At 35.3% G+C, this 142,699-nt stretch overlaps 9 protein-coding genes and 2 pseudogenes across 34 annotated transcripts; 7 read left to right on the top strand and 4 right to left on the bottom strand.

The window, feature by feature from the left end:
* Positions 1-45: 45 nt before the first annotated feature.
* On the top strand, positions 46-2,558 carry IAA31 (indole-3-acetic acid inducible 31). Of its 5 annotated transcripts, XM_006840324.4 has the most exons (5): positions 46-614; positions 727-911; positions 1,010-1,215; positions 1,709-1,805; positions 2,349-2,558. In XM_006840324.4, exons 2-5 carry the CDS (start codon positions 745-747, stop codon positions 2,395-2,397), a joined length of 519 nt encoding a protein of 172 aa, XP_006840387.1. In that variant the 5' UTR covers positions 46-614; positions 727-744; the 3' UTR covers positions 2,398-2,558. The 5 variants fall into 5 exon arrangements, with proteins under 5 accessions (XP_006840387.1, XP_088715768.1, XP_020520565.1 ...); XM_088859642.1 differs by lacking the exon at positions 46-614 and having other exon boundaries at positions 624-911; XM_020664906.2 differs by lacking the exon at positions 46-614 and having other exon boundaries at positions 649-911; positions 1,058-1,215.
* Positions 2,559-9,564: 7,006 nt separating this feature from the next.
* On the top strand, positions 9,565-23,694 carry BSH (transcription regulatory protein SNF5, putative (BSH)). Of its 3 annotated transcripts, none has more exons than XM_006840325.4 (11): positions 9,565-10,002; positions 11,797-11,885; positions 12,653-12,747; positions 14,778-14,849; positions 14,971-15,018; positions 15,393-15,476; positions 17,066-17,104; positions 20,733-20,821; positions 21,132-21,194; positions 22,697-22,792; positions 23,117-23,694. In XM_006840325.4, exons 1-11 carry the CDS (start codon positions 9,956-9,958, stop codon positions 23,175-23,177), a joined length of 783 nt encoding a protein of 260 aa, XP_006840388.1. In that variant the 5' UTR covers positions 9,565-9,955; the 3' UTR covers positions 23,178-23,694. The 3 variants fall into 3 exon arrangements, with proteins under 3 accessions (XP_006840388.1, XP_011621876.1, XP_011621875.1); XM_011623573.3 differs by having other exon boundaries at positions 9,613-10,002; positions 12,665-12,747; XM_011623574.3 differs by lacking the exon at positions 23,117-23,694 and having other exon boundaries at positions 9,566-10,002; positions 22,697-22,796.
* Positions 23,695-30,245: 6,551 nt separating this feature from the next.
* Positions 30,246-42,024, top strand: LOC18430166 (meiosis-specific protein ASY3). 2 transcript variants are annotated; one of them, XM_088859640.1, is made up of 13 exons: positions 30,246-30,557; positions 30,662-30,708; positions 30,879-30,930; positions 33,252-33,678; positions 34,202-35,331; positions 35,554-35,704; positions 36,478-36,603; positions 36,704-36,767; positions 36,981-37,130; positions 37,271-37,329; positions 37,517-37,651; positions 40,168-40,256; positions 41,537-42,024. In XM_088859640.1, exons 3-13 carry the CDS (start codon positions 30,895-30,897, stop codon positions 41,606-41,608), a joined length of 2,439 nt encoding a protein of 812 aa, XP_088715766.1. In that variant the 5' UTR covers positions 30,246-30,557; positions 30,662-30,708; positions 30,879-30,894; the 3' UTR covers positions 41,609-42,024. The 2 variants fall into 2 exon arrangements, with proteins under 2 accessions (XP_088715766.1, XP_088715765.1); XM_088859639.1 differs by lacking the exons at positions 40,168-40,256; positions 41,537-42,024 and having other exon boundaries at positions 37,517-37,973.
* Positions 42,025-54,147: 12,123 nt separating this feature from the next.
* Positions 54,148-59,310, top strand: LOC18430168 (transcription factor PHYTOCHROME INTERACTING FACTOR-LIKE 15). 4 transcript variants are annotated; one of them, XM_088859638.1, is made up of 9 exons: positions 54,148-55,190; positions 55,416-55,592; positions 55,799-56,586; positions 56,739-56,840; positions 56,933-56,998; positions 57,102-57,167; positions 57,411-57,908; positions 58,464-58,569; positions 58,868-59,310. In XM_088859638.1, exons 2-9 carry the CDS (start codon positions 55,559-55,561, stop codon positions 58,876-58,878), a joined length of 1,671 nt encoding a protein of 556 aa, XP_088715764.1. In that variant the 5' UTR covers positions 54,148-55,190; positions 55,416-55,558; the 3' UTR covers positions 58,879-59,310. The 4 variants fall into 4 exon arrangements, with proteins under 4 accessions (XP_088715764.1, XP_088715763.1, XP_088715760.1 ...); XM_088859637.1 differs by having other exon boundaries at positions 54,148-55,212; XM_088859634.1 differs by having other exon boundaries at positions 55,416-56,586.
* Positions 59,311-62,541: 3,231 nt separating this feature from the next.
* Positions 62,542-65,600, bottom strand: LOC105420335 (putative pentatricopeptide repeat-containing protein At3g01580 pseudogene; annotated as a pseudogene). The gene has a single exon (XR_016050277.1). The product of XR_016050277.1 is annotated as a putative pentatricopeptide repeat-containing protein At3g01580 pseudogene (transcript).
* A 2,289-nt stretch (positions 65,601-67,889) lies between these two features.
* On the bottom strand, positions 67,890-75,861 carry LOC18430169 (SNF7 family protein). Of its 4 annotated transcripts, none has more exons than XM_006840329.4 (8): positions 75,245-75,861; positions 74,011-74,067; positions 73,400-73,567; positions 73,024-73,206; positions 72,129-72,259; positions 71,389-71,557; positions 70,826-70,955; positions 67,890-68,340 (listed from the first exon to the last, which is right to left on the bottom strand). In XM_006840329.4, the coding sequence occupies exons 1-8, from the start codon at positions 75,431-75,433 to the stop codon at positions 68,141-68,143; spliced, it is 1,227 nt and encodes a 408-aa protein (XP_006840392.1). In that variant the 5' UTR covers positions 75,434-75,861; the 3' UTR covers positions 67,890-68,140. The 4 variants fall into 4 exon arrangements, 3 of the variants coding, with proteins under 3 accessions (XP_006840392.1, XP_020520601.1, XP_088715759.1); XM_020664942.2 differs by having other exon boundaries at positions 73,400-73,529; XR_016050276.1 differs by lacking the exon at positions 72,129-72,259.
* A 4,693-nt stretch (positions 75,862-80,554) lies between these two features.
* Positions 80,555-91,098, top strand: LOC18430170 (GHMP kinase family protein). 7 transcript variants are annotated; one of them, XR_016050273.1, is made up of 12 exons: positions 80,555-80,604; positions 80,840-81,022; positions 81,218-81,260; positions 81,458-81,608; positions 84,736-84,833; positions 85,066-85,178; positions 85,345-85,397; positions 86,098-86,496; positions 87,294-87,398; positions 88,369-88,596; positions 89,786-89,930; positions 90,510-91,098. XR_016050273.1 is itself a non-coding variant. In XM_088859632.1 (12 exons), the coding sequence occupies exons 8-12, from the start codon at positions 86,173-86,175 to the stop codon at positions 90,777-90,779; spliced, it is 1,050 nt and encodes a 349-aa protein (XP_088715758.1). In that variant the 5' UTR covers positions 80,555-80,604; positions 80,840-81,022; positions 81,218-81,260; positions 81,458-81,608; positions 84,736-84,833; positions 85,066-85,178; positions 85,345-85,397; positions 86,129-86,172; the 3' UTR covers positions 90,780-91,098. The 7 variants fall into 7 exon arrangements, 4 of the variants coding, with proteins under 4 accessions (XP_088715758.1, XP_011621878.1, XP_088715755.1 ...); XR_016050274.1 differs by having other exon boundaries at positions 88,355-88,596; positions 89,808-89,930; XR_016050275.1 differs by having other exon boundaries at positions 88,355-88,596.
* Positions 91,099-92,295: 1,197 nt separating this feature from the next.
* On the bottom strand, positions 92,296-94,638 carry LOC105420336 (Tetratricopeptide repeat (TPR)-like superfamily protein). The gene has a single exon (XM_011623654.3). The coding sequence runs from the start codon at positions 94,234-94,236 to the stop codon at positions 92,428-92,430; it is 1,809 nt and encodes a 602-aa protein (XP_011621956.1). The 5' UTR covers positions 94,237-94,638; the 3' UTR covers positions 92,296-92,427.
* A 2,525-nt stretch (positions 94,639-97,163) lies between these two features.
* VPS25 (E2F/DP family winged-helix DNA-binding domain-containing protein) lies at positions 97,164-104,030 on the top strand. Of its 5 annotated transcripts, XM_020664964.2 has the most exons (8): positions 97,164-97,240; positions 98,357-98,420; positions 100,075-100,163; positions 101,430-101,569; positions 102,482-102,535; positions 102,634-102,722; positions 103,125-103,200; positions 103,692-104,030. In XM_020664964.2, exons 3-8 carry the CDS (start codon positions 100,105-100,107, stop codon positions 103,811-103,813), a joined length of 540 nt encoding a protein of 179 aa, XP_020520623.1. In that variant the 5' UTR covers positions 97,164-97,240; positions 98,357-98,420; positions 100,075-100,104; the 3' UTR covers positions 103,814-104,030. The 5 variants fall into 5 exon arrangements, 4 of the variants coding, with proteins under 4 accessions (XP_020520623.1, XP_006840394.1, XP_088715754.1 ...); XR_016050271.1 differs by lacking the exon at positions 102,634-102,722; XM_006840331.4 differs by lacking the exon at positions 98,357-98,420.
* Positions 104,031-113,664: 9,634 nt separating this feature from the next.
* On the top strand, positions 113,665-117,677 carry LOC18430172 (cytochrome P450 709B2-like; annotated as a pseudogene). Its single transcript, XR_016050429.1, has 5 exons — positions 113,665-113,936; positions 115,189-115,443; positions 116,428-116,859; positions 116,974-117,062; positions 117,327-117,677. The product of XR_016050429.1 is annotated as a cytochrome P450 709B2-like (transcript).
* A 521-nt stretch (positions 117,678-118,198) lies between these two features.
* LOC18430175 (A-kinase anchor-like protein) lies at positions 118,199-129,308 on the bottom strand. The gene is made up of 2 exons (XM_088859626.1): positions 128,860-129,308; positions 118,199-127,930 (listed from the first exon to the last, which is right to left on the bottom strand). The coding sequence occupies exons 1-2, from the start codon at positions 128,899-128,901 to the stop codon at positions 118,529-118,531; spliced, it is 9,444 nt and encodes a 3,147-aa protein (XP_088715752.1). The 5' UTR covers positions 128,902-129,308; the 3' UTR covers positions 118,199-118,528.
* Positions 129,309-142,699: the final 13,391 nt, after the last annotated feature.

Raw genomic sequence — 142,699 nt, 5'->3', positions numbered from 1 at the left:
TTTAATATTGTGACGCAATTGTAAACTTCTATCCATTTTTGGCCAGTCCAAATTGTCGATCTAGCCAATCCCGATCAGCCTAGTTGGGGGCTGATCTGCCAAAAGACAACTCAAACGTGAACACTTAATCCAGAAACACCTGCGTGTGGATTAAAACATCAGTTTTGGACAAACCTGTTCCAGATCGGAGTCGGGAATAAGGGTGACTGGCCCAAAGAGCCAAACAATTCAGATAAGTCCGAACCCCTAATTTCTTAAATTGTAAATATTTTATTAATTTTTAAAATTTTAATTTTTTATTGCAATCGGATCACTGATCAAATCTGCAATTCGCCTATCCAAACCAGACAACCGAATTGTATGGCTGATCTGGGTTTTAAAAAACCGATCAGTGCGACAACGATCCTTAAAAAAACCGAAAAGCATTTGAATTCATTTGTTTTGAAAAAGTAACTCACCATTTTTATACGGAAATCTTGACTTACGAGCTTGAGGAGGAGCTGAGAAGCCGGCCGACTACTCGCTCGAGCCACAGCACGGCACGAGCGAAGCAAGTCACGTCTGCCACGTGTCATTGTCGGCCACCCTCAGGACATTTTAAACCGACGAGTCTGGTGAGGGTCTACACCCTATCTTTCTCTCTCTAGGGTCTCTTTCTCTCTCTCTCTCTTGCTTGCACAATTCCTTCTATATATTGAGGGTGGCGGCTCTCTCCCCTCTCCCAAGTCTACGAACGAGGCCACGATGGACGAACCCTGCAACTCCTCTTCTTCTTCTTCTTCAATGGACAGCAACAGTTATGTTTCTCTCTCTACATCCCCTTCTTCTCTCTCTAACCCACGTTCTGATTTGAGCACCGAACTGAGATTGGGTCTCAGCATCTCCACGCCCCAACATGAAAACTCTACCAGGTATGGGAATTTCACCACCACCCACCTTTCTATTTCCTTCTCTCTCTCTCTCTACCCTCTTCTTTGGCTCAATTGTTGTTATGTTTTGATGGCAAAAGTGACCAACTTTCGGGTTGGCCCCCAATTGGATCACACCTTAGGAACAGGCTTGTAGAGAGAGGGAGAAAAAGGAATCCCAACACATTCTTTGTTAAAGTCTACATGGAGGGGATTCCAATTGGAAGGAAGCTTGATCTGTTTGCTCATGCTGGTTATGATGGTTTAATACGTGCACTTCGTGATATGTTCAGGACCCCAATTCTTGGTGAGTACCAAATTCCACTCAATCTTTTGACTGTTAATTCACTTAATTCTTGTTTAACTTTAAAAAAAAAGTAACAACAAAGATCCCTATTCAAATTTCAAGTTTAGGGTGATGTACATATGATCATCCAAAAATGAGGGATATTTTGGATGCCATCCATGTTAGAGACATCATTTACACGTATATGGAGACCTCCGGTGGTCTATTTAAAAATGACTGCACGGCAAGGAATAAGCTAAAAAAAAAATGTCATCCATTAATTACACACGTGATAATAATAACTTATGTTAGTTTGTGACATTTTTTTCAGCTCACTCGAAAATTTATGTTCGATATTTAACCGATGTTCAGTCACATTCCAAAAATGTATGCGTGTGACATTAAAGATTTTTCCAATATTAAATGTAACCCCAAATAATAAGTGCGTCTTGGGTTTCTCTTTATTGATATTTCTATGTTGCCTTGTGATTAACAAAATTGATATTTGGTTCAGGAGCTAACCAATCCTATGATCCAGTTCGAGGAAACCATATTTTAACTTATGAAGACAAGGAGGGCGACTGGATGATGGTGGGCGATGTTCCTTGGGAGTAAGTCCCTCTCTCTTACATTCCTATTCCTAACTTGTGCCTTGCATTTTAAACCCCTATTTCTCTCTCTCATTTATATCTTGCATTTTGAACACTCTATCTCTTAAGGTTGCAATCTTAAAAACGTAAAATTGAGGTGCACTTCAAAAATCCATCAGAAAATATTGTTTTAATGTTGAAAAACCCTTTAATTGATCATCTCGACATCAAGATATATGAATATGAAAAAAGAAAACATATTTCAAGTCCCATAAATAGTATATCTTGCAACACATTATTTAGACCATCAATTTTGAAGATTTTCATATGTTTAAGATCTAGTAGATTTGAACTATTTTTTAATTTTAAAATTCTAACCAACCTAAAAACGTTTTATACCAAAATTAAATGCTATAATAAAATTTGGAGGTGCACCGTAATTTGATTGTTTAAAGTTACACCCTTATGCAAATCATACCCTTTGTTTTACATTGTAATTTCTCTCTTGAATCTAGGACTTCTTCTATATTTGATGTGTCACTCTATTATGTTCAATTTTTACAGGATATTCTTGACTACTGTGAAGAGATTGAAGATCACAAGGACAAGTTGAAACACCAACTCTCTCTCTGTCTACATTTTTGTTTGTTTGGGGTACTTTTAAAGCGAACCCCGAGACACACTATACTCTGTAGAAATGTTGAATGTGTACATGTACAGGTATAGCACTTATGGATCATACAACGTGGGCCTTATATTTCTTTACTTTGAAAATGGTTCATTGCATGTATACACTTAGGAAACTTACAAGAGAGAAAGCTAGCATCAAACCAATGAGGGCATCCTTAACAATGGGTTGTCTATTTTGCTTTTGGAGTGGTGTGGTCCTCCCTCAAACCGTGTCATTGCAACATGAAGCCCGTTAAAGGCACTCAATGTATGGTCCCCCGTGGTCCCTCACCATACCGATTAAAGAGACCTTGTAACCTAACCTTTGTCCATTTTTAGGTCCAGCAAAGCAACAATTAACTCCTAAGTGCTGGCCCTTTTATGGATTTGTCTTCTTTGGATGTTGAGGCTGTTGACCATATTGAACTAAATTTTGTCACCAAACCTTTTTACTATTTCTTAAATTATATTGCTGGAATAAACTTCTAGAAAATGGGGAATGATCTCATGAGCCATAAATTAAAGAGAGAGAGATATAGGATTGGGGAAAGGGGCTAGGATCGTTGTAGTAGCATCTCCCATATTTTAGTCGTACATCGTGTTCTCCAATCCCATTGACAGTTTCAAAGAAAAAAAAAAAAAGGGGAGAGTGAGCCCGGCTCATTCAGATCGCCTTGCAATTAACATAAGAGAGAATAATCTGAGCTCTGACCGGTGAGTAACTTGCTATATCGACTCTAGAATTGTCGAGACGACACGGATTGGAACCCTAGTGATTTTGGACGGAGTCACTCAAGAATCACTCTTTCGAAATTTTCTAAGAAAATCAGTTGAGTCGGGTCTCATACACGACCAACAATCGAGACCCACCCACCGACTCAACTGAATCTTTTGACTGGGCTTATGAGCCTGATGAATCCAAGCCCGAATCTGCATTTTTAAACGCTCATTCTAAGGGAAATGTAGGGTCCCTTGAAAAATGGGTGCCACACCTAGACGATCCAGATCATTCCTGTCCAAGAAACGACGGCTAGATTAGCGCCCCAACTCGGAGCTGGTCTCATAATGTGCACATAGAATATTGGATTATATCAGAGAAAAAAAAGAAAAAGAAAAAGGATTATCTCAGTGTCAAAAAAAAAAAGATTATATTGTCTGATAAAAGATACTAGGTCATATTAAATCGGTTTTTACAATGTAATTTCCCAAATTTGAGCAAAATCCCACTTTAGCCGGTCAAAGTACATCGGTATTAGAATTTGCATCTACCGATATTTGACCCAAGTCAGTGGTTAAAGCAATCTAATATTTCAGTCAATATATAGGTAAAGGAGCCAATATTTGCCTAAGAGAAATAATCCTTGGTATCGAGAACAAACATTATTTATTGATGAAATAAATAAATAAAAATCAACCAATGTATCAGGACAAAGGACTTAGGAATAAGAATATTTGCTGATCCACACCTGAGATATTTTTTGAGGGCTCCAAATTTGGGCCTACAAATTTATATAAATAAATTTGTCTAAATTTTGGAAAAAAATAAATGAACATTTTTAAATAATATCTTTAATTACAAGTGATAGAAATCTTGTACCTCTAGAAAAGGAACAAAAGGATAGGTGACAAGCACTTGCTACTAAGAAAATCACAGGGCATCAAATCCATTGCATTGCTCAAAGGAGCTTAAAAAACAGAGCCCATCAAAATAAGTAAAAAATAAATATTTCAAAATAGTAAATAAATAAATTTATTTGTAGAATCCAAATCTTAAACGTGAGAACTGCACATGAAGTGTTGTATAAATTATAGGATCCAAATCTTGAAGTGTTAGAAATACAAATGGAGAATGGTATAAATTAAGGGGAAAGGAGAGATTGGTGGGATCCACTAGTTGTGCGATGTTGGGCTCTTGTCTCGGTGGTTAGGGTGTTGGGGCCGGAGCCTAGAGTTCAAGGTTCGAATCCTTCCCAATGAAGTGATTCTTTGAGTGAGTAATGGACAACAGTGCTTTTATTCCACATTCGATTCCGATATACTTGCTGTAGGATGATTAATAGACAATTGAAGTATGCTACAAGTAAAGTACTTTTATTCAACATTCGATTCGATACACTTGCTACAGGACGATTGATAGGCAATTGAAGTATGCCTCAAATGAGGTGATCCACACTAGTCATTGGTTCAATTGAGTATTTTAAAACCCGGCGATTCGTATCCACTAGTATTTTAAAACCCGGCGATTCGTATCCACTAGACATTGGTTCAATTTAGTATTTTACAACCCAGCGACTCGTATCGCCAATTTATATGGAATTGTTCAGTACCGGTTTTGGGATTGCGTGAGTCTTGGGCCCATTCTCCACTAAAACCTCCCTTGTATGCTTTTTTTTCTCCACTAAAACTTCCATTATATACCTTTTTTTCTCTACTAAAACCTCCATTATATACTTTTTTTTATCACTTTTGAAGCTAATGTTTTATTAAGTCGTATCTATCAACACATAAAGTCCCTTATAATTTTTATTTTATTTCATTTATTTTTTATTTATTTCAATCACCGATTCTCATCCATCCATACCCGATCCGGATCTAACAATCTGACATAGATATGCTGGTAAACAATCTGTCTCACCAATCCAGATTTTGAAACACTGGGTTCAACATTTGATTAAATACACATGCTATAAGTTGATCCACCTGTCATAAAATACGTTGATCCACGTATCATTGGTTTAGCTTTGTCGATTGCTTCTCGTAACTCATTCGATCCCTTTTGGGTCCTTCCTGGACTTGATCGAACGATTCTCGATCTTGGCCCCATTTGTCACTTATGAACTGGGCTGCTATAGGAGGCATAGTTTGCTTAATCTCTCTAGCAAAATACTTACTTGGGAAGATTTCCTCAAAATTACTTGACAATCACGAAGACATATTTGGGAAGATTTCCTCGACTTGAACTATTGAGATCACTTGGAAATCACCATATGAGTATTTTAAATGAAAAAACATTGGATTTTGAAATCTAAAATCTTAGATCTAATCTTTCTAGCTTGAACAATCTCTATTCAATCTTAAGATGTTATTCTTTCAAGCACATAGAGTGCCTATCCATTTTTATGTGTTTATTTGTTTATTTTTGAGGTTGGTGGCTAGATTCACGAGGACGCATCCCAAAAAAAGAGGTCAATATACTCCTAGCTGGGGTTTTACTTGAGGGAGTTAGAGTATAATATGCTCCGGCGGGAGCATACAATGTTGGGCCTTTAGATTAAATTCTCTTTCTAATAGTTTCCCTTTGTCAATGATTAATGTCCTTGTTTTTGCATGCTTTCATGATTTTGTCTTACTAGATTAACAAAAAACCAAATGCTTAACCCTCCCAAGTAATTACAATAAAATCCTCTCTAAGGTGGGGATGAATAAGAAAGCTTATGTCCCCAAAAAATTTGTGAATGAGACAGGAGTTTGATACGGTACATTAGTTATTAGTAATAATAAAGCACAAGATAATTGTTGTAGTCCTTTTCATGATATTTGAGATAAGCTAAAATATAATAGCAAAATCAAGCATTTTTTTTTCTCTCCCCCTTGGTAGCATATATACAAAAACTAGATCAATCTATTCCTTGAGTGCTCTACAAAATGGTCCCATAAAAGAAAAAAAATTGGTCTTTTAAGTGGTGATAAATAATGTAATTTTTTCCAACCAAAAGGTTGAAACAGCTACAAAGAAAAAGATGAAAAACTTAAGGTCTATGGGTTTGAAAACACAAGCCTATAGACACGAATCAAGAATGTGTATGTATTGGGTCAAATCTGCAACCTTGATTGTGTCCTACCGCACTAACTATGAACGTGTCAATGTGGAAAGCTCAAAATCATATGTATGATTTCAGTTCACATCTTTCCAAGATCATATGTATGATTTCAGTTAACACAGGTTTTGAGTTGTGCCATGTGGAATTACTATTATATATCACTTTTAGTGTCAACTAGTATTTAAAAAATAAGAATAATTTGTCAAAGGAAAAAGTTTATGTAATGTTGCTACCTTAAAATGTAGAATTAAGGTGCACCTCAAAAATCTATCATAAAAGGTTGCTTTGATGTTGAAAAACCATCTAATTTATCATCTCGATATCGAGATGCATGAATATGAAAAAAAAAAAAAGATTTTGAGTCCTAAAAATAGCTTGTTTCACAACACTTTAACGAGGCCTTCCATTTTCAAGTGTTTATAAATCTTCTTGATTTGAACTATTTTCGAAGTTCAAAATTTTATAATATGAGATTAAAATAGATTCTCAATCCATCCGAAAAAAAATTAACACCAAAATTATATCTATGATAAAATTTGGAGGTGTGCCGTAATTTGATTGTTTAAGGTTGCAACCTTATGCAAACCAAATATTTTATAAAATTACCTACAAGAGATGAACAATTTAACGCTTTACCTATCTCTTTTGATTTAATTCAAAATACCCCACTTGATCTTGAGTTGGAATAGTTGAAAATGGGCAAAATGTTAAATATTTCATTTCATTTCATTTGGGTATTTTGATAAATTTTCAAAAAAATCAATGATGCGGCCCAAAACTCATGCCTTGATTGGCCCAGAATCAGAACTCCGGGACTCTAGTCTTAAGTCTCCCTCCATCCCTAATTTCTTTGTTTAAGAATCACTGGTTTGATTCAAGAATCACCTGAGTTGGACAGTTTGACCTTGGCAAGTCGTAGACCAAGACCGCATTTTTAAAACGTTGAAAAGGCTCACGAGATGGGTTAATTGGTACTCCATTATCAACCTTAACTGTTTTCAAGATCGAGTTCAAATATTTCCTAGTGGCATTAAGCCTCTTTTATCTTTAACTCACCAATTACTGTAGCATGCTCTTGGGGAGCATAATGTACAACTACTCCATCAGGCAAAATGGATAATAGGAGGATTTTTTTATCTGAAAAATGTTGGGACCCATCTAATTGTGACCATATGATTACCCTCAAAAGATGTATGAAAGAGAGAGTTTTAAGTTCTTGCACACTTCGAAGCTACCCTCTAAAAATTGAACCATTCCTACTCAATCTCAATTTATTTTATTTTATTTTATTTTTATTTTTATTTATTTATTTATTTATTCTTTCATGAGGCTCAGTAAGGGTGAGATTCAAGTTTGTTTTTTTTTTTTGGTTGCTAGGTTCTAGAGGTTACATCTCCAAAACTTGGGATCAAATTTTTTTTTCCAAGCTTGTGTTTTACTCGAGATAGTAAATGCACAGTATGCTCCCATAAAAAAAGCAAATCTTTCACAACTTATTATAAAAAAAAATCCGAGGTGCGAACCATAGAATGATTTCTTTTTTACGAATCCTCTTAATTACAAAACCAATAATGGTTATATAGTGTTTATTTCTAGGTAGTTCGTTGCACTATGCATTGTAATGTGCCTATCGTGGATTTGGTAAAGGGATTGTATAATATGAAATCATTTACTTTTTATACAAGGAGGTCACAATCACTTTTTGCCGTTGGATGTAAAATTCAATAGATGAAAGTGCATCACAACATTCGATAAATTTTAATTTGGACTTTGTGCTCAAGCAATGAAACATTCTCAACCACCTGATTTCAAATTTAACAGTCAATGATAATTGTGACCTCTTGTATCAAAAGTAATCAGTCTCATTGTATCCATTTTGTTTGATAAAGTATGTTTATGCAACACGTACTACAAGTTAGATAAAAAAAAACAATTAAAAGAGGACTTTCTACTATAAGAAGCAAATAATCCTGGAGAGATACGGCGGAACCACTCCTTAAAATGGGGAGAGGGACCTCTAAATTATACGTTAAGACATCCTCTACTTTGGTCATTTAGAGTATTTGCAATATTTATTTTATTTTTTTAGCTAGAATGCCCCTGTTTTGAGGGTGATGCCTCAAGTATTAGTCCAATTCGATTTGTACACAAAACAGTAAAACCACAACACTAATGCAAAGAACCAACCATCAAATCAATATCGGATGATTGAGGTGCATGACCATGCTTTTGCAAGACAAACCAATGTAGCCTATTAGCCTACTAAGCAATTTCAGTTAATAATATTAAATTTGACAAAAAAATCAAATAAAAATAATAATAATGGAAATAGGTGGGAATAGGGCAATTCAGTCTATTCAAGTCACCTAGTTTCCTGATCGACCCTATTCCGAGAAAATCAAGAGAGTCTATCAATATCAGATTGATTCTCAATTCTAACTAGTAACCAGGTTGATCCCCACCAATTTTCGATTTGGAACACTGATGCCCAATCTAGATGGATAGTTTTTAAAATACAGTTTAAAGGGCAGCAAATTTAAGTCTTCGCACATATAAATTTAATTTATCTGTTTAAAAACTCTTAGTTATATGATATTGATAGGATGGCTAGAAGTGATCGGATAGTAATGTGATACACTAGTGTTGTCAGCATTTGCTATACTACAATTTATGCTTGGAATAGGTCCACATCAGGTAGGAAAAATAATCGACAGCCTCTAATTGTGAGGGCAAAGTGGATCGATGAGGCAAGGGTGGGTTGCGCATGTTGAGGGATAAGTGAGAGAATGGATACGACAATTACATAAAATAAAAGACACTCGGGGAAGAAGGTTTGGAGCAATATTGCTAACTACTTTGAATTTTAAAAAACAAAATACAAATTTGTTGTAAAGTCCCTTACAATAGTGTTCACTATTTTAAAAACTTTCCTAGTTTTATTTCCAACAAAATAAATGCACGTTAGATATGGAAAAGTATACAATGAGACCATTTATTTTTAATATAAGGTGGTCACAATTTGTCTTGACAATTGGATGTGAAATTGGATTTACACATTTATTCTATTGACCAAACTCAAACTTCAAAATAAATATTTTCAAAATTTGTGACATACCAAATCTATCAGATTTTATATTGGATAGTTATAAGTACTCATGACTTCCTTTTATGAAAGATAAATAGTCTCACATTATATACCCTTTATTCCCTTATGTTTAGTGAAACACTATTTATTCCTTTATGACACACGTTACCGCCATAACATGGGAATGGACTATCCCATATCGTTTACATCATAAACGTTTTATAAAACCTCCATTTTGTTAGAAGATGAAAGTGTTATTGGAATTAGTCATTTAACTCGTGAGGGATTCGGTTTAGCTAAAATAGGTATAAAAACCCTTCGAATCACTATATTTTACAGATATTAACAAGGCATGAATAATAATTTTAAAATATATATATTAAAAAAAAGTATTCATTTTATTTGAGGAATCCAATAGTTTAAAGACAGTCGATATATTAATTTTGAATAAATTTTTATAAACTATGTGAGGACGAAGCCCATCAAAAATATTACGGGTACCGATGCCACTTTAAAATTATAAATTAATTTTCGAGAGTTGTTTGAGAGACTTTTCCCTCCCATTTTCGGCGAGTGGAATTTCAGTCGCGGCCGCCATGAGGTCCGTACCAACAGGCGCCAAGGTTCCCACAAAATTTAGATTGTAAGTCTCATGAATTGATTTTCCCTGCATAATTATTTTCTCACCATCTTTCATGGAGTATTTCTTGCTTCTTTCTCCGAGAGATCTACAGATGTACCTTGCTTTTAAGGCTGGTTTTAGTCTTCATTTTATCTTTTATTTTTATTTTTATTTTTGCCATTCATCTCTATACATCGAGCTCGTCCACATATTGGAAAATTCCTGTATAAATTTGGAACTTTTGAAATTTAATTTCTTCGTCTTTAAATAGATTCAAACTCTTTTATGTTTTTGCTGATGTTACGGGATTTGGTGACATTTGGTTACTTTTTAGAAATTTACTAAATAGATTCAAGTTATTTTGGTTGTTTGCTATGTTACTGAGTGTGGTCAAGTTGAACCTAATGCGGGCCGATTGATTAGGGTTCGGGATAGGTGGCAACAATTGGATCGGAGTTAATTTACGGTTGGGTTCTTTTATGTCTCATTGTCAAGGAGAAGAACATGAAATGTTTTGAGTATTGGGGCCGAACGTGGGAAGCCATTTATTGGGGTTTTGTGTTCTATTGATGGATATCACAATTTGTGGGGCTAATTTATAAGCTGCATGTTGCTTATTTAATCATTAGGGCTTCTGTATCTCATTTATTGGATTTTTATTTGGATTTCTTTTACTCAGTATCAGAAACTTTGAGGGGCTTGTGTGGGTAAACTGTATCATTGATGTTAAGAAACTTATATATCCTTAGCATATTGATAGTTGTTAGTGAAAACTGGATTTAATAATGTTTCTTTCGTATTGCAGTTATGTATTTTGGTCACTAGTGTTACTTGTACTTACTCATGAGTTTCAATTTCATAGATGTCTTATTAAATACAGCATTCTTGTGAAAATATTGCTTTCTTCTTGAACTCTAGAATTACTCGGGCGAGTCAGCAATTGTTTAAACAGTGGCTTTTGATGACTCTTAAATGAGGACTAAATCTTTAACATTGATTTAGAAATCACTTCTGAGAAGTGATGATGAACAAGAAGATTTTTTTTTATTTTTTATGATAGATTATATCAGCACAGGGCTTGTCTTAATCCAATCAAATTGGGATGAGTAAAGTATTAAGATGGGAATCATTTGTTAAAAAGTCAGAAAATTATCATAGAAGGGGCAATATATTGCATCACCTACAATGTTTGACTTGTAAATCTAGCTTGTGCATGAAGGGGGAAAAATTGTGCAGTTATTTCGATACCTTATGTTCCCTTAATGTCTGCATACATGCACTTAATCAAAGTTTTATGATCCAAAGAGGGAAGGAGAGGCATATTTTTCCAGTGTTTGCCTGCCTTTTTGACAAGTAACACCAGCTGTACTTTGATGGGCATTCTCCATTTTAAAAGTGGTTCTCATAATTGGTGATGATTTGGTCAGAATTTTGAACATCATTGACACTTGTGGCATGTTCATAACCTCCCCTGGTTTGATTTGTTTCTCTTAGTTATTTTAGTTTGATTCGGTGGCTATTTTGTCTTTGTGCCTCTAAAGAGGTGCTCTGTCTTTTAGTGTGCAAATTCATTCTCCAATATGGAAAATGTCTTTAGTCAATGAGCTGATGGTTTGGGAGAAGCTTGTCACTTTTGATGTTATGTTTCTTCATTTTGCAAGAGCACTTAAACTTTAAACATGAGATCTGAGGGAAAATAAAAAGTGGAGATAATTGATATATTATGTCTCCTTTGCTATTTCTTTTGTTCTTTACTACTAATTGTTTTACTTCTTTGTTGAAGTTTCATCTCAGTAAATACATTTTTTTCTACAGGCCAACATCAGAGAATCTAATTCCTATACGAATTGACATTGAAATCGATGGACAGCGTTATAAAGATGCTTTTACTTGGAATCCTTCTGGTATGCCTATCTATGTGTTCCTAAGTCTTTTACTTGCTCCCTTGATAAAACACGTTAACTTGATATTGCTAGACCTCTCTGTAATGTTTAGCATATACTGATACAGAAAGCACTAGTATATTTGGGTGGTGAAACTGTAAACAATTTGTAATACACCTCTTCAATTAAAAGCAACAGCAGTACCATTAAAAAATAGCATCTAGATATGAATTATGTTCATGAAAGAACAAACTGGCAAGTAAAGTTGAAGCGGACTGGTGATCTCTATACAGGAAAGATAGGTTCGAGTGATTAATACTCCTTGTAATTCTACTTTGATGCTGATTGGATATTTGATTACTTAGGTCCCTGACCACAGTTAGAATACTACTTGATGGACACAATGTCCCACATGTATTAAATGAGGCTATCTCATTTTTATTCATTTACTCGAGTTGTGCATCCTTCTGGATTGTCATTTATCTGCTATTTTTCTTCGTTTGGTGCCTTCCACAAATACTTGAAGACATACACTGACACAAATTTGTGATACATCTGCTATTGCATATTGTGCGAGCAAAGAGCTATAAAGGTGTTCCTAGTTACAAATCAAGTACTACTAGATCATGTATTATTTTATATACTCACGGATATGTGGGAAATGGCGGCATACACTTTGATTCTTATGTGCTTGATCTTGAATAGTAATGTTATTAGTTATCTCAGCTCAGGCTATTTTCATAAGTTCTTATAAATGTGTCTACCTTTATTATATTAATGTTTCAAAGATCCGGACCCAGAAGTGCTGGTCTTTGCAAAGCGGACAGCAAGGGAAATGAAGCTCCCTCCAACATTCATAACACAAATTGCACAATCAATGCAAGTAAGTTTAATGTGGCAGATGTGCTTGTGATTGATTATAAAATGATGCAATGGCTTTTCTAGAATGATCACTCTTTTGCTTGCTATTATGTTGGGATGAATCAAATTTGACTTTGCATAAATGGGATTGACTGCTCGATGATTTGATAGTTCCAATCATGTTTGCATTTTGTTTTGTAATATGCTATTTCAAGTTTTTTTAGTCTTCTTTCATATGAATCATGTCACAAGTCGGTCATTGATTTTTCAAAATTGTTGGGAAGTCAAGTCATAAATTGTGAACATGTGTATAGTTTTCTGTCATTCTTTCAGACCAAAATAAGAGCAAAAAAATAGTTTGCATACGTTTGTGCTGATCCTTGAATTGCTTTGCTATTGGACTGTGATTAATCTCAGTAGACTCCAGACTTCCACTATCCAAAAAAACCAGTCAGTTGAGAAACTAACCTTGGCAAAATATGCGCACCTAATCCTTTGATATTTTCTTGAAGTGTTTGGTTTCTGTTGAGTCGATCCAGTCCTGCTTCCAATGAACTCAGATTTCAGTGGGACTTGGTCAAGTTGACTGAGTCTCAAGTTGAGTCTTTGAGTGTTTGATCCATGGTATTAAATATCAACACCGTCACAAAAAAATGCGCTTGTTATTAGGACATGGCTGCTCAAAAATGTTAGTGTTTTTGTCACTCAACTTGGACTTTCATCAATGGTCTTGGGATCTGTAAAACAACCATGTGGAAAAGGAAGGCTACCCCCCACCCACCCCCATCAACTCAAAAAAAAAAAAAAAAACTCGCCCACACCCACACACGCATGAAAAAAAGCAACCGGCCCTTTTAAGAGAGATACATGTCTTAATTTTTTTGTTTAATTTTTCTACAGTGAGTTTCATGAGATAGTCTGAATTTCTGATGACGATAATTCATGCATAGGTTTCATGGTAAGGTTTACCGTTTTATCTAGATTTTATAATGATGTATGAGAAGATAAAAGCAGTAATTATCACACCTATCAGAAATGGTCCAGAGGTCAAAAAGGTGAGGATGTGCTCCAGTCCAAACTGGCTGGACCAGTGGTCAAATCAGTTTGACTTGTCTTAAAATATTAAGGAAAAATATAAAAATGTAAAAGAAATAAAAAAGATGAAAATTTTACCCGACTGGTCTGAGCAATTCAAGTGGTATGACAACTGGTTTTGATGAAAATCCGAATTCAAGATGGGACTGAACTGGATCCAGGTCCTGTTCCCAGTCCAACCAGTTCCTCTAATCAGTCCAGTCCATTCTGAATAACTTTGTGTATAACATTCTCTAGGTTCATTTGGTAAAGATGTTGATATTCTTCGCGTAATACATGTTTGCCTTCACTTAGTTACAAGTGTTGCAATCCTTGTAAATAATTAACACAATGCAATGCCTTTATACAATTGTACTTCAATCTTTGGGCTTATGGTAATGTAGTGGAAGGTGTATGGTTGTCTTTTTCATTTCTCTTTTTTGACTTAGCTGCTTGACAATGCGGGTTTCTCTTTTGTTCTATTAACATAATGCTCCCCAGCAGACTGTAAGTTCCGTTATCTTTATTGGATGATTACTTGTTGCTAAAACAACTGTGCATTTGTTAGTTTGGATAACTAGCGGTGCAATATAGAACACTTCTATTTCAAAGGATGACATTTGTCTTAACTTATTTGGAATATGTCTATAAACTTTTCTAGAGCAGAATAACTGTTGAAGGGAGGCAAATTGGGAAATCAATGCATTAGTTAACAGTGGGGTGGATAGGGTAGTAATCTCATAGAGTGGGAATAGTGGGTGATTGAGTTGTCATCTTTGGAACTCCTTCATTTGATGGTTGTAACTTGTACTTTACTTTTGTTTTTTTTATTTTTATACTTTTCCTTTTCAAATTAACAGAAGTTTGTTTATTTATGACACAAAAATAATAACTCATTCACCAAACTTTGTATAAATAGATGAGTGGCTGGGTTTAGATTTATACCTTATTTACTTTTGTGCTCTTTGCTTGCACCAGTCACAGATAACAGAATTTCGGTCCTATGAAGGACAAGAGATGAATACAGTTGAGAAGCTGTTGCCCATCAAGGTGGGTTGATATGGATTATTTAATCATTGTTTCTAAAATTTGATGCTGTTAAACCTTATAATGATCCCAGCATACTTAATTGCTTGCTAATTATGTGCTATGCTGTTACTATTGATTGCAGCTGGACCTTCGTGTAAATAAAACAATCATAAGAGATCAATTTCTATGGGTATGTTTGCTATTATTGAAATGGATTTCTTACAAGTAAAATAACATTTGAGGTGGCCTACTTCTTGGTTGACTAGCTCATTTGGTTGAGTCATTGTGTGTCCACCCAATTTGGGACTCTGGGACCAGTTGTAAGGCCTATCTTCTATGTGCAATTATATGTGTGTGCGGATGAATGTGTAAATCTGTTGCATCATTTCCTCAGTATGACTGAGTTAACTTGCCGAAGCAGTGGTCAACTTGATTCATGGCTGCTTGAGGCCAAGTCTCAGTTTTAATAATCATTTCATTACTTCGTTCTTGTTGATACTGGTAAAGATTCATGTCCTTCTGCAGTCAACTAATATGATTTTAATGGCAAAAAATGCATTTCAGGATGTAAGCAATTTTGAGAGTGATCCTGAGGAGTTTGCTAGGAACCTCTGCAGGGACTTGGACATTGAAGATCCTGAAGTTGGAGTAAGCAAGATAATTAATTTTCCTTGATTAATCAAAATTTTTTTTGCTTTTATCTTCTATTCATGGTATACGACATTGTCAAGTGACGATGGTGGTAAATATTGATGTTCTTTTGTAGGATATGCTCGTTAATAGGAACTTGCTTTTTTATAGTGATACGCAGATTGTAAGACTAAGGTGGCACTCCTTGTGGAGTGATGACCATGAGGAAGAAGGCTAAACCTGAGGCCATGGGAGAGTGGTATTAGGCTAATGACTATAATCTGTATTAGGAACAGGGTTACAATGGAGGTGAATTAGATGTAGGAACTCCCTGGAAAGTGGTTATGTCTCTTGGGGTATTCAGATTTGGGCTCTTGGAGCATGGGATCGAGGGAATATGCGAGCTTATTTAGGCTTTTGGGGAAGTGCTCTTCTGGAGGTTCGAGTGGGTGGAATTGTGTCTGATGATCAAGGCTGTATATTATAGCTAGTATATTCCTTTTTGTAGTATCTAATGACTATAATCAAGGTCATTGTTGTTGTCTTTGTGTGTTTCTATTGTTTAATCAAGATTGTTGTCTGCCTTTATGTATGTATTAAGACCAAACCGGACCAGCAGGTTCTTTCCAGGACTGGTGGATCAGGGCCCCAACTTGTAGGTTCACCCGTCCTAAACCAGGTGGGCATCAAACCGGTCAACACCGGTTTGATCCAGCCAATTGAGACCAGTTGAAATTGGCCTAGTGGCTTGTTCAGACTGGTTTTAGCCAAATCTTTTACTGGTTTATATTTGTTCATATTACTATGACCAGTCTTATAACACTTGCTCCTGATAGTTTTCTGATTTTTTTCTATTTTTAGATTTTAATATTTCATTTGTTTATGTTTCAATTTATTTGTATTTTTCCTTCGTTTTTTGTTTTGATGTCTGGACTGGTGAACCTGTCCGGTTCAGTTGGTCCCACCAAACAGGTGCCCTCAATGGTTTGACCTTTAGCCAAATCTTTTACTGGTTTATGTTTGTCGTTCATATTACTATGACCAATCTTTTAACACTTGCTCCTGATAGTTTTCTGAATTTTTTTTAGTTTTAGATTTTAATATTTTATTTGTTTATTTTTCAATTTATTTGTATTTTTCCTTCTTTTTTGTTTGATGTCTGGACTGGTGAACCTGGCTGGTTCAGTTGGTCCCACCAAACAGGTGCCTTCAACAGTTGGACCTCTAGTCCAGTCTTAGTAGCATTGGTTATTTTATTATTGCCCATTATTGTATATCTCCCCTAAGGTGGTCATTTTCACACATGCGCATGCATTTAATGGATCTATTATCTAGTGTGGTTGAATGAGTTATCCTGTTGGTACATAAATGCATGTATAGCTACACTTTCTGATGGTTAATCTAACATATGAAAAAGAAAGGGGCTAAAATCGTGCGATTTCTGACAGACTTTATTTTTGAAGAGTAGATGTATGTGCTGCATTACTTTCTAATTGCCATTCTGTTCGTTCCTTTACCCGCTTCTGAAGTTTAGAGTACCACCTAGGACAATAAATGTGAAGATTTAATGTTACATGGACTCATTTTGTTTTCTACTCTTCTTGCAGCCTGCCATTGCAGTAGCCATCAGGGAGCAACTTTATGAGGTTTGTGCTCTGGACCTTCACTTAATGATTAAAATGGATTGATTTGTTTTCAAACAGTTGTGACCTAAGATACAGTCCTCTCAAATGAAAAAGGACCTAAAATACAATATCAATTGTCCTATAGAAAAGAGGTTGAGATTTCAAAATTTGCTCTGAAGTCATACCTATGAACATCTAGTAAAATATCATTCAACTGTGACTTTAGTCTACTAGTGAAATACCCGGGTTACAGGAGAGAAGTCAAGGGTCCATATTTCGTTCATGCAACTTTACTGGGCTACCTAAAAGAGAGAATATTATCCTGAGTATGCTTGAAACGGACATAATAGCAAGAATAGATAAATATCATCGTCTTAGGAGATAACTAGAAGAGAAATATACTGAGGAAATATAATGACTTTAAATAAACAGAGAAAAATGAGAATATAAATCAAAACTAAGGGAATACGTGGGGAAAAATTCGATTACTAGAAGAGAATACACTGAGGAAATATAATGACATTAAATAAACAAAGAAAAATGAGAATATATATAAAAACTAAGGGAATACGTGCAGAAAAATTCATTGTTGGAATGTGACTTAAAAAGTGTATTGCTTGTGTATTTGTTATTTTGGATCTAAGACATGGATACGACATGGAATTTATGACCTGTTAAGATATCTTCAAATTTATTAGTTTATGGGATTTATGCACTTATATGGGTTGCTCTTTTTCCTTTTCTCTTGTTGGTTAGTGTGCATGTGGTACAGAGGTTTTTTGGGAGGTAATTATTCCCACTAATATATGAGCACATGCATGTTCTTGTGATCTGGTGCAAGATTTGTCATGCAGTTGTGCCTTATTCATGTTCTTTTTAAATTTCAAAATTTGAAGCTATGGATTCAAGGTTTGCAAAACTTTAATTTTGGGTTTCTAGTATGATCATCCTTAATCATGTGCGAACTGTTTTTGAATTCCACACAAAATGATCGAACATGGATTCTTAGATCCTCTTGATTGCATAAGGTCCTAATTATGGTTACAACTTCAACTACTACCATATTTACGAGATTCATGTGTGCGGTGTAACTAAATTGAGCACTTGATTGGTGCCGTAATCTTGATTTGACTTTGGTGTCTTTTTAACTAGTAGGTGTAGTTGGGTTCTTCTAAAGAGGATGTGATTCCAAATGAAGTAGGGCTGTGTGAGAATAGATTTTGGGACCTGTAATCAGTTTGCAATGCCTCGGTATTTGAACCTCTTTTTTTCTTTTCATATGATCTATGTCAATCTGAGACAATACAAGGCTATGCTGGTCATTGCAGGAAATGACATATGAAACCTCAACTGATTTTGGCTGGAAATAGGCTTCTTAAATAAATGTTTCTGTCACTAGAAAAAGCAAATTTCCTTGGAAATCTACGTTTCCTGAAATGGTTGAGGCGATTTTAATGGTATCTTTGGAAAGATGGTTACCCAACAGTTCACAGGTTCGATTATTAGGCCTTATCTATACTTTATCTGTTCCTAACCAGTTTTTTAAAAGCCAGATTTGGCCATGGGCTGGCTGAGTTAGCTCGGTGAGTTGACAGATTGGGCCTTGAGTGGCATTAAAAATTAAGCAATTGAAAAAATCCCAAAAAGAAGTAATAATAGGAAATGAAATAAATTTCATAAAATGCTATGTATAGTGATGAGAAAATAGAAAGGGTTTGTAGTGAGAAAATCAACTCTGGTGTTAAGTCAACCTAGAGTCTCCAAAATAAAACCCCCAAAGATCCCTTGGGGTTAGGCTTCAAATCGATGTGATTGGAGGCTTGCTGAAGCTCTTTCAAACTCAAAATTTGGAAATTGAATTCTTTTAAATGTGTAAAAGTCGGTAGGCCTTTCAAAAGATTTGGTTATGGATCTGATAGAACAGTCAAAAACCTTGGGCTGAAATTTGGGATCTTCATACCCCTTGTTGGCCCCAAAAATCTACCTTAAAGTTGTTTTTCCTGCGAAATGAAAAAAGAAAAGAAAAGTCAGACTCACCAAATCCTGGCCGATGTGGCCAGGAATTGGAAATTCAGTGGAGTCCCTCAGAAAATCTGGCTCATTCCCCGGTCTTGTCTGATGTCCCAATTTGATCGATTCGGGACCCTTCCACTTGGCCAGTTCAGCAATTCATTCCTGGACCTGCAATTAAACTTTCTAGAATGGATGTAGGAGTTTGCTTGTTTCATTGAAAAAGTGCAATTCAATTTTTTGCTTATTCTGTTTAAAAAACACGATTTTAGTTAGAATCGTAGTTTTTCTTCTTCTTTCATTCTATTTTTTGAACTGTTGTCACGATCTCACCCATAATATTGTTTTCCCATGTATGTCCTTGTTTTTGGGGGCCATGGTGCAGATACTGCTGCATTATGTATTCTATACGAAGTTTTATTGACTGAAGTAGAACTGTAAGGTTGCTGGTCTAACATGTCATAAAAATGTTGAACTCGTGAAGGAAGATGCATCGTTCTTGAGGAGAAGCAACTTGCTAATCTGATTTAGACAGTTAAAATTGTACGGATTTCAAATCCATTCTGAGCTAAAAGGAAAAAGTAAGATGAGAAAGGAGAACATGTAATTGCAACAAGAGAGTCTCTAAAGTATGCATGGAAGGTTAAAAGGCTTTCATTTTGACTTTATTGCAACAAGAGAGTCTCTAAAGTATGGGCTCGCAATGGTGAGTGCCCATGGACAATCTCTTTTAAACATAAGAGAACCTGCATGATTGCCATGTAATTTTTATCATAGAATGGTTGATGTAACAACGTCTCCATATGCTGGCATGCAGACCATGTTATTATCAATTATATCAGAATCTGATAAGATTTGTGCAAGAATCTTAATGTTCAAACACATTTTAAGAAGCCATTGAAACTCCCTTACGTTGAAACCATGCTTTGCAAGTTATTTGACGCATTAGAAAAAGGGAAAAGTTTATATAGAGCCGAGGCTCTAAACAATCAAATTTGAGCCTACCTCAAAATTTTTACTAGAAGAGGTTGTTTAGATGCCCAAATATCCTCAAATTGATCATCTCGACATCAAGATACATAGACATGAGAAAAAAAATGGATTTCAAGTTTTGGAAATAGCGCATTTTGTAACGCATTTTTTGACTGTCAATTTTCAAGTTTTCATAGATCTATCAATCGATACTATTTTGAAGCTTTAAACTTTATAAATAAAGATGAAAATATATTTTAAGGCTATCACAAAGATTACCAATAATGAGACCACATTTCTCGACACTATTTGAAGGTTGGCTGTAATTTGATTGTTTAGAGCCTAGGCTCTATACAAACCTCACCCTTAGAAAAAACCATAGAAGAGTTATGGAAGAATTGTAACACTAGGATAATTTTAAGTAGCTAATGGCATGCTGGACTTGGAATTATGGTTTGCAAGTTATCACTTGTAAAAATTGAGTTGAACCCTTTGTGAAAGGTGGGTATATCTACTGTGGAGTTGATTAAACTTGGCAAAGTATTTTGCTTAAGAACCTTATGAATGCAAGGATGCTGGCATTTTTATTCTTAAATTTTCATTCTCCTCGTCAATAAATTTACCTTGGTAATCTTCTCTTATTTACTGGTTGTATCATCTGCTACAGATTGCAGTCCAAAATGTAGCTTCTGCAAGGGAAACCCGTATTAGCAAGAAGGGTCGGCGTGAACGGGGTACAGAACATGCACTGGCTAGGTTTGTTTTTATCACCCCAAGCTTTGATTATTTCTTCACAGATATATTTCATTCCATAGGGTCTTGTATGGTTTGACTGAAACTACAAGCCATGAAGATATATGTTGCCTTCCCTAATCCCATCGTGCGTTGAAATCTTTGGTGTATTCAAAGCACCACCTTAGTGAGGGCATCTGATGAGTGATGATTCCTGTGCATCCTAGATTTATCTAGTTGTTCACCATGTGATTTAAGTTTCAGTCTTTATCTTTTGTCATACCAGCAAGCCTTTCATATTGATTGCCATTCCTGATATAATTCGTTTGTGCAGTAAAATGGGTGGTACTGCTCTGGATTTAATGAAGCTACTTGGGAGCAAAACAAGTGTTGTCAGGTATATCCACTGAGCTCATTGTCTTTTTCCGACTAATGTTGTTCCTGTGGTCTTTTTAGCACTGCATTGCTAGTGTTGGAGTATCAGTGAATTATTATGATAGTTTACTTCCATGCGGATCACTGCCTCTTTCTTTTGGGTCCTAGTATCTACACCCACCACTGGCCATACCTTTACATGTCATAACTCATTCCCTACAGTCCCCTCTCTCTTAGAGAGAGGGTGTGAACTGTAAAGATGGCATAGTCCGTGATAAATGGGTACATGAACAAGCCCCCCTTTTCGCCTTTCCTTTCAGACTCCTTAGTTGATGTTGGCTGGATTTATGTTTTGTGTATTTTTCAGAATTCATTATATCTTTCTTGGTCAATGTTTGTTATAATGTGGTGAACCTAATGGCAGAAATATTCTTTAACAATTGAGTTTCTCTCTTGTAGTCTGGTTTCTCACTTCTCATTTGAGATCATTGCCCTCCTCTTGAAATTCTATGTCATGCTGTGCAAATTTAATTCAGGTCAAATTTTTGCTGCCCTCTTTTGGGTTGCTCAAAGCACTACTTAAAAGTAGTGCTTGAAAAATATCTTGGAGGCAGAACTTGCCCCCGGTGGATCTGAGCCACTCGGGTGAGTTTGTGTTGACTAGCTTGACTTTGCCACCTAAGAAGTGTGAAGAAATCCCAAAAGTTTGAGAAAAATCATGAAAATTTAGAAAAATAGAAAACGAAAAACGTCATAAATGCATGTACAATATGAAAAATAATATGATTTTAAATTGAACCAGTCAAACATAAACCAATTATATGTTTCAAATTGAAGAAATTGGAATTTACCTAAAGGTTTGAGGGCCCATCCTTGATGCCTTTAATACTTGTCAATGCTTCCTCAGACACCCAAAATCAAAACTACCAAACTAGATTTGAGCATCAAGTTCAGATCTAGTTGATCTGAACTCATGAAAAGTTTGGGTGCATCTTGATTACAAAATAAAAATCTCACTAGCCAGAGATTTTTTAGTGTTTTTTTTTAGTTAGAAAGAAGCCTTCAATTGGATAAAGTACCAAAAATAGGCTTAAGGAAGAAATTTCATCAAAAAGCAACTGTCGTGATGAAATCATAGGGTTTTTAAGTCTAATGCACATAAGCAGGCTCCCACATACACGGGGCTTTCATGTTGAGTGATGAGCCCTTATATGTGGGAATATGCAGTGCACCCATTGGTGCATCTGCTTTAAGTTGCCACTAAAGCGTCATGTGGCCGGATTTGATAACTATTCAGTCAGACCACTGCAGTCATGGAACTACAAATCTTTTCTTTCTTCTTCTTTTCACTTTTCTAATCTTGTATCATCCCTTTCTTTCTCCGATGGTTTGATGATCTGCATCTTGTTGCAACAATTTTGCAATAATGGTAACACATCCTTGAATATTGGTTTTAGGAAAAGTAACATATCCTTGAAAAAAGTCATAACAGTGCTCTATGAAAACTTCATTTTGCTGAGGCAGGAGAAGGAGGGAGTGGGATTTGTATGAGCCTGTCGTTGATATTCTGTCAAATGAGGAAGTTGAAGCCCTTGAAGTCAGAGAAGAACGAAATGCTCGGTGAGTGTCCCCCTTTGTCTTGTCACGAATGCCCCATGATTATTATTAGATAGGAATTAGAAAGCACCTCCTTTGTAAATTTCACCTTTCAATTCTTGAGAACCTGGGGACTAGAATGTAGAAATCATTGCAACATTCACGACATGAGAGATTTGGAGATGTTGGACAAAAAGAGGAAAAGTGGAAAAACTAGATCGCATTTTGTAGGAGTTGCATTTGTAATAGATCATGAAGCATGGAAATCTTTGTGTGCATCTTCATATTTATTTGGTGATTTATAAACCTCTTTAATTTGTTCTTTTTGTGTTTCTCCTTCTTTTATAGCATGAAGAAAATGCTTGATGAGAAAGATGATGGTTACATGATACGCTACACCCGTATGTAGGCGAAGTGCCCAATTATAACGTAATCTGTGCCCAATTATAACGTAATCCTAGGCTTTGAAACAAGTTCTGGTGGAGAAGCCTGAGGCCTAGCTTTTCTACATCATGTGACATAAATTGGCCGTGGACTCATTCGCTGGTCAGCTGTAAATGGTTAGCTCCGTAACACTTGCAAAACCTCAAGCTTTGTAGAATCGCTCGAGAAAAGCATACTGAAGGTGGTTTAATTTATGAATTGCTCTAGTGCAGAGCTCATCTAGGGCATGCCTGAATATCATGTACGGTTAAGGACTCTCCATAGAAACGTCTATCTTCATCTGCCATTTATTGAAGAAGAATTGTTGGATGCCACATCACACAGCTGTTATGTAAAACGCTACATGTATGTTTCTATTGTGGCTTTGAGCACTACAGCTCATGCATCTAAGGATTGCATAATGTTTGTGTCGAGATGGATTCCTTGTCATGTCATGCTGAATATGTAAAGAAAAGTATGCAATAAGATCATTATATTTGGTACATGAAGATCACAATTAATCTTGACCATTGGATGTAAAATTTGTTGGTTGCATTTGTGTCATTTACCATGTCCAAAGTTCAAAAGACATTTTTTCAAATTCTGTGACACACTCAAGCCATCAGATTTCACATCGGATGGTTATAAACAGTGTTTTAAAAATCGGCGAGTCGAATCGGATTTGCCCGGTTAGACTTGGGAATCGACACATCCGTGCCGGTTCTAGTGAAACATGAGGAATCGCCTGTGTCTAGAGAGAACCGGGCGATTCCCAACAGTAAATCGCCCGAGTCACTGTTCAAAACCACGGGTGAATAGTATTTTGCGATGGGAATCATCAAATTTTGGCTTTTTTTTTTATAGTTGTGCTTTGTTAGCATGTGAATCGAATATTTCAGCTTTTTTATTTCGCTTTTCATCCTTATCATTCGATAAGTTGGAGTTAAAATATTCAATTTCAATAACAAATCGGCGGATTTGTGAAGAACAACGGGGTTTTTTTAGGTTTTTGCCATTTCTCTGATTTCAAGAAAAATAGGGCATCATTTTTTGTAAAATATGAGGGTTATTGATCTTAAGAGTGTTACTTAAAAGAAATTATTCATACTTTGCGAGTATTTTGCTTCATTACAACTTAGATTTGGATTTGAAGCCACGGTTGCAGAAAAACAGGTAAGAAGTTTGGTTTTCAGCCATTCAATCGATTGTATGCAAGTTTTTGTAAATAATTTGTTAATATTATAGGGTTTTGATTCTTTATAGTGTTATTTATCATAAAATGTATTCAATTAGATATAATTTGTTCGATTTGAGGTGGATTTTTGAGTTCAAATGACTGATGTCAAGTTGGGTCTGTGTTTTTTTTGCTTTTTTTTTTTTTTCCGCCACTCTTTGAATTACAAATTAAATAGATCTCTATTTTGTATGAAATAAGAGGGAAATTAGTCGTGATTGTGTTATTCATCATAAATTGTATACCTTTTGTGTTGATTTTGGTGGATTTGTAGTGGATTTTTTATTTTGAGTCATGGTTTTCAGAAGAACAGTTAAGGCTTTTTTTTTCGCAAAACTACAAATATGAGATGAATTAAAATACTATTATGAATTATTTTAGAGGGTTTTTTAAGGTAATATTGTTACTCAATTAATTTTGAGTGCAATTTGTCGGATTAAGCAATTTTTATTGCTCGATTTCGGATGTAGAAGAGTTGTGGTTGTGTTTTTTGAATTTTTTTTTTTATAATTAATTTTTTTGAAAAATTGTGATTTCCAAAAAAATTGTGAAAATCGTGACCAGGTTTTGATTATCATGAGGAATTAAATTGTATTTATAATTTTTATTGTTAAAATTTTAATGCAAAAAGTTGCATGTTGATAGATTATTCATGCAAAAAAATACATGTTAAATTTTTAATGCAAAACTGTATTTTTTAATTTTAATGCATAAAATGTATGCACATGATTGATATATATTTTATCATTATATTATCTTGAATGACTATATTATTGTAAATATTATTTGTAGCATGTATGTATATTCTTGGTATTAACTGTATTAATATTATTGTAAAAAAATTTGGGCACGCATGATAATTATATTATCTTGTGTTTTAAATTTTATTATTAAAATTTTAATGCAAAAAAATGTATGTTGATACATAAATTTTATATATATTATTGATAATTGAGTTTTAGGCATGTTTGGAGCTTGTATTTTTTATTATATTATTTTGCATTTTTGTAATTGAGACGTACAACTATTTGTGATCATTTTAATTGAGTTGGGATTGTGCCCACTATATCATTGTAAATATTATTTGTGACGAATGACTATATCATTGTAAATATTTTTTGTGTCAAATGTACATGTAGTGGCATTATGGATGACTATATTATTGTTATTTTTTTACCGAATTGTATGCTTTATTGTACTCCATGTGTGATGATATACTTAATCTATGATAATTCTATGCTTATCCTTTTGTGTGATGTAAATTAAATGGTAAATAGTAGTTCATCTCGAAAAAAAACATATCAATACTCGCATATTCATGCAAAATAAAAAAAAAAAATTATTAATAGAGTACCGTCATGTTTTATTGGTTTCCTAAAAGACAACATTTATAATGAATTTTAATAATTTTTTTATATATTTTTTTAAAGCTTAATCTGATCGATTCGGCTGATTTCTAATCGAAATCGCCAATTCACCGATCCAAATGGGTTTTTAAAATGTCCGATCCAAAGCACCAATCTATTTTTTAAACCATTGGTTATAAATAATTGTGACCTTTTTATACTCAAGTCAATGGTCTCATAGTATACGATCCGAATATATAATCCCATTTGTTTTGGTATTGTCCTCTGAGATGTTAGTCGCCTGTTCCTTTGATTCACCTCCCTGCCTTTTTAAACTTACTGTTGTGTTTGTTTTTCCGGAGAACTATTTGCTGGTCCATAGGTTATTAACACCATTCTTCTATTTCTATCAGTTTGTTTGATAATTATGTGGCCCCCTCTTGGAGGAAGAACAAGCTGGGAAAGTATACTACGATACACATGAGCATAAAGAAATCTATGGTCATGAGGGGCACTACTCTCAAACAATTGGGTGGACCAGTGGTGGACACCGATGAAGATTAAGTGTCATGACCCAATTTGTGGGTTCCGCTCTCTCTCCATCACTGTCCATCCCTCGATTGGATGATGATGATAGATAGATAGTTGCTGATTGAAGGTGAGGAGCAAAAGGAAATGAAAACTAGTGATTATGAATATTCTTATTTGAAACTGATTGAAAGAAAATACAAATGAACGTTAGCAGACGAAAACTACTGATTATGAATATTCTTTTTTGAAACTGATTGAAAGAAAATACAAATGAACGTTAGAAGTCAGATTTTTTCTGTAAATACTGGAAGTTCTTGAGTCTTTTGATATATACTAAACCCTTACGATAAGATTAAATGAACATAATGTTGTAAAATTCCCCACTAATCTGGTACTGTGATTCAATGCTCGAAAAGGAAATCCTTGGGTTTTGGCACCACAAGTGCGTTCACTCTTTAAAGATCCATAAGTTTTGAGGTGTGGAAAGTTTCTTATATACATTACATGCCATTCAATGTCATAAAGAAATATTTTCTAGATTGTGTTTTCAATTTTTTTTTTTTGTGATTGTTTATTAGAATGAAGAGGGTATATATTTCAAAATTTGGATCAAGCAAATGGCCAAAAGATGGTTTTTTAAGGTTATTATATCATATTACTATACAACGGTTGTATGAAATCATACGCGAATTACCCAGACTGAATATAGGCCATTCTATGGCCGATCTGACGATCACGGATATCCGATAGTGTTTGAATTTTAATTTTTTTTTTCAAATCTAAATCACTTGAAATTTTAAGCGTGTATTTTTTAAAAATAGGCGAACCTATGAAAAATATATATATAAAAAAATTATATAAATAAATTGACCAAAATACCCCCAAAAGATTTAGGGGGTATTTTGGTCTATTTTTTTACAAATTATAATATTTTTATATTTTTATTAGGTGCGCCTTGATGAAATGAACGCATGCCTAAAATTTTAAGATTTGGATTTGTAAAAAAAAAAAAGAACTAAAATGCAAACACTATCAGACATGCTTGTGTCCCAAATCGGTCACAGAAGGCCCAGATTCAATCTGGGCCATTTACGTATGGATGTACAGCAGTGACTCCCATATATATATATATATATATATATATATATATATATATATATATATATATATATATATATATATATATATCGTAGTATGATGCAACAACCTTCAAAAACTATGTTAAGGCCATTTGTTTGATCCAAATTTTAAAATATACACTCTTTTCATTGCAATGAACATTCACGAAAAATAAAAATTTGAAAATAGAACCTAAGTACTTTTTTAGCCCAATTAACATAGGACGTCCATTTTGATAAGATGCTTAGATCTAGGATTTAGTGTAAGCACCTTGACACCTTTGTATGGGATTTAGTGTGAGATGTATATATGTGCTGGTGCTCACAGAGAGAGAGAGAGAGAGAGGGAGAGAGATACAATGAGACCATTTATCTTTAGTATATGGTGGTACAATTAATTTAACTATAAGATGTGTTATTTCATTGACCAAACTCAAACTTTAAAGGAAATTTTCTCATACTTTGTGACACACCCAAGCTACCAGATTTCACGTCAAATAATTATAAGTAATTGCGACTTCCTCGTATAAAAGGCAACCGTCTTATTGTATGCAATCTCTCTCTCTCTCGAGAGTATTATACAATGAGACCATTTATCTTTAGTGCATGGTAGTCATAATTAATCTTAAGATTTGGATAATAAATTAGATGTCTACATTCGTTTCATTGACCAAACTCAAACTTCAAAAGAAATTTTCTCGAACTTTGTAACACACACAAACTATCAGATTTCACATCAAATAATTGTAAGTAGTTGTAACCTCCTTCCATAAAATGTAATGGTCTCATTATATGCAATCCCTATATACACACACACACATGATTATATTCAGAGACCCTTATCTTTGTTACAATGAGGTTATTGTTACTCCTAGCCAATAAACATCAATTTGAATGATTTGGGGCATGTCATGAAGTTCAAAAAATTATTTTTTAACTTTGAGTCTAGTTAATGGCATTTTTACGACCACCCAATTTGAAATTTGATAGACAATACTAATTGTGACATCTTTTTGTGCATATATATGTATGTGTGTGTGTGTGTGGATTGTATAAAGCTAAGGCCCTAAACAATCAAAGAAAGGCCCACCTTCAAATAGTGTCAAAAGATGTTATTTTTGTACTGGAAATCTTTGTGATGCCCTGAGAATTTATTTTCATCTCTAATTATCAAATTTCAAACTTGAAAAATAGTGTAGATCGATCAAATCTATGCACACTTGAAAATATTGAAACTTTATTTTTGGTACAAAGATGTCACAATTACTTTTGGTCATTGGATGTAAATTCCAATAGATGAAAATGTGTTACAACATTCGAAAAATTTAATTTTGGATTTTTTGCCTAAATTGTGACACATCTTCAACCACCCGATTTTAAATCTAATGGTCAATGATGACCTTATTGTATCAAAAGTAAATGATCTCATTGTATACATTTCCAGTAACACATACAAAACACGTGCGACTTACTAATATGTGTTAATTTATTTGAAGACAATATCATAAAAAACAATAAGCACTATAAATACTTCCACATTAGCATGACCAAAAAAGAAAAATGCAATATAATCTATGTAATATAACATTTATAAGGGCACAAAAATGTAAGGAAGAAGAAATTTTAAATTTAGGAAGGGATTGTCTATAAAGATTATTTATCTTCTGTACATGGAGGTCACATTCATTCTTGTCCTTTAAATTTCAAAATGGGTGGTTGTAAGAGTGTTATTGAATAGAGCAATTTTTCAAAAAAAAAAAAAAGTTGTCGGATTTTGTGACTCACCCTAAGCCCTCCAATTTAACATCTAATGAATGTGAATGATTGTGATCTCCACATGCAAAAGATAAATGATCTCTTTGTAGACAATCCCAATTAAAAATAATAAAATAATAATAATATGATCCATAGGGTGATAATCATCGGTCAACAATCATGATTTAATCACCGTCAAATGAAAAAATATATGTCATTAAACAAAGGGAAAATATCATTATAGGGGATGAAACCCCTTACGTCATCAATACTGGGGCTAAATTATCTTAAATTGTCTTTATTGACATATGAGGGTGCACTTTTTTTTTTTTCGTTTCAATTAGATATCTCCTCAAAAAGAAAAAAAATTACTCAAATTATATTTAAAATGTGAACAATCATAGTTATTTCGTAATTGGACCCCTAGGAGGGCCTCAACCAAATTACAAAAATATGTATATACATTATAAGTAAGAAACATTTTGTTCAGTATTAATAATGCCCGACAACTAGAGGTATTTTTGTTATTTTAAACTGCTTTATATATACCAAATTATAAAAATATCCCTATTTATTTTGTGTTTCTAATATTGAACAACTGTTTCTTATTTATAATGCCGAACAACTGGAGGTATTTTTATCATTTAGATGACGTTTTTTCAAGATCACATTACTAAAATGCTCATCATTGTTTATTATTCCAAATGCTAGACAAGGGATTTGGGTATTTTAATTTTTTTTAAAAGGGAGTCTAAATGAAATGAAAAAGAAAAAGTAACAACCTCAAATATTAATAGAGATAATTGGACCCCCTTTAGTAAAATTTTAAGGGGTCACATTCCCTTTTAATGGTATATGGCCACAAACATAAGGGTGGTAAAAAGAATTTTTGTCATTTTCTCTAGTATGTGTTTCATCTTGTTTGATCTGATCAACGGGTACCAAAGGAACAACCGGGCCGTGACCCGGGCGTTTGTGGGCACTTTCTAAAAGTTATGGCTATTTGCGTAATTTTCATAAACACGGTTATCTCAACTGCCCTTTATCTTTCCCGCCCATCTCAATTCTTCACTTTTCATTTTCTTTTGCATTTAAATTCGAACCTCTCTCTTTTTCTGGTATAATTCCAATTCCAAAGAGTAAAAAGGAGGTAGAAAATATGTCAGAAATGGTGATTTAGAAGCCATTAAATAGAGGATTTGAAAGCCTTTTACTCACCATTTTCCTCTAGTTTTTGCCTGAAATTTTGTGATTTTCTCGTGTGATTAGGGTGAACTCTTTCACTGCATTTTAAGTTCACGATTATTCTTTTCATTCTCACTGCAACAGAAGCAAAATCGACCTAAGGTTTATCATCGATTGTGACCTATGAAGCCATATGTGTAAGCAATTCCCAGAGATTTTAAGTAGTTTGAGTTTGAGTAATGTTGATTTCGATTAATTATGCAAAATTGGATGATTTTTTTTTATCTACATGAAACAACAGCGAATTGAGCTAATTTCACAGCAATCGAGCTCTGGAAGACCATAAGTGTAAGTAATTCCTGGAAATTTTGAGCAATTTTGGTCGTTAGATGGTTAAGTTTTCATTTAGTTCTGCAAATTTTATCAGATCTCAGGGATTCCAAAGATTTTATTTTTTTTGGTATTCCTCTTTTCTTCATTTTATCTTTGGTTAATTTCGTTTTGTAACCATGAACCAGTAACACCGGTGGCATCATGGTCATGGAGAATGATCAACAGAGATATGGACAGGTTGTAAGCAAATTACCAGGCCCTTGATTGCTTTTCAATCTTTACCTTTTTTTTCGCCGTCTTCTTTCCTAATTTATTTGATATCTGAAGATTAGAAGCAGTAGACCCTCTCAAAGCGTGAAATCAATCCCTTTTGATCATTCTCTCTTTGAATTAAAGCACTTCTCTGTTTCTTTAGACTGTGCATTGTGATTTATTTTTTGTGATACATAAAATTATACCTGATTGATGCTTAGTGCTTTGTTTAATGCTCTATGATATTCAGAACTTTTAAGGTCTTTAATGTCTGAAATTCCTCTTAATTTGGGTTGAGAATGTTATTGATACATTGACATTCAGGGAAGAATGGCTTTTTTATCCCATGATTTTGTTTACTTTCACTAGACTAGTGGGGGTTTGTACCGGAACCCCACTGTTTGTTAAACTATTAGTATCAATGAGGGGATAAATAAAGCCCATGACTATGAACTCCATTTATAGCTGGGAGTGAGTATAAGTACAAGAAGTCATGGCATGACGCCTAATTTTATACTCTTAAGGTGCATTGTTGATGTAAATTTTATATCTTTACTTACATTTTTGTGTTTGCCCTCAATATTCTCTGCCTTTTTCACTCCAAGTATGTTATGGAACCTAGCACATGCACGTCTTCTCATTCTTTTCTGTCTTTGACACTTTCTTTTGCTTGTGGAGTATGTTGAAACATACTGTTCATTTCCTGCACTTTGTGCTGCCACCACTTGTTGAGCATTCTGATCCTGAGTATTTTCATCTGTAGCACACTGTTCTTTCCCATCGCTGGTGGCATGTATATTATCATGAGTCATGACTTGTTGTGTGGTAGCATACTGCATGTGTGAGGCACTTTGGACCATACTTATCTTTCAGTTTGAAGGATGCATGAATTCCCATTCATTCCTAAATATTTTGGTCTAGCTGTGAAATTGGTTTGTAAGAAAGAGGTTATTGATTCCAACGTTGATGTCTGTTCCTAGTACAAATCTAGCAAAACCATGCATAATTAATAAACTATCTAAAGGATTCTTAAATACGACGTCAAAGAAGCATTGTGTTTCTAAAGTCTAAATTATTGTACCTGAAATTGGTAATAAATAAGCTCAGTAATTTATTTATTTTTCTATTAAAATCATGAGAAACCTTCACTGGTGAAATTCCATGTTTGGAAGGGGATTTAGTGGTGATATATATCAAACCTTTACATACTCAAGATCAGAACTCTTTTTGAGTGTTCTGATCCTGAGTATATTCTTGTGTAGCACACTCTTCTTTGTGATTGCTGTTGGTATTTGTATCAGCATGGCTTGTTGCATTGTAGCACACTGTTGGAAGTTGGAGCTTTCTCTTCTTGCATACTGTATTGTGGTGAGGCACTTCGAACCATACGTATCTATGAGTTTGTAGAACGCATGAATTCCCATTCATTCTCAAATAGTCTAGTTTAGTTCTGACAATGGTCTACATGGAAGAAAATGACTCCAACCTTGATGTCTGTCCCTTGTACAAAGCTAGCAAAACCCTTCATAAGTAATAAACTATCTAAGGTATTCTTAATATGAATTCAATGAAGCATTGTGTTTCTGAAGTCCACATTGTTATGCCTGAGATTAATAACTAATAAGCTCAGTAATTTATTTATTTTTCGCCATTAGGATTTCAAGAACATCTTCACTTGTGAAATTCCATGTTTGGAAGGGGATTTAGTGGTGATATATATAAAACCCTTGCATAAGGCATTCTGATTTTATCTAGGAAAGCAAATCTTTACTTGGTAGGATGCAGAATCCAGGGATAGATGTCGAGAGCCTTGAGATATGGGTTAATTTACCCTCTTGACCTTTTAATTTTCAAGTCATTTAACGTTGATTATTTGCTGTTTGTCAGAAGGTTGTACTTCTTAGCATTGATTTATCAATAATTTATTCATCACAATTACTAAAAGGAAAATCAATATTTTGTATGCTAATACTTAGTCTTATACTAGATTAACTCATGCTTATTGAATACATTACTTAATGATTATAACACCTATAATGGTTATTATAATTTGTTTTGTGGCTGAAGAGCCGCACTGGGTTATTTCTGTCTTGCTGAATTGACAACTGACTTTTCTGCCAAGTCTGGTAAAACTTGATTGAATTTGACTGTGAACCATCAATTTACTATGTGCTGCTAATGTACCTCTAAGTATGAAGTGGAATTGTTCTAGTTCAGAAAATTCCATCAATGCTAAGCTTAAGTAAAAATAGTTCATTGCATAATAGAACTCTGAAGTCTCGAGTGAAATGCGGTGAAACTTTCAGATTAGCAACCCAAGCTTCAGTAGCAGTTACTATCCTCATGGTCGTTCTCGCAAGATGTCCATTGGTCTCACAGTTGAAGACCCTGCATCTGTAGCTAGAAAAGGCCAGGCGATTGGACGTTCTCCATCTCTGATTTTTCCTTCAAGCAAAGCAGCCAATCCCATTCAAGAAGAGCAAGAAGTAAGAACAAATTCAAGGCAACAAGAGCTTTTGAACCACAAGAGTGAGTGGGTGTCTGTATCAGCCAAGAAGACGACACAGAGTGTCCAGTTTTATGGGAATCGAATGTCAAGTTTACAGTGTGATGATGGTGTTGCAAAGAAGTTTGATAGTGTAGCTTATAGTAGGAAGAGCAGGAAGGATGGGAAGGATGTTATGGTAGAAGAATGTGCCTTTAAAAGTACACAGATTATGCATCACTTATCCGGTAAGATTGACTTTATGTATTTGTTTTTGTTCTTTATATATTTAGATTTTTTGTTTCTTTTTTTTCTTTTTCTTTTTTAAAGATAAGTGTATGGATCCATCCCAAGTAAACTGAGGTATGCAGGCCAAAACATCCCTTTTGGTTTTTATGATCCAAGTTTGGTCGCAATATGCTAAATCTGCTTTCCAAACTTTATATTTATTTTACGTTTTGTTGCAATTCAGTACTATATTCTTCAATTTCACCCATTTTTATCAATATTGATTTGGTTGACAACTTAAATTTTAACAAACTCCAACCTCAGTTGGAAGGAAAATTAGCAAATAGGGTGACCTTTTAGCTGAAATTCCCAAAACTTGAACATATTTAACCTGAAGTTTCTTCATCAAAATATTTTGTCAACCACTGGACGATCTATTATATCCCCTGTTCAGTCTTTAGTCAGCCATTTGATCTGAAAATTTGCATCATTTGTGCAGTTTTCTGTTTAACACCAGGATCACTATTTTTGTTTCAAGAACAGGTGAAAGAGAAAAACAAGAGCCAGTTGGAGAAAACGAAGATTTAGAGACAAATAAAAACAGTGATTCTTTGAGAATGAAATTATGTGAAATACTGGGATCTGCAGCTTCACAGACTGAACAGAACATACACTTGGAACCTAATGCGGCTGAACAAAATGATCAGATTCCTGAATATGAAGAGCTTACTTCAGAGAAAAGAAAATCAAATAAGAAATTGGAACCCATCATGTTAGAGAAGAGTAAATCAGAAAGGAGAGAGGAACCCATGCCAGAGAAGAGGAAAACAGAAAGAGAGGAATCTATGTCAGAGAAGATAAAATCAAAACAGAGAGTGGAACCCATGTCAGAGAAGAGGAAATCACAAAAAAGAGTGGAGCCCATATCAGAGAAAAGGATATCAGAAAAAAGAGTGGACACCACGTCAGAGAAGGGGAAATCAGAAGACAACATGGCCCCAAGACCTAAGCAAAAGCACAATTCCGATACAATAGAGACTGATTCTGAGAGCCCAAATGCTACTGCAAGGAGACCCATCACTCGTTCAGTGGCTCGAAGAAGAAAACCATCTATTCGTAGCAGTACCATGGCAGAATTGCAGTTTCAGATTAATGGTGGTTATCGATATCAGAAATCATGCATCAACCAGGAAGACCAGAAGAAAAACATATTCGTGTTTGATGAAGGAGGAGGGCAATTGGGCCTCATAAATGGCCACATTTCCAAGTTCAAGGGAAAGCCTGAGTGGAAAGAATCAACAATTTGGCCGAGTAGAGGAGTTGCAGAGAAGTCATATGTAAATGTCAAGAAAACAACTAAGAAAGCACCCCTGAAACCCTTGCCAAATAATTTTGTTGTTGAAGATGATTTTCAGAGCCCATTTCCGCCCAAACAAACAAATGTTTTTAAAGAGAATTTCAGGAGTCCACCATCTCCACCACCAATGGTAGAAAAAGAAGCTTCGATTTGTAAGGTTCAATCAAAACCACCAAATCAATTTGGGGGCATGAGAGAACTTAGTCAAGCTCATTCACCCCAGAAACCTATAAGGGAACGAGGCAGTCATATTTCTCGGAATTCTCAGGAACCCAAAGCAGGCTCTTATGGACTGGGCACACCTACTCAGTCCTCTGTATCTTTTTTTTTATCAATTACCTGACAACTTTTCTTGGGTCTTCTTTTTACTAACTGGCGTTAATTTTTTGGTAGTTAAGAAGCTTCCATGTGTGAGATCATTCAAGCTTTGGAACTTGCTCGTGCAAATAAACATAATTTTTGTAAACCAATGGACATGGGTGACTTCTTTTAATAGTGCAAAAAAGAATGCTCCTACTATTCCTTAACACTAATGCAGGATGATACTAGGGAGTGCAGAGATAAGCAGCCGATGCCTTCACCCTTGGTAACCAAGCGAAATGCAGAAAACCTAGTTTTTCCTTCGCTTTCATCAGACAAACAAAGTCCTCACTCTCAGGGTTCAGAGCAGCATGAAGCTGATTTTGAAGGTTCTATTTTGACCCCTTTTGTGTGTGTGTGTGTGTGTGTGTTGATTGAGAGAGAGAGAGAGAAAGAGAAAGAGAGAGAGAGAGAGAGAGAGAGAGAGAGAGAGAGAGAGAGAGAGAGCATTTTTGTTTGGAGTGTTTCTGAAGCCTCATAAATTTCTGTGATGTTTGATAATACATTAGTTGTGGTGATTTCATGTTTAGGAGCTGCTGATGATTAGTTTGAGCTCTACCCTCTAAGCATATTTGGCTCCCTTGTGAGCAGAATTGATAATTAGAATCTTGGACTAAATTGTAGAATCTCTCCTTAGCTAAGGCAATATGAAAATGGACTGAAACAAACTTTGGAAGTATAGATTAACTTAAAAATTGCATGTGATAATGGCTGATATGGTATTATGTGGTAGAACTTAGTCAATTACATTAGCTAATGCATATTGTAGTGGTTGATTTTCTATCATGTGGTAGAACTGACTTTGCAATAGCCAATTCCTGAACACCAACCTTTTCTTAACCTGAGTTACATCAATTTTGATCAGCTCATTCAAATTCCTTTTTATTCAGTGCAAAATATTCAGTTGCTTCTAAAGATTATACTGATTTGTTAATTTTTGGCCCTTTCAGTTATATTCATTTTCCAGATCAAGATTGAATTCTACTTTTGCAAATGCTACGAGTTCCTTATTCTCAATTTTAAGGCATGCTTGTGATTAGCAAGACTTAAACATGAATAAAGTTCTCCGCTTTTTTACCAGAGTTACATATTTTATGTTCAGGTGTCACAAGAGCAAAGTTTCTAGTGAGCCCTGATAAGTCTCCATTTGTAATTCACCGAATTAAGAGGCTTCATAGAGAAGATATGAATATGAGGGCACTCTGTTCTCCTTCCCCATCTCTCGAAGGCACGTTATCAAATTATTTGTTATTAGTCATCTATTGTTGATTTCTACTTCATGTTATTCTCTTTCTGAAATTAAATTATTTGTTATCCCTCCTTAGCAGAAACTGAAGAAGGTGATGGGTTCGAAGTTGCATCTGAAGAAAACCAGGAGAATGCCTTGGCTAGGTTGTTTCTGAATAGATAGGCCTTCAGTGTCACTAACTTATGAAACAGAGAGAGAGAGAGAGAGAGAGAGAGAGAGAGAGAGAGAGAGAGAGAGAGAGAGAGCAATCTTAGGCTTAGCTCTTAGTTCCAACTTTTCTTGCTTGCTGCTTAAGTTTGTGGCTCCAAACTAATTGTGCTGATTGCTTAGATGCCAAACTTTCCTTGGAAATGCAGGGCTGTTACACAGTTTGCACTTGGTTTGGAGAGATTCGAAAGCAAGATAAAGTCACAAACTGCTAAGAGAAGCTCAGAGATCCTTGCCTCAGCTGCAGAAATAATAAAAAAGCAGCTTCAGCACGTTGAGTGCCAGATACAATCTGCTATGTGGGTTTTCCATACTTATAGAAATAGTTTAATCTTGATAAATATACATGCTTTTTTCACATATACAATGATATGGTATTCTTTAGGCATGAGACTGGCTTCTATGACAGGGAGACTGATCAATGATTCTTTAATTGCAGATACAACTTAAGAACACTGAGCAAAGCTAAGAGAAAACGCTTGGAATTGAGATTTCAAGGTACTAAAAGTTGGATTCACATGGTTTCAACTTTTGCATTGTATACTCGCTAAGCTTTACAACATATTCATAATGTACTCAGAGAGAGAGAAACTCTCTTAGCTTTGCAACATATTCATAATGTATTCAGTACTGTGAGAGAGAGAGAGAGAGAGAGAGAGTTTGTTGACAAATTTGTTACTTTCAGACCAGCAGGAACGACTTAGACTGATCCAAGAAAAGTTCAAAGAAGACATAAATCAACTTGTCCAGGATTGCAAAAGCGCAATGGTCGAGTTCGAGGAAGACCAGCTTACGTTGAGAGCAAAGGCCGAAACTGAAAGTATGGTAAAAACTATTATAGAATTGTGGCTGAATTTGATTCACAAAGCTTTAAAAATACTTGTTTTTAAACAAACGACAACAATGCCCCGACCACTGGGGGAGAGAGAGGCAGCCCGCCCACTACCTAGGCAGCTCAATGCCTGCATCCATCTCTCTCTCTACCAGCACTGCTCCCGGACACTTCCACATTTTTTTTTTTTGGTTTATGAAAATTCTTTAGTTTACAATATTAATCAACAAAAGAACTTTTACATTAATGTCACTTGAATACACTTTTGTTTTCGATCTTCCTCAATATAGGGATTTCTGGTCTTCTACAAGTCTCTCTTACTAGCTGCACAGCTTTTGCATGCATCCACCATTAATACAATTCGCACGCACCTTCCTGCTCATATGTTCCTCACTAATGGGGTTCTTGGTGACGAGAAAATGACCAACTTTATCTTTATGTTTTCGTCCTCGTCTCCCTTGGGGACCAAAATTACTCTAAATACACTCTTCACATATATGCCAAAGGATTTGCTACTCCCCCCGGGGGTGCTATCCATATACTACAACGGGCAACCAACCTCAAAGAGGGAAAAAAAAAATCAACTTTTACTCTTATGTGCCTAAAAAAAGGGCATCCCAAGATTGCAATGGGACTATTTAATTTTTTGTGGGGAATGATGTAGATGTTGAAGAATTCAAAATCCAATTGTTTATTTATTTTTGAATAATCATCTAGTTATAATTACATAAATTTTGAAATTTTTTTAAAAAAAATTCTCCCAATTAAATGATTTGCCCGAGGGAGTAAATATATATTATGCTCCTTAGGGAGTATGTGTGCTCACTAGATAAAAGGGGATGGTTTTTTCTTGTTTTTTTGGTTTGGGGGTAAGGGAGTGGGGAGAGGACCATACCCTCGTTAGGAATTGAGTGTAGAGCATAGCATTGTAAATTATCAAGCACTAATCAATTAAACCTGGGGTTTTTTCCTAAACATTATTAGTATTTTGTCTCTAAAGACATGTGAGCTCCTTTTCAAATATCATTTCTTTACTGAGCATATCGTACATTAACTTTGGGATCCAAGATTCACTAGATGATTCTCCAAAAAGAAATAAATTTAGATTTTGAATTCTTCTACTCTTGGATATTGCCTTTCAAAATTTTAATGATCCCTGTTTAGACTCACCTTTCTTTCATTTAAATTTTCCTCTTTTTTTCCCCATTGTCAAGGTTAATCGCATTGTTCACGAGGTTACGTAGGTCGTATCACCAAATTTGAAGCCCTAATAATTCACCCGAGGGAACAAACGAATTGCAAATTTTCTCACATTTGCTTTTTCTGTTTCTTCACTGTACTCCTTTTAGGTAAAAGGGAACCATTACATCATAAAGAGGACCATTACATCCTAAACGTTCCTCTTTCTTTTTCTTCCAAGAATAAAGACTTCGTTTTCAGAGCTTATTGCATCAAACATGGGTCCTACGGAAAAATAAATAGAATAAAAGGTGGGGCCATATCAGCCAGTTTTGTAATAAAACTGGTCGGTTCTGTAAACAAACTGGCATGTTCCTTGCACTGCTGGTTCCCAATACATGGTGAAAACCTGACCGGCTCCATTGATTCCAGTTCCACATTAAGCAATTCCTATCTCCATCGGCATTTTTTTAAAACCATTGGAGGGTCTAAGTACGGGTGATTATTGGGTTTGAGGACTTGACTATGCATCAGCAGGCATTGACATGAGCATAAAATGCGTAGATGGTGATTATCGATTTACTTTTAAATTTTGAAATGGTTTAACACGTTACTCATTTTTATTTGATTTCATGTAAACCATCATTTTTTGTTCAAAATTTAAATGGGGAAATTTACCTGAATACACCTAACTTATCAACTCTTAGAAATATTACCCATTTGTCAGCTATTCCTATTCATGATCGTGTGTACTTAGATAACTTTTTTAAATCAAATCAAGCATATGGGTAAAATATTACATAGTTGATAAAATTAGGTGTATTTTGATAAAGTTTCTTTTCAAATATGCTATGAAATGACACATCTTAATATGTGTTAGTATTTATTTCCATCTTGGCATGCGTATGCTTATGTGTAGACATGCATATGTACATGCTGACATGCTGATGTAGCCCGTGCCTTGTTCATTTCTATGTATGTATGCATGTGTTCATGTTCATTATATTGCTCTCTCTAGGTATTTGGCTCATACTTTGTTGTTGCATTTGTCAAAAGATGTCGTGTAGGCTTGTACATAAACGAGGTGTTTTTGAGTAAATTTAGACGAAGGTAAGTTGTCTTTTTAGTTTGAACGAGAGAGAGAGAGAGGGTTCATCTTTCTGACTCCTATCCGAAACTTATGGCGTGAATTTTTCATCTCTGCTTTCTTCGTAGTGTGCGTGTGCGTGCAATCACGTGAAAGTGTTTGGCCTTTTGCAAATTTATGCATTGTACTGTACTGATGTGTCCTCTTCTTTCTCTTGATGACATCTCCTTATTGGAAGCTTCTCACAAGAAGCTTCTTTTGCAAGTCGAAAAAGAGATTCATTCTCAGCTACGAGACGCGGAGAGAAACATTTCATCTCTCCGTAAGGTAAGTTTTTCTCAAACCCATCATTCTGTGACTACCTGTTTTTGTATTCCTATTCATTCGGCCAATTCTGTCTTTTGGATTCGCAAATGTTAGTCTAACTCAGCAAGCCATGGAATCCGGAACAAAAGCCCTTAGGAATGCTGGTTCCCAAAGTCTTGTTGTTAATTACAACAATCGGTCAAGTCAAGGTGTTACTTGACTTTGATTTGGTTGAGACCTGACCTGAGTCCTTCCTTTAAAACACTAATCTTTATGGTTCTAGAATGAAGAAGCAGTTGATCAGATGTTTTGTTTTTCTTTTTCCCTTTTTTTTTTGAGATAAATAGCTTACGATAAGATGGTGTTTTCATGACAAATTACCATTTTGTTGGATTGGAAATCCATAACTGAAGCCCACTTTTCTCATAATTTTCCTTATGATGAGAATTTCGAAGGCCGATTTATTTATGAGTTTATCATTCGACATATTCAGTAAAGCTAATGTCCTGGTGAAAATGACCAAATGTGCTTGTATTCTCAAAGAAAAAGCTGGGTTGATAGATTAGGATAATTAGATTATTTATTTTCCTTATTCTTGAAATTTCATCACCAAATATTACCTATATTTAGTTGTTATGTTTTGAACAGTGTTTGATAAATCGGCCGGTCCAACTTGGAACCGGCTGAGTAAACCAAAACTGGCCACTAGCCGAGCAGGTTTTGGCTGGCTTAGGTGGCCCGGCTGGTTATTTTTTTTAAAAAAAAATTTCTCTCTCTCTCTCTCTCTCTCTCTCTCTATATATATATATATAATCTCAAAAAATAAAAAATTTATTTGTAATGTGTATTTGAATGTTTTTTTTATCAATTTGGAAAATATTGGAATGTGTTTTAGCCAAAAATACTTAATTTTACTTTTTTTTTGGATTATTTCTAAAATACCTCTGGATACACATCGATTTTTTAAATTCTATTTTTTTCACTACTTTTCAAGTTCATTTGGATGTGTTTTGTTTAATTATGCTTTTCATATTTTTTAAAATTTTTTTGTATTTTTAAAATTTGTTTAACACTTTTTGGCCCGTCCCAATTAGACCGTGTTAACCGACTGGTTTCTGAATCCTGTTCGAGCAATCGAAAACTGGTTTTGAAACATTTTCTACTTTTCCTTTTTTAGAGCATTCTTGAAATCCTACAGACCATCTTTGTTTGGCTTTCCTTTTCTTCTTTTTTTCCTTCTTTTTATTTGGTTCGTTTGGCAATGGAAACCTGATAGTGTTATAATTTTATCTTTCTATCAGGATACAAGAGAGAAAATGCGTAGTCTGAAACATATGTTGGGGCAATGCCTAGCTGAGGGTTCGTTTGGTTGAAATTGATTATAAGATGCGACCAAAACTAAAGGCTTAACGTACGTTTCGCCAAGATTGGGGTTTTTGGCTTGTAACGCGTGCTATGATGACCTATTATAAAGACGAGAGAGAGAGAGAGAACTTGGACAAAGATTGGAGGATACATAGGGCGGAAAGGCGCAAGCTACACAAGTACATATCCTTTGGTTTAGGCATAATGCTTTCTTTCCTTCGTAATGCTGATGTCTTTACAAATTCGTGTTTAAAGCCCATCTCTCGTAATGCTGATGTCTTTATAAATTCGTGTTTAAAGCCCCTCTCTCTGTCTCTGTCTTTGAGTGCTCTCTCACATAATGTAGGCGCGGATTGTGGTGAGTAACTTCACAATTCAAACCATTGAAATTCATGTAGAAGTAAAACCAAACCACTTTATCAAAGCCTAGGGTCTCTCTCTTTTTGAGCATTATATCTCTCTCTCTCTCTCTCTTGAAAGCCTATGGGACCTCTCTCTCTCAAACATTGAAAGCCTATGGAACCTCTCTCTCACACTTGCAGGCGTGCTCGCAAAAACCGTTGAAAGTCTGTGGGACCTCTCTCTTTCTCGACCCATTTGAAGGCCCAAGGACCCCTCTCTCTCCAACATATCCAATCTTGTCTCACTTGATCATGGAGAGAATATCAAGGAGGTATTGGCGGGCATGTCAGTCGTTGTTGTGAGATAAGATTGGGTCTTAAAAGTTGAAGGATCCTCGTTTTCTTCTCCGAAAACTAGCTGGAAGAAAATGATTGCTTTCGTTATTATTCCCTCTTATATTTGGGAATATCATCGATGCCCCCCCCGGCATCATCCCTAACCCACCCTTCCCCCAACCCCCTCTTCTTTCAATACTTTTTAAATTGTCACATTAATCATAATATTTTTTTTTAATCCAACCCAATTAAAAAATTAACTTATATAATAAAATATTTCCTCTAAACTCATATTTTGAATTTCTATTTAAAAAAAAATTCAAGCCGGTTAAACACAATGTGTGGCTTCAATAAGGACCAAGCCGGTTCAGCACATGAAGCCGGTTTGGATCGGCTTCTTCTATAAAGATAGGAAGTCGGTTTGGCACAATACTATGTGCTGGACGGGCTGCAATGGAGACTAGAAATTGGTGAGGCACATGGGGTGTTGGGTTGGCTTCATCGTATAAATGAAGAGAAATAAGGGTTTAGAGGGAGACATTTTCATAAAATATATTTTTTTTACTTATGGGGTGGATGCAAAAAAATGTGTCTGGGTTAGTAATGGTTTTTTTTTTGGGTTGGGGGTGGTGGGTAGAGGGGGGGGAGGGGGGAGGGCGGAGAGGGGGGGGTTAGGCCTAGAAAGTTCAGACCAAGGGGTCTATAATTTTCCCTTCATTTAGGCAAATCCATCGAGTGTATAATCCATAGGATAGGCCTAATATTTGCCAAAACTTTGAATTTCAAATATGCTAAATTGAATATTTCACGGAGGTATTGTTCCAAGCAATTTCCTTTTCAGTTAAATTCAACCTGAAACATGTAACCTCTTAAACCAATCCTGTGCCCTTCAATGTTGTCAATGATTGTATGCTTGTTGGAGATATTTCTTTGATATATGTTTTAAACCAATCCTGTGCCCTTCAATGTTGTCAATGATTGTATGCTTGTTGGAGATATTTCTTTGATATATGTTTCATTTTTTTGTTTAATGGGAAATTTATCAAAATGCATGAGAGGGATCAAATGTTTAATAATTTGCCGATTTTTATTTAACTTTCAACAAGCCCATCAAAAATAAATATGGTCGCGAGTTGGAATAGTTGAAAATGGAAAGATATTAAATAGTTGATAAGTTAGATGTATGTTGAAAATTTTTCCCTTATTTGGTTTTTAACTTTTTCTAATTTCATTTAGTAAGCCGGGTACTTTTAATATATTTAATGCATCTTTTTTGTCTGTATTTATTGGAAAAATATATATTATAATGCTAATTCGTCTAGGATAATTTGAAGATAAAAATTTATAAACCTCGAAATAGAAAGAATTAGGACAAATTGCTATATAATTCTAATATCACAATGTATTCGAATGTACCTAAATGACAGTAAGATGGAGTCTTCCTAATCGTTCTTAAATCTTAACACGCTTGCTTCCCTTCACAATATGACAAAGTTATGGTGTGACAGGCTCATATATCGCAACTTAGGCTTGCGTTAAGTTAGAATTGTGTGGATGGCAATGTAGCACACTAATTGTTTTGCGGTCTAATTTACAACTTTCAAAATGTCCAATTTCAATAGCTAGAGGTAAAGAGTTGGGAAAATTGCTGATACCCCGGACATGTACTTTCTAGACCACGTCTCTCCAACCAATTTTTTTATTGCAACATTTATCTCAAGGACATTTTTCTAGCAAAATACCCTCGGTCAAAAAAGTCATGGTTTTTAGGATCAAAATACCCACTCTCTCTCCTAACACCCATGACTTCAACTTTTTCCATAACACACAAAAAGGCAGTATGGTGTTGTAAACGCACGGTTTGGAAATATCCTAAAGCGGTCCAGCACTGTCAAAGAACGGTTTGGCAATAGGCCCATGCGGTTCGGCAACAGGCCCATGTGATTTAACAATAGGCCCAAAGTGCAGTTTGGCAATGTCTCCATTTGGTCTGGCAACTATTGTGTGATAATGTGCACTCGGTCCAACATTCTTTCTAGATTTGAGGGGTATTTGATAGAAAAGTTTATTTTTGGAATAAAAATTACTATAAAAAGATTGGTTGGGTTGGGGGGGGGGGGGGGGGGGGGAGGCGGAGATGTTATCTAAAAAGTCTAAGTTGGAGGGGTATTTGTAATTTTCCTTGAAGTATTTCACATACCTCAATGAGCGTTGGAAAGAGCAACTCGGGTTGGGTGCTCAACCCAAGTCCGAGCAACTCAGCCTGGGTTGGCTTGAGTTCTAGCCAAGGCCAGAAAGCAGCGTTTTAAAAAACGCCGAGTCGAACCGGACTCGCCCGGTTCGACTCGAAAATAGTGAAAAAGGAACCGGATCGCCCAAAAATCTGAAATCGTCCGGTTCTAGAGAGAACCGGACGATTCTGTACAGTGAATCGCCGATTCACTGTACGGAATCGGCGAGTCCGAACAGTGAATTGGCGATTCCGTACGGAATTTTTTTTTTTTTTGGTAATCCATGATAGATTTTTTTGTAATACTTGATCGATTTTTTTGTAATCCATGATCGAATTGTTTTTGTTTTTTTGTAATCCATGACCGAATTTTTTGGTTTTTTGTAACCCATAATAGAATTTTTTGTAATCCATGATCGAAATGTTTGTTTTCTTTTCTTGTAATCCATGATCGATTTTTTTGTCTTTTTTTTTTTTTTTTGTAACCTATGATAGAATTTTTTGTAATCCATGATCGAATGTTTTGTAATACATGATCGAAATGTTTGTTTTTTTTTTGTAATCCATGATCGAAATGTTTGTTTGTTTTTTTTTAATCCATGATTGAATTTTTTGTTGTTTGCTTTTTTTGTAACCCATGATAGAGTTTTTTGTAATCCATGATTGAATTTTTTGTAATCCATGATCGAACTATTTTTTTCTTTTTTTGTAATCCACGATTGAATTTTTTGTTTTTTTTGTTTGTTTTTTTTTGTAATCCATGATCGAATTTTATGTAATCCATGATCGAATTTTATGTAATCCATGATCGAATTTTATGTAATCTATGATTGAATTTTTTGAAAATTTGTGATTTTTTTTGTTTAATCCATGATCGAATTTTTTTTTGTAATCCATGATAGAATTTTTTGAAAATTTGTGATTTTTTTTTTAATCCATGATCGATTTTTTTGAAAATTTGTTTTTTTTTTTTTTTAATCCATATTATTCAAAGAGAAAACGAGAGAGATGATGATTCTGAAGCCACCCTATCCCAGCCATATTATTCACATATCGAGTCCCAACAGCAATAATGTAGGGATGAGCACGAAATACTGTAAATTAAATGCTGAATGGCGGTTCATACAGGGAAAGAACATATCAATATTCGCATATTCATTCAAAAACATGAAAATTCTTAATGGAGTACCCTCATTTTTTATTGAATTCCTAAAAACCAATATTTATAATGAATTTTAATAATTTTTTCGAATTTTTTTTAAGCTTTATTCTGACCGATTCACCCGATTCCCGATCCGGATCGCCGATTTGCCGATCCGGACGGATCTGTTTTTTGGAAGCCCGATCCGGGTCACCGATCCGTTTTTTAAACCATTGCCAGAAAGTGTTCAAAAACAAAAAACAAAAACTAAAAAATTCAGAAAAATAAAAAATAACTTTAAAATTAAATAAAATAAATCTAAATGAAATTAAAAAAGTAGTAAAAAATAAATTTTGAGAAAATCAATATGTGATTGGGAGTATTTTAGAAATAATTCAAAAAGAAAGGAAAATGTAAAAAAAAGTGTTTATGGCCAAAATACTTTTCAATACTTGCCAAAATGATAAAAAAAATTTAAGATCCACAAGTTGAACACCCAACTCGAGGATACTTGGGCTTGTCATCATGGAGAGCCCAAGTTACTCAGGCGAGTCTGAGCATGCCCACTCGAGTAATCAGACAATGGCCCCTACTATACCTCATCTTGATTGAAAATGTCGCTATGGAATCCAAAAACCTTCACTTATCATCTTGACCTCAACAATCATGGTCATGAGAACAAAATGGATGTCATTGCCTCTAAATGGACTTCAAGCCCTCAAATTAATCTATCTTGTAATATGTTTCTAGACCATCTATTTCATTTGTTTATAAATCTATTAGATTGGCACCATTTTTGGAGTTCCAAATTCTATAGTCAAGGACTCAATTAGATTTATAGGCCATGGGAATTTTTATCTTCAGACTGCATTTTTTTTGTTGGGATTTGAATGAGTGGCTTTACAAAATATGGTAAATACATGGTCCTACTGCACATAGCTACACGTTATCAGTATCACACAAAAAATAATAAGCCTTGATTGGTATGGTTGTTAATGTGAACTAGCATACGACTATTTGGTACCTGGTTAAGACGAATACATAATTGACGAGATAAAACTGAGAGGTGTTTTAGTCAACTCAAAATTTCATTGGCAAACCAACAACTCTTCCACATTCTTTTGGATTTATTCAAGGATTAGCATTGATTCCATATTCCTTTTTGAATTCTATCATTGTTGATCCCATATCAAATGCTAAATTCTTCTCCTCCTTCATTTTTGTTTGCTAAATCCCTCTTAAATAGGACTACTTTCCATGAAAGATTCCAATGTATTTTTGTGTCAATGGACAACTTCAATAGATCCTACCAACCATAAAACAAAAATCCCAAATTACAAACTCATGAATCAAGACCGGTCCGGCACATCATCAGTGTTTTAAAGTTCGAAATTGGGCTATGACCCCTTGTGTTTTTTATTTTCTTGCTTAACTCTAGTGATTTTCCTGAGTAAATAAGGCTAAATATTTGAAAACAATTAAAAAAACCAAAAAATGTGGAAAATTGTAGTGATTTTGAGGGTGACAATAATCACCCACTCACCGATCTTGATCTAAATGGGGTGATTTTCATTTGGATGGGTGCTTTTTTTTTTTTTTTTTTTTTTTTTTTTCAGGCACTCACTATTATCACCCACACTAAAAAGGTATTATCACCGATACTATTTTTTATAAGACAATTTGGACCATATTAAATTCATTCTCAAATAACAATAGAATTAAAGATGCTAGAGTTTCAAATAATTTTCAAACTATAAAGTTCATGGCAACTGTTTTTTGGTAAAAAACTGCCAACAAATTCTCTAAATGGGTTTGCAACAAGGGTCAAAAGCTACCCTTAGATTTTGAGATGCTCAACTGGAGTCTTCCAGCCATTAATGGGTCTACATGTTCTAAGAAAAAATCACAAATTCCTTGCATCCACGACCTTTATTGGGTTCTTGCCCTTTACATGTTCACACTTCCATAGCTTTAAGAGGCAGGTAAAACACAAGACATGGTAATCTTCAAGCATTGATTTGGATTTTGGACAGAAATATCTGCTTTTAGTTTAGATTTTAAAAAAATACAAAAGCTTGTTGAAGATAATCACATTTTTGCACTTGCTTTTGACAAATTAATGCACTATTTGGGGTCCTGCCTAGCCCTAACTTTCTGACCTAGAAAGAGCTGGCCTAAAAAGTGTTGGAAGATGAAGGACCATTGTATAGCCCAGATAGGACCCCTGAGGAACCTAGTGTTCCTACAACAATTGATAGGGATATCTTGAGAAAGGTTGTAGATGAAGGACCATTGTATGGCCCAGATAGGACCCCAGAAGAACCTAATGTTCCTACAATTGATAGGGATATCTTGAGAAAGGTTAGTACTATCATCTCAAATAATAGAACTTAAGTGGCCCTCCCATTGCTTTTGTTCTTTAAAAGCTTGCATGCTTGCTTCTCTTTTGGCCAAGGGCAATGAACCCACCTTTGAGATTGAGTGGAACATTATCCCCTCATGACCCTAACATCCATTCATGCACATCTGACTAAGATGTCCATGTCAAGGGTCTTAAGAATCAAATTGTGTATGCCAAGTGGCTTGAGGCTTCACATTGTGAAGTTTTTGACCGCCCATGTCACATCAAAGGAGGGCCCTTAGGTTTTAGGCCCCTTATGTACATGTTTTTGTCTTGGGCTGTGTAGCTTACTCCCATGAGATCACACTATATACTTATATCTTTGGGCAAAAGCCTACTCGAGGTTTTTTTCCAACTTAAATTTTGTCTCCTACTTTAGAATCACCTAGTGAAATTTTTTAACATAAAGAATGATTTTGAAGCCTAAACAATGAGACCTGTATATCTAAAAATAGGACGGGCTATATTTAATCTTAAGACCATTTTTTCAAGCATTGTAGAGTGCATAGGATGTTTTAATTTTGCATTATTTTTTTATGTTAGTTGCTAGGTTTAGGGTACGTCTCCAAATTTGGAGATCCCAAAAGTGCAACTAGATTAGAGGTTTCCCGAAAGAGTTAATGTACATTTTGCTCCCACAGGAGCATAATATAACCTTTGTGCATTTATTTTTGTCTATTTTCGTTTACACTATTTTAGAAATTTGCTTTCCCTATGTAGCATGGCATCGCATGTTTCTAGGGTTCGAGGTCCCGTGTACCGGGTCTTCCAAACCCTAGACCTAAGTGAAGGAAGGGGACAAATATTTTAAAACTTTCAATGCTTTAACGCGTGTCGTTATTATATGGGTTCGTTGTTCTGTAGTGTTGCTGTGTTACCATTATGAATGCGAAATTTTCACAAGCCTCGACCCCATGTAGTTTGAGTATCGGTGGGGCCGCACTAACCAATGTTTCAAGCCCACAAATATGTACATGGAAACGATTTGGATTGTATTTAGATTAGTTTAAATCGATGATCTAAAAAATATTAAAAATAAATAAAATAATATAAAAATTAAAGTAAGAGTTTATAGTGTGGATATTTAGAGGGCCCTTAAAAAAAAAAAAAGATAAATTATAAACAAGAATAAAAATGTAAGGTGAGGTTTTAGATTGGGTTTGGATTAGTCCATCTTAGAACCGGTTTGATCCTGATCAATTCCCATCTAGTAACATTTGTTAGAAGTTAAAATTTACAAGAATATAGAAGAAACGGTCACTAGTGAGTCAGGGGCAGATTCGGCCAAATTGGACTACCTAATTTGGCCGAGTCTTAATTTTAAAACATAACAAGTTTTAGGACTTGCGTTGGGCTCACCTGATATTAGAGCTTCGTCATCTTGATTCGGCACCTAACTAGACAGACTGACTCCGGCGCATCAACTTCAAGTTAATGATATTTCAATAGAAATGTATACAATAAGACTATTTACTTTTGATATAAAAGGCAATCATTATCAATCGTTAGATGTGAAATCAGATGATTAAGAATGTGTTATTGACTGGGGCACAAAATCCAAATAAGATTTTTCAAATGTTGTGACATTTCAATATGTCAGATTTCATATTCAATGGCTAAAAGTGTTTGTAATCTCCTTGTACCAAAAAATAGATAGTCTTATAGTATACAATCTTTTTTGTTTTTTTTAAGGAAAAAATTTAAATTAGTTAGACACCTTCAAATTTAGAACTAAAGTACACCTCTAAAATTGTTGGGAAAAAGTTGTTTTGATGTTGAAAAGACAGTTGTTTCATCATCTCAACATTGAGATGTGTAGAGATGGAGAAGAAAAGATATTTTAAGTCTTAGAAATAGTATATATTGTAATACATTATCTAGATCGTCTAATTTCAATATTTCCATATGTTTATATATCTGCTAGATTTGAATTGTTTTTAGATTTTAAAATTTTATAATTAGAGATAAAATTAGATTTTCGTAACATCTAAAAATTTTCGGCATCAAATTATATCTCATAACAACATTTGGAGGTCTATTGTACTTTGATTATTTAAGGTTGCAACTTTATGTAAATCACACCATGTTTTTAATGATTTTGTGTAGCAATTTGAACCTCCCCAAATAAAATTTATTGAAAATATAAGTACGTGAGATGTTAAGGGCTCGAATCCCTTGTAAATGGACCGGGTTTGTTTTCAGATGTTAATTTGTATTGTCTTTGAAATTTACAGGCATGCATATCAATAGAGCTGTACATAGATTAAAACCTATTGATTGGAAAAAATTTGAAGAAATTCATAATAAAATTCATTTTACTTTTCAAATTTACAAATAGTCTTATTTTTCATATTTTACATTCAAGAACCACTTTTTTAGAGTGTATAGTGTATTTTAATTTGATTCTTTTCTATATTAAGCTCAAATTTTGGATATTCACACTTCTCACCATCACATACTTGTACAAAATATAAAAAATTAATTCAATGATAAAAAATGACCAAACACTATAACGACATTCATGGATTTTTCTTTTTATACTTTTATACGTACATGATGGTAAGAAATATGCAACTTTGAGCTAAGCCCAACATAAAAGAGCAGAAAAAATAAAAATATACTACATACCCTCAAAAAATGAGAGCTAAGCAAACTATATAATATATAGGGAACTATTGTTAATTTTTTTTTTTAAAAAAAAAACACTTTTTCAGTTAGTAAAATTTTTTAAAACTTATTATCAGAGCCTTTGTTGTTGACACATCATCCTCCAAGTTACTTTCATTGCAACAATGGACAAACGGTTTGTCTCAATTTCTTGTGGATGACATTACTCTTTTACTTAGTAATTTACCTATTCTATTAGGAAAAGTTTACGTATGGTAGTCTGCATCAATTTCACTTGTAAAAGTATGATTGTAGTCATCTATAGAATTTATTTTAGTTAGATGGCAGATTTAACAATATCTTTAAAAACATATAAAATCGACACCGCTTAATTAAATGAACAATATAAAACATCTACATAAAGTTGCCACCTTAGATAATTCACAAATTTGATAACCGACGATATCCCGAGATAAAACAAACCAGGGACAGAATTTGAGCATTGTACGTGGTGACTTTCCATCCTTTTACTAGAGAGAGCGAGAGAGCGATTTTTTGTCTTCGTTTTTGTAAATTGTGGATGAGAGACAGAGAGATTGATTGGTTTTCTTTTTCTTTTTCTTTTGGTATTTGGTAGTTTGTGGTTCAATGTTTCTTACCTTACCTTGCAGGTAAATCCTAATTCCTAACACATCAAGATCTCTCTCATAGACAAAATACACATAACATAAGTTGAAATTGACAAACCATGTGCTCTCTGATGTGATAACTGGATGTGGGGATGCTATCCCCACGACCCTAACTTTTTTTTTATTTTAGTTTTCTATTTTTCACTGGATATCGACCTAATCTATCCAGCTTTCTATATTCTTGCTTTTTTGGCTTTTCTTAGAATAATGTAGTTCAAATTTTAGATTTTTTTTTTTTTTTTTTTAATTGTTTCCTTTGTAGTTTCCTTTATATATTTTAGTTCTATATGAGCATTACGAACCCCATATTTTGTGGTGTTTTGATGTCTGAAACCTAAGAAAAAGGGAAACCATGTTTGCCAAAATTTTACGTGCTCTTGTGTGATCACACAAAGCTAGCCTATTTACGTTGCTCATTATTCTTCTTAATTTTTTTTTTGTGTTTTAAATTTTAAGGTAATTATCACTAACATATCTATATTTTAATAAAATCAGAAAAAAAACTCCAACGTTTCAAAAGCTCGCCTACACCATTTTTCCCAATTTTTCGGCTTTTTATGAACGAAAATACCCTTAACGGTAGTCTTTTTATCGTAAAGAACATTACGATAATTTAAATACCATAATTAACATAAAGAATATTACGGTAATTTAAATACCGTAATGTGTAGAAAAGTTCATACAATAATTTATATACCGTATTTCTTAGGATATTTATACGGTAATTTAAATACCATAAAAAAAATTACGGTACTTTAATTACCGTAATATATAAATATATTCTTCAAGTCATTATTACTGTAATGGTTGAAAAGCTTCAAACCGAAACTAATATCAAGACTACCCCTCTCCTCCTTGGGGACTTTTTCGGTCTCTCTCTCTAAAACCCACCTTTCTCTATCCATTAATGAAAATGGGATCCTTAAAAAACAAGCAATCCAGTAATTCCAAGGCCATATCGATTCTGCCTTCTCTATATAATGTCCTAAGTCTCTGTAATGGTGGGAATCTCCTTAGCAATCATCTCTTCCAAAACCAAAATAGAATGGCTCAAAAGTCCAACATTCCAAAACGATTTGATCATGGTGTTGTAGGTGAGAGAGTCAAGATCAAGCTCAAATTGGGTCATCTCTAATATAACCCCTGCCGCATCTTCCAATTCTTGAAGATCACAGTAACTACCAAGCAAAATACAATAACTATAAGAATCCAGTTCAGGCTTGTTCTTGAGGAATTAGTATGTTTCCTCAAACCTCTCCTCTTTTTAGAACCTTTCAATGATAAAATTATAAACAAAATGATCGGGGACATGACTTTCTGCCAACACCAAATGGAGAATCTCCATAACCTTATCAATGCCGCTCTTGTTGCAAGCCTTTTCAATCAAAAGTTTACAAGTCAAAGGCTCAGAGCAAATGTTTTTCTTCGATAATGGTTTTGAGAAAGGTGGGTTTTAAGAGAGAGAAACAGAAAAAGTTCACATAATGCAAGAAGAGAGGGGTAGACCTGATATTATTTTCGGTTGAAAGCTTTTCAAAGCATTACGGTAATAAAAATGATGTAAATAATATATTTATATATTACGATAATTAAACTACCGTAATGTTCTTTATGGTATTTAAATCACAGTATAAAATATCATAAGAATTACGGTATAAAACTTTTTTATATATTACGGGAATTAAATTACCGTAATGTTCTTTACGGTAAGAAGCCTACTGTGAAGGGTATTTTCATAAAAAAGAAAATTGAAAATTGAGAAAAAGTGTAGGCGAGGTTTTGAAAAGTAAATTTTTTTTTTCGATTTTACTAAAATACAGATATATTAACGATAATTACCTTAAATTTTATTGTGCATATTAAAAATTGATTTTACAGCCGTTATGAAGATGTTGGTTACCAAAAGTACCTTCCGGAGGATGACTTGAGGTGAGGCTTTATTTATTTATTTTTCATAAAGATTAGGCGTGCATCCTAAAACTAAATGTAATACCGTACTTATATTTCTTTTTTGTAAACCATGAGAGGGCTCTAATAATTTACAAGTACCTTTAAAGGCAGAGCCTAAGATGTTGCACATGTGTCACTTTGCACGTGCAAAATGTTTCGAATTTAACAAAAAAAAAGAAAAAAGGAACGATATAAGAGAGATACTCTTCCAAACCATAATTTTGACAATCATAGATTCAAAACAAGTCTAAGTACTAGTTTAAAGTTTTTGATTTTTTAAAACACTTGAGTTTGACCTATAAAAACGAAACAGAACAAGAAAAAACCCAATTTTAAATCCTAATAACAATAAAATATTGTAATAAAAACAATTCCCCCCAAAAATCTAGCACCCTTACAAGTGTCTCATTCCTTTCCATGAAAAGTATTAGTGACTCAAGTGCAAGTCAATCTCTTATCTAATTCCTATAACTCTAAATAGTCTACTTATTTCTTTATTAGCTAAAGTTAATAAAGCAAATATATATTAACCAATAAACAAACTAAATAAACTACTAACCGCAATTTGTCCCTCAATTTATAAGTTATTAAACCTTAGAAATATAAAGAAATAGATATTGTTTAAAAACTAAACCATATCTTTTATTCTTTAGCCCACAAGTGATATCTATTAGATAAGAGATTGGTTGGCCCCTCCTCAATCATTATTAACCATGGTTAACCAATAAACAAGGCAAAGTCTAACCCTGGTAAAGTTAAAAGTCTATTACCAGTCGGCTACTATTCGTTCGTTCTTTTTTTCCGCTCTTTTGGCCTGTGCTTTTTAACCTCTCACCCGTCTTTCACGACCTCGTTGATGCGGTGCGCTTGAAGTCCCCACTCGAAAGTATCAGATACGTTCTGGGTTTTTTTATTTTCATATTATTCGATAATCTTTGGTAAAATTTAAGGGATGGGTATCTGTTTTTCTTCTAAATTGTTCGTTGGTTTTTGTTTTTTTTAAGTATTGTTGGGTTTTGATTGTGGTATTGTTAAAATGTGAGGAATGTGAAGAATGGGTTTTTCTTTGTTGTGATTAAAAGGTCGGTTTTTAGATCATCTCAGACGAAGCCGAGATGGGTTTTGAATTGGGCTATGCGAACTGTGAGGTTTTTGGAGGAAATGTTTCATTTTCCACGGATTTGCTGATTGCCAAGGGCTGGATTTTGGGGATTTATTGGGTTTTTCTTGTTTTTTTATGGATTCAATACTGGGAAAAGAAAATGTACAAGTTTGTTATGAACTTTGAGAGTGGAAGGTTTCATGTGTTTCTGAAGCTGGTGTGTTTGGAGGTTTGAGAAAAAGAAAAACTGGGTATTTATTCTCTTGTTATGTTTTAAGTGAGATGGTAGTAAAAGATTGAGGTTTTGATTATTATTTGAATTAGAATAATAAAGCTTAAGTTTGGACCGTGGTTGTTGAAATAATTTGATTAAGGCAAAGAATAATTCTTAATTTCAACCTGGCTTGTTAAAATAAAGTTGGAATATATAAATGGCTTTTCTGTGGAGTAAACGGGGTGGTCTTTTTTTTTAATTTAAACCAAAATAAATAAATAAATAAAAGTTTTTGACTGAGGTTGTTAGGGATGAAATTGTGTTGATTGGGTTTGTCCGATAGAGGTTTTATTGGTATTGAGATTAGATTTTGGGGAGGGGGGTATGGACTGGCCCAATAATGTCGTATTTTATATTGTGGCATGAGCCAATCTGGGCCTGATTGAAGACAGTGTGACAGTGGTTTCTTCTTGGGGTTCATACCATCATGCCCTACTCTCAATTCCATCATATGACAAAGGAGAAATGGGATTTTGCTCAGCCCAAGATGACTAATTGTTCCACAGATCTTGCTTTTGTGTGAGTTCAATCCATCCAAAATGTAATTTCCCTCCCTTTCTCTTTTTATGTTCTTTATATTTCAATACGGTTTTCTCTATACTCCATTTCTTCGAAATCGTAGTGAATTTGTTTGAACCCCTTTGGGTTTTCTGTGTTTTGTTTTCACTGAATTATGTTTTTTTGGTTTTGCATTGCTTGTTTGAGTTTTTCCCTAGTGGAAGTTTGATCTCTTCTTTTGGGCAGGCCTGATCATGAATTTGTGGAGCTACTTTGGGAGAATGGCCAGATTGTGCTGCAGGGTCAGACCAGTAGAAATAGGAAGGATGCCTCTTCATCTGGTTACTCTTCACATCCTCCAAAAACCCATCTAAATCATAATAGTGGTGATGCTGTCCTACCCGTGGCTTCAAAGGGTGGAAGGTATGGAACTCTGGAATCTGTTCTCCATGATTTCTCTTCTGGTCAGGCTTCTGGTTGCCCCTTAGTTCAAGAAGATGAAATGGTGCCTTGGCTAAATTACCCACTTGATGATTCCTTGGAGAGAGATTATTGCTCAGAATTCTTCCCCGAATTGTCAGGGGTCAATCTCACTCCTCTTTCTAAGCCAACCAATGTTGTTGTATCAGAGAAAGCTTGCAATTTGGACACTACAAGCCATAAGAATTTGTCTATGGAGCATAGCTCCCAGGCCCCCTCCAGATTAAGGGCACTCCAGCCTTTTAACTCTCAACAAGGTCAACCTTCGAACCCGATTCTTCGTCAATTTCCCAGCAATACCCATAAATCTTCCTGTGGGAATTCTTCCTCCCCAGGTGCAAATCCAGCAATTGGGATTGTTAATTCGAAGACTGAGCAGCCAAACCATGGATCTACAAGGCCTCCTCAGCCCACCCATACCAATTTGATGAACTTTTCCCATTTCTCTAGGCCTGCAGCTCTGGTTAAAGCGAATCTTCAAAGCATGGGCATGGCTGGAAGGCTCAAGAACAATAATGACAAGGCCTCTGTTACTGATAGCAATCCAGTGGAGTCTTCAATAGTGGATTCAGCTGTTGTTTCAAAGAGTGGCAAAACCAAATTGGATCAGCAATGCCAGGCATCTTTGCACCCTACAAAGGCAAAAGACATTTCTTCATCACCTGCTAGAGAGAAGCAATCTGTTGAGGAAGATGTTATGTATGTAGAGGATGCTTCTACTTCTCAAAATAGGTCTCCTGATCGCACGCTTTGCCCTAGTTCGAGCTTTGCAGCAAGCACCGCATTGGGAATATCTGAGAGTGTAAAAGCTGTCGAGCCAGTGGTTGCTTCTTCTTCTGTTTGTTCAGGAAACAGTGGTGGTAGGGTATCGAAAGAGCCAAGACATGGCTTAAAGAGGAAGGTGGGGGAACAGGAAGAATCTGGGTATCAAAGTGAAGTAAGTACATTCAGACCCTCCTCTTGATAATGTAAAAACATGAGTTGGCTTTCTTATAGTTTTAGTCACATAATATTCTGGTGCATTTTATGATTTTCCATGAGCCTCAAAGTTTTGTCACATACCAAATTAAGTTTAAATTTGCGTTGTAGGATGTTGAAGGTGAATCAGTAGGCACGAGGAAACAGGCAACTGGGCGGAGTGCAACCACCAAGAGAAGCCGAGCTGCTGAAGTGCATAACTTATCCGAGCGAGTGAGTGATATAGTTTAGTTCTTAAGTATCAGGAAAATATGTTTTCTACTTGGGGTTGAACGAGACAATTTGTTTTGAATGCTTGCATGTAGAGGCGACGAGATAGGATAAATGAGAAAATGCGTGCCTTACAAGAGCTCATCCCCAACTGCAATAAGGTACTGGTATCAATTTCCCTGTTCTTGCATGGGCTTCTAATTCCGTAGTGCTTTTAGCTTGCCCTATCACGCTCACTGTTTACTTTAAAACTGTTTATATTAGGTGGATAAAGCTTCAATGCTCGATGAGGCAATAGAATACTTGAAAACACTTCAGCTTCAGGTTCAAGTAAGATATCTTTAAAGTAGTATGGGACTATGGGGGTTTTTGTCGGATGAGTCTGCCTTTTAACCACATAAATTTTGACTCTTTTGGACATCATTTTAGTACACCACTTTAGTACCCGTTTACCAACACAAATGCATGCGTACGCGTGCCTGCACACAAGTGAGATATGTTGTCATTTGTTCCATATCAGTTCTCCCGCCTCCTTGTAACTCTGGTCTTATTGTGGCTTCTTTCTTTGCATAGATCATGTCAATGGCAAGTGGGATGTGCATGCCTCCGATGATGATGACTGCTGGGATGCAACACATGCCGCCACCACACATGACACACTTCTCACCAATGGGAGTAGGAATGGGCATGGGTATGGGCATTGGAATGGGCATGGGGATGGGTATGCTCGACATTGGTGGTTCTCCTGGTTGCCCATTGATTCCATTACCCTCAATTCGTGGACCCCAAATTCCATGCTCTTCAATTTCAGGGCCTATGGGCTTACCTGGGATGCCTGGTTCAAATCTGCAAATGTATGGAATGCCTATGGCTAGAGCTCCCTTCCTTCCTTTTTCTGGGTTTCCTCAAGCAAAGGCAGTTGCAGGACCTGATATATCAGCCCCGACAAGTTCGGGGGCATTTTCTGAACTAAATCCCCCGTCTAGTTCAAAAGACCAGATGCAAAATCTGATCTCCCCTAATGTGCAGCAAAAGGTCACTGATAGCCAGCAGCTGGAGGCCTCAAATCAGGTTTCTTTCGCATGTTTCTTCTCCTTTTACTTATTGTTAAAAGATATTTGGGGAATTTCTAATTTGATTCTTTGACATGTTGTTCCTCTGCATATGTGGGTTGATATGTGGGTTGTGTTTTAAAATTACACTTGTGTTCATTCTCCTGTTAATAAAAGAAATTCAAAATTTTAGTTGAATAACTTTTTTTTTTCTGTAAAATATTTGTTATTTTGTCATTTTTCAAGGACGAATTTGGGTGATTTTGGTGCCCTTGTAGGAATCTAGAGGTTTCACTTTCAGATGGGAGTTTTAGTGGCAACAAATGAACTTCAAAGTTAAGAGAGTAAGGCAAGGAACTAAGATAAAAAAGAGCAATCATTGTTTCTGTTAGGGAGAGTTAAGAACTCCAATGAATATTTGTATGAAATTACTCATTTGCCCCCTGTTAGGAAATTAAAGAGGATTACAAAATCGCTTGTTATTGTTTGTGGACATTTTATTCCATGTCTTAGGAAATATTTTATCTGTTATGTGTCACTTATTGATTGATTACCTTTTTATGTCATTTGCCAGGTGATAAGTGAACACTCTGCACAACCTAACTTGGTGCCGGGACATAATCAATCATCCCAAGTTATTGGCTCCAATAGAAATGGTGTCGCCCCTAATGGAACTACAAGTAAGTGATAACCAATTTCTATATACTAACATGGCAGCTCTTTCTTTTGACTAAATATGACAATAGTCATGTCAATTTATCAAGGCAAATAACTTTTTCAGGTTCACATATTTGGTCCACGTTTTTTATGACCTCCTTGCAGTTTACTACTCCTTTGACAAAATATTTACAAATTATTGCAGCAGTGCTGCCTAACTAACATTATACCCGTGTAAAGCAATTATTTCAATAAGCAAAAAAGGATTAAGCATTTGAATGTAACGGAAGGTCACTAACTTATTGACTTCTTCACTTGCAGGCTATGATTGATTTTCTTGAGTCCTTTTTTGTACATATGATGGCTGGAAAACTCCAGTGGTGAGAAGCGTTATATGCCACACCCATTTAAATTATTTGTTCACACTTGGTGAGCTGTGATCTACTTTCGAGGACAAAGGTTCTTATTGACAGGATCAGGCAAACTTTTGAACAAGCAGGTACTTAGTTCTAACCTTAGGATAAAATTTTGGGTCCTGCTTCTTTAGGTAGCAGAAGTGGATGTTGGGTTTTGGAGAGAAGAATTTGCATTATTCTCCTTGTACATTTTTGTCAGTGGGTTCTTCATTTGTGGAATATCCAGGCTCTTCAATACCTAAACAAATATGTAATAATGAAAAAAAGGTTTGGTTTTAACCTTTTTTTTTTTTTTTTTGTAATCATGTCTGTTGACATAGAGTAATGTTAAATTGGCCCGTATTCTTCTATGCGTCCCATTGCTTTATTGTCTTTCTTTTTGAAAAGTAATTTGTATATGCATGTTGTTGATTGGTATAATGTGTGTTCAGGAAGGTCTACCGTGCTTGGTATTGGGTTTGAGAATTGTATTAGTTTCTGCTTAGTTCTTACCTTCTTGGTAAATTGTCTTATCGCTTCTTTTTCACATTGATTATTGACACCTAAAATCATTTTGGGATTGTTCCTCTTGATGTCTTCTGCAATTTTCCTGCACAGCAGTATTTTCCTAGGCAAATGTGAAAAAACCATGATATCATAGAAATTTGTGAAATTGGTTGAATCCAAATATGATTAAAAAAAATACCAATGATGGCTTACTTGTTCTGAACTATAGAAAAAGTATATTATGAGTCTTACTCATTGGAAGTGGTCAAGAACAATAGAGTTTCCAAACATTGCTATAAAGGGGAAAGCTTGTTTCAATTCTCAAAAAAAAAGAAAAGAGGAAAGCTTGTTTCAATTCTCAAAAAAAAAAGAAAAGAGGAAAGCTTGTTTCAATTCATCCTCGAAGCGCCTGTATTTTCTCGTCCAAAAGGTCGCCGTACTTGTGGGGTCTAAGTGACTGATTTTGGCACCTTATGAGATTTTTTGTTTTTGGTGGTAAATTAGCTTTTCATGTATGAGGATCTGATGCTCTCGCCTAAGTCTGGGGCTCAAGCAAGTTGCCATAGTCAATCAAGATCTTGCACTGACAGCACTCAGTTGTTATTCTATTTGTATGCTACATTTTTATTCCATAGGAATCCAAGGTGATATTTACATCCTGGGGTTACTAGTCATTCTATTGAGAAAAAACAAAACCTTATCTCTGCATGTTGATTTAGGAAACAGAATGGGCTGATCCATCTTTCCACTCTCTGCATGTTCATTTAGGAACCTCTCTCTCTCTCCATCTCTTTCTCTCTCACACACACACGTAAGCACGCATACATGCACAAAAGTTTGCTTTATTGAGGATTTTGGTTTGAGTTCAACACTGCATATTACCTTTTAGAAGTTTAGTACCAGCCGAATTCTTTCATCTGTCATGTAATGTCGTTGGGGATATGCAGAGGAGTGACTAGAAAAGCGAATGTTGATACTGTTCTATCTATTAAACTAGGGTATGAAGACTATTGACCTTGATTTTTGGTTGGCCTCTCACTGTTATGAACCTACTTTCCACTAAGGGAAAGTAGTTTATATAGCCACCGCTTCATACAGCCATAACTCAAATCTCGCTGGAAAATACAACTTCAGCATCAAAAAATCTAGAAATCGATCATTGCTATTTTGACAACCATGAATTTGGAGGGTAAAAAGAAAGTGATTTCAAGCCACTTACAAATGGTCCATCTTGTAACACTCTTCTTTTGGGCCATCAATTTCAAGTCTTTATTGACCACTAGATCCGCACCATTGATTTGCAGGCCATCACATGTGTTTACAGCACTTGTTTTTACATTTCTAGCGGGGTTTTGAGATGTGGCGTTACCAAATTTCATAAAGCCACATCCTTATTAAAATCTCATCCTTCCACACAGGAAATAGGTCTGTAGTAAGTTTTTCAAGAGTCTTTAATAAGTTTATAGCATTAAATGAGGTATTAGAGGTTTTTCAGGGTTAATAACAATTTTCAGATTTTTGAGTTTTCCTAAGGAGCTATTCTTTTGCATCCCTTTGACCATAAGAGAGAGAGAGAGAGAGAGAGAGAGATCCTTTTATATGTTGGCATTAGTAATGGTTCACCTTCCAAAGAAGTACATTGAAAAGCTCAACTGTCAAAGTGCCTAAAAATAAGAATAACCACTTCAACTTTGAAACTGCTGGCCCCTTGATCATTTCCTTACAACAAAACATTTTTCTATTGGTAGCAGACTAGCAGTTTCAACTTTCAACATCATCGAGGAATAATTTAAAGAGAATGAAAAGGAGGAAAAACTGGTTATCTTATTTTAGGTAGAAAGTCATGGAACTTTTCCTTTCCTTTCCTTTTTCTTTCTCTTTTTTTTCCTTTTTTTTTTTTTTTTTTTTTTTTTTTCGGTGGTGAGCTTTTTCCTGCATAAAATTGTTGGACAAATTTTCCTATAGAAGATTCTTTGAAAAAGATTAAATTTATCTTACACTTAAAGAGTTAAATGCATGCACTTCGTATTTCAATAAAAAGTAGATTTTTCCCATCCCATATGCCCCTGACTTCTATTGCAAATCACTTTAGATGGATGTAACTTCTGTTAAAGAGTAGGTATGCTCTGCTTCTGCGAGGGCATATACTGTGCATCTACTCCCTCAATCAAATGACCTACAGGATCGGGATATTCCACTATGAAAGTTTGGAAACAACTTAATAATCTATTTTCAAAAGATGAAATTTGAATTCTGAATTTCCCATTGACACTTAGATCTCACCCTATAAGCACTTAGATCTCACCCTTCAAAAATAAGATGGTGTCACTTCAATCTTGAGACATCATTTGTTTTAGTACATGAGAGTTCAATTTGGAATTTTTTTTTCAAAAAGGTTTATGCAAGGTTGACAACTTAAAATGTACATCATTTGTTTTAGTACATGAGAGTTCAATTTGGAATTTTTTTTTCAAAAAGGTTTATGCAAGGTTGACAACTTAAAATGTAGAATTAAGGTGCACCTCTAAAGGTGCGGTTTGTATAGAGCCTAGGCTCTAAACAATCAAATTGGAGCCTACCTTCAAATAGTGTCAAAAAATGTAGTTTCAATATTGGAAATCATTGTGATAGCCTTAAAATATATTTTCATCTGTATTTATAAAGTTTAAAGCTTCAAAAATAATGTAGATCGACAAATCTATGAAAACTTGAAAATCTTTAAAATTGATAGTCCAAAAATGTGTTACAAAAAACACTATTTTCAAAACTTGAAATCCATTTTTTTCTCATGTCCATCCATCTTGATGTTAAGATGATCAATTTGAAGATGTTTGGGCATCAAAACAACCATATCTAGTGAATTTTTTTAGGTAGGCCTCTAATTTAATTATTTAGAGCCTCGGATCTATATAAACTTTTCCCAGCTCTAAAATCTTTCGAAAAATGTTGTTTCGAAGTCGGAAAAACATCTAATTGATCATCTACATGTCAGATGTATATATATATGAAAAAAAAAAGAAGAGAGATTTTAAGTCCCAACAATGGTACACCTTATAACACATTATCTAGACCTTCCATTTTCAAATTTTCATGTGCGCATAAATCTGCTTGATTTGAACTATTTTTGGAGTAAAATTTTACAACTATAGATAAAAATAGATTTTGGCACCATCTCGATACACTAAAATTTCATCTCATGACAAAGTTGGGAGGTGCACCTAACTTTAATTGTTGAAGGTTAGCTGCAACCTCATGCAAACCGCACCTTTTCCTTTTACTAAGGTTGGTTGTATTGGTTGACGAGGTTATATCCCCAAAATATGGGGCCCTAAAATTACTCCTATACTGGGTTTGGGTTTGGGTTTGGGTTTTACTTGAGGTGTATAATCCTTTGGCTTTGTTTAATGATGAGACATATCACTGCTCCAAAAAGGTCACCACGGTACTTAATAGACGTGTCATTGGTTCATTGCCTGGGGACTATAAAATGAGTACCCAAGAGCCCGCCCTTCTTTTTCATCATGCCCTTCAATATCAAGCAAGGAAAAGCTAGTATCAGGAGCATAACCCTCATTCTTCATGTGTAAGATCAAGCTTTTCAGAGCCTCATATGCTTTAGCCCTATCAGGGTGTGATCTATCTCTTGCTAGAAATGAGTTCATTGACCCTCCAACCTCAACCCAACTGACCCCAGGATTCTTTGAAATCCCTCTTTCTCTCATCAATTTTCTTACTTGCATTGCTTCACCCAATCTGCCCGAAGCTGCATATATGTTTGATAAGAGCACATAATACCCTGCATCACTTTGTTCCATCTTGAAAAGCTTCTCCGAAACCTTCTCAGCTATATCAATCCTATTATAAACTCTACATGCTCCAAGAAGGCTTCCTAAAACATCGATACCGGGCTCTATTTTCGTGGCTTTGATGAACTCCCATGCTTCATCAAGGCAGCCTGATCTCCCAAGCATATCAACCATGCAAGCATAGTGTTCCATCTCGGGTTTGATGCCATAATCATCAGTCATGGAATTGAAGAAAACCCGACCTCTTTCTACCAGTCCTCCATGGCTGCAAGCCGATAAAAGTGCAAGGAAGGTAACCTTGTTAGGCTCCACTCTCTCTCTCTCCATTTGGTTGAAGAGAGAGAAAGCATGGTCTGTGTTACCATGCATTCCATGTGCTGCTATGATTGAGTTATACGTAACAATGTCTCGCTCTCTCATCTGTCCAAAGACCTTCAAACCGAGCTCCAAATGCCCACATTTACAGTACAAATCAATAAGCGCATTCCCAACGTTTACCACTGACCCAAGGCCAGCTTTAATGGCATAGCCATGGATTTCTCTTCCGTGCTGCAGAGTTGCCAAGCTAGTGCATAACGGAAGAACACTCACAATAGTAACAGAATTGGGTTCAGTTCCAGTATCTCTGATCGTCCTCAGCAATATAAATGCCTTATCCAAATCACCACACTCGGCATATCCATTAATTATAGAGTTCCAAATTGTAACATCTCTATCTTGCATTATCTCAAAGACCAACTCTGCCCATTTCATGCATCCACATCTGGCATACATATCGATCAGTGAGCTTCCCACAAACACATCAAACTCAAACCCATTTCTAATTACATTACAATGGACCTCTTTCCCTTTATTCAACATATTTAAAGCACCAAAACAAGGAAGGACACTAGGAAATATAACTGAATTGGGTCTAATACCTTCTCTAATCAGACTAAGAAAGAGTTCCAAGCATTCTTTGTACTCGCCATTTTGTGAATAACCTGCAATCATACTGCTCCATGAGATCAAATCCTTATCTTCTATACTGAGAAAAACAAGCCATGCTTCTTGGGTTCTGTTACATTTGGAGTACATATCAACAAGTGCATTCATCACATTCAAAGAACCATCAATTCCACTCCTAATTGTAAAACTATGGAGCATTTTTCCCTGTGGAAGTGCAGAGGAGCGACTACAAGCAGGGAGAATAGCCGACAACATTGCAGGATCAGGCTTAATGCCCTCTGCTCTCATCTTAGAGAACAGAACAAGAGCTTTAAGCCAATGCCCATTATGCACGGTGCCACAAATCATGGCCGTCCATGAAACCAAATCTCTGTAAGGCATTCCTTCAAATACTTTTTGGGCCTCAATTAAGCTTTCACATTTCTCATACATGTCTATGAGAGCACAGTCCACAAACATGTTGGGCTCATAATTCTTAGAAGATTCACTTAAAAAATTGATGAATTCGTGGATTTTTTTGCCTTGTTCAAGCCAACATAAACCAGCACATGCCTTCAAAACGCAGGGAAAGGTGAAATTATCAGGGATTAGGCCTTCATCAAGTAATAAACTATAGAGTTCAAGGGCCTCCACAAAAAGGCCCTGGTTTATGAACCCTTTGATGATTGAATTATAGGCAAAAAGAGACCTTTTGGGGAGGTGGTTGAACACAAGAAGAGCTTCTTGAAAGCTATCGCAGTTGACATAGGCATTTATAAGCTGAGATAACAGGGTTATATTATGTGGGTAAAAGCCCTTGATTAGCAAAAGGCTATGGCTTCTTTTGGTTCTCCTTAAAGACTTGAGCTTGGAAGATGTTTTTAAAAGAGAGAAAATCGTCTCAAAATCTAATCTTTGGGGGTTCTCTAACAGTCGTTCAATTGCCTTTTTGCCCTGATTTGTTGTAGCCAAATCAGAATCAAGATTTGCAATAAAAAGACATGTTTGAGAGCTCTTGTTCCTATGCTTAAATGGAGCTTGAGTTGGAGAGATAGAGTAAGAAGGAAATAAATGCTTGGCCCGGGTGACTTTGGTTTCAACAAATTTGACGAACCAGAGCATTGCTGAGGTGAAAATTTCATGGTACTAACCACATAGAAAAATGAAAAAAAAGACGATGGGTTTGAACCGGGGGTCGTGAACTCTCAATATGCTGAGATTTCCTTGTTCTAATAATTAGCTTTTTTACTTACCAACCACTGATCAATCTTGGAATGGACCGAGCCTATTTTACAACATGTTTTTAGCTTTTGTTGGGCCAAACGCCAAAAACCCATACTTCGAAAGAGCTCAAGAGTATGAGAAATAAGAGCAAGTTAAATCTTATTCACCCAAAAAAGGATAATCAATCGGTACTGTCCATCCTTCCAAGATCAAGTTAACTAATTTATAAACCTAGAGGGCCGGTGGAGCACAAACTTATCTTTCTTTCTTTTTTAACATTGAAACATTACTTTTATTTACTATAAACCCTTCCAGTTACAAGGGGAACGAAATACATAAAGGTACATCACATGATATTGGTAATCACCAATGAGGATTGAAAGGCACCCTCTATTGGCTAAAGAATTTGCTTAAGCGTTTGCTTCACGGCAATAATGGAGTATTTCAACTTCAAGTGATTGAAGAATGTTACTAATTTTATGAAAAATGGAAGAGACTCTCTTAGGAACTCTCGCTTCTCTTTTACACCATGCTATAATATTCGTTGAATCCCTTTCAATACCATTTCCTCCCCTCAAATTTTGAAAGCAATTTAATTCCCTCCAATGGACCTCTAGCTTCTACCTCATTGACTGTTGTATTACCACAAGGACCAGAGTAAGACAATAGAATCTTTCCAAGATGATCTCTAATAAAACCCCCAAAACCCGTCGTTCTTGGATTTCTAAAGGAACTGCCATCAAAGTTGAGTTTATAGATATTTGAAGGAGGCAGGATCCATACTGCACGTCTGATTGCTTTATAGCTATGAAGATTAGCTACTTCATTAGGATGCATTATTATAAAACTTTTGGGAATACATGCACAATCCTTACTCGTAGAACACCAATCTGCAACTAATGCTAAGATATTTGATTTAAGGATAGATTCTTCTAACATAACTCCCTCAAAAACTCTTCTATTTCGCTCTTTTCGAATTCCCCAAGCACGCTCACCCAAACTGACCTCCATAGAGCAATACTTAGCTTAAAGATCCTTGGTGTTATCCACTGTTCAAGAAGAGATATTGTATTTCTTAGTATGGGTACTTGAAGGTTGAACAACTGACGGGCTCCACTCTACAAATTCAAAGCAAATAGGCACTCCAAGAAAAGATGAGAAACACTTTCGATGTCAGCTTTGCATAAAATGTAGACATTGACGATATTGAAGCCCCATCTCCTAAGATTGTCAATTGTTGCCAGACGTTCCTGACAAAGGATCCATAAGAACATCTGAATTTTTGTGGGGACATTGATCTTTCTAGTCATTCGCAGCCAGGGATTCAATGCACTGTGATGATTTTGAAACAACAAACAGTACATTGATTTAATTGTGAAATCCCCAAACCTCATACATTCCCAAACAGTAGAGTCTACTTCATTGGGTGAAATGGCCTATTCATCAAGTTTTGATGCCTCAATGAAAGAATCACGGCCCCTCTTGTACCTACAAGTTAAAGACCAAAGCAATGATAGTAAAAACACCCCCACTTGCCATTTTTACAATAGCCCAGGGATTCAAAACTTTGGTAAAACCCTCCAGATATTGGAGTCCTAAAGGCTCATTCCCCAACCATTTATCAAACCAAAAGAGGGTTTGATCTCCACCACCAACCGCCTTCTTGATGTAGTTCAAATAAGTCCCTCTACAGTGATCGATGCATCTCCGTAAGAAAGAAAAAATTAGATTTATTTATTGGACTCTTAATGAGTCCCATAAGGGTATCTTCTTCATATTTATCTCTTAAAACCTCCACCCAAAACGCATTTTGCTAAATATGTATCATCAACCACCTCTTTGTCAATAAAATAGAGTTCATGAAATTCAATCTTCTAATACCCAAACCTCCTTCCCTAATCGGATTGCAAGTTGATTCATATTTCACTAGATAAAGTTTCTTATCTTTGTCCACATTCCCCCATAAAAAGTTTTTCATTAATCTCTCAATACGTTTGACAATTTGCTTAAGCATATAAAATAAGGACAAAGTTTACTAGAAGATTGGATAAAATGGATTTGATTTAAATATATCTTCCTCCCAAAGAAAAGGTCTTGGCCTTCCATAATCCAACTTTTTCTAACATCTTTCAATAATTGGGTCCCAAATTGTCTTTCACAGTTTGGTATCCACTAAGAAATGCCCAAATGCCTATAAAGAAACTTTTTGTTACTACAACCCAAAAGCTTCGCCAGCCTACCCACCAAATTATCTTCACATCCTATCCCATACTTATCATATATTATATGATAATCTTGATGAAAGAAGTGGGGTTAGAAAAGTGAAGAAAAAAACTACCTTCACAGAGAACTGTGTCATTCCAATGAGTTTTCCCAAGCCATGCAATAAAATTAGGAGAGTTAGAAGACGTATACAATGTGAAATTTTGATGTTTCGGGGGGGGGGGGGGGGGGGGGGGGGGGGGGAGAGAAAGCAACCAGATATTTCATGCACAAAATGCCCTGCCAAGTATACAACAAAGAAAGCATAGGTTTTACAATCTCACGCTAATGAAGATCAAGAACACCTGCTTACAAATGCAGCCACCCAATTTTACATCTAATGGTCAAAATTAATTGTGACCACCTTATATCAAAGATAAATGGTCTCATTGTGCATACTTTTCCTATATATAATACATATTCAACTTTTGACACACAAAAGAAAAAAGAAGAGAAGAAGAGGATCAAGGAGACTAAGCAGGCTCAAGTGTAAGCTTTGACAAGCCTTTACTCAAGGATTGTGCCAATTCTTGTGTCTCCTCTTGCGCTGCTTTTGACGCATTCTTTGGAACAGTTTCATGAACTTTCACTTCTCCAATTTCTTCTTTCAATCTCTTGAATTCCTCCTCCACTTCTTCATCTTCCATATCCAAGTACGAAAATGGAGGTAATTCTGTTATGAAACAAATTCTAATCAGCATGTTACAAACATGAGATGACATGTAGGGGAAAACTTACAACACTGGTGTGGCATACAATATATGGTACACTGCAGGGAAATCCACCATTTACATATGAAAGATAGCAGAGATTAACAGTAGTCATGGTGAATCTCTACTGTAATGATTGGGTTGGATGGTGTATGCCCCATTGTGTACCATACCACAGAGTCATCAATCACTGGTAGAGGTATAGTTTCCTCTTCATGTATATAAAAGGTGCCCAGAAGAGAGAAAGAATAGCCTGCATGCTTCATGAGCAGCTTAGATATTATGAAAAGAATATTTTTCTTAGTTTGTTCAAAGGAGTCTTTTTCTTAACTAGGACATAAGGGACTGTAATGAGAATATTATTAATTATTATTAGTTTTTAAATTGTGAAAACAATCATATAGATCATGTTTCAGTTGTTCAGCAGTAGGATGCATGTGGTGCAAATGTCGTTTGTTCTTGAAGATGATACACATATATGCTTAAATGTAGCATTAGGAAATTTTCACTGTATAGTTTCATAAGCCCATCAATCGAACACTACAGCATTCAAGAGATCACAAACTCAACAATTCCCCAGGAGTTTTTGGTAGTTTTGTGGGACAATTAGCTGTGGGAAATTCAGGTAAGAAGAATAGAGGAATCAAGGCCAGAAAGATCTCATTTCTTGCAATGACAAAATTAAAAATAAAAATAAAAATAAAACCTCATTAATGGCCACAAATAGTTGCAAACAATATCAACGAGCTATGGCATGTTTATAATAGAAATTATGCCTCTGGCTTATTGCCTTCTTGACCTCTATGATTAGTTGTGGTGCACAGATTACAAACAACTGAACAATCATTAGTTTGAGATTGATGCAGCACAAAGAATTAGCACAAAATCAATGTTCTTGATATCTAGAGAATAGAATGACATCAACCTTGAATAGATACTCCATGTTTGTTACAATAAAGAGAAGGCACACCATAAAGTTTATTACCCTGTGCATATCCATTGACTAAGATCTGAAGTGAGAACCCTACAATGCTATCAGAATTATAAGGAGAGCATCAACTACACAAATATTGCATCATGATTCATTTGAAGTTAACTAGCAACTCTGACTTTTTAATAGTATAGGACTCGTCTGCTGCTTTTAGAAACTTCAGAATTGCATGTTCTACCTAGAATTTGAAACACTTCTGTTGTTTTTATCTTCTGATTTGTATGACATATTTCTGAGAGAATAGTTGGTATCCTCTTCGTTCAAATTGATGAAAAAGACATTACATAAAAGATTTAGGAAAAAGTCAGCAAAAAATTAGTCAAACCAAAGAGAAATGTTTTCTCTTCTTTTTTTTCCTCTTTTTTTCTTTTGAAGAAAGTGACACTTATATTGAGTATTGTCCGTGACAATATACACGGGTTAAAAAAATAAAGTGTGTCAAAAATTGGGATCAGGCTCCGACTTGCCAGGAGTCCAATTCAATTCGCCAGGTCCAACTCAAGCGTTTCCCAAGTCACACCGGGCCACACAGAAATTAACCAAAAAAAAAAGGAGAATCCGAGTCAGCTCGGTAATTTTGCATCGCTACGAAGAAGTGGCTACCTACATTTCGGGTGCTTGAACCAAAGAGAATTTCACAGTTGTTGGAAATGCCTATGATTCCGATTTGCTTTAGGAATCAGAATCGCATGTGCCATAGGATTCCTGATCTCGGAATCACCTCCCTATAATGAAAATCATTAGAGGTGTGATTCCCAATAATCGGAATCACAATCCAATAAAATAGGAACCATGATTCCTATTTGTAGGAATCGGTGTCCCATCATGTTGGAAACGAGTTTCCAACCTTCGCACATGACCCCAAACTTTTCAATGGCTTCCAGAAGCGTGATCCGACGAAAAAGTAATCGTGACTCCTATATTATAGAAATCATTATCCCCATCAATTTGCAACAAATTGTAATATGATACGAAAGGGTCCCTCGAACTCTTCTTGAAGCTCCTTTGGCAACGTACAATTTGTGAACACATTTCATTCAACATTTGCATTTGAATCTTGATTTCATGCCATTAGAACTTGATTCGATGTTGATTGAAACATTTCTCAATGCATTACAAACTGTACCTTTTCACAATATGGATCTAGCTTCCAAACATGGATTCGCAATTCCTAGAAAATTGAAATTAACATTTCGCACACCTTGAATCGCATTGTTGTGCAACTATGAATCACAAATTCTACGATATGGAATCTAGATTCCAAGCTTCTAGGAATCGAGATTAAAATAATAATCTGGAATACATTTCGAGAAACTTGAAAACGTGATTCCAATCTTCTATAATTGTGTTTTGTCTTGGGAACCGCAGAATCGCGATTCCGAATCGGAATCGCTTCCTCGGTACACGATTTGGGTAACTATAAATAATGTAACATGACAAAGAATGCTTAAACTTACGTAAAGCTTCGTCTATTTGTTTTTGGGAGGAAGCCCCCTCATTAAGCTCCTGGAGACATATCTGAACCTCTTCCATGCTGATACCATTTTCCTTTATAGCACGAGCTCCAATCTGGATGGCTTCATTAACCTGCCAAATATGATACAAAGGATAAACACCATTAATTTTGACAAAAGGCATGCATACAACAATAGATCTATAGAGGTTCCTTTATTTTTTAAAAATGGAATTTAGGGAAGACCAGAAAATCTGCCGATTTATCTTATTAGTCAATGGCTATCAGAAAGCTTATTAGTCAGATAAAAAGAAAGAAAGGGCCCTAAGGATGTTTTGCTTATTATCTTTGGTCTAAAAGTTGGTTTCCACAATGAGAGTTCTGTGTTTTCCCCATACAAGAAACAAGAAAGCTACCCCTTACAGGAAACAAGAAAGTGACCCCTTACAGAGCAATGCCCTCCCCCACCCCCTTCCCACCCCACAAAAAAAAAGAAGGAAATAAGCAAATAGGCAAAGAAAAGAAAAGAAAAGAAAAGGTATTCACTAAACCTATTCAAGACCTGACCTTTTTCGTGGATTCAGCATCAGCAATGAGTCCAAGAACTTCATCGACCCTATTGATGAATGACACACATTTCGTTCTGCTTTCTGAGATTGACTTTGAGTGCCGCAGGTAACCAACTGCAGCTTGTTTGCTTCCAGACTTGACTAAGGCTAGTGCAGATTTCCTTGCACTGTTAATTAAAAAAAAAAACATTTTTATTGCCAAAGACAACACAGAAACTATCGGTCTTTTCTATGATTGTCTGCCGTTGATATTTTATAGAAAAATTAAAAGTTCATACTTTCTATGGTGTTGCCTACTTGCAATAACCATTCTTGCTCAACACCAATGCTATGATAGTTGCATAAATGTTCTCCCATAGACACCAGTCTCTCATTCATCCAGCAACGTTCCTTAGGTCTTTCAAGTAATAATTAATATCTTGCCCCACTTGTCAAAGAAACTATCCTTCAATATATTTGAATAAACTCTTCCAGATTAAGTCGTGATATCTCCTTTAACATAGATATTCCAAAAATGCTAATTAAGATTTTCATCCAACTACTTCCACTATTAAATCTTGACTTAGGAGTCCTTCCTGACCACGATTTATTTAGCTTCCTTTTCCTTTCTATTGACTCTACAAATTTTTCTTCACAACATACGTGACTGCAACTAGGACAGATATTGATAAATTCCCTCAAGCAAGAATTTTCATATATGAAAATCATAACAGATAAATGAGAAAAGGAATTTATTACTTCTCATAACGTTGGTTGAGCACTTCAAGCTGGTGTTGAAGCCTTTCAAGTGTCCACACTAATCGTAATGTGTCATAATCGAGGCTTGAAGTAGCAGGAACAACAGCTGGGACAAGAGATAATTTGACACCCTGAACATTATAATACCAATGTCTCAAATATGCAAAAGCTGTAGGAGCCAAACTAAAATATAATGCTTTAACTCAGGCATGCATTGGCAAGTGTGCACACGCGCGAGTGCGCACATGGACAAAAGATTTTGAGGTGGATACACATGAAATAAGAATTCCCAAAGTAAATTCAGTTACTATCACATCAACCATATCCAATAATATATTGATCTTGCTAACACCTTTGGGGCCTATTTTGTTGTGGTGAACAAGTGGCTGCATGAAACTGCCTTATTGGTCATGGGGGCAAACCAGCTTTTTTTAAAGTATACCATATCACCAAAGCATGTTTTTCCCTACAAGCAGAGGCAAAATCTTGTAGAGATTGGCCCCATATCAAGCACCTGATAGAAAGAGCCCAAGTATAAAGCCAACCCCTCACCAATTTCTATGCAATCCAAACAGGCCCCTCAATAACTGAAATCATCCATGATAATACCCCCAACTCCAACCTGAATCATCAAATTTGACTTTAAATGGTCATTCCCTCCCTGCATACAAGCAGTTAGTCTTTTAATAGTTTTATTAGGTTGTGGTTGATCTTCGTGTACTACTTTCCACCAGTGTCGATTATGCTTGTTTTTCACTTTTTTTGAAATTTACCCAGGTTTCTGTTGTACGTATAATTTAGCATGCCAGTGGGTTCTCTCAGGTTTCTCCTTTTGTTTTCTGAAATTTTCATGCAATACAATTACAATTGTGATATAAAGTTAACATTAAGGCACCTCAATGCAATCCTTTTTGTTGATTGACAGGTACCGTGCTCTTCCACACCCTGACAAATAACTCATGACAGCAGCAGCTTCATCATTTCCTTTACAAAGACTCTGGAATTTTGCCGTAGTTATCACACAGCTGGAGGTCCAATGGCTTTCAGATAAAATCCCCACAACTTGAGAAGCTCTCTCCTGAAAATTCAATTGTATTCTGAGTAGCAGACTTTATATTACAAGCTAATTTAAGTCTCTCTGCTCCTACAAAACAGTGTAAGAAAGTCTTGACAAATCTGAAGTTAGATTTTAGGTTTTTTTTCGGCCTCCTGGCCTAGCTTACATAGAGAAATATAAAGGGAAAGGAAACCCCAAGAATAAGAAGACATACCTGCACTAGACTCGCTAAAATTAGGCGATCTTCAATAGTACTTTGAGGCCCTGATAGGGATGTAGACACCAAGTTCATTACTTGTTTAAACATGTGATGGAGATGACTGCTGGAAGGATCCTTTAGGTCCCTGCTCCTCACAATATCACCTGTGTTACACATTTCTAGCTGATGGAAATGCCAAAAAAAAAAGATGGGACATGAGAAGCTATGAGTTTAGACTCATGGAGATACCAATAGAAAGTTATGGGTTATGCTTACAGGAAGAACATATAGAGATAACCATCAATGCCAGAAAACAACTACAGTACAAAAGTGCCCAAATTTCAACCTGTAGTATGCCCACTGGTAATGAAACTCAGGCAAATTATTATCACTTCTCTTTGTCTAGGAAAGGAAAACCATAGGTATAGCTATTCATCAGTTCCAATCCACTGATATCTCATGCAAAGGTCACAGAAGTTCATGAAAAGTTCATCACCAACTTTATAATTACAGGGAAAGACAAAACCAACTCATGAAGGCCAAATGAGCACTGGGGCACCACAATTCATATGAATTGAAGAACACCCATATTTAAGAGTGATATCATATTTGAACAAGAAGCTCACCAATACATGGTCGATACATAATGGCGTCACACCTCGTTGAACAAACCACTTGCCCACCTGCATAGAACAAAACAATGGTAGTTCACAAGTACGACCTTCTTGTATTCAATATGAAACAAATGGGAAAAATACTTCCGCACCAGTTTGAGTTTAGACTAAGAAAATAGGACATCACACAAAGTAAATTAGTCAACGGAATGGAAGTACCTAACAATAAACAAACATAAAAGTTCCATAATAGATGTTTGCTAATTTAGATGTCCAAAGACTTCAAACTGTATTATTTATTCCTAGTCTAAGGCCCATTCGGATGTCACCTTTTTGGCCATGGGATAAAATTCTCTTGTAGTTGCTCCTGAATAGGTGGCATGCCAGCTCAGCATGCCACAATTGAAGGGCACAAGTTCAGGAATGTAACCCCCTAAGCAGTGGTGGCATTTTGCCTGATAGTGAAAGGAGAGGAGAAAATTGCTGGTATCTGGAAGAGCTTGCATATTGTTATAGGTCATTATGACCACGTAAGAGTGGATATTTTCACGGTAGCCCCTAAAGGCAGGTAAAGATAAGGCTCTGGTATGGTTACCGGGATGTCCAAACGTGGCTTAAAAAAAAAAAAAAGTATACATGAATAATACTTGTGCAGAAATTCCTATCAAAATGTTCAACAGTCAAACTGATGCATTGCCTCAATAGGTCAAAAGATTCACACACATCATTTAAAATTCAACCTCCACAAAACTATAGGTTTCCAATCTCAGGTCAGTTTTGTTTTAATTTTCTAAGCTCCTCAACGATATTCTATTTTTTTAACCATAGAAGATAAAGTACAAATTTCCTTACAGACTTGAGCTATGTATACACAACCTATGATGGTAAATCAAATAGATGTTGCTTATAAACAAAAGGAACATTGTTCAATAAACAATGGCATAAATGGACGTATGATGAAGAGTTTCTAATACATGAGTAGATAAAGTGAACACAATAAAGAAATTTGTGAAAGCCTCTAATTTTTTTATTTAATTTGAATTAAACCTGCACTGAATCATGAAAATTTTACCAAATGAATTCATCATACTCAGTAACAAAACATCCCCAAGTTAATATTACCCCATTGCGATTCTTGAAAACTATTGTTACAATGAACTAAGACAAACCAGTTTAAGGGAAGGAAAAGAAAAGTAACAAGATTCAAAAGGGCAATATAATTGCTAAAGGTCAGATATCGGCCCACCTCAGAAGCTGAGATAATAATGATATCGAGATGTCGAGCTACTTTGATAATGAGTTCTCTCCAAAATAGAAATCTTGCTTCCCAATCTGATCTCTGACCACTGAAAGCCTTGAATCTTGCCATGGCCACTACCCCTTCATCCCAGTCCGGCACCTCTTGTCTTATGAAATCAGCCACTGATAAAGTCATGCTGATCTAGAACCCTAGTCTTATTTCTGCTTCAAACTTATTCCCTAAAATAGATCCTTCCATTAATCATGTTTCAGACATAACCTGGAAAGCCTAATTTTCTCAGTAATGCAATAACATCTCAACCCATAAACCTTATTTTTTCACCTTCTGCTTACTCATCTCAACCAAAAACTCTATTTCTCCTTTTGCTTCAAACTCATCTCATTCAGAAACCTAACTTTCGTTATGCTTCCAGCCAGAAACCCTAATTTCCCTACTGTTTCAGACTCATATAAACCAGAAACCCCAATTTTTCTTCCGCTTCGAATTAATTCTCATCCAGAAACCCTAATTTATTTCATTCCCAACCAAAAACCCAAACTCAAACCATTTATCTTCCTCTGGTTATGACATAAAAATCCCCTAAGTATCTTACGATTAAACATGAGAGCTTGAAAGAGGTGGAATGTGAGTAAAAACAAAACCCTAAATGCAAGTTTCGCTTTCATTTGAGTTTTGAGGAATTGAAAACTTTCCCGCGCAATTATCTAACCGTGAGCTTTTTCCTTTGCTTGCGACCCCCAAGTTCTTCTGCAAAATTGAGACAACCCGCAAGATTAGGAAATGGTTTTGGAAACGAGCGCGTATACTATGCTCCCGCGGGAGCATAACTGAACACTAACTTGGAAATATCTTTTGATACAAAATTACCCTTTAGGATAAAATTTATATAATTTTGACGCCTCTAAATTATTTTGAAAAAGGTTATTTTGATGTTAGAAAATATCTAATTGATCATCCGGACATGAGATGCATAGATATGGAAAAAAAAAGATATCTCAAATTTGTACATCTTGCATTATCTCAACTGTCTATTTTTTATATTTTCATGTGTTTATAGATTTGTTTGATTGGAATCATTTTTTGAGTCCACAATTTTTATAATAAAAAATAAAAATAGATTTTTACACTATCTTAAGAATTTTGGTGTAATTTTTATAATCATAAATAAAAGTAGATTTTTACACTATCTTAAGAATTTTGGACACCAAAATTACATCTCATAACAATGTTTGGAAGTACACCTTATTCTGATTGTTTAAAGTTGCAACTTTATGCAAACTGCATCTTTTTTAAAAATACCCAAAAATCTTGAGTTTTGTAAACTTGGATCTCACCCCTTCAAAATTTTGATTGTTTCTATTCAATCTTATGGTATTATTTTTTAGCATGCAGAGAATGCAATTCGAAAAATTTTTTATTGGGTATATAGTATATGCACTGAATAAGTTACATCTCCAAAATCTGAGGTTCTAAAAGTATACCTTGGGTTTTGCTCGAAAAGGAAATAAATAATATGCTCCCTCTAGAGGAAAAGGTGTAGAAACCCTTAGAAACTCACAAAAAAATGCTTGTTTTGGTTGGAACATTCTCTAATTAATCATCGGAGAGTTATGGATAGGAGGAAGTCAATATAATGTGAAATAATTCTGGTTGGAATTAATGCACGAGTATTATTCCCATTATAAAAATCTAACATGCTAGTAAATCATCTTGACCTTGGGATTTACTATTGTTTAAGTGTTATTCTAATACCCCTTGATGCCTGAAATAATCCTTTTAAGTATACTATTTACCAAAACCATATGCACTCCATAAAATCCAATTCATCCATTTCAAATCAAAACCCCATGACTCATAATTTCCTACAAAATCCCCGAGCCCTCTCTATCATAGGCACTCTCCTAATTTAATTTGCATATTATGTCAAGGCATGTTGTCACATATTCTAGAATTTATACACTTTGGAGTAATTAATATACTATATGTGATCAATCTTCCCTGAATGAAGGTTGACTGTGGACAAGATATTATCAAAGGAAGTACTCTCCCCAACCTCCCTGCAATAATTTTTCTTATGATTTGTTAAAGAACAATAAGTAATCCTATGTGCATTTTATCATGTAGGCATGAAATAATGGTTTCCTTTAGAATTAGGGTGATTTGATTTTATTCAATAGCCTTATTGATGACTATCAAATAATTAATGTACCATCAGAATAATGTCTTGCTTAACTAAACTCCAAAATTGTAAATGACTTCGCAGATATCTTTGCACCAACTTGTATACTTCTTCCTGAAGCAGCACGTTCACATGCACAATAGAGAGGTTACAAGTATGAAGCTTTCGATGGGAAAGCTTCATATTCCAGGGGTGGTTGGTAGGTATGGCATTCTCCATACCTGCCTGGCCATCCCTATTTACCTATTGAATATGAACACTAGTCACACTATTCTCTTTGTATTTACATAAATGTAAAAAAAAAATTGTCTTCAGATCTCTTTGTCTCTAATGAATATTGTCCAACCTTAGACAATCATAAAGAGAAGTATGAATATTTCTCCTTTATTAATTAATCATCATTTAAACCCAAGTTCTCCTGCTCAATACTGTCAAGCACCCACCTTCTCCTCATGAGACTCACAATCTTTAAGTTTCAAATTATATTGACTCTCTTTTTTAGCGAAACAATACAGATTAAATTTTAGTATTGCATTTTAGTGCGAACCTCTCATTATATTGATTTTTTTAGATTTATAAATCTCAATTAATCATCTCAACTATGAAAATTATTACTTATTGTCACACAAGTATGTATAAAAAAAGAGTTAAAGGGACATCTATCAAATAAAATATATACAGACAATTTTTTTGTGATACAATGATGTCACAATCATTAGTAACTGTTGGATGTAAAATTATGCTGTTGAGGATCTTTCATTGATTGGACTCAAAATAAATAAATAAATAAAACTCAAATTTTGCTATACACTTCAATATATTGGATTTCTAATCCAATGGCCAAAAAAATATGTGACCTCCTTGTACCAAAAGTAAATGATATCATTATATACAATCCCTTTATCGAACTACTATCGGAGATTAACTATTGAGACAGTTTGAGGTCAACCAGCTAGCTGATAGCTATATTAAATGAATGTCCAATAGCCCAGATTGAATCTAGGCCGAGGCCGATTTAATGGTCACAATTACATTTCGAATTTCAATTTTATTTTATTTTTTATAAATCCAAATCACTTGAAATTGATAGTATATTCTTAAAAAATAATCAAACTATAAAAATATCAAAAAAATAATTCAAAAAAATAAATGAACTAGTATACCCTTAAAACTTTTAAAGGTATTTTGGTTAATTTATTTTTGTAAATTATTTTTTTAATATTTTTGTTATATACGTTTTGATAAGAAAAGTGAATGCCCCAAATTTCATATGATTTAGATTTGTAGAAAAATTAAAATTAAAATATAAAATACAGTCTTGATCCTAAGATCGGGGCATATACAATCCGGGCAATTGGGCTTATATTATTCTATCAGCTCATGGGCTGACACGATATTCTCCCTTAACTAATATTTTGCCAAATTGAAACTATTCCAACTCAAAACCAATTATTTTTTTATGGATGTTTTGAAATTAAACCAAAAGATGTGGGTAAAGTGTCAAATTGGTAATTTGATAAATTTCTCAAAATTATATGTGAATCTAAAATTTAATTTGTAAACCATTAAAATCATTTTTTTAACAAATATAAACCATTCGGATACCTGCTGTCCTTTAGTCTTAGTTGTTTGTTGTTTAATCTATTCCATTGTTTGGTTGGTTCACTGGTTTTTATTTATTTATTTATTTTAACCTAAATAATGATAAATATAACAAGACAATTTACCTTTAATACAAAGACGTCAACACATCAAAAGCTTTTCACATTTGGAGGCTAGTGGTGCATGTGACTTGCCCAAATAAACGATTTTAGGACTCGGTTTACATAAGTCTCCTGACTCATACTATTCTTGTGCAGACTCCCTCTAATACTATTTTTTTTTTATAGATATTGGATCCAATTTTGTAGAGGTGATAAGAATATAAAATAAAATAAAAACTGAAAATTTTATTTTTAAAATTAAATTTTCCCATCCACACTATGAGAATTTTAGTTGTGGAAGTTTATCTTAAATATTGTCCATTATGAAAATTGTTAAAACGCTTGTCCATTATCGAAAATTGTTTCATGCGGGCTGACTGCATTTGTGCTTCATAAGTATAAAGCATCCATCTTTAATAAGTGGTCCATCTGGAAACAAGTGTAATTAATAGTTCAAATGTTTTTTTAATGTAAGTATATTGGATCCGGTGTCTATGCAGCCCAACCCTCGTATGTAGAAATGTAGGCATATTAATAAACCTATTTTTGAGATAGATTTTTGGACTTAATTTTTAAGGATATGTAATCTTTAACGTGGAGATCACGAATATGAAAACATAAGTAAATTTTAAAAACAAAAAATAATAATTCTAGTAAAAAAACATTGGACCATTAGTTTCCATTGTTTTTAGATGGAACGCCTACTTACATCCATCTTTAAGATGGATGCTTTACAGTATTTGGACCGCATATGTAGTGATAAGGTCGAGCCCGCATGAAATAATTTTCTAATTATTATTTTTAAAATTTAAATTATTTTTATTCGCGACCTACATGTTAAAGATCTAAAAATTATGATCAAATTATATTTAAAAAATAATTTATTGCAAAATAGTTATGTCAAACTTAAACGACGTGTTTGATAACCGGAAGTTAGTTTCTAAAAGATGGAACTTACTTGTTACTATTCATGTTTGTGTATGATAAAAAAATATAAGATATTTGAAAAAATTTGTTATGATGTAACTCTTCTCACTTTTACGCTTTAAAAAATTATTGGAAAATCATGAAACTTAGGATGTGTTTGACACATAGAGTTTTTGAGAGTGGAAGAGTCTCACCTACGAATTATAAAAGAATGCCATTCTATCTTCTTCTTCTTCATCTTCTTTTTATTTATTTATTTGTTTATTTATTTATTTATGAAAGAGAAATCTTCCAATAATGAACCCATTTTAACACTAAAAAATAAAACTATATGGAATGTCGCCCTTCCGCTTCAAAGCTTCAACAAAGTAAATATCAAACATGGAACTGGGACGTTTAACTCCCACTTCCAGAAACTTCCACTTATCAAACACGCCCTACCTCACCCTCTCGCTTCTTTACCACCCTCATGCCGCTGCATTCCATGCCTCCGCCTCCTCCACAACGCCTCTTCCGCAACTGCTCCTCCTCATCAGGTACTTCTCACTCTCTAACCCCTCTTCCTCTCTCTCTCTCTCCCTCTGTCTCTAACCCCTCTTCCTCTCTCCCTCTCCCTCTCTCTCTAACTCCTCTTCATCAGGTACCTTTCTTTTTCCCATAAAAATTTCCTCTAAAACTATAAATTTCATTATTAGGCATTTTAGGGGTTCTTTACAATAAAATGTTGAAAATTATTAGAATCATTAGTTTTGGGTGTGCTTTATCTTGCAGGGTTTCAAAGATTAAATCATTAATGGAGAAAAGATGCATCTTCTGATTTTAAGACTCGGGGAAGGAAAAACGTATCAAACGTACATTCATTATTTTTCTATGACGTTGTCTCGCCTCATCTTTTGGCCTTCATCAATGCGAGCAGAGAGAGAGAGATAGAGAGAGAGAGCACCACCCAGACATGTAAATTTCGGAGCTTTCTTCTCTTAAGGATTATTGGCTTTTCATTGTGGTATTATATTGTTAATTCCCCCTGGTAATTAAGTGATGGAAGTCTTATTTTCGTGTCTTATTACTATGTAATATATATAGTTTCCTGATTTTTTTTTTTGTTTCTCGTTCGTTAGATTTTACCTGACTGCTGCATTTTTTCACTAGATTCAATTGGTGTACCAGCTAAAGTTTACTTCCATATGGCTGTGTAAGTATGATCCCTGATCAATCATTTGGTACCAAGTGTTTTTGTTATTCATTCCCCCCATTTTCTTGATTTTTTTCTTGAAATATTTGAGAGCGTCTGTTAATTCATATACATTATAAAAAAAGGATATTGGGGGGAAATATATATATTTTTCATTGTATCTTTTGATGAATTGGTTGCATCTACTTTGATTTCAGAGTTGCATCAGCTCCTGGAAAGGTGTTAATTACTGGGGGTTACCTTATTTTAGAGAAACCAAATCCAGGAATAGTTGTAAGCACTACAGCTCGTTTTTATGCGATCGTTAAGCCACTTTATGAAGACATTAAAGCTGAGAGCTGGTCATGGGTTGGTATCTCTGTATAGTATGCTTTATTGGAAATTTGATGTGTATTTTGGGTTCTAGTATTTTCCAGTTTTTTGTTGGGTCTATTACTGTTTCTGTTTTATCAGGAATGAGCAATTGGGTTGTTCTGAATTGTTGGTTTATTTTGTTGTTGGGTTTGTTAGTACTTCTGATTTATCTGAAATGAGCAATTGGGTTCTTCTGATTTGTTCCTATATGGGGCAAATCATGCATTGGAATTTATTTATTGAACTGTGGTGCTGAACATTGAACTCTTCATCTGTAGAAATTGTTTTCTCATTAGATTGCTCCTGACTCAAGCCCCTGGAAAGTTTTTAGTTATGGGAATATTGGAATATTGCTGTTGGGTCAATTTGTTTAATGCATTCTCAAAATGTGGTAACTTGGATCTGCACTCTTTTCCACCCAATGTTTTTGGACTCAGCTCGGGCCTCAGACTTGGCCCTGGCCCCAGCCGAGACTGAGCCACGTACAGGGTCTAAAAGCCCAAAACAAAATTAAAAAAATAAAATTGTTATATATATATTTTTAAAAGTACAAAAATGAAAACTACTTGACGGAATCCAAATAAGCTTAAAAAAAATAAAGCATTTAGAAAAGATTGATTTACGGTTGGAGACATTTTAGAAAAATCCAAAAAAAAAGAAAATACAACAAAATGGCATTTGACAATATGCATGGGCTTTCAAAGGCCACTTCCCATTTGAAATCTAATTCATATGTTGTTTCACCATTCAAATGTGGAGCTTTCATTCGATGCTTCGCATTTGTTTGCAAGATAACCATATCTAGACTTCCTAAGAAAGATATTCATTTGTAGAACTTAGTGCTTGTCATTTTAAAACATAATATCTTTCAAGCCTCAGGGATGTCAACAATAGCTAAAGTTGTAGTCGTGCATATTAGAACTATCATTTGTTTTTGCAATTTTATGTATTTTTTATTAATAATTATGTTATTTTTGTACAAATAAGTTATATGGTGAATGATGAGGAGAAGTTATAGTCAACAAACCTGAATTGCCATTGGACAAAATTCTGACATCGTTGACTGGAAATTTCGAGGGTGATTTGTGAGGTGAAGAGTGCTTCCATCAAGGTATTGTTGATTGTCTTTCTTTTTTCATGATCTATATGGTCATTCTCAATTCATATTGATATTTCCTTCCCAAATCCCCTTTGTGAAAATGCTGTCATGGACGAGTTTTAGATCCTGAACTTGCATGTGAGGAGACATGGTTTTGATTGGATATGGCTCAAGATAAAGATGGACTTGGCTTTGAGATTTTCAAGCTAGGGGAGGACATTTTAAAAATACCTACTTCGATGAAAAGAACACCTAAGAGTACCTAACTGGTTCCCTGGATAGTCCTTCAGTATGCTTCTTCAAAGAATTAACTACACAAAATTCTCGAATCAATGCTGCACCAACTGCAAGCGCTTAGGTTGAATAAGTCCTGCTTATGTTGATTGGCATAAGACTTGTCTTGTCACACTTAATTCATTACTCGAACAATTGGCTGTGTGTAGTAGGCCTCAGTTTTCATCATGCAGCAGTTGGCTAAATATGCTGAAGCTTGAAAAAAAAAAAAACATCCTTGATTAATATCCAGAAGGAAAAATTCATTATTTGCTTTGCATCTTGGATGGTTTTTGTCATTCCCTCTTGATTTACTAATATACAGTAACAGTTTTCTCCAGAATATCTTAATTGCTAGTCAAAAGTAGAGGAGCTGATGAATATTTTTTTATTTTTCCTGTTTGAACAAAATCCTGTGAACTCGACCCAATTTGGGTGGATATCTATTTCCACATGTTAGCATCTGCAACTGTAAATACTTCAGAAATTGTTCGATATTGTTATTTCTCATCCATTTTTTTGAAGGAGCTACAGTTGAAGCTCAGGTGCGATCCTAATGCTAGTTATAAAAATGTACATGTCGAATGACTACATTTAACTATGTCGGTTCTAAATGGGAAACGCAAAACAATTTTGCTCTCAAATTTTGACAGCATGCATAACTCCCAACTGCTATTTATGCTAAGAAGACTTAAATGTTGCTAAATTTGATGAAGTTTTTTTTTTTTTTATATATATATATATATATATATATATATATATATATATATATATATATATACATACATATATATATAAGTTTGAACTACAATGCAGTTGGGTCTAATAAGGGTGAGGACCTTAAACTTTCCCTTAACCTGTCCCAACCCTGGATAAAGGAGGTGGGTTGCATTAAATAGACAACCAGCATACAAATTTGTCATATCTTGTCATGAATCCAGAACCTATGAGAAGAATGGAGGAACAAGATTCATGTAGTAAGGCTTGGATGATGACGGCATTAGATCATATAAACTCACAAATCAGTTTAAAACACATCGAAATTGCAATATGATTTTTATACACCCATCCTACAAGTTTATATATTTTTTATGTTTTTTTTTGTAATATACTAAAGTTGTACTCTGGTATTTGGCTCGGCCAGGGGCAGAGTCTGAGTGTACTCACTGAGTAGTTGAACACTTTTTCCACCTTAATGAGCTTTTATCTCAAGCTCTTGATATTTGTGTAAATTTGCTTGATAGGAATGGATATCTGTTTAGTTATTTGTGCTCAAATGCATGTAAATGAGAACCATGACAATGTGTGCATATACTGCAAATATTAATTTTGTGGTCCATTGTTTAGTGTTTAGTGTTCCAATGCCTATATCCCATTCTTTACAGTGAAGGAACCATTGTAGTTAGTGCTTATTCAGCATTTTTGTCTAATGAATTGTAAAAGCAATTTGTGGATCAATTAAGTGAAAAAACGGACTTTTTAATTTCCTTGTTAATTTCCTAAGGAGGCTTTACAATAAAATTTACAAGCTGCATTTATAGTGGAGATGAATTTAGTTGTCGTCTTTTTTCCATCATGATTTGCATATCGTAAGATGATATTGTTGCCGGAAACTAATGCTATTGTCCGTGTTGACCAAACATATAACTTGTCAAGAGAAAAATTTGCATAAAATTGTGTATATTCGTTTATAGTTGATGAAGACATTATGACTATTTTCAGTAACTTGTTTGGTTTTGGATATTTCAGGTGTGGACAGATGTAAAATTGACTTCTCCTCAACTTTCAAGGGTGGCTGAATACAAGCTGTCCCTGAAGACCTTAAGCCTCCAGATTACCTCTTCAAGGCATGATCATCTTGTTAACGGCATTTATACTATTTATTATAGATGCATTGACCAGAAGTTTTGTTGTAGTCCAAGCAAATTCTGGGTGGTCATTAGTAAGGTTTTGCGCACTTTTGCACTCACATAACTTGGGAGAGCCAAATCGCATCTTTCATTGTCTTTTGATATTCAGATTGCCTGATGGTTTAATGAGATGATTAATGTATTAAACATAATTGTCTGATGATCTCAGGGACAATGCTAACCCATTTGTGGAGCAAGCAGTGCAATTTTCAGTAGCAGCTGCTAAAGCCCTGTGTACTGATGATGCCAAGAAGGACATGATACGGCGGCTTTTGTTGCAAGGTAACTATAAGTTCAGATTTTATCATTGGTTATCTTTGCTAATTAACCTTGAATAGTATTAATGAATACTATTAATGAATAGTATTACTGAATACTAGTGACTATTTCTATTATCATGGGGTTCTAGTTCTGAGAAGTATAACTTCTATATAGCTTTCTCATGCAGGTCTCGACATCACAATTGTAGGTTCCAATGATTTTTATTCATATCGAAATCAGGTATGTATATGGTCATAATTTTTAATTAGCTTACCAAGCTGCACATGTAATGCATGTTACATGGATTTGACCTATATTTTCTCTGCACTTCTGATTTGATGGCAAACCAGATATGGAGAACACTTTCGCATCAAGGATCCTCTATGTAAAAAGCCATCCCTCTATTTCCATCTATCCTCTGTCCTCAAATGGAAATCTGGAACAATTAAGAACCACTGAAAAATTTACCAAGTGGAGTTTCTTATTAATCCAGTGTTTTGTAAAATACTATCAAAGTTAATTTAGGAGTTTTTAAATTAACTAATTTGAAGGAAAATAGAAATATAAAAAGATTTGCACGGTGATGAGACCCCTGCTCAATTTCCTACTCAAAAGCGCAAGTAGGCCAGAATTGGAATCTTTGCACATTCAAAATTTTATGCCTGCAAATTCATTTTGTTTATTGTGCCTTATTGCATATTGGTTTCGTTGTTCGGATGCAGTAATCTTCCTGAGTATAACCAGGGCCTATAAAGATTCTGTTTTCTTCCATGTCATGTCTGAACTGCTTTCTTGTTTTATTTTGCATCCATCCTTTTATGAAATTCGTTCTGCTTCTCTTTATTCTTTTTGGCTTCTGCAATGTATATATATACTATGGCTTGTTGATTGCAATGGTTTCTAGATCAAGGACTCATGATCGGAATAATCAACTGTCTAGATTGTAGCTCATGGACTTCCTTTGACATCAGAAGCATTGTCATCTCTTCAACCATTCTCATCGATTACCTTCAACATGGAGAATTCCAATGGTGTAGGATCTGGAGACGAGTCCAAGCCAGAGGTTGCAAAAACTGGATTAGGGTCATCAGCAGCAATGACTACCGCAGTGGTTGCAACGTTGCTTCATTACCTTGGTGCTATCAATATATCATCTTCAACTAGGGGTATTAATGAAGAGGACACCATAGATGCTCATTTGAATTTGGTGCATGCTGTAGCTCAAACTGCTCATTGTATGGCCCAAGGCAAAGTTGGTAGTGGTTTTGATGTCAGTGCAGCAGTCTTTGGGAGCCAATACTATGTTCGCTTCTCTCCTGAAGTCCTTTCTCCTGCTCAGGTACGTGAGTGCGTCTCATGTTATAGTATTGTTGTGTTATAATAGGCTCCCATCAATATTGGTGTTCAGGGAAACTTCAGATTGATATTGCTATAGAAAGGGAAATAGAGGAAAGGTCATTAATTGGTCTTTTGGAGACTCAGATATGTTGGCCTTCAACCGCACTTGCACTCTCTACATATGTGTAGTTCTCATTTGTGAAACCTGGTTTTGCATGAGTGTGGTCCAGGGTTCAAACCTCTAAGGTTGTTTCTCATGCAAAGCTTGTAAACTAATCGATCCTACCAATAAAAACTGACATGAGGAAGTTCAAATGGATTGGCATGTTTGAGTGATAGTCGACTTTCATTGGAGCCATCTTTTTTGTGCTCTAATGAGTAGAAAAGCCAAGATATTTTATAAGCAGTAGTGTCTTCTATTGATCTCAATTTCAACATTTATCTCGATTCTGTAACCTCCTCAAATTAGACTGATAGTCTCATAGCTCTGTTTTGGTTGCGATTTCTCTAGTAAATGGTAGTAAGGTTGTCAGGGCTACACATGTTATCATGTTATGATATCTGTCTCATTTTGCTTGAAATCATTTTGGAGATCTTAAAGTGTACTGCATTTCGGCATATGCACAATTTTTTTTGCCGATCCTGGTAACTATGAGAAGCCATTTCTTTAATTTTTTTTATTATAATTTATTCATTCCGAATAGATTACTTTATCATTTATAGCTGTTTACTGATTAGCCTCTTCGAGAATCTTGCTATAAATGGCTGCTGATTGTTGCTTTTGGTTTGTGGTTACAGGTTATGTTGAAAGGAAGCTCTCTACAGGATGTCATGAGTGACATTTTGAAAGGAAAATGGGACCATGAGAGAGTTCAATGCTCATTACCTCCATTAATGACCCTCGTAAGTTCTACAAATGGAAATTTATATACATTAGCTTCACACATAATTAGGATAATGGGAAATAATAGATGTTTCGAAACATCAATGATTTTCTGTTCAGATGAGAAACTAGAATTAGTTTTCTTCTCTAAGAGTGATTCCTCCCAATTCCATGTTGGCCATTCCTGTTACCTCCATCTAAGGCTCTCCTGAATGATTGCATTGTACTATACAGTGTATCTACAAAAAACTATGGGTATTGCTAGCTCCGCATATGATCATTTTTTTAGTTACAGATTTTGGTAAATAGAATATAATCAGACTCAAATATATCTCAGTTTTCATGTTTATATTAAAGATAATGCCATTTGTATTTCTTATTTGGTTTTCTTGCAAACATTGACCACTAAGGAAGATAACTTGTGTAATCTCCCTCAAAGTATAAAGATTGGCCTTGGAGTGAACATCTGAACCTGAAATTGCGAGTAACAGATATGGTTTACTAGGAGAACCACTAAAGGGCAAGTAATACATGTTTCAGTATTACGATCAGTGGAAAACAAAAATAGGGGAATTCATTTAAATCAGAAGAAATACGTGACTTGATTACCCAGGATTAAGGGAGTCTAGAAATCAATTGTTCTAATCTTTAATTGCTCAAAGATCTTGAGGACATGGAATTTATGTTGGTGGATGTGATATCAAGGCAGAAATGATCTAGAAGAGGAAAGCGGTCAAGATAAATCCTTGCGATTTAGTTTAAACACAGGGATAAACCCCTTGGAATCATGGATTGCTGTTATTTCTTTATATTTTGAACATTTCCTCTGTCCCTGTTTTCTTATAACTGTTTGGTCCCAAATGACAAATAATACTCCATGGACATTTTTGAAGATCTATTCAATGAATCATTGTATTGAATCTCATGTGTAAATTTCTGGTTCTTCAATGCAATGCTTTCTTCTTCAAAATTGAAGTCTATTGCATATAGGTATTGGGGGAGCCTGGAACTGGAGGATCATCTACTCCATCTATGGTGGGTGCAGTGAAGCGGTGGCAGCAGTCTGATCCAAATAAATCCCTAAAAATATGGAGTGGATTGTCGGAGGCTAACTCAAAACTGGAAATCCTACTAAACAAGTTACGTAGGTTTGCAGAAGAACAGTGGGAAACATACAAAATGGTTCTGAGGGGCTGCAGTCGACATGTATCTGAAAAGGTTATTTCTTAGGCACCTTACAAAGATTTTATTTTCTTGATTCTGGATTACATGAAACTGCAAGATTGTTTCCCTTTTTTTTTTTTTTTTTTCTGTTTTTCTCTGGATACTTTCATATCATGTAGCAATAAACTGAATGTGGCCAAAATGTCCTCATTTCTCCAACTAATTATAGGGATTACATATTTCAAAAATGACTAACCTCGAAGATTTAAAAGTTTTCCTTTATTTTATTTTTGACACAATTACAGTGACTTCTTGATATCTTGTTTATGAAATTACTGCAAGTTTGATGGGCAGCTGAGCTCACGTAATTGTTTCTGAGTTATAGTTAAAACAGTATTGTTCTATGCTAAAAGAGTTTCATGCTACACCAAGATATTCTTATTTTAGTGAGTAAATCAGTGTTGAAGGTGGGATTCTGCATTTATGCACAGTGATCGAACAGCCCACTTCGAGAAAGTTCCATTAATTTTCCCCCTTTCTCTGAAATCCAATTTCTTATTTTTTTTTTTCGTTTATATTTCCTTGGTTGAATTGTGTGAAATTTTAATCCACATTCAAGGGTTTGCAAAAGACTGGGGCTTCCAAATTATTAGGCTATGACCATGGGAGTTTACTCACTTGTGGACCCATCATTAGTTTGCTTTCTGAGATTTTTCCTTGGTAGTTAAAGGTCTCATTGTAAAGTATATATCTTAATCCCGTTTGAAATCCTTGTAGCATGTTTTATTTATTTAATTTTTGGAAACATTGAGTAGGGTAGATCTATGCAGCCTTATGGCATGGAGCTACATATATCTGTCCTCAGGTTTAGGCTTGAATTCTCGCTTACACAAGTAGAATGAGAAAAATGTACAATTAGTCGTAATTAGGAATTTAGGCTTAAACGGCAAGATCTTTGCTTCATTAACATTATGAAATTTGGATTTTCAATTTTCTATACACAACAGTGCTAATTGATTTCATCATGAGACTTCGAAGTGGATGGGCAGGCGCTTAAGTTATTGGGCACCCGTATCAGTTTTCTAGGTGCACCAACCTCCACAATTTAGTTGATGAATGGGTTGTTGAGAATTTAACTATATTTCTAGGACAGTGATTTTGTATTTTTGAGACCTGAGTGGCTTTATTTTCCATATTTTTTTTATTTGTTTTGTCTTGATTGGATGCTCCTGATATGTTGCAGTGACTGATGTTGTTCTTGACAGTGGAGAGAGCAAATGGCAGACCCATGCCGATGTATGATTGTAGAAGCACTATTAGGAGCGCGAGCTGCAATGATTGAGATAAGATCTTTTATGCAACAGATGGGCAAGGCAGCTGGAGTTCCTGTGTGTTCCCTTTTTTTAAAGCCTGTTGATTTTATGTTTATGTTTTTGATATATGACTGTGCTATGAATAGTTGTTTTGTCTACGCAGTATTTTGAACATTGGTACAACATTTAAACATCTAGTGAAAAGTTGAAGATAGTTTTCATGTCATTTTTAGGAAAGATTTGCCATCTTCTAACAGAGAAGTATACAACATAATCCAGTGGCCTATGGTACCATCGCCCATGGTTCATCACTGTCCACTGAAATAATAGATGGTGATGGACAGAGAACATGACCAACCAATGGGTCATGTTATGTTCGAGTGGGTCTCACTCTCTCCATCATCACCCATTATAATTGTGATGGATGGTGATGACCCTGTACTGGTGTTCTCCTCAGTACATGGGATCATGTTATCCTTTTCTCTTTACATATTTGGAAACATATAACAAGCATATCTTACCTGGCGATTTTCAAGAATTTTAAGAAAAAACAGTCGTAATGCATTTCCTGTGACCACTATTATTGCCAGTCAACCCCTCTTACTGCGATAACTTTGTTCAATTCAGACTTTGTGTTTTTACTTTCATACACAGATTGAGCCTGAATCACAAACTCAACTCTTGGATACCACCATGAGTTTGGAAGGAGTTCTTTTGGCTGGTGTTCCTGGTGCAGGGGGATTTGATGCCATTTTTGCTGTCACTTTGGGGGAGTCATCTAAAGACTGTTTAACAAAAGTTTGGAGTTCACTTGGTGTTCTCCCAATGCTTGTTACTGAAGATCCAAGAGGCGTTTCTCTAGAGAGTGGCGATCCCCGAAACATGGAAATCTCTTCTAGGATCAATTCTCTCTCCCTAGTGTGATTCCCTAAAAAGAATTAAGGAAAAAAGGCAAGAAAGAGGGGGAGATTAACCATTTCAGGGCCAGAAAACTGATTTAGTATCGTTATTTGGAACCAGAAAAACCTGCAAAGCTTACTTGAAGTTGGGGACTCAATCAACTGGTTCATGGGTATTTGGATTTGCATTTCTTATTAAAAATTAACCAATCTGTATTAAGATATTTGAGTTTTCTTATGCAATTGTGGCTTCCCAGTGCAATATGTAGACCTGACGTTGTGAACTGGTTATCGTGAACCCCTTTGAGGGATTCATTTCAATGAATTTTGTAGATTATAATTCATTTGAAGAGGTGTTTGAGATGCATTTTTCTTCTAGAGAATCTGAACCACGTATTGAGGGACTTATTTCTTTGCAATATAAATTAAACTTTAGTAGCTTCAAATTCAAGAGCCTCTTCTCCTAGGATCGACTCCATTCAAAAATGTAGACGACATGTTTGGACAATTTCCAGGTCGATATCTGTAATTCCTTGATCAACAGCTATATTGGCTAAAAATTATTGGGCAATGCCTCGATATGTCATTGTAAGTTGTGAGAAAAATATCATTTAGAAATATTCCAAGAAAGTCAGGTTGAATTATATCTATTCAAGATAGTTTATATTGCACCTGATTAGATCAACTGATATTTGTTGCAGTGAATGTTATCTTGTAAATATGTGTAGCAATTTGTACTTAGTGAAGTCCATTCAATAATTTTGGTTGGTTGATTCACTATGATGTATCGATTGTAATTTATCACTTTGGGATAACTTTTTAAAGGGAGTTGTCAACATCTTTCACATTCAATTAACTTTATTAACCCTCTACCAGGCTAACTATTAAAAGTAGCAAAGTTCTCTTGACAAATTTTGAAGTTGCATATACTCTTGACAAATAGTTACAATTTCCTATTAAAACAGGAAATTTAATAGAACAGAAGTTTGATTTGCTCTTGACAAATAGAACATGATTTTTTTTTCATAGAACACAAAGAATTCTCTTCCTAGAAGGCATCCTCACTAGAGGCTGGGGATGGAAATTCAAAGACAACAAATATTCCTGTGACTTGGGAGTTTATTAACAATTTTGTCAAAACAGTATAGAAGCTATTTTATTCAGAAGGTATATTTGTTTTCTTTAAAAGCTATAGAATCAATCTATTAGTTACGAAATTTCTTATTTGATTTGTTTAATTTGGCCAACGATGCCTATTGTCATTGGTAAGCAAATCCAGAAGTTGAATAAGTTAAGTTGTAATGAAGAAAAGAATATTGCTACATATATCATTGTTCAAGAAAGCAAAGATTACATTTTTACAGATTTTATAATAAACAAATTGAGAGTAATAGGGAGAAAAGATACGGGGACTTATGGTTTCACTGAGGGTATGACCTTTGATAGATAAGAATTATGGTTTCACTGAAGGTATGGCCTTTGATAGATAAGAATGATGAACTGAGATTCGTATAGCCGATTTCAAATAATTGGAAAAAAACTTTTGATGATGATAACAAGGAGAATAAATTTTCATGTATTTCTCTCTTACACTGATGATTTATATAGTACAGTTACTCCAATTGGGCTGGCTTGGAGTGAGATCACGACTCTAATTTCAAAATCAAACTCATTTACCAATAATCCCCACAAGAGCACTCCCCTCCTTTGAAGTGGTGGAACCGGTTGCGTTCTCTAACAATAATTTCTCGTCTGAAAATTTTTGAAATCAACCTTGTAGTGGCATGACAATCACTACACATCCGAAGGTTCCTTGAGATTCGTAGGATCGAACCAGGGGCTGTGCTAATGAGGCCAAAAGTAATGGCTAGCTTTTGGCTATGGCCAAGGACCAAATCCCTCTTCTCCTCTTCACTCACATATGTTAACACCTCTGATGTATCTAGACTGTACCCTTCAAACCTCAGTTGCCAAGCTATCTGATGAATCATCTCATATATCTCATTGCTTTGAGGATGTGCCCTATCTTGAGAAACAAATCTATGTACCTTTCTCTCCACCTCAATTGAACTATGCCCAAGGCTTTGCACTAACCCATTATCTGCCATCTCTGTTCTTAGCCTCTCCACATTACCCCACCTGCGACCACGAGCATATATATTTGAAGCAAGCATGTAATCTCCTGCCGTAAAACTATCCAGCTCAATAAGCTTCTCACTGGCAATTTCCCCTATCTCTATGTTATGATGAACCTTACATGCACTGAGCAAGGTTCTCCAAATGACTTCGTTTGGTTTAATGGGCATGTTTCGGACGAGCTCATATGCTTCTTTGAGCGATCCTGACCGTCCAAGAAGGTCAACCATGCATCCATAAAGTTGAATCGTAGGTTGTATTCGAAGCTCAGAAATGGTCTTCTCGAAAAGTCGGTGACCTTCCTTTACTAGCCCTGCATGACTGCAAGCACGAAGGACCCCGACGTATATGGCGTCATCGGGCTCCCAACCTTCACTCATGAGCTCGGAGAGTAGCTCCAGAGCCTTCTTTCCATAGCCATGTGCTGCAAGCCCTGAAATCATCACACCATAAGATATCATATTCTTATTATTTAGCATTCTCTCAAAGACGGTCATCCCTCTGTCTATGCATCCACATTTAACATACATCTCAATTAGAGATGTCTCTGCTACGACATTGAAATTAGAAAACTTTCTAAGTAATGAAGCATGGGTGCACCTCCCCAAATCTAGAGCACTCAAATGAGCACAAGAGGAGAGAACACTCACTAGAGTGCTCTCATCAGGCCTCCAACCTTCACTTTGCATCAAACTAAAAGTACTTAAGCATTGATCCCAAAGCCCACATTTGGTGTAACCTGAAATCATAGCACTCCATGAAACAGGGTTCTTTTGAGGAATGCTATCAAATACAAGCTTTGCCGAGCTTATATCTCCACATTTAGCATACATGCTAATCAAAGTATTCATCACACAAGTATCAAACCCAAACCCAAATTTGATGGCCATGCCATGGAGCTGGTGCCCCTTCTCGAGCGCCGATAATTGAGCACAGGCCTTTATAACAAAGGGGAAAGTGTACCCATTTGGCAAAACTTCTTCTAGGAGCATCTGAACATAGAGAGAGAAGGCCTTTCCTGGTTCGTTTTCACCCACATGACCTCTGATCATGGTGTTGAAGATGAATGTGTTTGGTTCCTCAATTTGGTGGAAAATTGAGCATGCATAATCCATGCTACCCCAGTGAGAGAGAGCACACATGGCCATGGCATCTCCAGCTCTCTGAGAATCATGGGTAAAGCCTAGTTTGATAATCTTGGCATGGACTTGCATGAATTCTTTCATGTTCTTGGACTTTTGCAGAAGGGTAAAGCATTCTTGATCTTTTGATTTCAGCCCTGAAACTGAATTGGGTGTCTCAGGTGAGATGTATAAATGGGTATTTTGTGTAAGCGATCCTATCATCGTGTTGCTAGTTGTAGAGTGAATATTAGAACGAGTGACGAGACATCCATGTCACAAGCCTAAAGAATAAGCAGAAGTAGAAAGAGAAATGGAGGAGGTAGAATTGCACCAGGAACTGCGGGGTTTAAGTCTTGTTTGATGTGATTCCAAGAGCAGCTGCATAACAAAACTAAAGGAAGAGTGCATAAAGTTGAGAGGGAAAATGAGGAGAGAGAATAGGCTTTCACCAGGAATGATGGGGCTTATAAGAACTCTTCTCTCTCTACACCAAGTCTGAGGAGGCCAAACTTTTTTGGCAGTGGCAGTGGAGAAGGCTTGCTCCATTGAGAACGAAAAGAGATATGAATTTGTTCGGATGTTGGATAGGATAACGTCTTAGAGTGAAAGGGATCCGGGTGAAATCTGTCTAAATGGAAGAGATATTTCTTTTTTTTCCTTTTTTTAATGATGAGCACGTCTACTGTGATCATGTGGGAGCATATACTATATACCTACTCCCTAGTTAGAAGATATGTTTGGGATAATTCTTTCAAAGGACGCGTTTAGCATGCGGCGAAGCCCGCACGTGTAGAATACGGAATTGGCAATAAATATATATTTTAAATACACTTTGATTCTATTTTTTTAGAGAACATATAATTTTTAACATGAAGATTATGAATATGAAGAAAATAAATTTTGAAAACTAGAAATAATAAGTATACTAATAAAACGTTTAGCCCGTTAGTTACAATTGTTTTTAGATGGACCGCCTATTTGCATCCATCTGTAAGATGGATGCTTTATACCTCTGGACCGCATATTGTAGAAATGGGGTCTAGCCCGCATGAAACAATTGTTCAATCCCAATTGCACCATGTTAAGTGTTTATACACTTTTGTATAGTATGTGGGGCCATCTCCACATTTCGTCCTTAATGTGGACGGTGGAGATGATTTTTCCGAACTATTATACCACATGGATGCATTATTTAATGGGTAGGGTTTATATAAGATGTTGTGGATATATTTTTAGTGTCGGAACCTTAAGATAGCTCAAAAATCTATTTTTATAGTTTTATAATTTTTTTAAATTGGCACATATTTATAAACATTTAAAAACCTTGAAAATAAACGTTCCAGATAATTTGTAATATGATATACTATTTTTAGAATTTTAATTTTAATTTTTTTCAAATCCATTCATCATGAGGTCGAGATGATTAAATTCGATGGCTTTCCAACTCTCGAAGACTCTCTTCTAGAGGTTTTTTGAGGTGCACCTTACTTCAATAATATAAGGTCATCACCTTATATGAACTATTTCCTTGTTTAGTATTTTAAGGATGAAGTTTCTAAAGGGCCTAGGCTTTATGAAAACAAAACAAAGCATCACCCCAAATCTTTATCCAAAAAGCACCTTGGGCAATGTAAATATTCATATAGATCCAAAATCAATTTCCAACACCGACAATCAATTTTGAAACTAAAAAAAAGGTACAATTTTGTGGATATATGTACATTTTTATTTAGGGTGAAGTGGATGGTCTAGATGATTTGTTGCATTATACACTATTTTTAGAACTTGAAACCCTATATTTTTTTCATAACCATCATGTTCAAGTTGAGATAATCGATTTAAAGGTTTTTCAACACTTGAATTGTAATTTTTGATGAGTTATGAAGTGAAGCTTTACTTATTTTGATAGGGCTACAACCCTATCAAACCATTTTCTTTTATATAAAGGAAAAATTTGTATAAGCCTTAAGACTTGTGGGAAAATGGTGTTTGTCATTAGAAATCCCTCAAATTGATCATCTCCACTTCGATATGGATGTTTATGAAGAAAAATTGAATTTCAAGTATTAATAATATTGCATCATGTAACACTTTATCTAGATTGTCCATTATCAAGATTTTTAAGTATTCATAGATTTGTCAGATCTACACTATTTTTGGTGCTTTCAATTTGATAATAGAGGTAACAATACATTTTAAGGCAATCATACAAGTTTTGGTACCTAAAATACATCTTATAATGAGATTGTGAAGTGCACCTTATCGTGACAGTTTAAAGTAGACACCTTATACAAACCTCACCCTTATGTAAATTCCCAAAAATAATAATTTTCATACAACGTATGGTCATTAACAAACGCCGTAAGAGGTTCCGTGATAGTAGATATTACATGCTCTTTAGGGTATATACTCTCTCGGGTGAGTTTTTTTTTTTTTTTATAAGTAGGAAGATGAGCTCCTACCCATTTATTGAAATCGTTAGTAATTTATGAATGTGTTAGGTGACCTTAGCTGGGGCACAAATGATGCTACCACCATGACCCCTCCCCGCCCCCGCCCTCGCCCTCGCCCCAGCCCCCGCCCCCGCCCCCATTCTCAAAAGGGTAATAAGTCAAAATGGTAAGTCAATCGGTATACAAAAGTGTTTTTAGGAACCAAAATTTATAATTATATGCTTCCCCTTTTTGAAATGGGTGCGGTTTGTATAGAGCCAGGGTCTAAACAATCAAAATAAATCATACCTTCAAATAATGCCAAGAAATGTGGTTTTTTTTTGTGATATCATTAAAATATATTTATATTTTAATTATAGAATTTAAAGTTTTAAAAATAGTACACATTAAACATATTTATAAAAACTCGAAAATTTTAAAAGTTGACTTTAGATGCACAACTTTCAAAACTTGAAATCTATTTATATTCACATGTCCACAACTTTCAAAACTTGAAATCTATTTATATTAACATGTCCATACATTGTCCGGATAATCAATTTAAAGGTATCTTGGCATCCAAACTATTTTTTTTTTTTTTTCTCGAGGGGGGTTCTAATTGATTATTCGGTTCTGTATGACCTTTTCTCTTTCGAAATTACAAATATAAAACTTTAAAACTTTTAAAACACAGCATATTTGAACTTTTATAATCTTTCTAACGCAAGAAAGAAAGAACGACTCCTTCAAACTGTCAACCTTTCATCGCCCAAAGCTCCTCCTCTTGGCATCAGGTACACCTCTCTCTTTCTTCTTTCTCTCTCTCTCTCTCTCTCTCTCTCTCGCTCTCTCTTTCTCTTTCTCGTTCTCTCTCTCTCTCCACTCAAAATATATCTAAAACCCTAATCTTGTTCCACTATCCCAAATCCAGTTTTTTCCCCTGACTGCTATCCATGCAAAGCCCTAATTATGGATAGTTTTATTGTTCACGCTAGGATTTGGGATGGATTTCACAGCTGATGCAATAATTTGTTATTGAAATTTTGGTAAATTTTGTCTAAGACCTGTAATCGGATAAATAGAAACCCAGATGAAAATTTAAGGAAATTGCTTAGCAAGTTTTTTTTATTTCTATTTTGGATAGATATATAATAAAACCAAGAACTGAAAACAATAACCAAACACCACCGTGATTTTCGTAATATATTGGCCAAAATAAACCCAAATTTCTCTTATTTCAGCTGTCTCGCAAACAAAATGTGTGTCAATCAAATTAGGAACTGCAGTATTTTATTTCTTTAATTGATTCAGTTATTGCTGTGCTTTTTTTGGAGCATTTGCTGGAATCTATGTTGGTTTGGTTTTTCCTTTGGATCCACTACATATGTTATGCTTGTATTGAATTATTGATGTATCATATGGGTTGGAATATGATGGAATATGCATCTTTTCTTCTTTTGTATACTTTCTTTGCCTTATATTTGGGAATCATTAAGAAGTATGGTTACTGGCACGAGGGGAACGCAAGCCATCAACAAGGGAGAAATATTTCAGTTTGAAATTTGTTGTCCAGCAGCCAATCAGACACATCTAGTCGAATAAAATTAGCTTCTATATTTTCCTACACAGCCAAAACCATCCACCAGCACAATAAGACAAATGATAGGTTTTTCCAATTCTGCATGAATAAAGGATTACATGTTTTTCAATGGGAAAGGGTTTTTTATTAAAGGGGAATTGATCAAAATGCACTTGAGAAATGAATCATTTAACATTTTACCTATATCTTTTGATTTAATTTAAAAAATCCCATCAAAATATGCATGATCATGAGTTGGAATAGTTGAAAATGGACAAAATGTTAAATAGTTGATGAGTCAGGTTTATTTTGATAATTTTCCCTTTATTAGACATCCAACTGGCCCTTCTTTTCATACGAACAAGGGCATATGTGGTTTCTCCTGATCCCTCAAGGTATGCTCATTCAGTTGATGTCTGTATTGATTCATTTAATCTCAATTTGTTGAATAAGTACTACTTGAAACTGCTGCTAACTTTTAAATTTTACTTAATTCTTTTTTTCATATCTGAGTTCCCCAATTCAACATTGGGTTTTTTATTATGTTATTTACTAAAAATTAATTGATATTTATACTATTTGTTGATTAATTCCATTTGATCTATGTTAAATTTTTTGTCTATTATTTGTTTCATATTTTATGGAATATTTTGTGTCATTAATTTGCATACTGCCATCTCTACTTCCAAAGACATCTATGTCATTGAATTATGGGTGTGCAGACAATTATTCTTCTGGTTCAGTGGTTTCTTATCATGAAAAAATTAGGATATTTTAAAAGTGTCTTAAAATCCGTGCCTAAAATATTAATTCCACTTGTATCATTCATTTTATCTTCTACGGTGTCAGATTTACTGGTTTAGAGTGGGATGGTGTGTGAGCTTTCAAGTCTAAAGAAAATAGGTTTTTAAAGCTAGTTATGACGTTTTTCTTTCTTTTAAATTGTCTTATATTTCTTGATTATTACTATATCTTTTTTTTTTTTAATGTTATGATTTGTACTTGTTGCCTTTCACTCGTAATTGAAATTTTAAAGATTCTAATGTTGGATGGTGATTGAGAGAATGTGAGCTACTCCTCTTCCTGAATTTTTAAATGGACACGGTTAGCATGCTGCCAGCCCGCATATTGTACAAATGTGGCCTTGGCAATAAATATATTTTTTAAATATAGTTTGATCCTAATTTGAGAATATATAATCTTTAATGGAGATCATGAATATGAAAAAAAATAAAATTGAAAACTAGAAAAAGTAATTATATTAAGAAAACATCTGGACCATTAGTTGCAATTTTTTTTAGATGGACCACCTATTTGCATCCATCTTTAAGATGGATGTTTTATACCTATGGACCGCATATTGTATAAATGTGATCCAGCCTGCATGAAGCAATTGTTCTTTTTAAATTCTTCCATTTTCTAGGGTTTAAGAAAAGCTTATTCTTCATTGTTTCCTTGCTTACAATTAAACACACACAACCCAACCACCTCGTCTTTTCTAATTCCTAATGTTTCAAAAGGAAAACATGCGCTTTCAGGGATCATGCACATAAGCATGTACTCATTCCTCCTTTGAATATTTTCATTTGATTCACCTCAATGAATGATCATTCCTCAATTTTCATGGGTCAAATTTTTTGTTACTTTTCCTTTCTTTTATTTTCTGCGAAATGTTAATGCACTTTTTATACATAAAACTACTGTCGCGTGACTTTTGTCTCTCTTTTTGTGCTTGTGGAACATATTATGTGATCCAGTATTTATATATTTTAGAGGTGTTATTTCTCAAAAACAATATATGTTAGAGGTGTTGTCATTCCCTAGGGCGTTTAGTAGCTTTGTTTTCCTTTGCCTGCATTCTTTTGACATGATTCCATATCAAGATTCTATTACAGGCTCGAATTTATAATTTAAGGCTTCTCAGTTGACCCAAATCCTTTATGTTTTGGAATCATAAAAATTGTGTTTCAGTTTGCACTCTAGTTAGTTTCTGATTAATGATTTTTTTGTCCAATGAAATTTATTAATCTTTAGGTTGTCTTATTTCAGAAATGCAGGATAATTCTTGTACTTAGTGAGATGCAGAAGGTGGGGGAGTTCAAGCTTCCACACTTTTTCAACTACCCTCCTTATTTCACGTAATCCCTGCTTCTTAGCTCCATCCCGAACATTGGCCTTTCTTGACATGTCTAGTATCATGTAAACATAATACAAAGAGCACCGATGTGTTGTTATATTGAAGAGAAGCATTGTTATTATAGTTGTATTTAGTAACATGAGGATCAAGTGCATCATATTTCAGACTTGCCTGAACTGTAAAGGTTTGCTTTGTTAGTAGCATTGTATTTGCTTCTGTAATCCATTTGTTCAAGACTACGACTTTCAGATCTTTCTAAGTTCCAGTATGTTCTGCATTGTAGTACAATAGTTGACGATCTTATTTTTCACCGGGGAATTTAAGATCAAAGTTAGAGAGTGGGCAGGTAATGAAGAGGGGTCGATGCTTTTATATCATTATTCAATATTTTTTAGATTGCTGATTATATATCAGAATTTGAGATTCAAGTTGTGCAACTCTGAGCTTCCTGGTCTGTTCTCAGAGATCTAAACTGTCATTTGGAAGCATGGAAATAAATAGAAGACATTGTTCAAGAGATAGCAGTTAAGTGTGATATAAAATAAAATTTAAAAATAAAAATAAAAGAGATAGTAATTAATCTGAGAAACCGGTTTCCCAGGATCAGAGTGGAAACTGTGGCTTTAAATTATCATTTTAAAAACTTTCTTTGACTATCTGATATAAATAGTTTTCATTAGTAACAATGAACAATGAAATGGATTGTATGGAGCATACAGCTCAATACCTAGGTCAATACTTTCCATTGAAGACTTATGCTTAACCATAAAATTTTTTAGGTTGAATAGTTTGTGCACTCCGACAGGGAGAATGATGAATCTTTTCTGAATAATTTTAGTAAAAATCCTGCTCAAAGAACTGGCATGGGCAACTGAATTAAAGGAGCTTAGGAAATTATGCTTAACAGTTTCACTTGGAGTTTCTCACCATTTTTTGGTAAAAGAAGCAGAATAAAATAAAATGAAATAAAGTAAAAGGTTCTCCAATTCTGATAATTTGCACTCTTCTGCCCTTTTGCTACATTCAACAGCTTGACGTTTCAGCTATTTATCTAAAAAATAAATTATTTTAGTGCTTCTTTTGTATGTTGGTTATTGCTCATAAATTTGTTTGGCTCATAACGTTTCTAATAAGGAATTAAGGTATCAGCATTCAGCAATAGGTTTAGTTCATAATATTTCTTCCAAGGGGTTATCGTATCAATAGTAGAGATGGGAAGTTGCAGTGGAGTTGCGCTCTTATTTATATAAGTTACCATTTGATGTAGTTTGCAGCCTGTAAGGGACACCAGAGAAAAGCAAGTGCAGCTTTGGAAGGAACTTATACTTGATTATTGTAAACACCACAAGATCTTTGTCATTGGACTTGAGGAAGAGTTCCCTCTGTTTTCAAATCCAACAATTGACCGTAAGCTTTCCCATTATACATGTTTATCTGGTCATAAGTTTTGGTTGTATCCGATGATTTCATTGCTGATTAAATGAGGAGCTGGTTTCACTTTTCGGGAAGTATGCTAGATCCTCTGGACTATAGGAAACCATGGTACATTGGGATCATCATTTCCAATGGAATGCATAGTGATGAAGATCGGAGCGAGAGTGGGACCTGCGAATAGGATCCTGCTCTCACCTCCATTGCCATCCATTTCAATGTATGGTAGTGACAGCATGAGACCATGTGTATACCATTTTTCATGGGGTTAAAGTATAACTGTCCTTGCGTTTTTCTACAATGAGCATACCTCCTTATGATGAAAAGCAAATGAAAGAAAGGGAAGGATGTGTTTCTCAATTTGTGGATCTTTAGGGTCCTCTTTGTTTCCCAGGAAAGAACCCTCTGATAAAGTTCTTTTCCGCTGGATTACCTTTTACCCATTTGTTTTCTGGGAAAGTAGTAATTACTGTAGCAATTGGAGAAACACTTTCCAGCCTTCCCAGCACTTTTATGTATTTTGGTAAGAAAGCAGCTTCCTACCAATTTAGGTGCGAAAGCCTTTTCCTAAGCTGATGAGAAATCTCTGTTGAATTTTTTCAGATTTTCACACTTTCCTAGGCTGATGAGAAATCTCTATTGAACTTTCTCAGAGCCCCTGGAAAGTGCTTTTGCAGGAAACTAAAATGCCCTAAAAGTGCAAGCTCTGAAAATCTCTGCACTTATTGGAAGATTTTTTTCTATAATCATATCTTACTACCTTAAAAATATGTCCTTAAAATACTTGTTTTTAGGGTTTGTATTTTTTAGTTTTTTTCCTCAGTCAGCTGCCATTTCTTTTATTAACTGTGAGGTTCAGACATTTTATTTTTAGGCTTTGATTGTCAGGTTCCCTTAGACATGAAGCGAAGGAAGTGTTTCTTTCAGCCTTGGTCTCAGAAGGTTTGTTCATTTTCACATATGGACATCGGTACTTCTATTGAATGCCGAGAATTTCTAAGATATTTTTCTTAGTATTTGGGTTCTTTATGAAATGACAGGCCGTGCTGAGTGGCTAGAGAAGGGACATAAGAAGTGCCTTATTCTCTGGCACAGAATTCCGGATTGGGCCGATTATATTTTGCAGTTTGTAAGTCCAATAGGCCATTAACAGAACTTTAGTGCCGATGTGATGGTTTAGTGTCTTGGTAAAAATTTCAAAACACTGCCTGCAACACATGCTGCATAAAATGTGCAAGTGCTGAAACTTGGAATCTTAGAACATTGTGCAGATCTAGCATTGTTGTTTTCTCAACTACTGTTTCCCCACTGTATGGCATTTAAATAGAAAAAGAGCAAGAGTATCTTCAGTGCAATATATTGAATGGACCAGGGTAAAACTATCATTTAGAGAAAAAAAGTTGACGAGTCCAAATGCTGTTGTGAAATTCCAAGTTTCTGTACCTATGTGATGTTTGCGGGTGTTCCAAGCACTTTCCTTTATTTTGCTTTTTTGTATGGTTAGGCTAATTTTGTTTTGCATGTGGAAAAGGTCAAAGATAATGGGTTGGAGGACAGTGTGACGACTGTTGAAGAAATACGCTCAGGAGTTGAGTCAAGAGGAACAGGTATCGGGAAAGCTTCGTATCTATTAGTCGTTTGAATATATAGCATCATTTTTGCTGAACTCCCAAGGAGGGGTTTGGAATCATGTTTCATGTCATTCCATTCCCTTATTATTTTCTTGACAGGATTTGCTTACGTTACGAAGTTAGGTTTCCTATCCCATAATTGATCTGTCGGAGATATTGATCTACTGGTTATTTGAATATCTTGCATCATTTTTGTTGTAACTTAACAAGAAAATGTTTGGAATCATGGGAGTATAATTTCAGTGTTTTATGTCATTCTATTCTCTTGTTAGTTTATTGCAAGTGTCTGCTTACTTAGGGAAGATGGTTTTCTATTCCCAAAATTGATAGAACTTGAAGGGAAAATGCTGAAGGGAAATTATAAGCTAGTATTTGATTTTCCTACCAACTTATAGAGATGCATATTGTCCAAATTCCCTTATGAAGGATGCCTTTCTTTGAAATTCCATATTTTGTGTTGCTTGTAGAGCTTGCTGGAATTGATCGTGTTGTACTTATGCGAGCCTTGAAGCTTCTAGAACAGAAGGGGAAAGCCACAATTTTCAAGGGGACCTCTACGGATGACGAAGGCATAAAATTCTCCGCATAAAATAGAAGAAATTACCTAATTTTAATACTCATTTCACAGAGTGGGAATATTCTATATTCAATTTCTTCATGGGTGCAAGTTATTCACGCTCTTTCGGAACTTTGATCTCCAGTTGGTGTTATGGGCCATCCCAGGGTATTTAAGAAGTTTTTTTTTTTTTTTGACAAATGTTATGAACTTATATTAAAGCAATGTTTCAAGAGCATGAGATTACAAAGATTGGATCAAATCGTTAGAAACTTGCAAAAAGGGAAGAGAATCACTATGTTTAGCTAGCCCATCAGTGACATCATTGACTTCACACATGGTGTGGTTGAAAGTTATCCTCAAATTAAGTCAGGCATATAGGTCTTGAATTTTTAACCAAAGAGTAAATAGGGATCAGAGGATTTTTTGTTCTTTATTACATCACTTGATAACATTAAGGGAATCTCTTTCAATTATAATATCACCAATGAAATCCTTATCGATGATAATATGAAGGTTTTGAAGGAGAGCAGCCAATTCGGTATGATGGGTTGTTGTAGACCTACAAGGACCCGAATAAAAAAAAAGAACTAATCCCAAATTGTTGCGAACAACTGCAGCACTGGATTTCCAAATGAGATGTTATCAAAATTAAGTTTGAGGCAAGCTTTTAAAAGTGCAGTCTAAGTTCGAAAGGGATGGCTAGAATGAGGAGAGAAATGAACTAAAAATTTTATGTTTATATAAATATCAGTCCAAAGTATTTAAGATTTGATGTGTATTAAATGTATCTCTTGGATTATTGATTCCCAATGGTGGAAGAGGGAGAGTACGCCATACGCAACCTGAGTGTTCTATACCATACACAGGCAAGGCATCCACCATCTGTTCATACGAGGAGATGGGTCGTTGCCTCGAAATTGTGGTATACATCTTTTTTTGAAGGAGGAATCAAACTTGAAATGTAGCATTGTCTAGTATATTTTTTGTTTCGACCCTTCCAATTGGGTGGAGACCGTCCAATTTTTAAGCGTCCCTCTTCTTTTTTAATATGAGTTTAGCAACTCAAAATCCTTAATATTTATTGGTAGAACCAGTTTTTTTAATATTTGCAAAAGAAAATCGAAAAGGGAAAGTATAGAAAGAGACAAGGTGGTCACATAAATCTCGACCATTGGATGTGAAATTGAGTGGTTGCAATTATTTCATTGACCAAGCTTAAACTTCAAAAGAAATTTTCGAACTTTGTGATACATCGAAGCTATCAAATTTTACATCAGATAGTTATAAGTATTGTGAGCATTTTATATCACAGGTAAATAGTCTCATTGTATACAATCTCAATGGAATTATGTTTTTAATATTCAAACGTGTGATGATGTGCTGTGCATGTGACGAACTCATATATTAAATATGGCTTTCAAGATTTATTTTAACACGACTGTTTCTTTATTGGAAATTAGGGGTGAGAGCAGACTCTTAAGCAATCGTAAAGATTTTTGGTACCCAACTTTTAACAAGATTTGGAGGTTCATTTTACTCTGATGAGGTTGACACTTTATATGAACGGTACCTTCTTTAATAGCTGGATAATGTTGAGAGATTTTCTTACCAATAGACTGTAGAGTGTAGGATTTTAGGGGTCGGTGAATTGGGTAGAAAGTGTAACATTGTCCAATCCAGATAAAGATTTAAACCAGGCAAATTCTTAATGAACAAGAAAGTATGAGAGCAGGGGAGGGCATGTGCTTGTGTGTTTTTGCATCTATCATCACTTTTACATATGGCTTCTTCCTCTGGTACATTATCATAACTTATTCACAACTTATGAGAGTAGGTTTATGCTTTTATTCTCACCTAACAATAAAAAACCACTAATGATTTTAAAAAATAGGTAGGGGCTCGTCATCCCCATTGAATTACCCAAAAAAAATGAAAAAAAAATATAGGGATGAGAATATACTTAGTTTGGATCCAAAACTTAAATTTTGGATCCAATTCGGATTTGGGTAGGGATCCAAAATTGGGATCCGATAGTTCGGATCCAACCCATTACATAGTATATTTTATAGGGCAAGCTTTCTATGCTTCCCCTATAGCATAAAACCTATATGCTTCTCCTTATCCAATCGTTCATTCTGAATGGAGGGCTAATTTTATTCCCAATCACAATGTCACGTCTCTATACCATTTTATTTTTAATTTTTTTCTATAAACTATTTTGACACCAAATTTTGGACATTCGATCTTTTATTAAACTCGCACTAGAGAAAAATATTAAAAAAATATTTTCAATAAAATAAAATGATCAAAATACCTCTAAAAGTTTCAAGGCGTATTTTGGTTATTATATTTTATCGAAAAATTATTTTAAATATTTTTTTATAGGTGCGCCCCAACGAGAAGATGGCACGTACCAAATTTCATATTCATACAATTTGTATAAAAAAACTAAAAATAAAATACTTTGAGACGTCAAATCTAAGATCAAATGGTGAGTGGCTCTCTTGATAAAAAATGGACGGCAGGATGGTAGGGGAAGCATAGATCTTTTATGCTGTAGGAGAAGTATAGAAACCTTTCCCTATTTTATATATACATGTGTTATATTATATTTTTCATATATATTATTTTATAGATAAAAAATAATATATAAAATATTTTTTTTTGATCCAATCGGGTCTGGATCCACATCCTATGTATGCCTTTTAGATCCAGATCCAGATCCCGATCTGAATATTATGGATTTGATAGGATCCTACTCTGGATTTGGATCTCATGTATATTTTTTGGATCCAAATCCCCGATCTTGATGGATCTGGACCCGATCTAACGCATTCTCAGCCATAGTCACAGGGCCAAAACACCTTGTTAAAGGGATTTTTTTGACACAATGTACAATTTGATCCAAGCAATTGAGCATGTTAGGCACTAAAAATTTAAAGGATTGCGTGGTATGAGACAACTTATTTTTAGTACAAAGAAGTCTTAATAACTTTTAGCCATTAAATGTGAAGTTTAATAGATGGAAATGTGTTACAATATTCGAGAAATTTTATTTTAGATTTTATGCTGAAATAATGACATCCTCAATCACCCAATGTCGAATATAATGGTAAATGATGATTGTCGCTTCCTTGTATCAAAAGTAAATGGTCTCATTTTATACATTTGTAAATTCTAATACCTTTCAAGCTAGTAGTATTTATGGCCTTTATTTGGGTGGATATTGAAGCAATTTTGTGTTAGGGCCGCTAACATGCCGTCTAGGGCTGGCCCAAGCCCCACCTTGGTCCTTAGAGGATTGATTGGTCTATGTCAGGGCTGGCCTAGGCCAAAAGGGCTTTGGGCTAGGTCCGGTCTGGTGCACAGGGCTAGACAGGGCCCATTGCCGGTCCTAATTGGCATATCGTAACCCATAGCCAGTCCTATTTTGCATATCACTAGACAATTTCACTGCATAATGTGGGTAACCCCCAAATAAATTTGTTTACATGCAGGTTGGGTTAATTCTCTTGGAAGGACTAGGGCTCTACACCCCTATTGCTAAGAAAAGCCACATAAGGCTTGAAATTGGGAAATATAAGCATCCCAAAAAAGACACGTATAAGTATACCAATGGCCTTAATTCATAGAGGCCCAAAGGATTGGGTTGAAGATGCAAACAAATTCAAACCCTCAAGGTTCTCTAATGGAGTTTCTCTTGCTGCTTCACACCCTTGTGCCATGATTCCCTTCTCCACTGGGCCTTCCACTTGCCTTAATGGAAGCTAAGTTGGTGCTAGCCATGATTCTTCAAAGCTTCACTCTCTCTCTCTCTCTTCAAATTACCAGCATGAGCCCACCACCTACATCAGCTTGCAGCCCCAACATGGCCTACAGTTGTTTGTCAATCTGTTTCTGTGCTAGGGAGAGAGAGAGAGCGAAGAAGTTGGAGTGGAATTTACGTTTAATAGTAAAATAGATACCAAATAATTCCATAAATCATTCTGAAATTATTTTCATATTGAAAGGTTATCCATTATCATACAGGTGATAAAATTATAAGAAATGGGAGTACAGCGAAGTGCCTTAGCACAACGGAGGCGAGCCGTAAGTGACGCCATGAAGGTCGACATTTACTTGCCAAGAACCGACACTAAAATACACCACTCAACCAGGCGACCATGAATGAAATAATTCGCACATTGTAAAAAAGTGTCATGTTTTGTTTTCAAGGATTATCCGTAAAGGAAGTATTTACTTTTATATATGGAGCTCACAATTGTTCTTGTCCCTTAAATTTTAAAATGTGAGGTTGTAAGAGTATCATTGAATAGACATAAATTCAAGAAAAATATTGTTAGACTTCGTGACTCAACCCAAGCTAATCCAATTGAACATCCAATGAGTTGGAAACTTGGAATGATTGTGACTTCCATTTACAAAAGATTAGTACATGGAAATCTCTTATATTATTCATATTTTAAAATATATCTAAATATTTTATCTTTTAACGTCTGTACATGTTTTCTTCTCAAAAATTTTAAAAAGACCAAATTGCCATTATTTTGTATATAGATCCAAAACTATACAGTTTTAAAATTCAGTTATTTTTTACAAATTTTGGATTTAAATATCCAAATAAACAAAAATTTCTTAATTTTACAAACTTTTGTATTCCTTTATTTCAGCCTGAAAACTAGTGCAGAAAGAGTTTATATGGAGCCGAGGTTCTAAACACTCAAATTAGAGCTCACCTCAAAAATTTCAATGGAAGAAGTTCTTTTGATGCCTAAATATCCTCAAATTGATCATCTCGACATCAAGATGCATGGACATGAGAAAAAAATGGATTTCAAGTTTTGGAAATAATGCATCTTGTTACGCATTTTTGAACCCTCGATTTTCAAGATTTTAGAATTTTTATAGATTTGCTCGGTCTACACTATTTTTCAAACTTTAAATTTTATAATTAAAATAAAAACATATTTTAAGGCTATCACAAAAATTTTTAACATTGAAACCACATTTCTCAACTCGGGAAGAAGGGCATGTGCAATTTTCCCAATAATTTTTTGAAACTTGTTTCAGATCTTGATACCTCGAAAGCCCGGATAAACACATGGGCTACCAGACAAGACTTTTCTATTAAATATAAAGTAAATAAGAGTGACACCGAAAGCTCGCAGATCCACTCCTTTGGGAGTGGAGTCTTCATGCGGTCACCAAATATGGGCCAGCATCCAACTCTTCTCTTTCCTACTTATTTTTTAATCTTTCTATTTATGTTATTTTATTTGATCATCTTTTAGAATCTCTTATCCAAATATGGACAGGGGACAACTCAGTATGGTGGATGGTGATTCTTTAAATACAATTCTTTAGTGTAAGAATGACCGGAGTGTTCTAGATCCGATGGGTATTGAGGGAATTATTCGAGATTGTTTTGAGAACACTATTCTTTTCTATGCAGGACTGCAGATGCTTTGGTTAAAAGGGGTGTTGGCCTTGATTCTATTATTGTTTTTGTTAATGTAATTTTTTTTAACATTTCAATAAAGTCTTGAATATTGGTATTAAAAAAAAAAGAAAAAAAAGAAAAAAGAAAAAGAAAGAGATCATGAGGGTTCCATGACAGCTTCGGCCTTATTAGTTGCAAATTGTGGACTTGGCACTAGTTTGGGAGTTCCAACACAGCTATCGGGAGGGGGGGGGGGGGGGGGGCAATGAATTAGCAAATGCATTGGCAAAGAAAGGGGTTTTTTTTTTTGCTCTTTGGTTGCTCTTGATGATGTAACTTCTATATTGTAACCTTTTTTTGTTATTGTGAATTTAGTAATAAACTATTTGAATATTGTCAAAAAAAGGGAGAGAGATTTGATAAAGATGTGTGAGCTACGGAGCCTATAAAATAGTTAAGCTTGGCAGCTCATATTGAACCGTCAAACCCAACGGGAAGAAGGACATTTTGGTCAAAATTTTTAGGCGTATTGTTCTTATAGTTTTCTTGGAGCGCCCAAGTCTGGCACACATCCTCCCAAAATTTCAATTAAAAAAGATTTATAATAAGAAATTAAAAATTAAAATTTTGAACAATATACACACACATTAGTCGTCTAGATCTTGGAGATTAAATGTAGCCCATTAGACCTTACTCTTCTGTAGAATGAGGGCTCACAAATAAGGTTCCCATAAATACTCATTTTTGTGCAAACCCTGGACACACCAAATTTGGTGCATGGCTTGCTCTCTGTAATATTCATTTAATTGAACGATATCTGTATATATCCTAAACATTGAGCTGTCTAATATAATTGAACAATACAAATATATAGCTGACAAGTGTGAGCCCTAATGCACAGGAAAAAAAATAAAATTATATATGTATCATACAATTCAAAATTTTTCATCATGTGTTGAGTTTTTGTCACATATCATGCAAGGAAAAAGGTTATACAAGGATACAACCTTATAATGCAGAACTACGGATGCACCTAACAAATCCATCGAAAAGGTAGTTTTAATGTTGAAAAACCTTTTGATTGATCATCTCGACATCGAGATGTATGACTGTGAAAAATAAAAAGTTTTAAATCTCAGAAATAGTGCATTTTACAACATATTATCTACACCATCCATTTTCAAGATTTTCATGTGTTTATAGATTTACTTGATTTTATCTACTTTTTAAATTTAAAATTTTATAAGTAGATATAAAAATAGATTTTGAGATAATCTTAAGAACATTTTACATCATACAATTCAAAATTTTTCATCATGGGTTGATTTTTTGTCACTTGTCATCTAGTGGCCCGTGTTCAACCTTAGCCTTTATTTTATCCCACTCTGTTCCCTCATTCCTCAACTTCCGTTGTGTACTTATTTAGTTCTCCAGCACTTGAGCAACATGTGATTAGGGGTGCAATGCATTGGGTGGCCCAGCAGCCCATACCGGTCAGCCCTATCCTAGAAAATTAAGACTTGGGCTACAAAATATGACTCGAGGGCTGGGTTTGGGCCAGGCCAAGATAGACGGACCTGGCTCTTATTTTTCATCTTTTTTTTGCTTTGTTTTTATTTAATTTTACCCAGCCCGGCCCTCCTCGCCGTTGCCGGCCCCACCTTTAATGTCATTTAATGGCATAACCTTTAAAAAAAAAAATCCTTTAATTGCATATAATAATTCTTTTCTCGGTAGCGGTTTGTATAGAGCTGAGGTTCTAAACAATCAAAGTAAAGCTCACCTTCAAATATTATTGAGAAATATAGTTTCAATACTGAAAATCTTTGTGATAACTTTAAAATATATTGTCATATTTAATTATAAGAAGAGGTTGTTTTGATGCTCAAATATCCTCAAATTGATCATCTCAACATCAAGATGGATGGACATGAGAAAAATATGGATTTCAAGTTTTGAAAATATTGTATTTTGTAACGCATTTTTGGACCGTCAATTTTGAAGATTTTCAAGTTTTCATAGATCTCTCAATCTACATTATGTTTTAAGCTTTAAACTTTATAAATAAAGATGAAAATATATTTTAAGGCTATCAAAAAATTTCCAGAATTGAAAGGTAGGCTCCAATTTAACTGTTTAGAGCATAGGGTCTATACAAACCACACCCTTCTTTCTTTAATGGCATATAACTACTTTGGGCTCCACGCCATACGTGTGTGCTTTGAAGACTTCCTCATCAGCTTCTGTCTACCCTGTCATCACCCATGACATGATCATCTAAGTCGTAATTCATGTCCCTTTGATATAAACCACAAGCGCTGCCCAACTCTTGTTCATTGCGCGCTCTCTCTTTCTCTCTCATATTCTTCCTCTCTGTGTGAGCTCCTTTCCTATTTCCCGCTTCCTCCTTTCCCTAAAGCTTCAATTCTATATTTCTATCTCATGGGGTGGGTTCTCGAAAGTGTCTTATCGGTATCAGTGGCGATAGTAGTCTCTGTGGCGTGGAGGGCATTCAAAATATTGATATGGAGGCCTTATAAACTCACCAAACACTCTGCCAAACAAGGGATAAGGGGTTCAACCTACAATCTCTATTCAGGTTGCCTTAACGAGATCAAGCTCTTCTCTAATGAGGCTAGAAAGAGAGCCCTATACGACCTTCACAACCACAATATCACTCCAAGAGTCTTAACCCACTATCACAAATGGGTCGCTCATTATGGTGCACTCTCTCTCTCTATCTCTTCTATTGTTCAGGCTTTAAATCTTCAGTTACTGCTACCTTTGAACTCACTGAGAATTTATTCTTCTTTTGTTGTACTTTATGAACTCGTTGGAGTAAGCTTATGGTTTCCTAGCATGGGCACCAGGTTCCAGGTTCCAAGTTCCAAGTTCCAACGGTGTCACAGTGATGGCGGTTGCAACACTTCAAATCCTCTACTATCCTAACCTAACCTACCTCGAGAAAATAAATGCTCCTTATGAGATTATGACGTGCATGTGTGTAGTATATGTTTTACATGAGGCAGATGCTTAATATAGATCTACGGGCCGTGGAGTTTTGCCGGTTTTAAGTCAACTTTTGTAGATTTAATATGTCTTTTGAAACAATATTTAATATGCTTTCTATAAGGTTGCAACCTTAAACAATCTAATTAAGACGTACCTCCAAAATTTATCATAACATGTGATTTTGGTGTAAAACATTCTTAGGATTATATGAAAATCTATTTTTATATCTAATTATAAAATTTTAGACTCCAAAAATAGTTAAAATCAAGTAGATCTATAAACATATGAAAATCTTGACAATAGATAGTCAACATAATGTGTTGCAAGATGCACTATTTTTAGGACTCAAAATCTTTTTTTTTTTTTTCTTTATATTCATATATCTTGATGTCAAGATGATCAATTAGAAGGTTTTTCAACATTAAACAACCCTTTTTGATGGATTTTTGAAGTGCATCTGTAATTCTACATTTTAAGGTTGCAACCTTATATAAACGTTTTCCTTTAATATATTACTTTAAAAGGGTGCAATATTAGATTTGATATATATGGGAAAGTATAGAATGAGACTATTTATCTTTGGTACAAGATGGTCACAATTAATCTTGACTATTGGATGTGAAATTGGGTGGTTGTATTTATTCCATTAACCAAGCTGGAACTTCAAAAGAAATTTTCTGGAATTTTGTGACACACTCAAGCTATCAAATTTCACATCGGTTGTAAGTAATTGTGACCACCTTATATCAAAAGTAAATGGTCTCATTGTATATAATCCCATAAAATATTGCGAACTTACTTCTGCGAGTAAGATGTTATCCTTTATGTAAACTCATAATAACGAAAACATCCCCTTTTTTTTTTTGGGCTAAAAAAATATCATAAGCATCCCAAGCCATCCTATTTCGGATTGGATAATGGGAGTATGTTATATCTACATCAAAAAGTCAAGAAAATGTTCACGGAATTCAAGCATGGATCATTGTTTTAATCAATATTTTGGTGTCATATTTCAAAAAAATGACAATAATAATAATAATAATAATAATAATAATAATAATAATAATAATAATAATAATAATAATAATAATAATAATAATAATAATATTATTATTATTATTATTATTATTATTATTATTATTATTATTATTATTATTATTATTATTATTATTATTATTATTATTATTATTATTATTATTATTATTATTATTATTATTATTATTATTATTATTATTATTATTATTATTATTATTATTATTATTATTATTATTATTATTATTATTATTATTATTATTATTATTATTATTATTATTATTATTATTCAGCTAAGCTAAATAATGATAGCATGATCAATAACCATAGCTTAAAAAGGTCATATCTCTGATCTTTATTATAAAGTCCCAAATTGTGCAATGGAATTTGAGTTATAAGGTGGGGGTTGCCCTACTTTTTTTCTGTTTTTTTGGTATTGTGACAGGGGAAACATTTTTATACTGGTATGGAACACAACCAAGAATATGCATTAGAGATCCAGAACTAGTCAATGAGTAGCTGTCTAAGAAGTTTGGTTTCTACACTAAACAAAAGTCGAGGCCTTTTATAAGAGCCCTATTGGGCAATGGGCTCGTGTTAGCCACTGGAAGTGATTGGGCGTGGAGGAGGAGAATGCTTAGCGCTGCCTTTCAAATCGACAAGCTCAAGGTTGGTATCGATTAGTGATTAAAACTCTTCAGTCTGACTCGGGATTTGCCGCATTTTGATTGGATTAGGGTCTTGCCAATTTTGGAGGAAGAAACTCAAAGATCTTATGAATCTCATTATTTTTACGTGAAAAAATTTCTTCACGTGGTTAGATGTCGGAATATTTTCACACTAATTGATCCTAGCATTGTGGTTAGGTGTGAGAATATTTTCACACTCATGGTCCTAGCATTTATTCACACTACAGCTAATTAGTGTGAAAATATTCTCACATCTAACCACATGAAATTTTTCTTTCATTTGAAAATATTTCTCAAGAAATATTTTCCACACGAACCAAATGTACCCTTGGAGTAGTTGAGTCGGATCTAGAATTCGGCCTCCATCTTAGCTGATTCTGTGATGGATTCGGGCTCAATGCCCTGGCGAATCTGGAGAATGTGGACATGAGCCCAATTTTTAAAATATTGGTATTATTAAAAAGACCAGCTCAACGTTGGGCATGCTTTTTTTTGACAAACCGTTTATTCCGATTGTTGTGGTAGAGAAGGACTCTTTTATACTTCAGTACATTTTCTTTGTTTCTTCAATTCATCCGCGACTAATTTGAGTTGAGAAAGAGAGAGAAATAAAGAGAAATTGACAACAAAGATACCTTTCAATATAGGAATGTAATCAACAACCAAGAATAGTGTCATGGGCAACCAATATGTTACATCAACTCCGTAAAAACATGTCCACAAATATCCCATCGGGATCTTGATATGACATATTTTTGTGCCCATAACACCACTATATGTTTTTACTAAAAATCATGACAAGGGTAAGCAATTGATAATTTTGGTTAAGCTTCTTTAAGAAATATTTTTACATTTAGGTACAAGTATCATGTTATATACTCAAACCCAAAGTTAAGCTTCTTTAGGAAATATTTTACATTTAGGTACAAGTATCATGTTATATACTCAAACCCAACATCCACCATTCATACCTATCCATAGGCGGCATGGGATTATTTCTTGTTTTTAAGGCTGCCCTTGTTCTACAAACGAGAATAGTTACTCATCTCTACTATCCAAGGTTAAGTAAAGGCATGAATTTTGGAAGCGATTATCCAATATTTAGAACCTCACTCTATTTCAAATTAAGATGACCTACCCCAATTCAATGTATATCCCAATCCTGCCATGATGTATGTTTGGGGATATTATAGGTAAGAATTCTAATGCATATTTGCTATGATGTGATGCAGCGAATGGCAAAGAGAATGGCAGCTTGCACTTTGAGAATGCTTGATAGATGGCAACACAAGTTGGTGGCAATGGAGAATCAATGTGCAGAGATAGAAGTGGGCAGTGAATTTAGAGAATTAACTGCCGATATAATATCTCATACTGCATTTGGTAGCAGCTTTATGGAAGGGAAGGAGTTATTTGAGGTTCAATAGGAGCTTCAGTTGATGGCAGCTGCTACTGACAAAGATGTATTCATCCCTGGCTGTCAGTGAGTACCATAACTCTGATATCAATATAAATCTCTGGAAATTAATGTTTCTGTCCATTAAAAGCAAAGGCCAATAGATTTTATGCTTCACAGGAGCATATCAATTTCTTTGTTTATATATATATATATATATATATATATATATATAAACAAAGAAAATTATGGAACAAAGACCATCCAATTTTTATCATCTATTTGTTTAAGAATGGAAAATCATTATTATTATTATTATTATTATTATTATTCTTTTTCTGAAAGCGTGTAATGATGATATGTTTTAAGGATGATATACAATAAAACCATATCATCTTTTATACAAAATGGTCACAATTACTTACAACCATCCAATGTGAAATTTGATAGTTTGGGTGAGTCATAAAGTTTGGAAATTTTTTTTTTGAAGTTTGAACTTGGTCAATGGAATAAATGCAGCTATCAAAATTCATATCCAATGGTCAAGATTAATTGTGACCACCTTGTACTAAAGATAAATGATCTCATTCTATCATTTACATATGTGGGTGTTATATGGCTTTCAAGATTTTACCTTTTCATGATTGTTTCTTCATTAAAGAAAAAGTTGTAGTAACCTTTCTTGGAGAAGGGAGGTTTTAGTTGGATAGTATATATTTAATATTGTTTTAAAAGATATGTCAACTATTGACGTTTTTAAAAGATATCTTAAACCATTTAAACCAAAATAGATTTTGTAGAACTTTGCAATCTTATTTTAATGATTAAAGTTGTCGGTTTATATAAATCACCCCTTTCTTTATTAGCTTAATAGCTATAAGAGAAGTTCTTACCATGTATAACAAAGGCATCCCTCATACTTAGATATAAATACTAGAAAGATGGAGAACGATAAAATATGATATTTAACCAATTTGTGTGTGTGAGAGACAGAGAGAGAGTATGAGGAAAAAGAGAGAGAGAGAGAGAGAGTATGAGGAAAAAGAGAGAGAGAGAGAGAGAGAGAGAGAGATTTTATGATTATGTGTTTCTTGTTATGGCAGGTATCTTCCCACAAGTTGGAGGAAGAAAATTAGACAGGATAGCCAAGGACAAACTCAGGACTACTGTGGGCACCAGGCTAAGGAGCGTCAAGGAAAGCCAGGGAAACAAAGGACGAAATTCGGACGGCGAGGATCTGAAGTCCACCAGCCCCTACGGCGACGATCTGCTGGGGTTGCTGATGGGTGGGTCCCACATGGACATGGAAGTGACCATGGACGAGTGCAAGACCTTCTTCTTCGCTGGTCACGAGACCACCTCTAACCTGCTCACATGGACACTTCCTTCTTTGCGTTGAGAGAGAGTGGCAAGAGAGGGTGAGAGAGGAGGTGCTAAGCACTTGTGGAATGGACGTCCTAGATGCTGACACGTTCTCCAAGTTGAAACTGGTGAGCGATCAAATTTAGTGATTCTGACCTTGGAACTTGATACGTCAAGATGCAGTTGACCCGAACCCGATCCATTTACGGCCCTACTCATTCTTGCTGCATTCTCCTCCACCATTCCAACATTTTTTCAGTGGTTCCCAGAGTTTCAAAATTCAGATCAGTAGGGCTCATCGTTCACCTGTAGATTTGTGTGGGATCACTAGATTTTGTATATGGATTGGTGACTCATAAACAATAAATAAAATAAAATACAAATTGATATAGAAGTTTACAAGGTAAGAGTTTAAGGGGATCTAAAAAAACATTAGATAAATTAAAAAAGAACAAAAAAAAAAAACATGGGGAATGTAGGGGAACTAGGTCGAGATCCATATCATCCAAGAACTGATTCCATCGTTATTTAATTTCTATCCAGAGTGGCAATTTGGATAAAAGATCACTGAATTTTAAAACTTTGGTAGTTCATACAATACGGCCTAATAAAAATTGGGCAATATAAGCATCCCAGAGAACCCATGTGTAAGTATACCAATGGCCCTAATTCATACAGACCCAAAGTATTGGGGTGAAGATGCAAACGAATTCAAGCCCTTAAGGTTCTCTAATGGAGTTTCTCAAGCATCTTCACACCCTAATGCCATGATCCCTTTCTCCACTGGGCCTCGCACCTCTGTTGGGAGGAACTTTGCCTTAATGGAGGCTAAGATGGTGCTGGCCATGATTCTTCAAAGGTTCACTCTCTCTCTCCCCAAACTACCTGCATGCCCCCACAACCAACCTCACCTTGCAGCCCCAACATGGCCTACAGTTGCTTGTCAAGCCGTTTGTACTTTAAAGAGAGAGAATCCTCTAATATTTTTGTTTTTCATCTTATGGATTCTTGATATATATGGCGCCTCTATGGATTATCACCTTTTATTTGTTTTACCTCTTATGAGTCTAGATAGTAGTATCATTTTGCAAATATCATTTAAGGGTTCAAACCCTGTACAAATTCATTAAGGGGCTCAAATCTCAATTAACACTAAAAGAGTTGATTTCTTAATTTTCATCTCTCTTAAGATTTTCTTTCAAAAAATATTTTTTAATTACACCAACAAATTGCTCGATCCAAATTTGGGAACCCCAAAAAAGTAAAATGCAGATACGTTTTTGAGGAGGTGCCTGAATGAAATTAACAAATAAATCCCTTAATGTTAATTGGGATGATGATTTTGCAAGTAATTTTAACGCCTTAAATAAATTTTCCCAAAATCAAATATACCAAATTGTGATTATGACCATCCTTGATATGATGGATGAACAAAAAGGCAAAAAAATTATATAACACAGCAAACCAACGTCTTATTCGGTAAGTACAACAAACTCAAGTTGCATTTTACTGGACATATTGTAAAGAATAAGAACAAGCATAGAAGCATCTACATAACAAAACCATATCAAAAAAATGTTCTCCCTTATCCCACAATCAGCAAGAGAAACCAAAACCAATCAAAAGGACCATGATTTTCTACACACCTTTATCCCCACAAGTGACACACCAACCTGGAAAACACAACATTTGCACACAGAAAAGCAAAATAAAACACCCCATGCACACCACATTTACAGCATAAAAAACAAGTCCAACAAATTTCAACTGAAACCCTCTTCCTTTTTTTTGTTTTGAATTTGTACTCCCTTTTGTCACTCTTTTGTTTCTGATGAGACCGGCTTTGGGTTTGGAGATTTCCCTGTAATTACCTTTTTAACCTTCACAATCGACTGTTTCACCTTTGAACCGACATTTGATAATATGTTATGCGACTTCTTGTGGTGCTGTTTCATGGGTACTTCTTGTTTAGAAGAAACCTCTTCTGTTTTCTCTTCTCCATGCTCAGGTTTCTCTGTTGAACTTGGAACTTCAGTTTTCACACTCCCCTCTTTCTTCTCTTCTTCCTTCACTGCTTCACTATCTTGAATAGAAGCAATCTCCTCAACCTCGGGTTTGTCAATAGATTTATCCTCAACAAGTTCAGCACTACCACCATCTTTCACTTCTAGAGCTCCGCTATCTTTGGCCACTGCTTCTAAATTTGGAGCATCTGCTTTTGACACCTCTTTCTCTTCCTCTTTGGCCACTACATTTTCTGGTTCAAAGCTTCTAGCTGTTATCACTGGTTCTGATTTTACTGGTTCCTCCATATGCTTGGTGGTAGTGACACTCTGTTCTTTTTCTTGTTTAGAAGAATCCACTACTCTTTTCTCTTCTCCATACTCTGGTTTCTCTGTCGAACTCCGAACGTCAGTTTCCACGGCCCCCTCTTTGTTCTCTTCTTCCTTCACTGCTTCACTATCTTGAGTAAAAGCAATCTCCTCGACCTCTGGTTTGTCAATAGATTTATCCTCAGCAACTTCAGCACTGCCACTACCTTTAACTTCTGGAGTTATGCTATCTGTGGCTGCTTCCTCCAAATTTGGAGCATCAGCTTTTGACACCTCTTTCTCTTCCTCTTTGGCCACTACATTTTCGGGTTCAAAGATTCTCTCTGTTGTCACTGGTTCTGATTTTACTGGTTCCTCAACAGACTCGGTCCTAGTGACACTCCCTTCTTTTGGGGCCTCACTATCTTTTGGGGTCTTAGCCAATTTTGGAGCATCAATTTCTTTAACTTCATCTTTCACCCCCTCTACAACAACCAGTGTCCATTCTGGGGCAGCTGCCTGGGATTTGACCAAATTCCCAGCAAGTTCAGCCCTAGGAACACTCTCTTCTTTTTGCACCTCGCGAACTTTGGTGGTGGAGACTAACTTTGGATCATCGGTTTCTTTCACTTCATCTTTAGCTTCCTCTGCAACAACCACTGTATTTTCTGGGACAACTGTTTCAGGTTTCACTAAACTTTCTGCAAGTTCAGCACTAGCAATGCTCTCTGTTGTTGGAGCCTCACTATCTTTGTCATGCTCAGCTAAAGTTGGAGCATTTTCTTTAGCGACCTCATTTTTCACCTCCTTGGCAACTACTTCTTTTGCAGGTACAATAACTTCTTCTGTTTTCGTTGGCTCCTCAGCAATTTCAGCAACTGTTTCACTCTCTGCTTTAGGTACCGCGCTCTCTTTTTCAGTTTCTACCAAAGTTGGTATCGCCGTTTTTGCAACATCCTCTTTCTCCTCCTCCTGCACCACTGGCTTTTCCAATTCAAAGCTTCTCTCAGTTGTAATTACATCTGAACTTACTGAATCATCCCTAACTTTAGTACTAGGGATTGCCTCTGTTTTTGGGTCCTCACCATCTTTGGCGGCCTCCAATTTTGGAGCATCAGCTGTATTTTCTGGGACAAATGTTTCTGGTTTCACCAAATCCTCAGCAAGTTCAGCACTAGGAATGTTCTCTGTAGTTGGAGCCTCACCATCTTTGTCATGCTCAGCTAAAGTTTGAGCATTTTCTTTTGTGACCTCATCTTTCACCTCCTCTGCAACCACTTCTGTTGCAGGTGCAATAACTTCTTCAGTTTTCACCAACTCCTCTGCAATTTCAGCAACAGTTTCACTCTCTTTTTTAGGTACCTCGCTGTCTTTTTCCGTCTCTACCAAAGTTGGTACCTCTGGTTTTGCAACATCCTCTTTCTCCTCCTTAAACAGTGGTTTTTCCAATTCAAAGCTTCTCACAGTTGTAATTACTTCCGAACTTACTGAATCATCACCAACTGTAGTACTAGGGCTTTCCACTGTCTTTGGGTCCTCTCTATCTTTGGCGGCCTCTTCCAATTTTGGACCTTCAGCTTTATTTCCTGGGACAAACGCTTCTGGTTTCACAAAATCATCAGCAAGTTCAGCACTAAGAATGTTCTCTGTTGTTGGAGCCTCACTATCTTTGTCATGCTCAGCAAAAGTTGAAACATTTTCTTTTGTGACCTCATCTTTCACCTCCTCTGCAGCCACTTCTGTTGCAGGTGCAATAACTTCTGATGATTTCACCGACTCCTCTGCAAGTTCAGCAACAGTTTCACTCTCTTTTTTAGGTACCTCGCTGTCTTTTTCCGTCTCTACCAAAGTTGGTACCTCTGGTTTTGCTACATCCTCTTTCTCCTCCTTAAACAGTGGTTTTTCCAATTCAAAGCTTCTCACAGTTGTAATTACTTCCGAACTTACTGAATCATCACCAACTTTAGTACTAGGGCTTTCCACTGTCTTTGGGTCCTCTCTATCTTTGGCGGTCTCTTCCAATTTTGGAGCAACAGCTGTATTTTCTGGGACAAATGCTTCTGGTTTCACGAAATCATCAGAAAGTTCAGCACTAGAAATGTTCTCTGTTGTTGGAGCCTCACTGTCTTTGTCATGCTCAGCTAAAGTTGGAGCATTTTCTTTTGTGAAATCATCTTTCACCTCCTCCGCAACCACTTCTGTTGCAGGTGCAATAACTTCTCCTGATTTCACCGACTCCTCTGCAATTTCAGCAACAATTTCACTGTCCTTTTTAGGTACCTCGCTGTCTTTTTCTGTCTCTACCAAAGTTGGTACCTCTGATTTTGCGACATCCTCTTTCTCCTCCTTAACCAGTGGTTTTTCCAATTCAAAGCTTCTCTCAGTTGTAATTACTTCCGAACTTACTGAATCATCACCAACTTTAGTACTAGGGATTTCCTCTGTCTTTGGGACCTCTCTATATTTGGCGGCCTCTTCCAATTTTGGAGCATCAGCTTTATTTTCTGGGACAAATGCTTCTGGTTTCACAAAATCATCAGCAAGTTCAGCACTAAGAATGTTCTCTGTTGTTGGAGCCTCACTATCTTTGTCATGCTCAGTAAAAGTTGGAGCATTTTCTTTTGTGACCTCATCTTTCACCTCCTCTGCAGCCACTTCTGTTGCAGGTGCAATAACTTCTGATGATTTCACCGACTCCTCTGCAATTTCAGCAACAATTTCACTGTCTTTTTTAGGTACCGCGCTCTCTTTTGCAGTTTCTACCAAAGTTGGTATCGCCGTTTTTGCGACATCCTCTTTCTGTTCCTCCTGCACCACTGGCTTTTCCAATTCAAAGCTTCTCTCAGTTGTAATTACATCTGAACTTACTGAATCATCCTTAACTTTAGTACTAGGGATTGCCTCTGTTTTTGGGTCCTCACCATCTTTGGCGGCCTCCAATTCTGGAGCATCAGCTGTAATTTCTGGGAAAAATGTTTCTGGTTTCACCAAATCCTCAGCAAGTTCAGCACTAGGAATGTTCTCTGTTGCTGGAGCCTCACTATCTTTGTCATGCTCAGCTAAAGTTTGAGCATTTTCTTTTGTGACCTCATCTTTCACCTCCTCTGCAACCACTTCTGTTGCAGGTGCAATATCTTCTTCAGTTTTCACCAACTCTTCTGCAATTTCAGCTACAGTTCGACTCTCTTTTTTAGGTACCTCGCTGTCTTTTTCCGTCTCTACCAAAGTTGGTACCTCTGGTTTTGCTACATCCTCTTTCTCCTCCTTAAACAGTGGTTTTTCCAATTCAAAGCTTCTCACAGTTGTAATTACTTCCGAACTTACTGAATCATCACCAACTTTAGTACTAGGGCTTTCCACTATCTTTGGGTCCTCTCTATCTTTGGCGGCCTCTTCCAATTTTGGAGCATCAGCGGTATTTTCTGGGAAAAATGCTTCTGGTTTCACCAAATCCTCAGTAAGTTCAGCACTAGGAATGTTCTCTCTTGTTGGAGCCTCACTATCTTTGTTATGCTCAGCTAAAGTTGGAGCATTTTCTTTTGTGAAATCATCTTTCACCTCCTCCGCAGCCACTTCTGTTGCAGGTGTAATAACTTCTCCTGATTTCACCAACTCCTCTGCAATTTCAGCAACAGTTTCACTGTCGTTTTTAGGTACCTCGCTGTCTTTTTCTGTCTCTACCAAAGTTGGTACCTCTGGTTTTGCGGCATCCTCTTTCTCCTCCTTAACCAGTGGTTTTTCCAATTCAAAGTTTCTCTCAGTTGTAATTACTTCTGAACTTACTGAATCATCCCCAACTTTAGTACAAGGGATTTCCTCTGTCTTTGGCTCCTCTCTATATTTGGTGGCCTCTTCCAATTTTGGAGCATCAGCTGTATTTTCTGGAACAACTACTTCTGGTTTCACCAAATCATCAGCAAGTTCAGCATTAGGAATGTTCTCTGTTGCTGGAGCCTCACTATTTTTGTCATGTTCAGGTAAAGTTGAAGCATTTTCTTTTGCGACCTCATATTTCACATCCTGTGCAACCACTTCTGTTGCAGGTACAATAACTTCTGATGATTTCACGGACTCCTCTGCAATTTCAACGACAGTTTCACTCTCTTTTTTAGGTACCTCGCTATCTTTTTCTGTCTCTACCAAAGTTTGTACCCCTGTTTTTTTGACATCCTCTTTCTCCTCCTTAACCCGTGGTTTTTCCAAATCAAAACTTCTGTCAATTGTAATTATTTCTGAACTTAATGAATCATCACCAACTTCAGTACTAGGGATTTCGTCTGTCTTTGGGTGCTCACTATCTTTGGCAGCCTCCTTGAATTTTGGAGCATCAGCTGTATTTTCTGGGACAAATGTTTCTGGTTTCACCAAATCCTGAGCTAATTCAGCACTAGGAATGTTCTCTGCTGTTGGAGCCTCATTATCTTTGTCATGCTCAGTTAAAGTTGGAGCATTTTCTTTTGGGACCTCGTCTTTCACCTCCTCTGCAACCACTTCTGTTGCAGGTTCAATAACTTCTTCTGATTTCACCGACTCCTCTGCAATTTCAACAACAGTTTCATTCCCTTTTCTTGGTACCTCGCTGTCGTTTTCCGTCTCTACCAAAGTGGGTACCTCTGGTTTTGTGACATGCTTTTTCTCCTCAACCAGTGGTATTTCCAATTCAAAGCTTCTCTCAGCTGTATTTACTTCCGAACTTAATGAACCATCACCAACTTTAGTACTAGGAATTTCCTCTGTCTTTGGGTCCTCACCATCTTTGGCGGCCTCCTCCAACTTTGGAGCATCAACTGTATTTTCTTGGACAAATGTTTCTGGTTTCACCAAGTCCTCAACACGTTCAGTACTAGGAATGTTCTCTGCTGTTGGAGCCTCACTATCTTTGTCATGCTCAGCTAAAGTCGGAGCATTTTCTTTTGGGACCTCATCTGTCACCTCCTCTGCAACCACTTCTGTTGCAGGTGCAATTACTTCTTCTGATTTCACCGACTCCTCAGCAATGTCAGCAACAGTTTCAGTCTCTTTTTTAGGTACCGCACTCTCTTTTTTGGCTTCTTCCATAGTTGGTATCTTCGTTTTTGCAACATCCTCTTTCTCCTCCTCCTGCACCACTGGCTTTTCCAATTCAAAGCTTCTCTCAGTTGTAATTACTTCCAAACTTACTGAATCAACACCAACTTCAGTATTTGGGATTTCCTCTGTCTTTCGATCCTCTCTATCTTTGGCGGCCTCTTCCAATTTCTGAGCATCAGCTGTATTTTCTGGGAAAAATGCTTCTGGTTTTACCAAATCCTCAGTAAGTTCAGCACTAGGAATGATCTCTGTTGTTGGACCGACGCTATCTTTGTCACGCTCAGCTAAATTTGGAGCATTTTCTTTTGTAACCTCATCTTTCACCTCCTCTGCAACTACTTCTGTTGCAGGTGCAATAACTTCTGATGATTTCACGGATTCCTCTGCAATTTCAACAACAGTTTCACTCTCTTTTTTAGGTACCTTGCTATCTTTTTCCGTCTCTACCAAAGTTTGTACCCCTGTTTTTTTGACATCCTCTTTCTCCTCCTTAACCAGTGGTTTTTCCAAATCAAAACTTCTCTCAATTGTAATTATTTCTGAACTTAATGAATCATCACCAACTTCAGTACTAGGGATTTCCTCTGTCTTTGGGTGCTCACCATCTTTGGCAGCCTCCATGAATTTTGGAGCATCAGCTGTATTTTCTGGGACAAATGTTTCTGGTTTCACCAAATCGTCAGCAAGTTCAGCACTAGGAATGTTCTCTGCTGTTGGAGTCTCACCATCTTTGTCTTGCTCAGCTAAAGTTGGAGCATTTTCTTTTGGGACCTCGTCTTTCACCTCCTCTGCAACCACTTCTGTTGCAGGTGCAATAACTTCTTCTGATTTCACCGACTCCTCTGCAATTTTAGCAACAGTTTCATTCTCCTTTTTAGGTACCTCGCTCTCTTTCTCCGTCTCTACCAAAGTTGGTATCTCTGTTTTTGCAACATCCTCTTTCTCCTCCTTAACCAGTGGTGTTTCCAATTCTAAGCTTCTCTCGGTTGTATTTACTTCTGAAGTTAATGAATCATCACCAACTTCAGTACTAGAGATTGCCTCTGTGTTTGGGCCCTCACTATCTTTGACAGCCTCCTCAAATTTTGGAGCATCAGCTGTATTTTCTTGGACAAATGTTTCTGGTTTCACCAAATCTTGAGCAAGTTCAGCACTAAGAATGTTCTCTGTTGTTGGAGCCTCACTGTCTTTGTTATGCTCAGCTGAAATTGGAGCATTTTCTTTTGTCACCTCATCTTTCACCCCCTCTGCAACCACTTCTTTTGGAGGTGAAATAACTTCTGATTTCACCGACTCTGCTGCAATTTCAGTAACAGTTTCACTCTCTTTTTTAGGTACTGCGCTCTCTTTATCCGTCTCTACCAAAGTAGGTATCTCGGTGTTTGGGTCCTCACCATCTTTGGCGGTCTCCTCCAATTTTGGAGCATCAGGTGTATTTTCTGGGACAAATGCTTCTGGTTTCACCAAATCCTCAGCAAGGTCAGTACTAGGAATGTTCTTTGTTGATGGAGCCTCACTATGTTTGTCATGCTCAGCTAAATTTGGAGCATTTTCTTTTGTAACCTCATCTTTCACCTCCTCTGCAACCACTTCTGTTGCAGGTGCAATAATGTCTTCTGATATCACGGACTCCTCTGCAGTATCAGCAACAGTTTCACTCTCCTTTTCGGGTACCTCTCTGTCTTTTTCCGTCTCTACCAAAGTTGGTACCTCTGTTTTTTTGACATCCTCTTTCTCCTCCTTAACCAGTGGTTTTTCCAATTCCAAAATTCTCTCAGTTGTAATTATTTCTGAACTTAATGAATCATCACCAACTTCAGTACTAGGGATTTCCTCTGTCTTTGGGTCCTCACCATATTTGGCAGCCTCCTTGAATTTTGGCCCATCAGCTGCATTTTTTGGGACAAATGTTTCAGGTTTCACCAAATCGTCAGCAAGTTCAGCACTAGGAATGTTCTCTGTTGTTGGAGCCTCACTATCTTTGTCATGCTCAGCTAAAGTTGGAGCATTTTCTTTTGTGACCTCATCTTTCACCTCCTCTACAGCAACAGAAGTGGCAGGTGCAATAACTTCTTCAGATGTCACCGACTCCTCTGCAATTTCAGCAACAGTTTCATTCTCTTTTTTAGGTACCTCGCTCTGTTTGTCCGTCTCTAGCAAAGTTGGTATCTCTGTTTTTGCAACATCCTCTTTCTCCTCCTTAACCAGTGGTGTTTCCAATTCAAAGCTTCTCTCAGTTGTAATTACTTCTGAACTTAATGAATCATCACCAACTTTAGTACTAGGGATTGCCTCTTTGTTTGGATCCTCACTATCTTTGGCAGCCTCCTCGAATTTTGGAGCATCAGCTGTATTTTCTGGGACAAATGTTTCCGGTTTCACCAAATCCTGAGCAAGTTCAGCACTAAGAATGTTCTCTGTTTTTTGAGCCTCACTGTTTTTGTTATGCTCAGCTGAAGTTGGATCATTTTCTTTCGTCACCTCATCTTTCACCCCCTCTGCAACCACTTCTTTTGCAGGTGAAATAACTTCTGATTTCACTGACTCTGCTGCAATTTCAGTAACCGTTTCGCTCTCTTTTTTAGGTACTTCGCTCTCTTTGCCTGTCTCTACCAAAGTAGGTATCTCTGTGTTTGGGTCCTCACCGTCTTTGGCGGCAGCCTCCAATTTTTGAGCATCAGCTGTATTTTCTGGGACAAATGTTTCTGGTTTTACCAAATCCTCGGCAAGTTCAGCACGAGGAATGTTTTCTTTTGTTGGAGCCTCACTATCTTTGTCATGCTCAGCTAAAGTTAGAGCATTTTCTTTTGTGACCTCATCTTTCACCCCCTCTGCAACCACTTCTTTTGCGGGTGCAATAACTTCTTCTGATTTCACTGACTCCTCTGCAATTTCAGCAACAGTTTCACTCTCCTTTTTAGGTACCTTGCTGTCTTTGTCCATCTCTACCAAAGTTGGTGTCTCTGTTTTTGCGACATCCTCTTTCTCTTCCTTAACTACTGGTTTTTCCAATTCAAAACTTCTCTCAGTTGTAATTACTTCTGAACTTAATGAATCATCACCAACTTTAGTATTAGAGGTTGCCTCTGGTTTTGGGTCCTCACCATCTTTGGCAGCCTCCTCCTTTTTTAGAGCATCAGCTTTAGGGGCAACCTCTTCCTTCACTTCTTTGTCTTCCACCTCACTGCTACTGGGGCTTTTAACCTCGGGATTTATTGGAGATTCTGCTATTTCAGTAATAGGAATCGCTATTGCACCTTTTTCATCTTCCAATTTCTTGAAATCCTTGGATTCGACCTTCACATCAGAAACTGCATCAAAGGAATCCTTTGAATCTGATTTTTCCTCATTTCGCTTTAGTAAATCTTCTTTGACAGTTTCATTTTCTGCAGTTTGCTTTGGTATATCTTCCCTTACAGTTTCAGTTAAAGTTGTGCTTGATTCAGCTTCCTTCTCAGACAAAGAAACTTTATCTTCACTTCTTGTATGACTTTCATCCTCCTCTCTAACAGTTTCACTAATCAGTGGATTAGAATTTGAGGATGAATCTGTTATCTCCTTTTTGAGTTCTTCTTCTTCTTTTGATGATTCTTTCTCTGAATTTACAGTAACTTCTGAGGTTTTAGAGTCTTTTGAAACTTCTTCAACCTTAACTTTGCTATTTTCTGCTTTCTCCGATACTACTACCGGTTTTTCAACTACTTCTGCAATGGATTGCATGACCTCCTCTTTAAGTGAATTTGCATTATTCTTTCCTTCATTAGATTCAACACCAGGGGAGCCACTTTCAGTTTCAATATGCTTACTGGGCTCTCCAATTTTCTCCACTGTACTCTGCAAAATTTGAAAGCAATGAGAAAATTTCTCAATGGAAAAAAAAAAAAATAAAAAATAAAAAAAAAAATATATATATATATATATATATATATATATATATATATTTATATATTATTATTATTATTTTTTCATACAAATATTAAGGAATCAGAACAACTACTTAAGATGAAGTAATTCTTGGATAAACTTAAGAAAATTATCTCACCGAATTAGGCTTGTAATATCCAAGGAGAAACTGTTTCTGGATTAATAGATTAAAGGGAATCTATACTAGTCTCCTAATCAGAAGTATCTCCTAAAATATTTGCTAGAGACAAGAGAAGTTTTGCTCGAAACTATTGAATGAATTCCCATATTTCAATTTAAAAACACAATGGATCTCAGAGTTAGAACTTAGAACCATTACAGCAAATTTAAGTTGCGGCTTTCAAAGAAAAAGTATTATGAACATTATGAAATTTAGAGCAACAGAACCATTATTAGAAACCAACATTAATAAAACATACTAACCATAAAGATCGAAAATTAAATAAAGCAGAACAGAGAAATCTTTAGCTACTTTACCAATTTCTAAACCGAAATTCAATGAGTGGGATTGTAATAAATTTTTTTTTTTTTTAAATAATAGCAAAAAAACACCTTTCATGAATTCTGAGGCAACAGAATATTAATTAATAAATCAAGTAAAACTATCAACAACTTTCTCAATTTATACCTTGTAACAAAGCATGCCTCTAATGGGTACAGAGAATGAAACATATAGTCATATGGTAAATGCTAAGACCAGTTTCTCTACCTACAACAATACTCAACAAAATCAGAATACACACTGTAAACAATCCTCAAACTGGACCAACACTTGCATATGCAAAAAAAGCATTTAAAAGAGAGCCATTAATTACAACAGAGGGAGAGAAAACACTTACTGCCACTGCAACTGGTTCTGGTGTTACAGTCTCACCAGCCATAGCTCCAAGCCTCCAACTTCAAAGTACAGAATCTCTGATCAGAAGAAGCCTTTCAAAGTACAGAATCTCTGATCAGGAGAGAGAGAGAGAGAGAGAGAGAGAGAGGAAATTCAGACCATTGGGTCCCAGCAAAGAGAAGGCATAGGCAGCTCAGGTTCACTGGTGAGAGAATGAAAGTAACTGGTTCAAGAGCGGTTGATTCCTTAGAGAGAGGAAAGTTAAAACCATAAAATCCAATCACTTTAACACAGAAGGGTTAAAACACAGAGGATAGCTGTTTGGAAGTGCATGCACACAAATGGATAATAAAATAAAAACTAAAAAAGACAAATCATAAAATAGTTTCATATAAACCGTGTTGGGAAAAGAAGAGTATATTTTTTGTCTGTGTTATACACGTGGTGGGTAGAGAGGGGGATGGGGCTGTAGATATATGAGGAAGATTTAAGAGCCAACTTGTTTCAAAATTTTCCTTTTTTTCGGTGTTTATTTTTGGTAAATGGGGTTACTTTCATGCTTATCTTTTTGGAGGGCTTTGAGAGAGCTTTCACTGTACATGGACCCATGTATTGCTGTCCAGATTTCAATCGTTATTATTATTTCATGGACATTTGTATTTTCTATTTATATTTTCGTTAATTTTATTCTTCCATTGGAATTTATTCATTTATTAACAAAGTGAGAATTTGAGCCCATGAGTATTCTTTCTTGCTTATAATTTATGAACATACACACAATAATTTTTTTTTAGGGAAAATAAACTCTACCTCCTCCCCAATATTTCCATCCCTTCTTTTAGGTTCACCAAATCTTTTGTATCCTTTCAAGTTTAAAATTTTGAGACAATTAGCACGTTAATTATGTTTTTTTTGTACTTTTTACAAATTTGATATTTTTATTTTATAAAATGCTAAACACTTCTATTAGTCAACTTCATTTCCTTTATCTTCCATTGCCCAAAACCAATCTTACTTCCGTAAAACCCACTCTATAAATTTAGACATGAAAAAAAAATGATTTTTTTATAAATATTATGGCCTATTTTACAATTGCATCAATATCTTTTGAACTTGAAAATAATTAATTAATATCTTTATTAGTATTGTTAATGGATTATTAATATTTATTTATTCATTTAATTAAAAAAAATTCTCAAAATATCTATAAGAGATGAATTATTTAATAATTAATATATTGTTTTTTTTGTTATTATTATTAATTATAGTTGTTATTATTATTATCATCATCATCATGATCAATAAAAGTTGTATATCAAGTCACAAAAAAAGAAAAACGAATGACTAATGTATGGGTTTGGTTTTTTTTTGTGATCAAATTTTTAAAAGAACCAAGAAAAGTATAATTAAGAGGCTAATAGTCCCAAAGTTTTAAAGGGATTTTGGCAATCCCAAGAAGCTAATAGGGATGGAAATTTCGGGGACGGGGTAGAGGTCATTTTCCCTAATTTTTATTCCTTTGGCAAAACAGTCTTTTCTCTCTCACACACACACCACTCTACTCCGCATTTGTTTAGAGCCTTGGGGGAAGAAATTTTTTTTTTGGGATTGTCTATAGGAAAAAGTTTTTATAAGGTTGCAACCCTATAACGTAGAACTACGGATGCACCTCAAATATCCATCGAAAAAGGTAGTTTTAATGTTGAAAAACCCTTTGCTTGATCATCTCAACATCAAGATGCATGACCATGAAAAATAAAAAAATTTTAAGTATCAGATATAGTGCATTATACAACATATTATCTACACCGTCCATTTTCAAGATTTTCAAATGTTTATAGATCTACATGATTTTAACCATTTTTTAAATTTAAATTTTTTTAATTAGATATAAAAAAAATATTTTAAGATAATCCTAAGAACATTTTATATCACAATTATATACCATGATCAAATTTGAAGGTGCACCTTACCTCTACAGCTACGGATGCATCCGTATGCCAACTATACCCTTGTCTATAAAGGGATCATTTGTCTTTGTACAACGAGGTTACAACCATTTCTACTCATTAAATGTCAAATTGGATAGTTTGAGGTGAGTCACGAAGTTCGATAATTTTTTTTTTTTGGTACATTATGTCTATTAAATGACATTCTTACAACCACTCATTTGAAGTTTAAGGGACAAAAGTGATTATAAACTCTGTGTACAAAAGATAAAGGGTCAATCCAAATTAAGGCGCAACTCCAAATTTTATCATAACATGTAATTTTGTGTAAAAAATTCTTAGGATTATCTTAAAATCTATTTTCATATCTAATTATAAAATTGTAAACTCCAAAAATGGTTAAAATCAAGTAGATTTACAAATATGTGAAAATCTTAAAAATGGAAGGTCTCGATAATGTGTTGCAAAATACACTATTTTTGGGATTTAAAATCTTTGTTTTCTTTCATATTCATACATCTCAATGTCGAGATGATCAATTAGAGGGTTAATCGACATTAAAAGAGCCTTTTATGATGGATTTTTTATGTGCATTTTTAATTTTATATTTCAAGGTTGCAACCTTATATAAACGTTTTTCAAAGATAAATGGTCTTTTTGTAGACAATCCTTTTTTTTTTATTTGATTTGTTACCTCTCACCATTGTTTGAAAATACAGATGGAGTGGATTTTGGCCGAATCAGCGATTTGGAAAAATATTTAGGAAATAATAAAAAGGGCTTCTTCGTCTTTTTTTTTCTTTATTTTGGGGTACCTAAAAACATTATAGATAAGCTAAAAAGGAAAAAGAAAAAATATGAAATGGGTATTTTAGGGGGCCTGGGCCATCACTAATTTCTTCTTACCACTAATTTCTTCTTGGAATTAGTGGTTCTCAGTGCAGATCGCCTGGTTTTCAACAGTTACTTGTACTACTTTACTTCTAACACTAAAATGTCTCAAAGTTTCTTATACTTTCTACACTAAGAACGTATGCATAAATTCCTTTTACTAATTCTTTTTCATGGTTGGAAGAACCACCTTTAGACGATCATTTTTATGTAAGGGAAAGGTTTTTATGCTTCCGTTACAGTATAGAAGTTTTATAATCCCCTTATCATCCAGCTGTCCAATTTTAATCAAGAGAGTCACTCATCATTTGATCTTAGATTCGACGTCTCGGAGTATTTTATTTTTAGTTTTTTTTTATACAAATTTTATGAATATGAAATTTGGTACGTACCATATTCTCATTGGGGCACACCTATGAAAAATATTAAAAATAATTTTTCGATAAAATATAATGACCAAACTCTCTTGAAAATTTCAAGGCTATTTTGGTCATTTTATTTTATTGAAAATATTTTTTTTTTATATTTTCTGCTAGTGCGAATTTGATAGATGAATGAATGTCCAAAATTTGGTGTCAAAATAGTTTATACAAAAAAAAAATAAAAAATAAAATAGTGTAGAGACTTGATATTATGATTGGGGCAATCTTAGCCCTTCATTCAAAATGGACGGTTGGATAAAAAAGACGATAGATCTTCTATGCGGTAAGGAAAGCATAAAAAGCTTGTCCTTTATGTAATAGTATGCGTAGAAACCATCAAATTTAAATAAAACACGTTTATATAGGCATTAATGTCATATTAGAAGTGAGATACACGTAAAAAAAAACTACCAAAAAATTGTCTTGATGCTCGAAAACTACCTTCGAATTGTTCATATGGACTTCAAGATATATGTATATAAGGAAAAAAAGGTTTTCAGTATTGAAAATATTGCATGCTTCAACATATTTTTTGGATAGTCTATGTTTAAGTATATAGATCTACTTGATCTGCAATATTTTTAAAACTTTAAATATAATTGGAGGTGAAAAAGGGCATTGTTCGGGTACCGAAACTACACCTTAGGTGTTTTAAATTTACGTTTCTCATTTTTATTTGATAATTTAAATAAAAATTTCCTTTTTAACGGTTTAATATTTCTTATTCGTCGAGATGTACAAGGTTGCTTAACCCTCCCTAATATTATATTGTGGCTTTGGAATTTGAACTAACATTCCACCCCGGCTTTGGCGTCAACGGGCTAAAAATGTATAATTTCACTTTGAAGTTATGTGGTCCCCCGCTTGCTAGAGTTTCATGGGTCAAACAGTATTTTTAGGAAGAGAAAGATGCAGAGGTGCAGGTCTCTGATATTTGCTTATTTCTAAGAATTTTTATAATGGAAAACGTCTATATAAAGGTGAGGCCCTAAACAATCAAATTAAAGCGCGTCGTAAAATTTCATTAAAAGATATTATTTTCAACGCTAAAAAATCTTCAAATTGATCATATGAACCTCAAGATGTACAGACATTAAAAAAAAGGAAATTCAAGTCTTGAAAATAGTACATCTTGTAATGTATATTTGGAGCGTCAATTTTCAATATTATGAAGTACTCGTAGATCTGCTCGATTTACACTATTTTTAAAGCTTTAAATTTTATAATTAGATATAAAAATAAATTTTCAAGCCATCACGAAGTTTTCCAGCATTGAAACAACATCTTTCGATACTATTTGAAGGCACGTGTTACTTTGATGGTTTAGGGCCTTGACCTTATACAAACCACGCATTTTTTATAAACAAGTATTGTTTTAACAGTTTGTTTATTTTATTTTAAAATTTTTAAAAACCTTTGAGACGTGATCATGGGTTAGAACAGTTGCAAATGGATAAAATGCTAAATAGCTTATATACTAGCTCTATTTTGATCAATTTTCTTTATATATTCATAAGCTAGCACATTAATAATGGTTGGCGACGCATCTGCCTTTGGTTTCAAGGATTTTAGACCTGAATTATATTTGCGATCACTACAAATTTACGTGCTCCAATCCATGAATTTGGAGCTCCAAGATTAAGGAATCTTTTTTTTGAAAGACAAGATTACGGGATATTTGATGAATTGAAATGAATAATTAAAAAACGTGAATAAAACTCATTAGAGATGAAGTATATGACTGAGGGATCTTTTACAATGGTCTTATTTGTTAAAGGGATCTTTTACGAATAAAATCATTTTTAAGGCCGAAATTCTCTTTTGGAAAAAAATTTAAATACCTATTATTTAATATTTTTACCCGCTATCCCAACTCAGGATCATGTATTTTTTTATGGGTATTTTAAAATTAAATAAAAAAATATGGGTAAAGTATTAAGGTTTCATCTTTTATGGGTAATTTGATAAGTTTCTCTTTACTTTTTTTTTATATTCATTATTGTGATGGTGAAGGTGATAAAACTGTAGAGGTTTTGATCTAGAGTCCATCTCTAAAATGATTTTTCAAGGTTGGACTCACCACAATAGGTTTTGTCCCCGGGTGCACCTAAACCTACCCAATTATGATCAAGCTCGGTAGATTTGACGAGCTCAAACAAAAAAAAAAAAAAACTTCAGAAAAAAATAAAGTAATGAAAAATAAAAAGCAGTGGAAATTACTTAAAATAAGGTAGAAATTAGATAATTCCACCCCTCTCGAGAACCAGAGAGCTTTATCCAGCAGTCTCAAGCCAAACACACCATTTCATTCGATTCAATGATTTTGAAATTGTGATTTTTTTTTGAGTAATTCGGTAAAAAAAAAAAAAAAAAGATTCCTATGCGGAAAGTATAAAACTCAAGATGTCACCTTCATCACCTAACCGTGAGGCCATACCTAAAACCCTGATTTTGATAGGAATAGATGTCACCTTCATCACCTAGCCGTGAAGCCATGCCTCGGTTTGTGGGAATGTATGTATATGACCGTCACGGCCAGTGTGTCGCTTTGTCATTTTCCTTGGTTAGTGAATATTCAATTGCCAATAACACTAAGACAAATAGAGGTGCTCCCGGACATATTCAATGGAGTTTTAAGGTTAAAAGGATAGTGGTGAGGTCGCCATGACAAGAGAGAGAGAGAGAGAGAGAGAGAGAGAGAGAGAGTGTATGAAATATAATTTAAAATTAAGAATAACGGTGGAGAGCATCTGGCCGTGTGCAGAGAAAGAGGGCAATTTGGACACGGTTGCTAGATAAAGAGAGATGGCAATTTGAACATGGTTTTTAGAGAGAGAGAGAGAGCAATTTGCTGCAGATAGTTGTTGGGCAGCGCCGACCGTGGCGTCAGTCTCATGTAATGTTCTTTTATCATCGATGAATAACGATGAGATGGGTACAAAGGCCACAATATCTTCACTTTATTGGGTAAAGTATAAAGCACACGTGGGTCCCACCCCTCGTCTCCATGAGCTAGCTGGTGGTCCTGAGTATTCAAATGATTTTTGCCTTGGGCCATGCTGTCAATTATCATTACTTACTCATTCCATCTTTGTGTACTATAGGAGTGGAAGGATGTTATAGTGGTTCTCAGTCATCCAACGGCTACGGGTGTGTCGAGAGGTCGAAACCATATTAACAAGTTAATATTGGAATGGACTGCCACTCCGAATCATCCATCAATATACCAACTCCTAAGTATTTTGAATGGACTGCCAATCCGACTCATCCATCAATATACCAACTCACTGGTCTTGTAAAAATTATGTTTTGAAAGAAATCGGCTAAAACCGATGTTTGAGGTTTTTCTGTCCAATCCTTTTTATACTCGGTTGGAACAATTCGGTGGAAAAAATTTCTACCATTTAGGTCATCTGCCTGAGGGAGTAGATGAATAGTATCCAAGTAGAGCATACGTGCTCAATGATATTAGACTGAGTGCATACCTTTCCTTACTAGTTTTAGCACATGCATATTGTACTTCGAGGTTTACTAAGTCTGGGTGCGGTATAGTGGTCCCGTGAGACCATTTTCAAGGCATGTTCCGCTCCCATATGTGCATAGTGTCAGATGTTTTTTATCCAACTGATGATCAATTTCAGAAAAGCACAAATTGATTCTCAGCTCTTAATAATCACATAGACGGCCCACAGTTAGTACTCAACCAAAATCTCTCGTCTCAGCTCCAACTTCTTCTTCTTTTGAAAAAGTTGCGACTTAGAGATGTTTCAAGATTGTTTGAAAACTTACATGAAAAGCCACTAACAGTACCCTTTGGGGTGGATCGTGGGAATGTGTGTTCATCGTTGTTTCAAGGGATCACTAAAATTTTTTTCTCTATTGTTTGTTTATTTATTTATTTAGTTTGGAACGAAAACGTTTATAAGACCTGAGCTTTACAAATAAATGTAATGTTGTTGCACTCCAAAATCCCACTAGAGAAATGCCTTTTCGGTAATACAAAACTCTCAAAATGATCATATCGACGATGATAATTATGGATAAAATTATCTTGTAATTCCTTATCTAGATTGTCTATTCTAAAATGTCTATAATCAGTTTGGTCAATTACCCAAAAAATTATAATTACCTAGGTCTGCACTATTTGTTGAGCTTCAATTTTTACAATCATTGAAGAGAATAAACTTTCAGAAAAGCTCGCTAATCGCACACTTAAGAATGTGGTTTTGGTGACAGGTACCCTCTTTTCTTTTCTTTTTTTCTGTTTTTTTGGGACGACAGAAGAACTAACCTTTATTAATCAAAAGACAAATACATAAAAAATTACAAAAATACGAGCAAAAGAATGGAACTAAGAACCTATCTGAGACCTCAAGAGAAGTGAGGCTTAACCCCCTTTTAGCCAGAGGATAAGCAACATCATTCGCAACCTCTATAAGCATGTTGAAAAGAAATATGCATACCATTATTGATATCCACGTTCTTGACCCAAATGTGCAGCAAAGTCCAAGGAGGTCTGCTGCGCTTGTTGCCCCAATTGATCACATTTAGGGAGTATCCTTCCACCACTAAGCAGCTGATAAGCTTTCTATACCTCACCAGTTTTAAACCTGGTAGAAGCACACAACATTCCGCCTTCTTAGCAGTTGCAGTAGTACATGGTCCAGCAAAATAGAAGAGAACACTGCCATTAGACGAGTCAACAATCCCAGTTAAACTTGGATTCTTTAAAGAACTTCCATCAAAGTTTAGTTTACAGCAGCCAGGTAGTGGCACAATCCACCTTGAGGAGACCACAAACACACCTTGAAAACTCCATTTTCTTTATGAGTTCTAGCTTCGTCATGCATGGGGGAACAAAAAACTCTCCTAAACATCTCCAAAACCAAAAACTCTCCTAAACATCTCCAAATCGATCGCTGCCTTTTTCTAGCTCTAAGGTAACCAGGCAAGCTTTGTGTCTCTGATTTGGTCGTTTTTTTTTTTTCCCATTAAATATACACTAGTTAATGACAAATATGTTGAAATTTTATTTTTAAATTCTAATTTAAAAATGAAATATTTTTATTATTTTCAGTTATTCAATAGTTCTTTAATAGTTGTTTAATATTTTATTAAAATTTTCTATATATTCCCTAATTTTTTTTATATAAGTTAAATATTTTTGTAGTGTTTCCTATTTTTAGATGTGATTATCATATAAAAACCAGTTTTGAATTTATTACTGTTTTTTTTTTTTTTTTTTCTTTTCTCACTCTTATTTCTTCTCCATTATAAATTATCTTTTGAAATAGGGATTTGGACAAAGCATAAATGAGGTTTTTCAGGAGAGATGCATACAATTTGTTTAGAGATTTTATCATTAAGTTCAAATCACAAATCAAAAAGATTTTCAAGGAAAGAGAATTGGCCGATGAAAATTAAGAAAGGGAAATAGGGGCGAGAGATTTTAAGAAAATGAAACATAAGAGTGAGAAACATTAAAGCCATACTCTTATAAATTCTCTTGCATATATTCCCATGATAGTTTGTTTGTTTTAATTAGGAAATCGTACTGTGATTATAAAATCGATCGAAAAATGCTCTTTTGGAAAGACAGATTGTTCCCTTTTTCATATTAGTTCTCATTGGTGATTATAAAGTGACTCCAAAATGCGTTTCTAAAACCAGGACCATCTGGTGACTAAGTGGATCCCAAATGCAAAGTTACGAAGGTCAGGCCGGCTGTCGGACCAGTAGAACTAGCAAATAGATAATTAAGTACCGGAGCTTATCCGCTAAACGAGTCGACAACTCAATGCTTCAAATTTAGTGAAAATGTTGTCCAGGTTATCGGCAAAAGTGAGTACATATGTCCACCCATTGAAAACTCGAATCGGGTAGATGTCATATTCTTGATTCTATGAATTTTTGAGAACTCTAATGCTACCAAAGAGGAACTATTTGTTACTCTTTTAAGCTCCTGATGCGGTCGTTGATACATTGATGCCCAATGGAGTATTTCCTGCATTCAGTTCTATGCATTTCTTTAAGCAACTGTTGTATATTAAATGGGAATAGTATGGAACGGAACCTAGCAAGAAAAATTAAGTAAACAATCATGAAGGAAAGGACCACTAAAGACAAGGGAAAGTATGTTGTGATCCATATAAACCATAAGAAGTGTCTATCACCGTCTAATCAATGGATTAACGTTGATGGAGAATGGGGGCTAGCACTTAGGTGATGCCTTAGTTCGATGGGTCTAGTTATGTCTCTTATCACTGTACGTCCACTGATATTAGCTGTGACCATGAATTTTCTAAGGTCACATGGATTATACCTCAGAGAGAGAGAGAGAGAGAGAGGATAAAATTTGCATTTACTCTATTAGGCCTACTTAGGAGGATTTTCTTGATGTGGGATTTTCAGATCCAATTTAAGATCTAACGAGTATTTTCAAAAAGTAAAATCATAAAACAGTCGATTTCGAGCATTTACAATCCTAAAGTTACTTGTCATTAAGTGTAAGCCGCATCACCGAAATCATCATCATCAAACCTCTTCCTAACTATTTAACATGACCATAAATGGTCACTATTTGAAATCAGGCTGACTAGAGGTGTGCGTTGACGAGGCTTCAGTCTAAAAGAAAATATATCGAAATTCTTGGCACACCTAAGCTATAAATTTTTAAATATGACAACTAACAGCTAGGGTCAATTGCGACCTCTTTGTACCACAAATAAATGATCTTATAATCCCATAAGCAAATTATAAGTGCATAATTATGCATAATTAAAATCAAAAGTTACAAAATAATAATAATTATCACATGAAGCACTATGTGAAGGCTCTAACATTAAGCAATACCAATTAGACAATCAATTTGAAGGCTATACAAACTTGTCTTATATAAACAAATAAAGATGATAAGCGTAAACATAATCAAAGACACCTATACTTCACCCGCACTTTCCACCAAATATAAGATATTATACCTACCCTTCCTATACATATCAATTACAGTATGCACCCTCCCATAAAAACTGTGTAGACAATTTATATTCTCCTTTCATAGATAGGGTCATATTGTTGATCGTACTTGCAATCGACTGTGTTGGGCCAGTGTCAAAAGATCTCTCTTTGGGAAGAGGGACAATTTATTTATCTTTTATAGCCGTTTTCTTGTTATTGTGTAGTTATGCCACCCTTTCTCTCCAGACATGCTCTTGTGGTTATGAAGATAGAGAGGATGCTTTCAAGTATGATAAAAAGGGGAATGATTTCATGCAACGATTGTATAGTAGTATAATGCAACCATTTTCAAAAACTATATTAGAAGTATTTGTTTGATACAAATTTTTAATTGTACAATCTTTTCATTTTGAAAAACAATCACAAAAGAGAAAATTTTGCAAAAATTCTCTAGAAAGTTTTCATTCTAGCCCAATATATATAAGCCGTCCATTTTATTGAGATGGTTAGATATAGGCTTAAGAAGTATTTTTTTTTTCCCAAAATATTTATATAGAGTTATCGTCATTAGATTAATAAAGCTAAAAAAAAGAAGTGATTTTGAATTTGTTAAGGCCTAGATCTTGAAATTCACTAAATGGATGGTTGAGATTAATTTTTGGATGGGTACTAATTTTGACTATATCCAGGGTGAAAATTGAAAATTTTTTTTCAGTAAAATTAAGTATGATGATGAAGAAAATTTGTGTACAAAATTTGAGATCATACCGATGCTAAAAATATGGTTTTTATAGGATTAATATTACGCTTGTTACTCATTTTTCTTTGCATCAACTCCCTATGCGAGCCATCTAGAATTTCAATCAATTTCCTAAGCCCTAAGATTTCATGCACGAAGCCAATTTTCCATACACTGAAACCGCACAACATTGACCTTTTGACTCGTGCGAAACTTTCACACACTAAATTACTCATCTCTTCACTAAACTCTCCAGCCATCGACTTTAATTCTAAAGCCAAGAAAGTCCCTTAAGAACAAATTACACAATAGTTAATCGACAAAACCCCAAAATGACAAATTTAATGAAGGAGGTAATGCCAAATAAATCCCTTATCGAGCAAGCAAACTTCTAGATGCAATTTGCATTATCCTCCCTGAGTTCCACAAGACACGACTCTGTCAGGTTTCCATCACCACGATACACTAGTGGGTCTCGCATGTTAAAAGATTAGGAGATATTCCACCCTCTCGACAACTCTTCTTTATAAGCATTGTCACTTATTTTTTAATTTTTAAAGGGCCAATATTCTTTACTTTGAGCTCGCTCGCTATAGGTACCAACGGGAAATTGCTCGTCCTGAGATAGTTCTTTAACTTTGACCAACTACACCCGTTGTTGTAGTCAATCCACGACATCTTGATACTTGTCATAGCTTTCCTCCCATATATATATATATATAGTTTATCCCTTCCAAAATGTCTCCCAAGATCTCTTGAATGCAAATAGTAATAAGTCAAAAGGAATTGGTGATATGAGTTGCCATTATTTGTTCGACACCTTTCCTCTATGTCCTTGAAGTATGGGTCAGGCCACACACACCACTTCTAAACCCACCACTTTAACTCTTAATAATTTCACCAAATGAACAAACCGACTAAGAGCACCATCCACCCTATTGCACTCTCCAAACCGATGCCTTAATATCAATGTAAAGTTTTGCACGTCTTAAACTCAATGTCTGGCTATTCATATGTTTGAATGCATCGCGATCGATGTAAAGAACATGGTCTCGATGAATAAGAAAATATCGCCAACGGTGATGAGCTTGAATAAAACTATGTCGTGAGTCAAATATCGCCGCTTTACGATGAAAAATGCAATGAGTCTCTGTTTTTTTACTCGGCACAACTCTATTTCTCAGATGAGATGAGAGGCATCATGATTTACCTCAAATGCGATATTAAAATTAGGCATGCCCGCCTTTGTAGCGGTGGGATTTCATCTATAACCTTCACCTTTTAAGCACGTCGTGGTGAGTGGCACCATAATGGTGCTGAAATTTCAAATGAACCAAACTATAGAAGGAGGCAAGTACATAGGAACTTCGTATTTCAGACATGGCTTTAGGTATGCCCAATCAACCATTGCCTTAACATTATCCGGTCCTTAACACTATTCAGAAACCAAAAATAGCAATACATTTTTTGGATCTGGATCGTCTTTTTATGCGTTTATAGATCTGCTTGATTTAAACTATTTTTTAAGTTTACAATTTTCTAATCGGATGTGACACTAAATTTTCGGGTCATCCTAAAAATTTTGGACATCCAAATTGCATCTTATGACAATTTGGCCTTACTTTGATTGTTCAAGGCTGGAACCTTATACAAACCACACCCTTTTCCTTTTATGATAGGTTAATGGTGGGATTGAAGGATCGGTGAGACATTCCCTTAATGGTGAGATACGAATGGGGAATTCATTTGAGGAATTGAGTGTAGATGAACAGGTGGATCAGTTCAATCCATAGCGCTTTCTTGGACTACAAACCTTACAGATCCGTACCGGTGGTATTTTAGGGTTATAAAAGGGTAGAAATCGGTATGCACGTAAATTATTAAAAAATTTGAGAAATTTTTGTAATATGAAAATTTTAGGAGAATTTTAGCCATAATTTCCCAAACTTTCAAAATAATGTAAGTGATGATTTCCCAAACTTCGACCCGTATCATTAGGGTGGAGAAATAATAATAATAATAATAAGTGTTTCTAGATGAGCCCTAAAACATAGACATAAATTATAAAGCAACCACTAAAAATTGAAGTAACTTTCGCTTCTAAGAGAGTTTGGTCAGAGATGACCCAGTTGATAACTAGGCTGGGCTCCAACTAGAGACAGGCCCATTTAAGCACGGGGCAGCCTGGCCTGTCCCGATTCGTTCCACAGTTCAAGACAATGTTTCAAAAAATAGGTCTGTGATGGAGATCACTATCCAGAAAACCGGTCTAGTTTGGCGGATGGGTAGTTTAGATTGGCGATCTAGCTGAGTGAACTGACCAATAAAAACCAATAAAAAAAAAAATAGAGAATAAGTAACAAAATTTGCAAAAGTTTTAAAAATAAAAGGTCGGCAAGCCAATATTTTGGCAAAATCAGACTGGTCCATCAGTTCCCAATCCGAACCAATTAGTTCTGGTCAAATTCGCCGCTTTTTTAAACACTGTTTTAGAGCATTTATGGGTTTCTTTTTCTTTTTCTTTTTCTCTTTTTGTTTTTTGGGAAAATGGCATTAGTTGGATTCAACCATCTATTGGGAGTAATAAATTTGTCCATTTAGAGCATTGGTTCTTATTTTTAGATTCAACCCTCTAAGCACTATCAGACTTGGCCATGGCTTGCTAAACGTTCATTGCATTTTTCTTATTTTTTATTTTTGAGAAGCACGTAGTGGTTGGTTGGTTTTTAAAGATTTATGCATGATACAAGATGGATGATTTATTATTTATTTGTCCAAATTTATGATCTTAAATAGAATTTTTCATCCAAAATTCATCTCCAATAGTGATTTGGAAGACCGACTTGCAAGAGTAGGTGCGTCCAACCCTGCCCATTTCATAGT

This window comes from Amborella trichopoda, chromosome 2 (assembly GCF_054954075.1).
Source record: "Amborella trichopoda isolate Santa Cruz 75 chromosome 2, AtrichopodaSantaCruz75HAP2 v2.0, whole genome shotgun sequence".
In the NCBI taxonomy this organism is placed as follows: Eukaryota; Viridiplantae; Streptophyta; class Magnoliopsida; order Amborellales; family Amborellaceae; genus Amborella; species Amborella trichopoda.
Note: the sequence above shows the minus strand (reverse complement) of the source record. Positions and strands in the feature narration are given on the sequence as shown.

Bases quoted from the DNA above. Each gene is read 5' to 3' on its own strand.
- VPS25 (XM_006840331.4), top strand. From the start codon at position 100,105: ATGCAGAAGGTGGGGGAGTTCAAGCTTCCACACTTTTTCAACTACCCT. The intron at 102,536-102,633 runs GTTTGTTCATTT...ATGAAATGACAG, and splicing joins TTCAGCCTTGGTCTCAGAAG to GCCGTGCTGAGTGGCTAGAG. The intron at 103,201-103,691 runs GTATCGGGAAAG...TGTTGCTTGTAG, and splicing joins AGTTGAGTCAAGAGGAACAG to AGCTTGCTGGAATTGATCGT.
- IAA31 (XM_006840324.4), top strand. From the start codon at position 745: ATGGACGAACCCTGCAACTCCTCTTCTTCTTCTTCTTCAATGGACAGC. The intron at 912-1,009 runs GTATGGGAATTT...TGATGGCAAAAG, and splicing joins CAACATGAAAACTCTACCAG to TGACCAACTTTCGGGTTGGC. The intron at 1,806-2,348 runs GTAAGTCCCTCT...CAATTTTTACAG, and splicing joins GTGGGCGATGTTCCTTGGGA to GATATTCTTGACTACTGTGA.
- LOC18430175 (XM_088859626.1), bottom strand. From the start codon at position 128,901: ATGGCTGGTGAGACTGTAACACCAGAACCAGTTGCAGTGGCA. The intron at 127,931-128,859 runs GTAAGTGTTTTC...CAAATTTTGCAG, and splicing joins CAGAACCAGTTGCAGTGGCA to AGTACAGTGGAGAAAATTGG.
- LOC18430168 (XM_088859634.1), top strand. From the start codon at position 55,099: ATGCCCTACTCTCAATTCCATCATATGACAAAGGAGAAATGGGATTTT. The intron at 57,168-57,410 runs GTAAGATATCTT...TTCTTTGCATAG, and splicing joins CACTTCAGCTTCAGGTTCAA to ATCATGTCAATGGCAAGTGG. The intron at 57,909-58,463 runs GTTTCTTTCGCA...GTCATTTGCCAG, and splicing joins AGCTGGAGGCCTCAAATCAG to GTGATAAGTGAACACTCTGC.
- LOC105420336 (XM_011623654.3), bottom strand. From the start codon at position 94,236: ATGATAGGATCGCTTACACAAAATACCCATTTATACATCTCACCTGAG.
- LOC18430169 (XM_006840329.4), bottom strand. From the start codon at position 75,433: ATGACTTTATCAGTGGCTGATTTCATAAGACAAGAGGTGCCGGACTGG. The intron at 73,207-73,399 runs GTATGTCTTCTT...TTGAATTTTCAG, and splicing joins TTTTAGCGAGTCTAGTGCAG to GAGAGAGCTTCTCAAGTTGT. The intron at 71,558-72,128 runs GTAATAAATTCC...TTTAATTAACAG, and splicing joins CTCAACCAACGTTATGAGAA to TGCAAGGAAATCTGCACTAG.
- BSH (XM_006840325.4), top strand. From the start codon at position 9,956: ATGAGGTCCGTACCAACAGGCGCCAAGGTTCCCACAAAATTTAGATT. The intron at 10,003-11,796 runs GTAAGTCTCATG...TTTTTTCTACAG, and splicing joins GTTCCCACAAAATTTAGATT to GCCAACATCAGAGAATCTAA. The intron at 11,886-12,652 runs GTATGCCTATCT...AATGTTTCAAAG, and splicing joins TTTTACTTGGAATCCTTCTG to ATCCGGACCCAGAAGTGCTG.
- LOC18430170 (XM_011623576.3), top strand. The intron at 85,179-85,344 runs GTAACTATAAGT...TTTCTCATGCAG, and splicing joins ACGGCGGCTTTTGTTGCAAG to GTCTCGACATCACAATTGTA. The intron at 86,497-87,293 runs GTACGTGAGTGC...TTGTGGTTACAG, and splicing joins AAGTCCTTTCTCCTGCTCAG to GTTATGTTGAAAGGAAGCTC.
- LOC18430166 (XM_088859639.1), top strand. From the start codon at position 30,895: ATGGTCATGGAGAATGATCAACAGAGATATGGACAG. The intron at 35,705-36,477 runs GTTCTATTTTGA...TTTTATGTTCAG, and splicing joins GCATGAAGCTGATTTTGAAG to GTGTCACAAGAGCAAAGTTT. The intron at 37,330-37,516 runs GTACTAAAAGTT...TGTTACTTTCAG, and splicing joins CTTGGAATTGAGATTTCAAG to ACCAGCAGGAACGACTTAGA.